The 106763-nt window shown below is 34.0% G+C and overlaps 13 protein-coding genes, 1 long non-coding RNA gene and 1 pseudogene across 16 annotated transcripts; 12 read left to right on the top strand and 3 right to left on the bottom strand.

Annotated features, from left to right (window-relative positions):
- The first annotated feature begins 12995 nt into the window (after nt 1-12995).
- EMB1968 (ATPase family associated with various cellular activities (AAA)) lies at nt 12996-17405 on the top strand. Its single transcript, XM_018125989.2, has 12 exons — nt 12996-13132; nt 13244-13322; nt 13423-13502; nt 13700-13822; nt 13932-14001; nt 14090-14163; nt 14327-14447; nt 14534-14596; nt 15801-15860; nt 16363-16488; nt 16567-16650; nt 17062-17405. Exons 1-12 carry the CDS (start codon nt 13089-13091, stop codon nt 17164-17166), a joined length of 1029 nt encoding a protein of 342 aa, XP_017981478.2. The 5' UTR covers nt 12996-13088; the 3' UTR covers nt 17167-17405.
- A 113-nt stretch (nt 17406-17518) lies between these two features.
- On the top strand, nt 17519-18855 carry LOC18592387 (hydroxyproline-rich glycoprotein family protein). Its single transcript, XM_088809240.1, has 2 exons — nt 17519-17696; nt 18154-18855. Exons 1-2 carry the CDS (start codon nt 17584-17586, stop codon nt 18770-18772), a joined length of 732 nt encoding a protein of 243 aa, XP_088665366.1. The 5' UTR covers nt 17519-17583; the 3' UTR covers nt 18773-18855.
- Nucleotides 18856-21244: 2389 nt separating this feature from the next.
- LOC18592386 (Pentatricopeptide repeat (PPR) superfamily protein) lies at nt 21245-23168 on the top strand. The gene has a single exon (XM_088808864.1). The coding sequence runs from the start codon at nt 21478-21480 to the stop codon at nt 22792-22794; it is 1317 nt and encodes a 438-aa protein (XP_088664990.1). The 5' UTR covers nt 21245-21477; the 3' UTR covers nt 22795-23168.
- Nucleotides 23169-26837: 3669 nt separating this feature from the next.
- Nucleotides 26838-32203, top strand: LOC18592385 (metal transporter Nramp7.2-like). Its single transcript, XM_007019085.3, has 13 exons — nt 26838-27038; nt 27165-27243; nt 27348-27388; nt 27481-27559; nt 27664-27768; nt 28121-28230; nt 30125-30306; nt 30401-30470; nt 30602-30775; nt 30873-30977; nt 31061-31192; nt 31286-31381; nt 31496-32203. The coding sequence occupies exons 1-13, from the start codon at nt 26877-26879 to the stop codon at nt 31832-31834; spliced, it is 1674 nt and encodes a 557-aa protein (XP_007019147.3). The 5' UTR covers nt 26838-26876; the 3' UTR covers nt 31835-32203.
- Nucleotides 32204-32944: 741 nt separating this feature from the next.
- Nucleotides 32945-33971, top strand: LOC148761139 (uncharacterized). Its single transcript, XR_016028020.1, has 3 exons — nt 32945-33090; nt 33231-33363; nt 33651-33971. It is a non-coding gene; the product is annotated as an uncharacterized LOC148761139 (long non-coding RNA).
- Nucleotides 33972-44313: 10342 nt separating this feature from the next.
- On the top strand, nt 44314-48318 carry LOC18592383 (replication factor C subunit 2-like; annotated as a pseudogene). Its single transcript, XR_016027814.1, has 11 exons — nt 44314-44393; nt 44591-44713; nt 44823-44892; nt 44981-45054; nt 45207-45360; nt 45447-45509; nt 46714-46773; nt 47277-47402; nt 47481-47564; nt 47661-47667; nt 47983-48318. The product of XR_016027814.1 is annotated as a replication factor C subunit 2-like (transcript).
- Nucleotides 48319-51747: 3429 nt separating this feature from the next.
- LOC18592381 (metal transporter Nramp7.2-like) lies at nt 51748-56503 on the top strand. Its single transcript, XM_018125489.2, has 13 exons — nt 51748-51940; nt 52067-52145; nt 52249-52289; nt 52382-52460; nt 52565-52669; nt 52882-52991; nt 54456-54637; nt 54732-54801; nt 54931-55104; nt 55202-55306; nt 55390-55521; nt 55615-55710; nt 55813-56503. The coding sequence occupies exons 1-13, from the start codon at nt 51779-51781 to the stop codon at nt 56149-56151; spliced, it is 1674 nt and encodes a 557-aa protein (XP_017980978.2). The 5' UTR covers nt 51748-51778; the 3' UTR covers nt 56152-56503.
- A 216-nt stretch (nt 56504-56719) lies between these two features.
- On the bottom strand, nt 56720-63695 carry SWI3C (SWITCH/sucrose nonfermenting 3C). The gene is made up of 9 exons (XM_007019079.3): nt 63409-63695; nt 62760-63278; nt 61385-61920; nt 60182-60545; nt 60017-60090; nt 59022-59134; nt 58738-58799; nt 58458-58642; nt 56720-57680 (listed from the first exon to the last, which is right to left on the bottom strand). The coding sequence occupies exons 1-9, from the start codon at nt 63425-63427 to the stop codon at nt 57213-57215; spliced, it is 2340 nt and encodes a 779-aa protein (XP_007019141.3). The 5' UTR covers nt 63428-63695; the 3' UTR covers nt 56720-57212.
- A 5520-nt stretch (nt 63696-69215) lies between these two features.
- On the top strand, nt 69216-72037 carry OGG1 (8-oxoguanine-DNA glycosylase 1). The gene is given in 4 exon segments (XM_007019077.3): nt 69216-69926; nt 70576-70786; nt 71348-71545; nt 71547-72037. Coding segments are annotated over 4 exon segments (1122 nt in total). The 5' UTR covers nt 69216-69264; the 3' UTR covers nt 71598-72037.
- Nucleotides 72038-72393: 356 nt separating this feature from the next.
- Nucleotides 72394-78813, bottom strand: LOC18592378 (beta-galactosidase 16-like). Its single transcript, XM_018126027.2, has 19 exons — nt 78522-78813; nt 77503-77598; nt 77244-77356; nt 77085-77151; nt 76628-76720; nt 76393-76539; nt 75830-75924; nt 75637-75742; nt 75411-75495; nt 75205-75323; nt 74926-75093; nt 74655-74836; nt 74472-74560; nt 74081-74184; nt 73725-73817; nt 73492-73596; nt 73263-73408; nt 72825-73164; nt 72394-72721 (listed from the first exon to the last, which is right to left on the bottom strand). Exons 1-19 carry the CDS (start codon nt 78678-78680, stop codon nt 72611-72613), a joined length of 2418 nt encoding a protein of 805 aa, XP_017981516.2. The 5' UTR covers nt 78681-78813; the 3' UTR covers nt 72394-72610.
- Nucleotides 78814-80237: 1424 nt separating this feature from the next.
- On the bottom strand, nt 80238-86078 carry BGAL16 (beta-galactosidase 16). Its single transcript, XM_018125321.2, has 19 exons — nt 85818-86078; nt 84701-84796; nt 84489-84601; nt 84345-84411; nt 84149-84241; nt 83923-84066; nt 83532-83626; nt 83340-83445; nt 83070-83154; nt 82878-82996; nt 82611-82775; nt 82268-82449; nt 82068-82159; nt 81840-81949; nt 81624-81728; nt 81261-81368; nt 81038-81183; nt 80582-80936; nt 80238-80491 (listed from the first exon to the last, which is right to left on the bottom strand). The coding sequence occupies exons 1-19, from the start codon at nt 85977-85979 to the stop codon at nt 80381-80383; spliced, it is 2454 nt and encodes an 817-aa protein (XP_017980810.2). The 5' UTR covers nt 85980-86078; the 3' UTR covers nt 80238-80380.
- A 1531-nt stretch (nt 86079-87609) lies between these two features.
- Nucleotides 87610-91337, top strand: LOC18592376 (proteasome subunit beta type-3-A). 2 transcript variants are annotated; one of them, XM_007019073.3, is made up of 7 exons: nt 87610-87771; nt 87879-88060; nt 88160-88267; nt 88955-89044; nt 90355-90439; nt 90694-90788; nt 91025-91337. In XM_007019073.3, the coding sequence occupies exons 1-7, from the start codon at nt 87766-87768 to the stop codon at nt 91071-91073; spliced, it is 615 nt and encodes a 204-aa protein (XP_007019135.1). In that variant the 5' UTR covers nt 87610-87765; the 3' UTR covers nt 91074-91337. The 2 variants fall into 2 exon arrangements, with proteins under 2 accessions (XP_007019135.1, XP_017981744.1); XM_018126255.2 differs by lacking the exon at nt 87610-87771 and having other exon boundaries at nt 87873-88060.
- A 927-nt stretch (nt 91338-92264) lies between these two features.
- Nucleotides 92265-93588, top strand: LOC18592375 (uncharacterized). The gene is made up of 3 exons (XM_007019072.3): nt 92265-92362; nt 92622-92722; nt 92839-93588. Exons 1-3 carry the CDS (start codon nt 92265-92267, stop codon nt 93333-93335), a joined length of 696 nt encoding a protein of 231 aa, XP_007019134.3. The 3' UTR covers nt 93336-93588.
- Nucleotides 93589-93657: 69 nt separating this feature from the next.
- LOC18592374 (RING/U-box superfamily protein) lies at nt 93658-95107 on the top strand. The gene has a single exon (XM_007019071.3). It carries the CDS (start codon nt 94289-94291, stop codon nt 94904-94906), a length of 618 nt encoding a protein of 205 aa, XP_007019133.3. The 5' UTR covers nt 93658-94288; the 3' UTR covers nt 94907-95107.
- An 8643-nt stretch (nt 95108-103750) lies between these two features.
- NAC032 (NAC domain containing protein 32) lies at nt 103751-105918 on the top strand. The gene is made up of 3 exons (XM_007019070.3): nt 103751-104019; nt 104134-104408; nt 105031-105918. The coding sequence occupies exons 1-3, from the start codon at nt 103857-103859 to the stop codon at nt 105478-105480; spliced, it is 888 nt and encodes a 295-aa protein (XP_007019132.3). The 5' UTR covers nt 103751-103856; the 3' UTR covers nt 105481-105918.
- Nucleotides 105919-106763: the final 845 nt, after the last annotated feature.

The following is a 106763-nucleotide window of genomic DNA, read 5'->3' as shown; positions in this document are numbered from 1 at the left end:
AATAATAAAATTTTTATTTTGATAAAAATTTATAAACATGTAAAATCATAATAAATACTTGATTTTATGCGAAAAAAAACACTTATTGTATGTTTTCAAATGCAAATTTGTTGTTTTGATAAATTTTTCATAAAATTAAAAAAGTTTTAGACGTTAAAAGAATTTACAAACATATAAAATTATAAGTGCCTATTTAGTTTAATTTTTTTTTAGTTTATTTACTTTTTAAAAGAAAAAGTTGGCTCAATCAAAATTTTGAATAGCTTTAAAAACAAAGCTTCAAGAAAAACTCGATAAAGAAGCTTTCTTTTTTTTTTAAACACGTTAGTTTTTTAGAAGAATTTTCTTTTTATTTCAAAAATGTTCTCTATTAAAAATAATTTCACCACTACCCTCTTAAAAAATAACCATCTCTCTCAATTAATCTCCCTTTCCTCCCCTTTCTCTACAAATACCCCTCTCCATCACAAATTGAGATCTACCTCTCATTTACCCTTCTCTCCAAAGGTTACTAAAAAAAAAACAACAAAAGATTCAATTGGGATTTTTTGTTGTTACAAAGATTAAAAGAAAAGAAATCCAAAATTCAAAATTGCATTTAGATACTATTTATTCTTTTTCTTTGCGTCGTTTTTTTTTCTTGGGCTTTGGAGTATCTTTTTATTTTTTTTTTAATTTTGAGATATACATTTGAGTTCTTGATAAATAGCTTAGAGAATCAATACTGTCGTTTTGGGTTTTTGGTAAAAATCCTAGATCCATTAAAATTGTTGAAAGATCTTGATTGAAGAGTCTTTATATAGTTATATTTTGGGATTAGACTAACATATGGTTGATGAACTAGTAAGAGGTAGCTCTACATCCAATAGTCTTATTTGGTTGCTTTTGTTCCAATATTGTCTTTTTCCTATTTCTAACTGTAAGTAAATATATTGAGGTTTGATTTGTATTGAATTTTATTAAAGTTACAAATGATTAAAAATGTATTCAAATAACTAATTATTACTTTTCTAAAAACTATTGTCTTTCTATGGATATGATTTATCGTAATTTACCTATTTTCTATTTTTCCTGTAAGTTTCCCTAAATGTTATGCACAATATGGAGTCGTGTAGGATGATTTGTGAGTGATATATACTTGTGTGAATTTCGAGTATCTTTTGCCTTGTTATGCATTTTAATTTAGTTGTATTTGGTGTAATGCATATGCGATCCTAATGGACCATTTTGGCTGAATGATCAGTTATTGGATAATGATGACACAAGATTTATTACTTTTTATGTCTTGTGCAGTTTATGACTAGTTAAGAAATACCTCCACCAAATTCTAAAATTTCAAAAAAATCAAAATATAATGTAAAGTAGAATTTGGTCATTACCAAATTCTTACTTCAAATTTGTACAAATGAGATTCGTAAGTATGCAAAACCAGAAATTTCATTCACAATTAAAAGATGGGAAGTTGTAGTACAGGAATTTAATGCTCATGCTAATAAAAACTATATTCAAAAGTAATTGAAAAATAAACTAGATAGTTTAAGAAATAAATGGATTTTAAGGAAACAATTGAAGGGTAAAGAAACATGTTTAGGTTGGAACCACAAGACGGGAACCATCGAAGCTGATGCCGTAAGATGGGAAGCCAAAATAAAAGTAAGTATTTTAAATTTTATATGTTTCAACTACTGTAAATTATTTTATATATGTACGTTGTTTAAAAGTTTATTTCTCTCTAATGTTTGTGTAAGTCAATCCAAAATATGCTAGATTTCGATATCACGGGTTAAAACATACTAATGCATTGAAATTTATATTTGGGGATATAATAGCTACCAGTCAAAATGCATGGACACTAGCAATGAATGTACCAATTGAAGATACTGTCAAATTTGCAAATCTAACTTTGCTACAAAACAGTGTTGAATTTGATGCTGAAGAAATCAATTGTGATGATGAAGACAGTCTTATGGTAAACACCCAAATCAAGAGGAACAAAATGGTTCCAGAAGAAATGGGAAAAAAAGTGACAAAGGGTAAAGCAAAAATTGGGACTACAACAAACTTGCAAAGAATATTGGAATGATTGTGTGACGCAGCAAAAAGTTATAACGCAGTTGAAAGTGCTAAAATTTCAATGTCATCGCAAGCCACAGGACAATATAGTATTTCGGAGTGTGTTCAAGCATTGAAATTTGTACAAAATGAAAGGAGATTGAGTGTAGATGAATTTAATTTTCACTACAATTGATTAAAAATGAAGAAAATAGACTCATTTTTATTTCTTTGCTAGATTTAAGTAATAAGTTAGATTAGATTCTATATGAGCATAATATATCAAAAAACTGTGGTGAAAGTAGTTGATTAGTTTAAGATTTGATTTGTTTATTTTAAGTTGATGTTGAACTTTAAACTACTTTCTCTTCACATTTGTGTTACTTGTTATGTGTAATTGAATTGGTATTTGAAAGAATTTGCAATTATCCATGCTATATTTATTTGAATTGTTATTTGTTCCCTTTGATTTATTTGAAATAATATTTGTTTTTAAGTTGATATATTTAGATTTCTACTTACATATTTTGATATTATCAAAAATATGTCTTTTAATGAAATCAAAACATCAGTATAAGCTTTAAAAGAATAAAATGTACAAGGTTTAATCAAAACATTTATGGAGGAGCTGCTAGTGCAATTATATATCACATGAAATTTTTAAAAATTTAATTCTCCTGTATCTTAAACACTAAAAACAAACAAGCCCTAAGAAGTGAAAAGAATGGAGGCGGAGGCGACTGAAGGTTCGTTACTCAAGATGGACACTCCTTCACTTTTAGATACTCGATCCAGTAAAAAAGTTCGTCTATGTAGTGAGAGTTTGGAGAGTTTGTCTACTGGTAGTATAGTTGTGGTCCATAACTGTCACGATCCGGCACTCTCTTCGAGCCTGTGACAACCGTCGCGAAGTCTCAGTAGACATTCATTACTCGAAATGTCAATCGAAACCTTGCAAGGCTCTTGCATCGGTTTTTCACTTCCCCTGTGAGTAATAGTTACTAAATATCGAGTTTTAAGAGAATATAAACTATTTTAGATAAAAAACAATCAAAATAAAATTTTCGCCACACAAGGGTATTTTGGTCATTTTTACTCAAAAATTTAAAACCTGATAAAAATACAACATATGGTAAAAAGATATCCCCCAAAGAGATCCTTGATGAAATCGACTGCCTACAGACTATTCTGAACTTGAAATGGTTAAAAAGAAAGGATGAGTTTTCATAAACTCAGTGAGTAAACAAAGTCCGTCATTAACATCTAAAGTCAAGTAAATGGAGACAGTTAACTTTTCATCATACCATAATCCACAACATTTTGTACTTGTTTCAAATCATATAAAACAACACATTTCAATATAATACATATCACGACTTATGATTTTCTTAAAAACTTGGCTCGTGTCAAAAATCATACTCGGTGATACCTTGGCTGAGGCATTCAATCGAGTTCGCCAAGGTTATTAAGTTAACAATTACTCATAAAAACATAGTTTAGCCATCCCTTGGCGTTAGCAGAGTTCATCCTCAAGTGGTGGTTCGGCGTGAAGTGAACTCTATCGTACCTTAGGAGATATCCTTCGCGCCTCTCATACTAAGGTAAATATAATGGGGTTTACTGTGTCCTTCTAATAGGTTGATCCGTGAAAACCCGCCTACTGCAGTGGCTAATTAAATAACCCACCAATCAATAAAGTTTTGACAGCATAACGTGGCTAACATAATACTACCCAGCCTGTCAAAGGAAAACAAACAGTTTATATATTTCACAACCCAAAAACCCAACCACATATGTCATCGCGTATCAGTTCATAAATCATCAATTCCAAACGTAGGTACGTAAATTTATATATATAGGCAACATCAAAGGTTGGTCTCCACATACTCACATTTTCAAAAATATTATTGAATTGTAAAATAAGTCATAAACCTTATTCCTTAAATCGATTATTAGTCATAAAACATAAAATTCATTTAGGTTCAGTTTTCTTAAAATCATAAAAATGATTGTAAAAAATACTCTAGATAGATAATATGAACAATGGTTACTCACTTTGATGGGAATTTACAACACTCCTAGTCTTGATCATCGAGTGCAATACCTTTGCCTTTATCTGAGGGCTCACCACCTATACATAATGTGCAACAAGAATTTAATATACTTATGCTAAATTGTCACAAAACTATTATATGTTCTATATGAATGCATGCAATAAAATGGGAGGTGTTTAGCCTATCGCGCACTATACACTATTTAATCGGTCTAAACGTCCAATTCGATTCCAATTAATTTATTGCACTTCCAGTACTCCCCAAAATTCCACACACTTCACTAAAAATCTATTCTAAGTGCAATTACCAAAATATCCCTCATTATGGTGCAAATTACCAACTAACGAGAGTAAAATTTTTCGGTACCCGTTTTCGATTTTCGGTATTCCTAAGCACCAAATACAATCTAAAGGGCATGAAAAACAACCAAATTCATCATCAAACCTCACCCATAAAATTCGGCCAAGATAGGTTCTATAATGGGCATGTGAATTTCTTGTTTAATTTTCATACTAAATGTTACTAAACACCTAAAAGCACTAAGTTACCTTGAAATTCAACTAAATTCATCACCAACTTTCTCTCTCCAAATTTGGCAAGCATATTGCCCCTCATGAAAACTTGAATTTAATTCATGGAAAATGGAAAAGAATGCATGGGCAAGATGAATTTCAAGCTTAAGATTAAAAATCTTACCTTTAGTCACAAATTTATTGAAAATTCAACAAATTTTTCTTAGTTTTTCCTTCCTAAGGTTTTTCTTTTCTTTTCTTCTCTTTTTTGCAGGTGCTGGTCGGCCCTCAATTTCTAAGTGGAAGAGTATGGGCTGGTTTTTAAATGGCAATATAATAATATTTAATTTTTGACACATGTCACCTTTTTATTGGTCCACTTGTTTTAACTTAATATTTAAGCCTTTTCTCACCACCACAAATGCTCTAATATTTATCCATAGCATAAAATAATAATAGGTAAAATTCTGGAGCTTGACAAATATCATGGTGGTGTAAAATCGTAAAATTCCAATTTTACCCTTGTGGACTCGAAAAATGACATTTTTGCCCTTATGCTCGAAATTGAAAATTTTCACTTCTCAATCTCAAATTATACTCCAATTGGTCAAACTTGATCAAAATTTTCATCCAACTTTCCAAATTTGCCCTCGAATGGCAAAATTACCATTTTGCCCCTATGGTATGAAAATTCCTAATTGACTCCAATTTAATCTTCGAACTCCAAATCACCATATTAAGTCATTCTGGGGTTTTAAAATTCTCAATTTCATCTTAAAATTCTTATTTGAACTAGTTCGAGGCTTTAAATTAACTTAGTTGCATAACTAGTTACAATACCGATTATTTAACTATTTCTAAGGCATTCTAACATGCAGATGTGCCATCAAGTATATGGATGTTATGATGAGTATATAATGGAGTAGGGCTTGACAATAACAATCCCTTTTTCGGGGATGCGTTGATGAATTCTGAATGAGAGGATTTATTTCAGATAATGATATGGATACAGATGGGATGAAACTGATGACAAGGAATCCCTGGTTGATGTTGATGCATACGATAGTATATCAAAAGAAGACAAGATAGAGGATTTTAAGTTTGAAATGATTGACGACATCCCATCGATCAAAATCTCAAAAAAAAAAAAAGCATGAAGAACTAGCAAAACATTGGATGAGATTTATTATTATGCATTTATTGGGGATATCTATCTCATTTAAGTTATTAAGCGAAAAGATTGAGTTTTTATGGGCTTTTAAAGGAAAATATTCGATCGTTGATTTAGATGAGGAAAGTTTTATGATTAAATTTGCATAGGAAGATGATTATCTAAAAGCCCTCCCAGAGGGTCCTTGGATGGTGCAGGGCCATTACCTCATGGTAAATCCTTGGACTCTGTCGTATGTCAGGGGTTCTTAAAATCTATTTGTGGTAACGACGTGGGTAAGGCTTCCTAGTATGCCTCTCAATTTATACCACAAGTCAGTTTTAAGAAGAATTGCTTCTCTTCTAGGTAAGCTTTTGAAAATTAACTATAATACCGATTCAGAAAAATGTGGCAAATTTGCTCGTATAGCAGTTAAGTTAAATCTTTCAAAGCTGTTGATCCCTAGATTTCTACTTAATGGGAAAATGAAAACCATTGAGTATGAGGGCCTTTCTAAAGTTTGTTTTTTGTCTAGTTTGTATGGACATTTGAAGGGAGAGTGCTGTGGTATTTGATAACTCTATAATATAAAGTTATTTGAGCTTAATTTTGATAATAATTTGACTTAGTTTTTGTAGTAATGCATAAGAATTAGTAGGTTTTATTTAATTATTTTAAATTAGTTATTTTAGGTGAGTCAATCTAATTATGATTAATTTTATACTTAATTTGGTGTTAATGAGGATAAGATAGGTTGTTATTGATTTATTTGTACTTATGTAGGTGTTTGAAAAAAGAATTTTAGTAAAAGAAGGAGAGCAATTTTAAGGTGTAGACTTTCAATGCATATATTTTGGTATTTTGATCATAACTTTCTATACTGAGCTCCAAATGAAGTGATTCTTAGACCATTGGAAAGGTAAAAGAAAAATATACAACTTTCATGTTTTCTACTTTGCCCAGTTCGGCATGTATTATAGTCAAAAATCTGTTTGAAGTTAAAAGAAAAATATACAACTTTCATGTTTTCTACTTTGCCCAGTTCGGCATGTATTATAGTCAAAAATCTGTTTGAAGTTGATGCACTGCAGCAGTCCTAGAGCAATTACATTAGCATCACATTAGCATCATCATTAAGTCAAGCCACATACTTATGAATTCTAAAAGCTTTTTCTTAGCTAGCTTCCATTTGCCATTAAATGACTATCCATTTTCACTATCCTATCACTCCAAAGTGAATTAACAATCTCAACTACAAAGTATTTACAAGTCAAATCTCTAGTCATTCTCAACACTAAAATTTCAACTCTAATTTACTACTCACCTTAATAGATTTGTAGCTTTGAAATTCTTTCCAACAATTCTCCAAACTATTGTAAAGCTTCATCTTTCTCTCTCTAAAACACCTAACTAGTGAGAGAGAGTATGGAAACAAGATTTTTTAAGGGTTTTAAAGTGAGAGAATGGAAAAGCACAAGGGTTTATGAAAGGGTGCACCAAAAGCATGAAAAGTGGAGCTATTTTGAGGGAGGTTATGGAGCTTTATATCAAGCTTTCATAGAGGTTGGGAAGCAACGTGAAAGAGGAGAGGAAGAAGAAGAAAAGCTGCTGGAGAATGTAGAAGCTGCTAGAAGAAAGAGATATTTATAGCCCAAGCTTATCCACTCCATTTAAATTACCAAAATGCCCCTCCACAAATTAGCTTATTCTCCTTTAATCTTTTATGAAATCCTTTACTCTTTTGACATTGGGACAAGGTCCATAATGATCTATAAATGCTCGGGTTCATAAAAACTTAAAAATTTTGACCTGAGGTTAAAAATGACCATTTTGCCCCTACAGTGAAAATCATCACCATTTTGATTTCCTTTGTCATTTTACCCTTATTTAATCATCCATTTATGCCTTAGACCTATTTAGGTCATAATATTGTTTAAAACTTACTTTTAGGGGCTTATTAAGAAAATGACGAAATTATCCCTGATCAAGGATATCGCGTGTACTTCTATCTACGAGTCTATAAAGGTCAAGGTCTCACATTATCATAATCTTAAGTTTGTTAATCACTATAAGTAAAATTTGTTGATATATTAAGTTTTAGTTATTAGTTTATTAATTTAAATTTTCTTTTTTAATTTTAATTATTTAGATAAAATTAAGGTGTTTTAATTTTAGTAGTTAACAGTAAAGATTAATTCAATTCTCTGTGGATCGAGACTCTATTCATCTCTATATTATCTTTGCGATACGTATACTTGCGTGAGTAGAAAATTAAACAACAGTGTTGATTTATTGATTGAAGCTTTTAATGTTGAAAAAGAAACACCTAGTGGGTCTCAAGCAAGTGATGAGTCATTTGGTCCATGGATATTAATAACCAGAACGTAAGCCTAGGAGTGGTTTGGTCAAACAAAATTCCACCATGAATTCGAGGTCTGCCAAGCAACAACCCAGGTTCTAGGTTTTTAGTTTTGGAAGGTTTGGCTGTAAATGAGACCCTTGTAACAAAGGTTACAAGAATGAGAAAACCTTCTGTTAGGGATGCTTGTAGGGAAACTAATCATGAAGGCTTTGCAAACGAAAATTCTAAGGAAATACTGGTATTGCAGACAAGCCATGATCAATCTCTTACTTCATTTAATGACGTTGAATGGCCAACTTTATCACTTAAAAAGAATGGCAAAGAGGCTATGTCAGCGATGGACTGTGCTGCGGAGTGTGCTAATATGGCGGTAGAAAATCTCGAAACTAGTAAGGAAGCTAGTGGCAATAAAATTGATGTTGTTTTAGGGCTAACACAAAAAAAACAGGAAGAGAGGACCTTACCACAACCCACTTCTTTTGAACCAAAGAGACATTCTGTCGTTCGATTTACTAATCATGCATTGGATTTCAAAGTCCTCATTGTTAAAAAAAAAAAAAGACAGTCTCTTCTCCATCCATAGGGGCGAGGCATGGAGGTATTACTCTACATGATAAAGGGGAAAATCGCTTGATAAGTGGGGAATGACTCGAATTCAAGATACCTCCCTCAAAAAGAAGGCACGATTGGAAAATAGCCTTTTTTTTAAAGATCAAGGTGACATGAAGTCAAACACTGTGGAATATTTGAATAGGATTTCAAAAAATCAAAGTGGTGGTCTCTCACAAAAGTTGGAGTCTCTGGATGAGCACCAAATGGTTCAGGTTAATTCCACATTAATAGATGGACAGTAGGTGAACTTGTAGGTACCCTTGGACATCTCTTTCTTTCTTACTTTCTATTAATGTCAGTGAATTTTCTAGTGTGGAATTGTCAAGGTGAAGGCAGTACCAATTTTTTAAGAATTGTGAAAGATTACATAAGGTAGTATGAGATTTCCATTATGATTATTGTTGAACCTCGAGTTAGTGGCATGTCGGTGGATAGGATAATTGTTTGATTAATTTTGGTAGATCACACCGTATCGAGGCTACTGGTTTTTCCTAGTAGAATATGGTTACTATGGAATAATATAGTTCAAATCTCTGTTCTAAGAAATCATAGCCAACGTCTTCATTTGATTGTCGACTATCAATTTACAGGTCCATGATATGTTTTGGCAGTATATGGAAATCCCAACCTGACAATTCGAAAAGAATTATGGAAAGAGCTATATTATTTTGCAGACACTATCAATAGACCTTGGATGATTACCGGTGATTTCAATGCTTTCCTGTTTTCGCATGAGAAACTTGGAGGTTCAACGAGGGGTAGTCGGCCATGTTCTTTGTTCCAATCTTTTATGAATGACCTTAAACTACTCGATATGGGCTTTTAAGTACCGAGATATACATGGAAGAAAGGACTTGTGGCCGAAAGAATTTATAGGGCTATCTGCTCTTCTAATTGGAAGCTATGATGTCATAAAAACTTCTGTAAAACATCTCCCTCGCGTTGGTTCCAATCATTGTCCTATTTTGATTAGAACAAGTGAAAGACAAGTTCTTTCACATGGTGTTGGATTTCGATTTCAAGCTGCATGGCTTTCTCATTTGGAATTTCCTAATTTTGTTTAACAATCTTGGGAAAATAATCTACCTATTTATGATGCGTTACAGAACTTTACAACAAAAGTTAAACAGTGGAACAGGGCAATGTTTGATAACATTTTCCATAGGAAGAAAAGACTCTTGGCTCGAATACAATGGGATTTCACACCTGTCAAATCTTTCACTCTGCCTCCTCTTATTAAGACCATATAATGTTCCTGCGAATTATGACCTTCGCCTGGAATATAAGCAAATATATCATGTCGATTGCTCAACCATACTTTAGCAGACTTGGTGGCATAAAGAAGGCCCTTGAAATTCATCCTTCTAGAGATTTTCGATTACTTGAATTTATTTTGAAATTAGAATATGAGACAGTGCTATTACAGAAGGAGATCTTTTGGATGTAGAAATTGAGAATGGATTGGCTTAAATTAGAAGATAGAAATACTAGCTACTTTCTAGCACGTGCAACATGTCAAAGGAACGAAATGAAAATCCTACGACTCAAAATTGAGGACGATTCCTGGTGTGACAATCAGGAGTTACTTCGGAATCAGGCAGTTGGTTTCTTTGGCAAGTTATATGGAAGAAAATATGATGTTCTCCCACCTTTCCCAGTTAGAGGTATGTTCCTTATTCTGAATCAAATTAGAATATAGTAATATGCTCAGACCAATGGAAAGTGAATGCTCTGTTTGAGATGAAGCCACTTAAAGCCCTTGGTGTAGATGGTTTTTCGACATTGTTTTTTCAATCTCATTGGAGCACTATTGGAGACAATATAATTAGCTATGTGAAGAATGCATTTGATGGTATGGCAGTGGGTGAGGAACTTTGTAGATAAGTCATTATCCTAATTCTTAAGGTAAAGAACCCTGAAATAATTACCCAATTTAGACCTATTAGCTTGCTACCGATTGTGTTTAAAGTTCTGATGAAGGTCATTACGAACAGATTAAAACCTGTGATGGGTAGTTTGATAAAGCAGACACAATCTAGTTTTATCCCTGGCAGACAAATCATAGACAATATTGTGATTACTCAAGAAGTAGTCCACTCTTTCAGTAAGAAGCAGGGTAAAGTGGGGTGGATGATGCTCAAGATTGACCTAGAAAAAGCTTATGATTGCTTACGATAAGAGTTTATTTATAATACTTTGGTTGATGCTAAAATTCCCAAACCTTCGATTGATATTTTGGTGGATAGTTGGTGCTGTAACAAGTCTCAAGTTTTATGGAATTGTGAATTATTTGACAGCTTTAGTCCTTCTTGTGGTGTACGACGAGGAGATCTGCTTTCGCCATGTTTATTTGTTTTGTGCATGGAAAGATTGGCCCATGGAATTATCACTGCTGTTTCCAATGGTTGTTGGAAACCTATCAAACTTTGTAGGAGATGCCCACCACTGTCACACCTTTTATTTACCGATAACCTTTTCCTTATTGCTTAGGCTTCTGTCACACAAATGGAGGTGATTATGGGAGCGTTGGAAGATTTTGGTGTCTGCTCAGGTGAAAAAGTTAGTGTGGCAAAATCGTCCCTTTATTGCTCCAGAATGTTTCTAGAGATACCATAAATAATCTCAAAGCTTCCTCAGGTTTTGCCGACTTAGAGGATTTTGGAAAGTATCTGTGTGTGCCTTTATTTCATGGTAAAAGGTGGTTTAATTATTTTCAGTTTTTGTTAGAAAAAGTTTATAACAGGTTATCTTCATGGAAATACTCTTCTCTTTTATTTGCAGGTAGACTAACTCTAGGTAAGTCTATTCTATCCATAATTCCGTATCATGTAATGCAAACTATATCATTGCCTATAAAGACTTGCAGAAAAATTGAGGCCCACTGTTGCAATTTCCTTTGGGGTGGTGATTCGTATAATTCAAAAGTGCATATTATAAAATGGAAGAAGGCTTGTCAACCAAAAACTACTAGTAGTTTGAGAATTAAATCTCTCACAAGAATGAATGATACTTTTTTAATGAAGTTGTGCTAGCAACTAGTTACTGATCCTACTTCTTTTTGGGTAAAAATTTTACAGGATAAGTACAACTTCAATTTTTGTTTATTACGCCTCTTGTTTATGGTCTGCTTTGAGTAAACTTTGGCAAACTTTCAAAAGACAGAACAAATGGGCTATTGGTGATGGTCGAACAACACGTTTTTGGAAAGACATTTGATAGGTGAAAAATCATTATTGAAGGCTGCACAATCAGTTGGCTGCTTTGTTGATGATAACAGTCATGTTCGAGATATGTTACTACCTAATGGCTTTTGGGACTTGGAACGTATAGCTAATGTATTGCCAGAAGTAGAGCACAAAATGTTAGCTAATACGCTTCCTCCACTATATTTTGATTCTACAGATGAACCTTTTTAGGCTTTAACTTCGATAGGTGTCTTCTCTGTGTTCTTTGCTTACATATTTTGTGCTAATTCAAACATTATTCAGGCCATTAAGTAGATGTTGGGACGACAATGGAATGTCACCACGAAACATATCTTCAGAAAAGGCAACACAGTTGCTGATAATATGACTAATGTAGGTTTTGACTTAGAAGATGAATTTGCTTTTTTTGTTGTACCTCTTTTAGCAATAAAAGGCTGTTGGTGAACAATAAACTTGGTATTTGTTTTCCTCGCGTGATTAGAATTTAATGAATTTTTTTTTTCTAATAAAAAAATTACATGAATTACTTAATAAAACAAAAAAATAGATTCAATTAGTCTGATGGATGGAATTGGGTATGTAAAACTTTACAAACTCTGAATGAAAGTGATAAAATGTTTAGGATAGAATCACATGCAGTATTACAACTTATTGATACATTGATGAACAAAAAATGGTTACATCTATCCAAAGACATGATAGGCATCGAAAGTGGTCACTATGTTTCTTTGGTCTTATACACACAATGAAATAAATTGCAATATCCAAAATAAAATTTAAAAATCAAGACAACTGTTTCAGATTTTTAATTTGTAAAAGTTCCATCCAAAATTAAAAATGATACTAGATATTGACTTTATATCTACGGGTGCATTGATGTTATAGATGGATCACATGTTCCTTCTATTACTCCTACAAATGATTAATTTCGTTTCATTGATCTTAAGGGATATCCAACACACAAAGCCATGTTAAAAAAAGCAAACCTTAACAAACCGAGTGCTAAAACTCGGTCGTTTTGGGGTATCCGCTTCCTCTACCGTCTATCTGCCCAAAAGCGGGAAAACCAAAAAAAAAAAAAAATAAACACACTCATAAAGCCAAAAACAGTACAAATCTCTTGACTCAGGCAGGAGGAAAATGGCGCCAGTATTGCAGAGCTCCCAACCTTGGGTTGAAAAATAGTACAAATCTCTCCTTGTTTCCACAATTTCTTTATTTTTTGTTTAATTCTACTTTGCTTGCCTTATTTTTTTAAAAAGAAATTTTGATTTGGTAATATTTTTGTTTCCCAGTCGGCCAAAGCAAGTGAAAGATGTGGCGCACCAAGACGAGGTGGTTCGAGTTCTCACCAACACCCTCGAGACTTCTAATGTAATATATCTTCTCTTTCAAAATCCTTTCATTCTGATAATCATTAGTATTTGTTTTTATTATCTTGAAAACCCTAATTCCCTATTAATTTATTGTTTAGTGCCCGCATATGCTCTTCTACGGCCCACCCGGCACCGGCAAAACCACTACGGCACTCGCCATCGCCCATCAACTCTTTGGGTAATTTTAGAATCAGTTTTTGTAGATATTGAGAATTAAGCTTCCATCAATATTCATTAAGTGTAATGCTTTGTGAAAACATGTCTTTGTTGTCTTAGTTTGCAAGAGTTCTGTTCTGTCCCTTTGACTATTTAACAGTTTCATTTTACATTTTACTTGAGTTTGTTTGTGCTTCAACTGCAAATCAATTTTTGCAGACCTGAACTCTACAAGTCTAGGGTGTTGGAGCTAAATGCAAGTGATGAACGTGGAATCAATGTTGTTCGTACAAAGATCAAAGATTTTGCTGCTGTTGCTGTAGGATCTGGTCAGCGTCAGGGGTATGCTCTCATATTTTGTGATAAATAAAATTTCCACTTCAGCTCACAGTTGTTCCTATGCCTCTTTTAGGTGTGGCAGTAATCTTTTTATTCCTTTGTGTTTTTCTAGGGGTTATCCTTGTCCACCGTTCAAGATCATTATTCTTGATGAAGCAGATTCAATGACAGAAGATGCACAGGCATGCTTGGTTTTCTGTAGCCATCCTGGTATTATTCAGTTCGTATAGGCACATGTTAATTTCATTTCACTTAAACTTGACTCTGCAGAATGCCTTGAGACGTACCATGGAAACTTACTCCAAAGTTACAAGATTCTTTTTCATATGTAACTACATAAGCAGGTACATTTCCTTTTATTTTTCCTCAAATTTCTTTTTTCTGTTTTTAACCATAGGTTTAATTTGGTAACCTTTTAGCACTTTAATGCTACAATTACCTGTATATCATAATAAATTTTTATTAATGAAGGGTTATTGTAAACATTATGTTATTGAATTTTCATAGGATCATAGAGCCGCTTGCTTCAAGATGTGCAAAGTTCAGGTTCAAGGCACTTTCGGAAGAAATAATGAGCAATCGTGTATTGCATATTTGTAATGAAGAAGGTCTTCATTTAGATTCAGAGGTTTGAACCTGGGATCTTGAATCTTGTCTTATGAGTGATTGTATGTTAAATGGCTTCCTTACAAAATGTTTGATGTTTCACTGTAGGCTCTTTCAACATTAAGTTCCATTTCACAAGGTGATCTTCGTCGGGCTATTACATACTTGCAGGTAAGCATTAGATTGCGTTATATTCCCATTATTAATGAAATTATGATGGTTCTAATTCTCTCTATGCTCTTCTAAAATGATTTTGCCTTTGAAAATTTGGTTGCATACTTGTGGCAACTTGACTCAATTTTCTGTTCTGCTCGCTGCAGTAGCCTGGTTTATTGGGCCTTAGTTTTTTTTGCTGGTTCGTAAATGATACTTTCCCCAGAAGGGGGGTCACTTTCAATTCCTACTATGCAGCTGTAATCATTTGGGTCAAAATAATGATTTGTAACCGCATTTCAGGTTACCATTAGAAATCTAACAGGTTTACTGGGTCCAATATTACTTGGTATTGCGGTTGTTGTTTTGTACAACACTTTCTCCTAGGTCTGAGGGAATTTGTCTTCTATATGTTTTCCCATGCAATTTGAATTTTACATCTATCGTTGCTAAATTTCTAGCATATAGAATTGACAATAGTAAGCTTTTAAGGTCAAAAAGAATATGATGAGGCTGAAGTTGGTATCTTCTATTACTTCAATTATTTGTTTCTTAAGTACCTACAAAAGATTTGTCTCTGAATTGGTCCTATAGGATCAGCAACTTTGTTTAGGTCGCTTCAATGCTCAAAGTACTTGTGCGTTGTTAGTTCTAAGAGAATTTTTTGAGTATTACTCTTTGGTCATGGTCCGATGCAGAAGGCAACCTCGAATACTGTTTTTTTTTTGGTTGGAAAATGATAGAATGAATAATTTTGTCTGGGAACTCTAGATTCTCCATTGTTTATGGGCAAAAATGCAGTTTGCATTATCTATACTGCGCTGTTTATATCTGTGACTAATATTCTGTAGTCCTTTAGTGTGCGTGAGATTAATAAGTCACCCTTGTTAACGTTGGTTCATAAAGAGGTTCTGTGAAGTTCAAGTGTCTGCATGAGAATGATGACAAAATTTGCTTTTTGTTAGGGCTTCAAGTTGACAAATTTTGCTGTTTTATTGAAGGCTGTTTCTCTGCTTAATGCTTTAGTAGTCGACGAATAATGTGGTTGTGGGTCTTTATGTTTAGGAAGATAGAATTGGTAAAGCTATCTTCATCATTTTCACTATAAACTCTGAGTTGTTTTTGACGACATGCACGTATATGTTTATTGGTCATGCTGGTCTATTGGGCTGATCTCTCATCCTTTTGCAAGTGCTGAATATTGTATTATGGAATATTGCAGGGAGCTGCTCGCTTATTTGGATCAACAATTTCGTCGAAGGACCTACTTAGTGTATCTGGGGTAAGTTATATGATACATTATGCTTAAAGTTCCTAGTTTAGTAACTCTACTATACTAATTTGCATTGGTTAATATTAGACTTCTCTAGATTTATTTTTGAACCGATCATCATTTACCCTAGATAGCTAATTTATGAAAAACTGCTCTGTAGAACAAAGGAGTCTTGATGCTTGACGTGGATGCATAAGCTGCTGCAAAAATAAGCAAAGGGGAATTTGCTCTCCAATAGGGCCTTTTTTTTATTTATTTAGACTGACCAGAAGATGTTGAGATTGAATTAAAATTGAACTTCTGTACTTTGTGTTTCTCTGTGTTGGCTACCTATATCATGAAACACCTAAGCAAGTTGTCATTTAATGTGGCTTTTTCTTTCATGAATCTTTTTATGAGTGAACAGCAAACTGCATAAAATTATAACAATTAGGTGCTTTTTTCTTCTTTCTGTTTTTGCTCTATTTAACTGACCTCGGCATGCCTTGACTCTTAAATTTCAATGTATCAGGTTATCCCTCAAGAAGTTGTTGAGGCACTTTATGCTGCTTGCAAAAGTGGCAACTTCGATTTGGCAAACAAGGAAGTCAATAACGTCATTGCAGAAGGGTTTCCGGTTTCTCAGATGCTTTCTCAGGTCCAATTTCTTTATTTTCATCCATGATTAGTCATCATTGTCTAGTTGTATCTGATACTAATATAATGCTTCTGCCAGTTATTTGATGTGGTTGTTGAGGCAGATGATATACCAGATGAACAAAAAGCTAGAATTTGCAAGAGTTTGGCTGAGGCAGATAAGGTGACTTTCACCATATCAACTTAGCTTCTTTTTTCTTTTTATTCTTTTGCGCGCACGGGGGTGGTGTTGGTTAACATAGCCCGGCAACTAAAGCAGAGAAATAGTACGGCATGACTGAAATCTTTTTAAAATTTGTCTTGGACCTGTATAACCTTGCTCTCTTTGTGCAACTCATGTGCTCTACCTTTCATATATTAAACCGATTGAAATTGACGAACAGTTAATTAATTGAGGGTAATAAAGTTCGGCAATCAATTTATTTTCTTTTTTACCCCATTTTTATCCCCTGGGAACTTCCATACTCCACAATTTCTTTACATGGTCCAAGTATTTGTTACCTTTTTATTTTTGTGCCACTTGTATGGAACTGTTTATTGGTGTGACCTTTATGTTTTCTCATTGGCTTTGCAGCGTCTAGTGGATGGTGCAGATGAGTACTTGCAGCTGCTGGATGTGGCCAGCAACACAATGCGAGCTTTGTGTAACATGCCACAAGAATTCTGTTTTGAAAGTTAGGGGACAACCTAGATTGGGATGCAGGGGCTTTTGAAGACAAGTAAAGATTCAACTTTTTGAATTGTAATATATTGCAACAAAACGGCTTTTTCAAACTTTTGTGTTATGCCTGCTATTCATCGAAGATGGGCCCATCTTTCGAGTCTCATGTTACTTAGTCTTACATGGATCTTGTATGTCAAGTTTGATCTCTTTAATTGATCTCTAATCTAATGCTAAAGATGAGTCGGCTGCTTCAATGTGTATGAAAAGATGATGAATGGGGACCAAATTACTTTTGTTGCTATCATAATGGTAAAACCAAGAGTAATAAGATTGTTTTCCATTTGAACCATTGAAGTAACTTTCGTTTACGTTATGAAGGCAAAAACAGGGGAGGAACAGGCCTGTGAGAGATATCACGACAAATATATTTGAATGGAGCACAACATCAGTAGTGCAGCTCTTATGATGATGTCTGGGTGGAGCCCAGAATTTCAAATCTCCATAGCACATTCGCACTTAGCTGGCCTGGCTATGGCAGTCATCAGGTTGGTCTCTGATTCTAACACTACCCCTTGCAACAAACTGTTTTTAGAATTTTTACCGTTCTAACAGTCTGACAATTCAAAAACCCGGAGCTCCACGTGAACCCAAATCAAAGGAAAAGCCCTCCTCTGATTTCGAATTGGATGCTGAAAAAGTCTAGCTCAAGCACTGACAGATGTTTGAATCTTCTGCCTCGTTCAACTTTCTTCTGTTTTTATGATAGAAACTGCCCTGGCCTCTAATGAACCAAAGTCAAACTCAAATACGTGCATGGACCCAAACAACATGTACATTGACCCCACCAGCCCCACCTTCATGCCTTTAATCCCGCCGAGACTAAGCTCTTTCTACATCCCTAGCTGCCACCCCAACTATATATAAAGACCTAGACAGACTCACTCTAGATAATGAAACTCTGTTCTATCACTCTGCTTTTACTCTTTATATATACTTTGGTAGTTATTTTCCGTTAGAAAGAACAATGGCAGTGGATGATTCCTTCAAGAAGCCTGGAGCTGTTCCTTTTAAGTGGGAGATCCGACCTGGTGTTCCCAAGGTCCAGCAACAGCAAAAACAACAAGAGCAATCACCACAGAAACAGAAACAGAAACATCAAAAGCAAAAGCAATCGCCGCCGCCATTGCCACCTCCAGCATCACCTTTTATAAACCAACGTTCATTGCCAACTCCACCAGGAACTCCTCGACAAAAGCTAAAACCCCCGCCAGCTGGATCCTACTTCGTCCTAACACCGGAGCCCCGAAGTCACTCTTTCAGGTCTGCACCACGTGCCCGGTCTGAGCGTTGGCGGTTAGAGCAACCCGCCCGGGTCCGACCCGAATGTGTTTCACCCGGGTGCTTCCCATCACCATTGCTTATGCATAAAGGAAGCAAGAGGAAAACCCAAAAGCCCGAACCCAACTATATTTCGGACCTTGAGACGCCGTCGCGGTGGTCACTATCTAGCCGGAGGTCACGTTCGCCGTTCTATGGGTCTCCAGCGTCATCCTTTTCATCTTTTAGGTCATCGCCCCGACCCGTGGCTGATGCCCAATGGGCCGGGTTTGGACTTTTTTGAAAAAAAAAAGTTTGTATAGCTTTTTTTTTAAGGATAATCAATTAATGATGCCGTTGATATAAAGGTTTTGCTTTCTTGTTAAATATGGTTATTTGATAGCCCAAGTTGCACCATGTCACTTAAGTTTGTTCCCATTTCTTCCTCTCGCAAGATGTGTTCCTACGGAAAATGGAAGAAATCCCAAAGTTTTTATATATAAATGTCATAATGCTTTGAAAATCTATTAAATTATTAAAAAATTTGAGTTAAAATTTTATTTTTATTATGTTTAATTAATTTTTTATATTTTTATTTTTTATCAAATAAAATTTTATAATTAACAGTAAATTACTTGATACATTTGTCAGTTTTACGCTCACGTGACACTAATGAAAAAGGTAAAATATTATAATATCATCTCATCATACCACATCAATATACTATATCACCATCAACTATGATATGTCAATAATATATGATATAAAATAATAAGTGGTATTTTAACTAACGATAGTTAATTAACTCATAAAAACCTATTTAGTGGAAAATTAAAAAAACACTTGATTGAATAAAATAAAAAAATAAAAAATTATTTAAAATTTTTGAATAGTTCAAAAATATTTTTAAATATTATGTTTTTATAAATGGAAGAGTGAGGTTTTAGAAACAAAATTCTTTCTTTTTTATATGTTTTCCCATAATTGATAAGTCAAAAATGACATGATCAAAGTCAAGCTCCTTTATTAAGGACTTGAAAAATGGATGAAAGTAGAAATTGCCAAATGATTATATTTCTTCAATACTTTTCCTTTGGTTTGGTCTACTAAAACGTCTAAAACTCAATCCTAATTTCCAAGTTGCATGCGGTGCCATGTTCGTCCTCTTCTGGTTATTGTCAAACTTGCTCAATCGTGCCGATACAATAACTTCTTAAAATTCTTTTTTTTTTTAATCCTTTTTGGTCTACTAAAGCTCAATCGCCCATTTTCTAAATTTGTGGGCTAATCATCAGACTTGCATGCGTTGCCTCTGAAACATTCCAACCCATTCGCCAAGTGGATTTTCTAATTTTCTATGGTTTCACTAATTAAGATTTGGCATAAACATGAAGCAATCAACCTTTTTGCAAAGCTTCCAACAGCTTATCTTTGCCTATTGCGTGGAAATGTAGAGCATGAATGATACTTGTAAATTTGTCTTCTTCAACTACTGTCAACTACACAAGATTGACTACGAATATTTGAGTATTAAAAAGTCAAACATTCAAAGTATTCAAGTATCATGGTAATTGCACTCGAGTATCTGGTACATTAATTGGTGTATGATCTCTTTATTTAGAGGATAATTTAAATCCCTTTCTCCAAATTTATTTTCATAAAATTAAAATTATACAACTACTCATGTCATGTTTAATAAGTAGTGGAAGACTCGTGTTTATATATCGAAGACTCACCTAATTTTTTATTTATATGAGATCCGTGATATTCTATTTTATTAAATTGTGCAACGCTCCCACTACACTGGCTCTTTACTCATAAAAGAGAGAGGCTTTTACACTAATTTGGATCTATCTCGACCTTTATATATCTTATAAGGGCTTCACATTAGTGAAATCTTAGTATTTTGATACTAAATGTGAGTTAAAACTTAAATCCAATCTTGTATGATTTTAAACTTTAAAAATAAAATTTAAGTAAGCTTATAAATTATGAGTTCACGTTCTTAATATAAAAAACATACTTAATAGGTGGTGAAATATATATATATATATATATATATATATATATATATATATTTTGAACAGAAAATACATTTCACTAATTCCACAATTGTCATATACAGTGAGATAATCAATATTAGACAAAGATAAACATCCCACCCCTTTTGTTTCTTATCCCATGGAGTTGAGCCTCATTAAAAATCTTATCATAGTAAACCCTATGGGACAAACCTATGATAAGGAAAAAAGAATACTCATCTACCATGGAATATTACAATTTCTTATACAAATTCAATTTACCCCTCATGACTTAGGAACATGTTTCTATCATTATCAACAGCTTTTCTAGATTAACATTGGTAATTCTGATTAATCTTTCCATTCAATAATCTCATCCACCATTCTTTTAGCTGTTTGGGCAATCGAATGTGCTTTCAAATTGGTCTCTCTTAGGCAAAAATCAATGGCTTGACAGTTTATCCTCTCCATAAAAAATGCACAATCTTCAATTAAGTGACCCAAAGCTCCAGCATTTTGCTTTTTATTTATCCATCCTGTAATTACCTAATTATCCAAATAAATATTAATAAGCATAATATATTTATATATTTAAAATTCATCTATTTTTTATTGATGTAAAATCCGTGATACTCCCACCTTAGAGCATTGGACCAGGCCTCATTCATGGGCTTCATGGAAAATAGTCAAGCTAACCCAATACAAACTGACCCTCTCAGGATGTAAGTAATCAAACTATGGGCTTTTTATCATCAGCTACTACTGCAAACATGCAGTGATTCTTTTCCTTCCCATCTTCTTCCTCCTCCAGCACCTCCAAAGCACTTCCAAACGTAAAACTTGCCCTAAAAGTTGTAGTAGAGGAAGAAGCACCAGAAATCTGTTGCGATGCTTTACATTATATTCTTTTGCTGATAATTGAAAAAATCCCAAACACCCACCAAAAAAGGAGAAAAGAACAGAACTTTGAGCGAAATTCAATCGAAAGATGATCCCGACAAAGCCTTTGCAACGCAGCCACAGTGCCATAGTACACCAAGTATTATCAATAATGCTCCAAAACCGACCCTTTGATTCCCAGCTCGCTTCCTCAACAACCTCAAATCCATGGACGACAGATGCAGTTTCGGACATCTTAAGATCCGTTTCAAAATTCTTCTTCCAATCCCCTCGTTCCATTGGCAGCCAGACGGGTTTCCGCCACCGTGCTCCTTTAAAACAAAGAAACATCAAGCAAGAAAATTTTAAGAATTACCAAAATGTTCTTATCCTTGGCCCTGCTGCTTATAGAGACCCCAAAAGGGTAGCTTTAGGATTAGATAAAGCAATGGAATTCTATATCTGGGTAGAAAATTTTTTTGGGTTTGCCCATAATGAGAAAACTTGTAAAGAAATGGCCTTCGTTTTGGCTAAAGGTAATGACTTGAAGGTCCTTTGGCATTTTCTCAAAGATATGTCCAGGAGGGAAAATTCGGGGCTTGTTACTACTTCTACTGTCACCTGTTTGATTAAAGTTCTAGGAGAAGAAGGGTTAGTTAATGAAGCATTGGCTTGTTTTTATAGAATGAAGCAGTTCCGTTGCAAACCTGATGTTTTTGCTTATAATATGATTATTCATGCTCTTTGTAGAGTTGGGAATTTCAATAAAGCAAGGTTCTTGCTGGAACAGATGGAGTTACCAGGGTTTATTTGTCCACCAGATGTGTATACTTATACGATTTTGATAAGTTCTTATTGTAAATTTAGTATGCAAACTGGATGTAGAAAGGCGATTAGGAGGAGGCTTTACGAGGCAAATCACTTGTTTCGGCTAATGTTGTTTAAGGGTTTTGTTCCTGATGTTGTGACTTATAATTGTTTGATTGACGGTTGCTGTAAGACATATCGGATTGAAAGGGCTTTGGAACTTTATGATGATATGAATAAACGGGATTGTGTCCCTAACCGGATCACATATAATTCTTTTATTAGGTACTATTGTGCTGTTAATGAGATTGATAAGGGTATTGAGATGATGCGCAGGATGCAACAGATGAATCATGGGTTAGCAACTAACAGTTCTTATACTCCCATTATACATGCTCTGTGTGAAGCGGGAAGGGTGTTGGAGGCTAAGGATTTTCTTCTTGAGTTGATCAGTGGGGGATCTATTCCCAGAGAGTATACATATAAGTTAGTTTGTGATACATTGAATTCAGTAGGAGCGGCCAATTTGATAGATGATGAGCTGCATAAAAGAATAAGAGATGGTATAGAGAGCAGATGTAGGCAAGTGATGAAGGTGAAACAAATAAAGTTCACATAATAATGACGAGGATTGTTGAGGAAGCTTAATTTTCGGGAAAAGCTAATTATGCTCAACTATGTAAAGCACCGCAAACAAGAAGGATTTAGTTGTTTGCTGGGGCACTCTTGTGGTAAGTATTATTACAGAATGAATTGAACTCACTTTCTGCTTCACAAGGCTGGTTTTTTGTTTGAGACTTCTAAGTTTAAAGCTATTAGCAGTTGTACTTACTGTAAACATATAATTTCCTGTTTTTTGGTGATCATGCTTTTTGATTTTTTATAGTATTTTCTGTTGAATGGTCCTGCTTCCAAGTTATCCGTCTAGCGTGTGAACTTGTATACTACAAAAAAATGGTTTACAAGAATTTCAACCAAGTGGTTTTTCTGGAAGTTTTATATTCATACATTGCATTTTTTTTCTTCCTTTCTTTCTATTTTCTCATTCCTTTTACCATACATGGTATTCATGTTGACACCTTTGATGATAATTATGGGTTAATGGCATAGTTGAAAACAATTCAATTTCTAAAAATTTTATAAAAGAGGAGATCCCAGTTAACTCTACATATGTTGAGAAACATAAGCAGAAAGTCTAAGCTATTCCAAATTACTTTTTCAGGATCATTACTTCAATTCCTTGATTAAAGTTTGTCATTTTCAATTTTTAATGCACAAAGAATCTGCTCCCTCTGTTCCGTCAAAATTTCTACTGTTAGAATGGTTTGGTTGGCTTCATCAAGGTAGTCATCACTCTTTGAGTACCCTTTGAAACTGACCATTTTATGTGCTTTTTTCTTCACCCTATGATGTGTCACATATCTTATTGCTTGCAGAAAAGAAACTAAGAGAGAATCGTTTAGGAAGAGAGATGGACACAGTTTACATATGTGCTATCTCCTTTATTTCTGTCCTTGTGACATTATTTTTCCTGCTCATTTGCTGCTTCGAATGCATGATCAAGAAAAGCAAAGGCGTGGGTGTCAACCCTGAAGGCCACAGGACTGGTGGAGGATTTGGAGGTGGTGCTAATCCAGGCGTCACCATTACTGCAGTAGGTGCTAGCGGCATGACTACTGGTTGTGCATGTGGGACTGGCAGCGGCAGTGGCATGGGTGGCTGTGGCGGCAGCGGTGGTGGTGGAGGAGGCGGTGGTTGTGGAGGAGGTGGTGGTGTTTGCTAAACTGGGCTTTGATAATATGCCAGCGGGTCCTGGAATAGGAGGAAAAATAGTAAATGCAAGTGCCGAAATGGGAATAGAAAGGTGTTAATGTTTCTTTCTTATTTCCCCCCTAAATCATGTAGCATTTTGATAGTATGGATTTTAAATTTCAAAGGGAATTAAGTTATAATTCTGCTTTCTTGATGATAGCAGGTTTCACTGCTTTGCCCCTCACCAATTTCCTACTCTGCAATAAATTCCAATGCACCACACAAGCTTCTAATGAACTCCTTATTATCTGAACGGTTACAATGGGTCTGCTAGCTCCTCTTTATTTGTTTTTTTCATCACTTTTTATTTTACATCCAATCTAGCTAACATATTAAACCTTGTTCATTCTCAATTCCCACAATTGTTGCATCGATCGCTTACTGAACCATGCATACGTCTTACAAATTAATCATCTCTGGTAAAATGGCTTATTGTTGTTAGCCATTGCTCTGTTTTTTTGTTTTGTTACAGATCATCGATAACATACATCTGCCTTTTTCTGGAAAAATATAATTCTTGCATATACGGAAGATTTGGGAAATGTCCCTTTCATTTGCCATTTGTAACATACCAACCTAATGCTTGCTGAAACAAGCAATTTGTTTTATTTTTGAACAAAGTGACATGGTTCTTACTTGTTGTATGCTCATAGTTTAGTTAAATGCTGAGCAAAAAGATGATGAGTAGGACCACCACTTCAATATAGACAGGAAATTAACTTAATTATATCATCATTTCCACTTCTTATATTATATTCAAATGATGCATGATCGATGTTGGAGTCAATGGAATTATACAATAAAATAAAGGGTTTGGTTTAACTAAAATGGGCAACGTTTACTTCTTGTTTCTTTATTAAAGTACGGCAGCCAGATTCTTGTGTTGTGAACCAATGAACGCGACTGGAAGCATGCACGGCATGGGACGCACACCGTTGGGTTTGGAATTGTTTTTGCCTTGATGATGCCTTGATGATGGAACGGACGCACAGAGCATGGACCAAGCCCCTTCAGCTTCAGCTTCAGTTCGGTTTACATAGTGTTTGAATACAAATTTACAAGTAAAGAACTTTGTCTACTTAACGAAATGAAGGGAAAAACCTTTCTTTGTGGTGAACCCCAACTAGTTTTGCAATTCAACAGAAACCCATTTCAAATTGAGTCTAAACCATTTCTGTGACTATAACTCCTTACAAAACTGGAGAATCATCATAGGGTTTTCTTCTTAAGACCAGTAGTTAGCCACATCTGTCCTCAATTGTTATTTATATTGGATGACAAAGACTAGTACACATTTACATTTTAATAATCCTTTGGGCTTTCCTAATTAGATTTCCAATATTCTTGAAACAAAAATAGATCCAAACCAACGGGGAGATAAGTCCTACAAAACACTTAATATTGACTTGTACTAGAATATATATATATATATATATATATATATATGGGGTAATGAATCAGGGTATGAGTTTAAACCCATTCACTCTCTCAGCCTCAAGAAGATGATGTTAATTGTACTTCAAAGATATAAGGATTCTCACCTTTATTCCCTTATTTATTGTGAGACAATTCATCATCAAAGTTGAATCATATGTATTTTTATGACTCTGCCGTTAATTCAACGGAATACAATTTTCACCAGATTAAACAAATTAATATTAACAAATGTGTAAACCAAGCTTTTATGGTGAATGTCTTGTCCCATGACCATCCATGTGCCTGAACAAACATTACAAGAGGTGTGGTTCCTGCCTCGTACCTCTGTCCAATGTTTAGTTGCCTTTTTTGTTTTCAAACTATTTTGGGTCTCTCCCTCCTTAAAGATAAAAATAAGTTAAGATTATGGATTGGTGACCCAGAAAGGTTGCAGCTACGGTCTCCATATGTACATACACACACCATGCATCACCATTTCTAAATTCTGTTCACACTTTGAAAAAACAATTGAAGCTGGATCGGTTGAGATGGTGGCTTGGATAGAAAAGAAGATGGCATGGCCCATGTCACTGTTAGAAATGAACTAATGTGGTAGTGTTCTTGTTTGGTCACAACAGATTAATTAGCTACTAATTTTCTCAAACAAAGGTGTATTCAAATCCTAGTGTTATAGGTCAAACATTTTGTTTTAGAGGTCAATGAGACTAAACAATTTCTCATTTTACCCTTTGATTTTCTTCTTTCTGTCTTCTTTTACTCTTTCCTTTAGTGAAACATTAATTTGAACAATTATGTGCAATGCCACCTACATGGCAATAAATTTAGTTCAGATAATACTTGTGGATGTAACAAAGATTAATCTTAAGGTTAATTATGCATCCGAGTATTTAATTCATTGATTGGTATATGATCCCTGTGTCTAAAGAGTAGGGTTCGAATCCCTCCTCCCTTAATTATAAAAAAAAAACCTTAAGATTAATTACATTTATACATTAATAATAAAGTCGTTAAATTTCATAAGAGATAAAAGTTAAAAAGTTGTTCACATCAAATTACGTTTAAAAAAAATTAAAAATTAATATAATTAAATGAAGGTGTATGACAACAATTTATCCCACTCATAAAGTTTAAAAAATTAATTGAGGTTAAAAAAAATACAAGTATCAAATAATTTAGGTAAAAAGTTGTAGTTTTTCAATTCGATGGTAGTGATAAGGGGACAAGAAACTTAGCTCTATTTGCTATGTGAAAAATCATTGTTTACTAAGGTAAAGATAGCGACTCGTCACGCAGCAGCACCGTGTCAGGGCCGTATGGAAGATAAGAAAGGAAATTAAGAAACCTGGACTGTTATGCTGTCCTTTTAGGACAAATGTGCGATGTTGCACTATAAATACAGTTTAAGTTTCTTAAATATGTGTGTCAATATAGTTGTTGTGAAGAAAGAGAGTGATGGGAAGTTTGCAGCAGCAAGCGACTGATCTTGCACTTCCAAAATCATGGGGTGGAGGGAGCAACCGTATAGCTGCTGTCAATGTGGAGGGAAGCACCCCGGAATCCTTCCCTAGTAACGACAACAAAAGCAGTGATCATGATCATGACCCAGATCATGAGGTCTGGTTTCTTTTTTAAAATTTGATGCTTTCATTGATTCATAGCTAGCCTGAGTTCGTTTATATATTTGCACTTCTTGTTTTCTACTCATTTGGTTTAATTCTGATCGATCTCTTTGATGTTCAGAAACCTGGATGGAGAAAGTTTTTGTCATTTGTAGGCCCTGGTTTCCTTGTCTCATTAGCTTATCTTGATCCTGGCAACCGTAAGTCCTCTCACTCCTTCTCCCTCCTTCCATCCCTCAAATCTTTTTTCTGTGCCTGCGACTTGATTATGATCATCATCTCTATGGTGTCATGCATGTCACAGTGGAAACTGATATGCAAGCAGGAGCCAACCATGGATATGAGGTAAACTAAAGAGATTGGTTACTCAATTTTTAACAAGTGAATAATGATATACAATGAGATGATTGACTGCAAGAATATCTTGCAAATTTCAGCTACTGTGGGTGGTGTTAATTGGATTAGTGTTTGCTCTCATAATCCAGTCTCTTGCTGCTAATCTTGGAGTCAGCACTGGTAATTAATTAAGTATCTCTGATCATTCTAATAATTAATGAACTTCATTTCTGATATAATTAACTTAGACACTTACCCTGTTCTGAATTACTTCTTTCTTTCAGGCAAGCACTTATCAGAATTGTGCAAGGCTGAGTACCCAGTATTGATCAAATATTGCCTGTGGTTGCTTGCAGAGCTTGCTGTCATAGCTGCTGATATTCCTGAAGGTGTTTAATTATTTCGGTTACCAAATTGTCCACTGATTTACCAAAAGAAGTGTGCATGTGATATGAACTTTAAATCAAATAAACTTGCACACAATCAGAATTCTTTTCTTTTATAATTAAAAAAAGAGATTCAAATTCTGTTTTTTTAAATAAGAAATCATAAATTAATCAATGAACTAAATACTCATATACTTACACACAATTAGAATTAATATATACAAATTAAATGAAATTAATTCAATCTAAAGGCAAAATCATAGTTCAAACAATATAAAATTAAGAAACAGGTAACTTTCCTGGTTTATGCTTACACATGTTGACCACTTGTTTTGATGCATTTAATTTGTGGCAGTGATTGGGACAGCCTTTGCATTAAATATACTGTTTCATGTCCCAGTTTGGGCTGGGGTTCTCTGCACTGGTTTAAGCACTCTCCTCCTCCTGAGCCTGCAAAGATATGGGGTAATCAAACTCTACTTTGTATATCTGAATTCTCATTTGGGTCAAATTTTTTTAAAAAAATCTCATTTATAAATAAAGTGTTCCCCAATCTTTTTCATAAAATGTGCTTTTTTTTCCTTGATATTTCTCAATACAGTTTTATGATTTTTATATTAACATTTGAAATTTTTAAAAAAATATTTTTATTATATTTAATGTCAAAAAAATATAATTAAGAATCATGAAAATTAATATAAAATGTAAGAATAAATGTTTTAAATAGATGTTTAAAAAAAAGGAAAGGGAACATATAATTTGATAAATATTTGGACATAAATATATATATTTTGATGAACATTCCATTTGGAATAGGAAAATGTAATTTCAATGGCAAAATTTGCTCGTTTTCCTACCATAGTATAATAGTTAAACCCATATTACTTGTGTTTTCCCTTACGAAGATAAGCTAAATTACATATGCTATATAAGTAATTTTGCTGAAAATCTACAGTGTTGATTCTACTAATTACCAAAAAAACGTGACTTAAATTAAGTAGAAATTAAAGTAATTAATGAAATAATTGTATATTTCAACTTGTTGGTTATGATCAATTTGTTTATTATAACGTTTCTTCAAGTTGTTAAATTTAGAATCATGGTGACAGAATCAAAGTGTAGATTAATATGGATTAGCATATGTTTAGTTTAGCTTACCTTGATTTATAATTATGATTATGATAGCACATACTTGTCCAAGTCCCACTTTGTCATACTAAACGTCCAAAGCTTCTTTCAGAAAATTTTTTTCAGTTTTCATTCCTTGGTCTTATCCATATAAAGTAAAAAAAAAAGTACAAGCTATAATTTGTTTTTTAATTTTGGATTTTTTCATTAAAAAATTCTTAATTTTTACGCCTTCACATTCACGAAAAATTGATAGTTGTATGATTTTTTTAATTAAAAAAACTGTTGCCATGGTTAATTATGAATATATATAAGTGGACTAGGTTTTTCTTCTTTATTCAATAATGAAATAATTGTATATTTCAACTTGTTGGATATGATCAATTTGTTTATTATAACGTTTCTTTAAGTTGTTAAATTTAGAATTATGGTGACAGAATCAAAGTGTGGATTAGTATGGATTGGCATATGTTTAGTTTAGCTTATCTTGATTAGAATTATGATTATGATGGCTCATGCTTGACCTAGTCTCGCTTTGTCATACTACAGGTCTAAAGCTTATTTCAGAAAGTTTTTTTCAGTTTTCATTCCTTGTTCTAATCCATATAAATTAAAAAAAATTACAAGTTATAATTTCTTTTTTAATTTTGGATTTTTTGTTAAAAATTTCCTAATTTTACCCTTTCACATTCCCGAATAATTTGCATCCACTGATAGTTGTATGATTTTTTATTCATTAAAGAAAATGTTGCCATGGTTTTTTTTTTTTTTAAAGGTGTACTTTTATTGAGTCAACCTTCAATCTGCTACTTCCAAATCTTTAGTCTTGATTGGCTAAAGACTCTTGATGGCGTAATAGAAAATGTTGCCAAGGTTAATTATGAATATATATATATATATATATATATATATATATAAGTGGATTAGGTTTTTCTTCTTTATTAAACAAAATGGACTAGCATAAGTTGACATCATGCACAAATTAAACATGGGCTAATTAATTGCTAAGTACTTCCAATCATATATTGAACCATCACAAATTGCTGTTTTGTTTATTTTTTTTTTCTAAATACAAAACAGTATGCATAAAACACATACTACGAAGTCTCTCATAAGCAAAAACAATATAGTAAAATCTAAGAAAGTTTATTAATGAAAGAAATGTAAACACGTAGTAATTTACGTGGTCTAAATTTTGATTAATTATCATCTCTGAGTTTTGGTTAATCAGATAAGGAAGCTGGAAATGCTGATAGCGGTGATGGTTTTTGTAATGGCCGCATGTTTCTTTGGGGAAATGAGTTATGTAAAACCTCCGGCGACTGGTGTTCTTAAGGGCATGTTTGTGCCCAAGCTTTCCGGCCAAGGAGCCACCGGCGACGCTATTGCCCTCTTGGGCGCCCTTGTTATGCCGTAAGATTTGGGCCAATCACCTCTTCTATATATCATGCATAAAATAAAGAAAATGCTATAAATAATTACAGGACGTGTCATTTTCTCTGAACAGGCACAATCTCTTTCTCCACTCTGCTCTCGTGCTCTCCAGAAAAGTACCCAACTCTGTTCGTGGCATCAATGTAAGCCAAAATGATCTCATTTAAACAAAATAAAAAAAAAATCACAAAAAACAATTGCTATGAAGTTGTAATGCTCTAGTTCTGGTTTATTCCTGTGCTTAGCTTCTGTTTGTTGTCTTTAATTTGGTCAGGCTGCGTGTAGATATTTCCTGATGGAGAGCGGCTTCGCCTTGTTTGTGGCGTTTTTGATCAACGTAGCGGTTGTCTCGGTGACGGGCACCGTCTGCTTAGCCGATAATCTCTCTAGTGAAGACCAGGATCGTTGCAGCAATCTTACCCTCGACTCTGCTTCTTTCATGCTCCAGGTTCAACCTACTACTAGTACTAAAATTCATTATGAAAAAGTACTATTAAGAGACTAATCCTTAACAAAAAACAAAATCTATGACTTCGCCTCTGCAGCATGTGCTGGGAAAGTCTAGCTCAACCCTTTACGCCGTTGCACTTCTTGCCTCGGGGCAAAGCTCTACAATTACAGGCACTTATGCAGGACAATTTATCATGCAGGTCTTGCAGATGAACCTTAAATATTGGAGAGCTTAGTTATTAATTTATTGACACTTAATCTATATCATTTATATTTCTTTCAGGGCTTCTTGGATCTTAAAATGAAGAAATGGGTGAGGAACTTAATGACTAGGAGCATTGCCATTACACCCAGTCTTATTGTGTCCATCATTGGTGGATCTCAAGGGGCCGGTAGACTAATCATCATTGCATCGGTCAGAAAATAACTAGGATTGATTTTCCAATATTCGAGCCAGAATCCATGTTTTAAGCTAAACTAATTGTAATTGTCATAACAAATTTTGCAGATGATTCTATCATTTGAGCTGCCATTTGCTCTCATCCCACTTCTGAAATTCAGTAGCAGCTCAACCAAGATGGGACCGTACAAGAATTCTATATATGTGAGTAACAGTATAGCACTTTCTGTCCTTTTTGTAATTTATTATCCTGTTCTGGTTTACTGTTATTATTATTATTATTATTATTATTCTGTAGCTGACCATACTTGTTTGCAGATCATTGTGATTTCATGGATACTAGGCCTTGGAATCATCGGTATCAACGTCTATTACTTGAGCACAGCCTTTGTAGGTTGGTTGATTCACAATGATTTACCAAAAGTCGGAAATGTTTTCATCGGAATCATCGTGTTTCCTCTAATGGCCATCTACATCCTGTCAGTCATCTATCTAACCTTCCGAAAGGACACTGTTGTAACATATATCGAGCCCGACAAGAACGACCCAACTGCCCAAGCTCGGATGGAGAGTGGGCTCAGCAACCTTGACGGGTCCTTCCGGGCAGACAATGTCCCTTACAGGCAGGATTTAGCTGACATCCCACTGCCAGAGTAGGTGGTTTTTAATCTCTCAAATCAAGTCCAATTACCAACTAAGCTGTTAAACTATGATAAAGGAGCTTGTCTGCTTAGGGAGTTGTACGATGAAGATGTTTCGAAGCCTGTCGGAAGTTAAATTATGACTAGATTCCTTCTGTTTCTCAGGTTTTGATAGTATTTGCATGTGTAACCTCTCTTTCCCAAAAAAAGAAAAAAAAAAAAAAGAGTTGTTAAGTTTTGCTGTGAAAACTAAGTCTAATAGTTGCACAGGAAGAAATAATGAAAAGCGATAATCTAATTAATATGGTCATATTTCCCCTTTCTTTTTCTTTCTTGTTTATAGCGTATTAAGTTAATGAATAAAGATGATCTCCTGTTTATTTCATTTTTGTAATCTAATAGCTGACCTCAATCTTTCTGAATTCTACTCTGTGACGCATCATCATGTGGTACTAGTTTACTAGCAACTATAAATTAGTATGCATAAAATATTAAAGTCCACTGAGTTGATAGAATCAAACTGAATCACTTATATTTATAAAATAAAAAAATACTACTAAAATAAATAACACCATGATTCACGTTGAAACCAACTCAGTTTCTTTACAAAAAAAAAAAAAAAAGAGAAACATAAAACAATTAAAACCATGATTCATGACGCAGGCGCTTTCCATGCCTCAGGAATCCGCCTGTACAGCTGTACTTGATCAGTTGATCTATCACAGAAGAAAACAAAAAAAAAATAAAAAAGTGAAAAAAAAACCATATGTGAAGAGTATACCGAGCAAGATAAAACACAAATTAGATGCCATTCTGATTCTGTTGGGATATTCTAAAATTTTGTAAATAATTTATTATACAAAATTAATTTTTGGTAATTAATCTCAAGAATTCATAATTAAATCCGAATTTAATTAATCTGCCAATACTAGTAGACAAGAACATTAATCTGCCCAGCAGATGTGGTTGTTTCATTTGTTTTTTCCCTAGTTAAAGGATATAATTGGATATGGGAATCACTCCATTGGTTCAAGCCATCATGCTTTGTTAGCAATCCTCTGTTTACTAATGATATCAAAACCACAGTAACTGATGATGGTAATATATGCCTGCCTTTTGTAGGTTCAATCGATGCAGTTTGAATGTTTGGCCAACTATATTGTGGAGTTGTCACTTCTTGAGTACACTATGCTTCATTATGCTCCATCGCTCATTGCTGCTTCTGCTGCTTTCTTGGCCAAGTTTACACTCTCTCCTACAAAGAAACCTTGGGTATGTCCCAAGGAAAGTTTATTTGTTCTATACCAACTTATTCAGATTATATGTTCTTTTTCTGATGCTTATTAATTTGTTCTACTTTTGTATAGCTTCTATTAGGTAATATTTGTTTACTTCTTTTACCTGCTGCATAGGACTCTATTTTGGAACATTACACACTGTACCAGCCCTCTGATATGCGTGACTGTGAAGTCACTGCATCATCTCTGTCGTAATGGTGGTCGAGCTAATTTGCCAGCAATCAGAGAAAAATACAGTCAGCATAAAGTGAGTAGGTTCTCCATCTTTCCCGGGCAAGAGTTTTACTAGAATACTGTGGTTGGTCCAAGTTTTCAGTATGATAAGGGTCCAAATAATATGATCCACCAAATGAATATGCGGTTGATGCAAGAACTGAAACTTGTCCCGTACTGAATTAATAAGTTCACCTTCACTATAAAAGGGTAAATAACAGATTTTGGTAACTTGCTGAGTTGCAGGTTGCTTAGTTTTATGTCAATCTTTATTCGTTGTTTTAAAGTTTTAATAGTCTGACATATTTTCATCTGCATCAGTACAAATTTGTGGCAAAGAAGTACTGCCCTGCATCAATACCTCAGGAGTTTTTCCAAGATTTGAGCAAATAGCCCAATGGATACCATCCCGGTATTCAGGTGCCTTCCAATACTCTGTTGGATGAAGTTAGATGTAAATGGTGATTTTGTAGCTTAGGAATAGGATCTTCATTTTGCTCACAGTTTTGGGAAAAGCAACATTGATTCGGGTGAGTTAGTGAAGAATTTGAATTGTATACTGTATACATACTTGAAGACATTTTCATTATGAAATTCTTGTCAACAGGATCAAGTATAAGCTGTTCACTGTTTTTCTTTTTATATCTTTTTTATTCGTATCACTGCTGCTGCTATTGCAAATTGCTTCTTGCCATGTAATGCTACAAAGGAATAAGTGGTTTTGTACGAAATAAAAGTAATTATTTCATATTATCTATTGCAACTTTCTACATTGATTGGTTTTTTCAGATGAAAATAAAGTGTTTTTTGTAGGATGCATTTATAAGTGGTTTTGAACGAAAAAAAAAAAGTCTCAACGTAAATATTTTATTTTAATAAGTTTTTTTGTAAAAAAATAAAATCTTTTTGTGATAAAAATTTATAAACATGTAAAATCATAATAAATACTTGATTTTATGTGAAACAAAAACACTTATTGTATGTTTTCAAATGCAAATTTGTTGTTTTGATAAAATTTTTATAAAATTAAAAAGGTCTTAGACGTTAAAAGAATTTATAAACATATAAAATTATTAGCATCTATTTAGTTTAATTTTTTTTCAATCTATCTACTTTTTAAAAGTAAAAGTCTAGTTAATTAGAATTTTGAGAAGCTTTAAACACAAAGCTTCAAGAAAAACTCGATAAAGAAGCTGTTTCTTTTTTTTTTTTAAATAAGTCAGTTTTTTATGAGAATTTTTCTTTTTGTTTCAAAAATATTCTCTATTAAAAAAATTTTCTCCATTACCCTCTTAAAAACTCTCTCAATCAATCTTCCTCTCTTCTCCCTTTCTCTGCAAATACACCTTTTCATCACAAATCGCGATCTTTCTCTCTTTTAACTCTCTCTCCAAATATTACTAAAAAAAACAACAAAAGATTTAACTGAGATTTTTTTGTTCTTACAAAGATTAAGAGAAAAGAAATCCAAAATTCAAAGTAGCATTTAGGTACTATTTCTTCTTTTTCTTTCTGTTGTTTTTTTTTTCTTGAGCTTTAGAATATCTTTTTATTTCTTTTAATTTTGAGATATGCATTTGAGTTCTTGCCAAATAGCTTAGAGAATCAATACTGTTGTTTTGAGTTTTTGGTAAAGATCTTAGATCCATTAAAATTTTTGAAAGATCTTGATTGAAGAGTCTTTTATTTTGGGTTTATATCAGCATATGGTTGATGAACTAGTATGGGGTAGCTCTACATCCAATAGTCTTATCTGGTTGCTTTTGTTCTAATATATAGTCTTTTTCCTATTCCAAAGTGCAAGTAAATATATTGAAGTTTGATTTGTATAGAATTTTATTAAAGTTACAAATGATTAAAAATGTATTCAAATAACTAACTGTTACTTTTCTAGAAATCATTGTCTTTTTGTGGATATGATTTATCGTAATTTGCCTATTTTTGATTTTTCCTGTAAGTGTCCCTAAATGTTATGCACGATTTGGTGCCATGTTAGATGATTTGTGAGTGACATATACTTGTGTGAATTTTAAGTATCTTTTGCCTTGTTATGCATTTTAATTTAATTGTATTAGGTGTAATGCATATGTGATTCTAATAGACCATTTTGGCCGAATGATCAGTTCTTGGATAGTGATAACACAAGATTTATTGCGTTATATGTCTTGTGCAATTTATGACTAGCTAAGAAATGCCTCCACCAAATTCTAAAATTTCAGAAAAATCATAATATAATGCAAAGTTGAATTTGGTCATTACCAAAATCTTACTTCAAATTTGTAAAAATGAGATTCATAAGTATGAAAACCAGATTTTTCATTCACAATTAAAAGATGGAAAGTTGTAGTAGAGGAATTTAATGCTCGTGCTAATAAAAACTATATTCAAAAGTAATTGAAAAATAAACTGGATAGTCTAAGAAATGAATGGATTTTAAAGAATCAATTGAAGGGTAAAGAAACAAGTTTAGTTTGGAACCACAAGATGGGAACCATCGAAGCTGATGTCACATGGTGTGAAGCCAAAATAAGAGTAAATATTTTAAATTTTATATGTTTTGTAGTAACGTGCAGGTCCGGGAATCCGATCGCCAGACATGAGTGAAAACTCTAAAATTAGGAGTCGCCACCAATCTTTTTTACTAGGTGTGATTGGTCACCTATTGACTCGATTCTAATCAATAGAGTCTTAATTAGATTTAAGCCCGTCGAAAGAATCTTAAAGTGGTCTACGCTTTTCGTGATCTAGGTTCGGGAGTACGGTTACGCCCGGGGAATGATTAAGACCCCCGAGACGCCCTTTCCATGAACGATATCATTTTTACATTATCCTATTAGGCTTTAATTTTTTATTTCATTTTATTTTCTTAGCTATTATTCACTTATTTTATCTCCTATTCAACCTAAAATGGAATGCAAATGTGAGGCAAAATGAAATGCATGCTATGAAATTTTGGTATTGGCAACGTGCGTCCGCGCCCTTCCAGTACTCTTTCTTTTTTATTTTCTTCTCTTTTTTTTTATTATTTCGTTTCTAATTATTTAATTAATTTTTTTATTTGTCTAAGTAAAATTACAGTGTCTACATGTTTTAGCTACTATAAATTATTTTATATATGCACATTGTTTAAAAGTTTCTTTATCTCTAATGTTTGTGTAAGTTAATCCAAAATATGCTAGATTTTGGTATCACCGGCTAGAACATGTTAATGAATTGAAATTTATATTTGGAAATATAGTAGCCACTAGTCAAAATGCATAGACAATAGCGATGAGTGTACCAATTAAAGATACTGTCAAATCTGTAAATCTAACTTCACTACAAGATAGTGTTGAATCTGATGCTAAAGAAATCAGTTGTGATGAAGATGAAAGTCTTATGGTAAACACCCAAATCAAGAGGAAAAAAATGGGAAAAAAAGTGACAAATGGTAAAGCAACAATTAAGACTACAGAAAGCTTGCAAAGAATATTGGAATGATTGTGTGAGGCAGCAAAAACTCATAACGTAGTTGAAAGTGCTAAAATTTCAATATCATCACAAGCCACAAGACAATATAGTATTTCGGAGTATGTTCGAGCATTGAAATCTATACAAAATGAAGGGAGATTGAGTGTAGATGAATTTAATTTTGCACTACAATTGATTAAAAAGGAAGAAAATAGACTCGTTTTTATTTCTTTGCCAGATTTAAGTGATAAGCTACATTGGATTCTATATGAGCATAATCTATCCAAAAACTATGGTGAGAGTAGTTGATTAGTTTAAGATTTGATTTGTTTGTTTTAAGCTGATGTTGAACTTTAAAGTACTTTCTCTTTACACTTGTGTTACTTGTTATGTGTAATTGAATTGGTATTTGAAAGAATTTGCTATTATCCATGCTATATTTATTTGAATTGTTATTTGTTCCATTTGATTTATTTGAAATAATATTTGTTTTTTAGTTGATATATTTGGATTTCTACTTACATATTTTGATATTATCAAACATATGTCTTTTAAGGAAATCAAAACATCAGTATAAGTTGTAAAAAGAATAAAATATACAAGGTTTTATGAAAACATTTATGGAGGAACTACTAGTACAATTATATATCGCATCAAATTTTTCCCGTATCTTAAACACTAAAAACAAACAAGCCCTAAGAAGAGAAAAGAATTGAGGTATAGGCGATGGAAGGTTCGTTACTCAAGATGGACACTCCTTCACTTTTGGATGATCAATCTAGAAAAAAAGTTTGTCTACATAGTGAGAGTTTGGAGAGGCTGTCTACTGGCAATATAGTTATGGTCCATAACAATCCTTCTTTCGGGGATGCATTGATGAATTTTGAAGGAGAGGATTTATTTTCAGAAATGATATGGATACAGATGGGATGAAACGAATAACAAGGAATCTCTGGTTGATGTTGATGCATAAAACAGTATATCTAAAGGACACAAAACAGAGGATTTTAAGTTTGAAACGAATGAAGGCATCCTATTGATCAAAATCTTAGAAAAAAAGCATGAGGAACTAGCAAAACGTTGGAGGAAATCTATTATTGTACATTTATTGGGGAGATCTATCTCATTCAAATTATTAAACGAAAAGATTGAATTTTTATGGGCTTTTAAAGAAAAATATTCGATCGTTGATTTAGATGAGGAGAGACTTTTATGATTAAATTTGCAAAGGAAGATGATTATCTAAAAGCCCTCCTAGAAGGTCCTTGGACGGTGTAGGGCCATTACCTCATGGTAAATCCTTGGACTCCGTCATATGTCAGGGGTTATCAAAATCTATCTATGGTAGCGGTGTGGGTAAGGCTTTCTGGTATGCCTCTCTATTTAAACCATTAGTCAATTTTAAGAAGAATTGCTTCTCTTCTGGGTAAGCTGTAGAAAATTAACTATAATATCGATTCAGAAAAATGTGACAAATTTGCTCGTATGACAGTTAAGTTAAATCTTTCGAAGCCATTGATCCTTAGATTTCTACTTAATGGGAAAATGTAGACCATTAAGTACGAAGGCCTTCCTAAAGTTTGTTTTTTGTGTGGTTTGTATGGTCATTTGAAAGGAGAGTGTTGTGGTATTGATTTATAGATTAAAGCTTTTAATGTTGAAAAAGAAACACCTAGTGGGTCTTAAGCAAGTGAAGAGTCGTTTGGTCCATGGATATTAGTAACCAGACGTAAGCCTAGGAGTGGTTTGGTCAAACAAAATTCCACCATGAATCCAAGGTCTACCAAGCAGCAACCCAATGGTTCAAGGTTTTCAGTTTTGGAAGGTTTAGCTGTAAATGAGACCCTCATAACAAAGGCTACAAGAATAAGAGAACCTTTTGCTTGGTATGCTTGTAGGAAAACTAATCATGAAGCCTTTGCGAACAAAAATTTTAAGGAAATACTGGTATTGTAGACAAGCCGTGATCAATCTCCTGCTTCATTTAATGATGCTGAATGGCCAACTTTGTCACTAAAAAAGAATGGTAAAGAGGTTATGTTAGCGATGGATTGTGCTGCAGAGCGTGCTAATGTGGCCGTAGAAAATCTCGAAACTAGTAAGGAAGCTAATGGTAATAAAATTGATACTATTTCAAGGCTAACACAAAAGAAGCAGGAGGATAGGGCTTTACTATAACCTACTTCTTTTGACCCAAAGAAACATTCTATGGTTCGATTTAATAATCATGCATTGGATTTCAAAGTCCTCACTGTTAAAAAGAAAGACAGAGTCTCTTTTCCATACATAGGGGTGAGGCATGGAGGTATTACGTTATATGGAATTCAAAATACCTCCCTTAAAAAGAAAGCACGATTGTTAAATAGCCTTTTGTTTTAAAGGTCAAGGTGACATAGAGTTAAACACTGTAGAATATTTGAACAGGGTTTCAAAAAATCAAAGTAGTGGTCCTTCACAAAAGTTGAAGTCTATGGGTGAGCACTAAATCATTTAGGTTAATTCCACATTCGTAGATGGACAGCAGGTGAACTTGTAGGTAACCCTTGGACATCTCTTTCTTTCTCACTTTGTATTAATGTCAGTGAATTTTCTAGTGTGGAATTGTCAAGGTATAGATAGTACCAATTTTTTAAGGACTGTGAAAGATTGCATAAGGCAGCATGAGATTTCCATTATGATTATTGTTGAACCTCGAGTTAGTGGCAAGTCGGCGAATAGGATAATTTGTTTGATTAATATTGGTAGATTACACCGTATTGAGGCCACAAGTTTTTCTAGTGGAATATGGTTACTATGGAATAATATAGTTCAAATCTCTGTTATGAGAAATCATAGCCAACGTGCTCATTTGATTGTCAACTATCAATCTATAGATCTATAGTATGTTTTTGCAGTATATGGAAATCCCAATCCAACAATTCGAAAAGAATTATGTAAGGAACTATATTATTTTGTAGACACTATCAGTGGACCCTGGATGATTATTGGTGATTTCAATGCTTTCCTGTTTTCACATGAGAAACTTGGAGGTTCAACGAGGGGTAGTCGACCATATTCTTTGTTCCAATCTTTTATGAATGACCTTAAATTACTTGATATGGGCTTTTAAGGATCGAGATATACATGGAGGAAATAACTTGTGGCTGAAAGAATTTATAGGGCTATCTGTTCTTCTAACTAAAAGCTACGATTTCATAAAACTTCTGTACAACATCTCCCTCGTGTTGTTTCTGATCATTGTCCTATTTTGATTAGAACAAGTGAAAGACAAGTTGTTTCACATGGTGTGGGATTTTGATTTCAAGCTACATGGCTTTCTCATTTGGAATTTCCTAATTTTGTTTAGCAATTTTGGGAAAATAATCTACCTATCTGTGATGCATTACAGAACTTTACAACTAAAGTGAAATAGTGGAACAGGGCAGTGTTTGCTAACATTTTCTACAGGAAGAAAAGACTCTTGGCTAGACTTGGTGGCATTGCGAAGGCCCTTGAAATTCATCCTTCTAGAGATTTCGATTACTTGAATTTAACTTGAAATTAGAATATCAGATAGTGCTATTACAGGAGGAGATCTTTTGGATGTAGACATTCAGAATGGATTGGCTTAAATTAGGAGATAGAAATACTATTTACTTTCACGTTCGTGCGACACGTCAAAGGAGCAAAATGAAAATCCCACAACTCAAAATTGAGGACGATTCCTGGTGTGACAATCAAGAGTTACTTCAGAATCATGCGGTTGATTTCTTTGGCAAGTTATATGCATGAGAATATGATGTTCTCCCACCTTTCCCAATTAGAGGTATGTTCCTTGTTTTGGATCAATCAGAACATAGTAATTTGCTCAGATCAGTGGAAAGTGAAAAGGTACGTAATGCTCTGTTTGAGATGAAGCCACTTAAAGCCCCTGGTGTAGATGGTTTTTCGACATTGTTCTTTCAGTCTCATTGGAACACTGTTGGAGACAATATAATTAGTTATGTGAAGAATGTATTTGATGGTATGGCAGTGGGCGAGGAACTTTGTAGATCAGTCATTATCCTAATTCCTAAGGTAAAGAACCCTGAAATAATTACCCAATTTAGACCTATTAGCTTGCTACTGAATATGTTTAAAGTTTTGATGAAGGTCACTACGAACAAATTGAAACTTGTGATGGGTATTTTGATAAAGCAAACACAATCTAGTTTTATCCCTCACAGACAAATCATAGACAATATTATGATTGCTTGGGAAGTAGTCCACTATTTCAGTAAGAAGCAAGGTAAAGTGGGTTGGATGATGCTCAAGATTGACCTAGAAAAAGCTTATGATTACTTACAATGAGAGTTTATTTATAATACTTTGGTTGATGCTAAAATTCCCAAACCTGTGATTGATATTTTGGTGGATAGCTTGTGCTATAGCAAGTCTTAAGTTTTATGGAATGGTGAATTATTTGACAGCTTTAGTCCTTCTTGTGGTGTACGACAAGGAGATCCGCTTTCCCCGTATTTATTTGTTTTTGTGCATGGAAAGATTGGCCCATGGAATTATCACTACTGTTTCCAATGGTTGTTGAAAACCTATCAGACTTAGTAGGAGATGCCTACCACTGTCACACCTTTTACTTGACGATGATCTTATCCTTTTGCTAAGGCTTCTGTAACACAAATGGAGGTGATTATGGGAGTGTTGGAATATTTTGGTGTCTGCTCAAGTGAAAAAGTGAGTGTGGCAAAATCGTCCCTTTATTGCTCTAGAATGTTTCTAGAGATACCATAAATAATCTCAAAGCTTCCTCAGGTTTTGCCTACTCAGAGGATTTTGGAAAGTATTTGGGTGTGCCTCTATTTCATGGTAGAAGGCGGTTTAATTATTTTCAGTTTTTGGAAAAAAAAGTTTATAACAGGTTTTCTTCATGGAAATCCTCTTCTCTTTTATTCGCAAGTAGACTAACTCTAGTTAAGTCTATTCTATCCACAATTCCACATGATGTAATGCAAACTATATCTTTGCTTGTAAAGACTTACAGAAAAATTGAGGCCTACTGTTGCAATTTCCTTTGGGGTGGTGATTTGTATAATTCAAAAGTGCATCTTATAAAATGGAAGAAGGCTTGTCAACCAAAAACTACAGGTGGTTTGGGAATTAAATCTCTTACAAGAATGAACGATGCTTTTTTAATGAAGTTGTGCTAGAAACTAGTTACTAATCCTACTACTTTTTGGGTAAAAATTTTATAGGATAAGTACAACTTCAATTTTTGTTTATTTCCTAAAAATATATACAGGAGTGATGCCTATTCTTTATGGTCTGCTTTGAGTAAACTTTGGCAAGATCAAATGGGCTATTGGTGATGGTCGAACAGCACGTTTTTGGAAAGATATTTAGTTAGGTGAAAAATCATTATTGGAGGCTGCACAATCGGTTGGTTGCTTTGTTGATGATAACAGTCATGTTCGAGATTTGTTACAACCTGATGGCTCTTTGGACTTGGAATGTATAGCTAATGTATTGCTTGAAGTGAAGCAGAAAATGTTAGCTAATATGCTTCCTCCACTATATTTTGATTCTACAAATGAACCTTTTTAGGCTTTAACTTCAATAGGTGTCTTCTCGGTGTCCTTTGCTTATGACATGTTAACTGAAGCGACTATGCCCACATCTGTAAATAGTGGTGGAATATGGAACATGGTGTGGCAGTGAAAAGGGCCCAATCAGATTTGTACTTTCTTATTTCAATGTTTACATGAATGTATATTGACAAACAAAGAATGCACCAGGCGCCATTTAGCTGACAATTCAGCATGTTCTATATGTGGACAGGGAGAAGAATCAGTGGTTCACTTATTGCATGATTGTCCATTTGTTGTTGTTCTTTGGCAACGTCTGCTACCTAGTGATTTGCATAGTTTCTTCAATGTCTTGACTATCACGGATTGGTTTGCTGTTAATCTTGCTCGTCGCAAATTGGTGGTTAATAACATTCTGTGGTCAGTCCTTTTTGGTGTTACTTGTTGGCTCATTTGGAAGTGGAGAAACATTTTCATTTTTGAAGGGAAATGGATTGCTTTGCAGGGGTGCCTTAATACTATATTCAGCTTTGCGACATCTGTCAATGCCTCTTGTTATGTTATTGATGAGTTTGGTGGTTCTGCAAGCAGGAAAAATGAGGTTTTAGTTAGATGGACGCGCCATCTAGTGGTTGGGTGAATTTGAATACCGATGGGCCCTTTTGAAAATCTTCTAGTTTGTTAGCTACTGGGGGTGTTTTACGGGGTTTGCAAAGGGAGTGGCTTGGTGGTTTTGCTACTAGGCTTATTAGATGCTCGACATATAGAGCTGAGCTATGCGGGATTTACAAGGGATTCTATTTAGTGTGGGACTTGGTCTTTCGCAGAATTGAGCTCCAGGTGGATAGTAAGCAAGCGGTACAGGCAATTTCTTCAAGGAAGTCATCTTTGTGCTAATTCAGACATTATTCAGGCCATCAAGTAGATGATGGGACGACAATGGAATGTCACCACAAAACATATCTTCAAAGAGGGCAACACAATTGCTGATATTATGACTAATGTAGGTTTCTACTTAGAAGATGAATTTGTTTTTTTTTTGTTGTACCCCCTTTACCATTAAAAGGATGTTGGTGAACGACAAACTAGGCATTCGTTGTCTCCGTATGATTGGAATTTAATGAATATTTTTTTTCTAAAAAAAAAATCAACTGAAATACTTAATGAAATAAAAAAATAATTTCAATTATTCTTATGGATAAAATTGGGTATGTGAAACTTTATAAACTTCGAATTAAAGTTATAAAATGCTTAGGATGAAAACACATACAATATTGCAACTTACAATTACATTCATGAATAAAGGGTAGTTACGTCCATCCAAAGACATGATAACATCTCATTATGTTTCTTTGATCTTGTACACAATGAAATAAATTACAATGTTCAAAATAAATTTGGAAAATCGAGACAACTGTAAGTAAGAAGTCAAGACTCTAGATTTTCAATTTGTAGAAGATCGGTCCAAAATTAAAACCGATCGTAAATATTGACTTTATTTTCAAGGGTGTATTGATGCTATAGATCGATCACGTATTCCCGCTATGTCTCCTACAAATGATTAATTTCGTTTTATTGATCTTAAGAGGTATCCAACACACTGTCATGTTTTAAAAAATGGAAACCTTAACAAACCCAGTGCTAAATAGAAATTTTGCAGAGCTGCCAACCTTGGGTTGAAAAATAGTACAAATCTCTCCTTGTTTCCACAATTTCTTTATTTTTTGTTTAATTCTACTTTGCTTGCCTTATTTTTTAAAATAGATATTTTGATTTGGTAATATTTTTGTTTCCCAGTCGGCCAAAGCAAGTGAAAGATGTGGAGCACTAAGACGAGATGGTTCGAGTTCTCACCAACACCCTCGGGACTGCTAATGTAATATATCTTCTCTTTCAAATTCCTTTCATTCTGATAATCGTTAGTATTTGTTTTTATTATCTTGAAAACCCTAATTCCCTATTAATTTATTGTTTAGCGCCCGCATATGCTCTTCTACGGCCCACTCGGCACCGGCAAAACCATTACGGCACTCGCCATCGCCCTTCAACTCTTTGGGTAATTTTAGAATCAGTTTTTGTAGAAATTGAGAATTAAGCTTCCATCATTATTCATTAAGTGTAATGCTTTGTGAAAACATGTCTTTGTTGTCTTAATTCGCAAGAGTTATGTTCTGTCCTGTTGACTATTTAATAGTTTCATTTTACATTTTACGTGAGTTTGTTTGTGCTTCAACTGCAAATCAATTTCTGCAGACCTGAACTCTACAAGTCTAGGGTGTTGGAGCTAATTGCAAGTGATGAACGTGGAATCAATGTTGTTCGTACAAAGATCAAAGATTTTGCTGCTGTTGCTGTAGGATCTGGTCAGCGTCAGGGGTATGCTCTCATATTTTGTGATAAATAAAATTTCCACTTCAGCTTACAGTTATCCCTACGCCTCTTTTAAGTGTGGCAGTAATCTTTTTATTCCTTTGTGTTTTTCTAGGGGTTATCCTTGTCCACCGTTCAAGATCATTATTCTGGATGAAGCAGATTCATTGACAGAAGATGCACAGGCATACTTGGTTTTCTGTAGCCATCCTGGTATTATTCAGTTCATATAGGCACATGTTAATTTCATTTCACTTAAACTTGACTCTGCAGAATGCCTTGAGACGTACCATGGAAACTTACTCAAAAGTTACAAGATTCTTTTTCATATGTAACTATATAAGCAGGTACATTTCCTTTTATTTTTCCTCAAGTTTCTTTTTTCTGTTTTTAACCATAGGTTTAATTTGGTAACCTTTTAGCAGTTTAATGCTACAATTACTTATATATCATAATAAATTTTAAATAATGAAGGGTAATTATAATCATTATGTTATAGAATTTTCATAGGATCATAGAGCCGCTTGCTTCAAGATGTAGAGCCGCTTGCTTCAAGATGTGCAAAGTTCAGGTTCAAGCCACTTTCGAAAGAAATAATGAGCAGTCGTGTATTGCATATTTGTAATGAAGAAGGTCTTCATTTAGATTCAGAGGTTTGAACCTGGGATCTTAAAGCTTGTCTTATGAGTGATTGTATGTTAAATGGCTTCTTTACAAAATATTTGAGGTTTCACTGTAGGCTCTTTCAACATTAAGTTCCTTTTCACAAGGTGATCTTCGTTGGGCTATTACATACTTGCAGGTAAGCATTAGATTGCATTATATTCCCATTATTAATGAAATTATGATGGTTCTAATTCTCTCTATGCTCTTATAAAATGATTTTGCTTTTGAAAATTTGGTTGCATACTTGTGGCAACTTGACTCAATTTTCTCTTCTGCTCGCTTCCGTAGCCCGGTTTATTGGGCCTTAGTTTATTTTGCTGCTTTGGAAATGATACTTTCCCCAGAAGGGGGCTCACCTTCAATTCCTACCATGCAGCTGTAATCATTTGGGTCAAAATAATGATTGTAACCGCATTTCAGGTTACCATTAGAAATCTAACAGGTTTACTGTGCTCAGTATTACTTGGTATTGCGGTTGTTGTTTTGTACAACACTTTCTCCTAGGCCCGAGGGAATTTGTCTTCTATATGTTTTCCCATGCAATTTGAATTTAACATCTATCGTTGCCAAAATTTCAAGCATATAGAATTGACAATAGCAAGCTTTTAAGGTCAAAAAGAATATGATGAGGCTGAAGTTGGTATCTTCTATTACTTCAATTATTTGTTTCTTAAGTACCTACAAAAGATTTGTCTCTGAATTGGTCATATAGGATCAGCAACTTTATTTAGGTCGCTTCAATGCTCAAAGTGCTTGTGCGTTGTTAGGTTTAACAGAATTTTTTGAGTATTACTCTTTGGTCGTGGTCCAAAGCAGAAGGCAGCCTCGAATACTTTTTTTTTTTTGGTTGGAAAATGATACAATGAATAACTTTGTCTGGGAACTCTAGATTCTTCATTGTTTATGGGCAAAAATGCAGTTTGCATTATCTATGCTGTGCTGTTTATATCCGTGACTAATATGCTGTAGTCCTTTAGTGTGTGTGAGATTAATAAGTCACCCTTGTTAACATTGGTTCATAAAGAAGTTCTGTGAAGTTCAATGTCTGCATGAGAAATGATGATAAAATTTGCTATTCGTTAGGGCTTCAAGTTGACAAATTTTGCTGTTTTATTGAAGCCTGTTTCACTGCCTAATGCTTTAGTATTCGACGAATAATGTGGTTGTAGGTCTTCATTGTTAGGAAGATAGCATCAGTAAAGCTATCTTCCTCATTTTCACTATAAACTCTGAGTTGTTTTTTATGACATGCATGTATATGTTTATTGGTCATGCTGGTCAATTGGGCAGATCTCTCATCCTTTCACAAATGCTGAATATTGTATTATGGAATATTGCAGGGAGCTGCTCGCTTATTTGGATCAACAATTTCGTCAAAGGACCTACTTAGTGTATCTGGGGTAAGTTATATGATACATTATTCTTAAAGTTCCTAGTTTAGTAACTCTACTATACAAATTTGCATTGGTTAATATTAGACTTCTCTAGATTTATTTTTGAACAGATCATCTTTTACCCTAGATAGCTAGTTTATGAAAAACTGCTCTGTAGAACAAAGGAGTCTTGATGCTTGACGTGGATGCATAAGCTGCTGCAAAAATAAGCAAAGGGAAATTTGCTCTCCAGTAGGGCCTTTTTTTTATTTATTTAGACTGACCAGAAGATGTTCAGATTGAATTAAAATTGAACTTCTGTACTTTGTGTTTCTCTGTGTTGGCTACCTATATCATGAAACACCTAAGCAAGTTGTCATCTAATGTGGCTTTTTCTTTCATGCATCTTTTTACGAGTGAAGAGCAAACTGCATAAAAGTATAACAATTAGGTGCTTTTTTTTTTCTTTCTGTTTTTTCTCTATTTAACTGACCTCGGCATGCCTTGACTCTTAAATTTCAATGTATCAGGTTATCCCTCAAGAAGTTGTTGAGGCACTTTATGCTGCATGCAAAAGTGGCAACTTTGATTTGGCAAACAAGGAAGTCAATAATGTTATTGCAGAAGGGTTTCCGGTTTCTCAGATGCTTTCTCAGGTCCAATTTCTTTATTTTCATCCATGATTAGTCATCATTGTCTAGTTGTATCTGATACTAATATAATGCTTCTGCCAGTTATTTGATGTGGTTGTTGAGGCAGATGATATACCAGATGAACAAAAAGCTAGAATTTGCAAGAGTTTGGCTGAGGCAGATAAGGTGACTTTCACCATATCAACTTAGCTTCTTTCTTCTTTTTATTCTTTTGCACGCTCAGGGGTGGTGTTGGTTAACATAGCCCGGCAACTAAAGCAGAGAAATAGTACGGCATGACTGAAATCTTTTTAAAATTTGTCTTGGACCTGTATAACCTTGCTCTCTTTGTGCAACTCATGTGCTCTACCTTTCATATATTAAACTGATTGAAATTGACAAACAGTTAATTAATTGAGGGTAATAAAGTTGGGCAATCAATTTATTTTCTTTGTTTCCCCAATTTTATTCCCTGGGAACTTCCATAGTCCACAATTTCTTTACATAGTCCAAGTATTTGTCACCTTTTTATTTTTGTTCCACTTGTATGGAACTGTTTATTGGTGTGACTTTTATGTTTTCTCATTGGCTTTGCAATGTCTAGTGGATGGTGCAGATGAGTACTTGCAGCTGCTGGATGTGGTCAGCAACACAATGCGAGCTTTGTGTAGCTTGCCACAAGAATCCTGTTTTGAAAGTTAGGGGACAGCCTAGATTGGGATGCAGGGGCTTTTGAAGACAAGTAAAGATTCAACTTTTTGAATTGTAACATATTGCAACAAAACGGCTTTTCAAACTTTTGTGTTATGCCTGCTATTCATCGAAGATGGGCCCATCTTTTGAGTCTCATGTTACTTAGTCTTACATGGATCTTGTATGTCAAGTTTGATCTCTTTAATTGATCTCTAATCTAATGCTAAAGATGAGTCGGCTGCTTCAATGTGTATGAAAAGATGATGAATGGGGACCAAATTACTTTTGTTGCTATCATAATGGTAAAACTAAGAGTAATAAGATTGTTTTCCATTTGAACCATTGAAGTAACTTTTCGTTTACGTTATGAAGGCAAAAACGGGAGGAACAGGCCTGTGAGAGATACCAGGACAAATATATTTGAATGGAGCACAACATCAGTAGTGCAGCTCTTATGATAATGTCGGGGTGGAGCCCAGAATTTCAAATCTCCATAGCACATTCGCACTTAGCTGGCCTGGCTGTGGCAGTCATTAGGTCTCTGATTCTAACACTAGCCCTTGCAACAAACTGTTTTTAGAATTTTTACTGTTGTCATAGTCTGACAATTCAAAAGCCCAGAGCTCCATGTGAACCCAAATCAAAGGAAAACCCCTACTCTGCATCGAATTGGATGCTGAAAAAGTCTAGCTCAAGTACTGACAGATGTTTGAATCTCCTGCCTCGTTCAACTTCCTTTTGTTTTTACGATAGAAACTGCCCTGGGCTCTAACGAACCTTAGTCAAACTCAAATACGTGCATGGAACCAAACAACATGTACATTGAACCCACCAGCCCCACCTTCGTGCCTTTAATTTCGTCGAGACTAAAGTAATGTTTGGTACTTTACAATACACTGTGATTGTAGGAAAAATAACATTATAATGTTTAGTATACAAATAAAATAATAATTAAAATATAAAAAATATAACATTGCAGTGTTTGATTTATAAGTATTTTGGTGATAATATAATGTTAATTTTCAAAATTACCCTTATTTATTAAAAAGTAAGTTTAATATACTTATATTTTTTATTGTTAATTTTTATGTAACGTCATCTCTAAATATATTTTTAATGTCATATATTTTATTTTTATTTTTTATTATAATCTTATATATTTTATTTTTTTAATATAATTTTTTATATTATATATTTTATTTTATTTTTTTACCTATATTATATAAATTTTAATTTCTTTATATTTTATTTTATTTTATTTTATTTTTTATTTTTATATTATATATTTTATTTTAATATTTTTTATTTTAATTATAACGTTACAAAATATTTTTAACAAGATAATAAAGTTGAAAGGTAAAAGTGTCTTTAAGAACATTACAGAATGTAATTTAATGTAACTGCATTAGTTTTATACTATAATCACATTATATCTCTTAACTGTAATGTGATTGCATTACAATTTTACATTACAGTAATCTATTACAAAATAAATACTGTAATATAATTTAATTAAGTACATTACAATAAATATGCCTCCACTAACTTCGTACTAAACGCTACCTAAGCTTTTCCTACATCTCTAGCTGCCACCCCAACTTTATATACAAACCTAGACAGACTCACTTTAGATAATGAAACTTTGTTTTTTAAATTGTATAATATTATAAGTAATTTTAAATTGTATAATATTATTCTGTTCACCATTTCTAAATTCTGTTCACACTTTGAAAAAACAATTGAAGCTGGATCGGTTGAGATCATGGTTTGGATAGAAAAAGAAGATGGCATGGCCCATTTGACTGGTAGAAATGGATTAATGTGCTAGTGTTCTTATTTGGTCACAACAGATTAATTAGCTACTAATTTTCTCAAACAAAGGTGTATGCAAATCCTAGTGTTATAGGTCAAACATTTTGTTTTAGAGGTCAATGAGGCTAAACAATTTCTCATTTTACTCTTTGATTTTCTTCTTTCTATCTTTTAGTCTTTCCTTCAGTAAAACATTAATTTGAACAATTATGTGCAATGCCACCTACATTGCAATAAATTTTAATTCAGACAATACTTGTGGATGTACTAAAGATTAATCTTAAGGTTAACTAAAGTGGTGCCCCGCTTCGCGTGGGTGTTTATTTTGTTATTAAAAGTAATTTTAAATTGTATAATATTATACATAAAAATAATAATAAAAGAAAAGTGATTTTAAATTTAAAAATATTATAAGCAATAGTAATAATGATAAATTAAAGATAATTCTTTTTAAAAATTAAATATTTTAAAAATATTTTTTTATGTCTTGCTAAGCAACATTTTTTATTTAAATAAATTTTTTTAAAAACATTTGATTTTTTATATCTTAATATATGCTAATGTTGACATAATCATTTTTTTAACTACATGATTCTAATAGTGAAATAAAATTCATGTTTTGAAAATATAATATTTATAAAGTAATTATTGATAAGCTACATAATTTATATAATAAAATTATTAAAATAAAATGAATATTTTTAAGAGTCAAAATAAAATGAATATTAATTACACTTATTAAAATGTTTTTAGTTTTAATTATGAAATTTTCTATTTATCTTCAATTTTAATCACTACTTTCTTATCTTATGCTTTTATAATTATTTAGAAGTAATTCACCTTGTGAAAATAATTTTGGGATCCTTCAATAATTTTGATAAGTCATTATTAACTTTATTCATTTCATTTTTCATTTTTTATTATTTATCAAAAAAAAATTTGTTTCACTTTTTATTCTTATCTTATTTTCATAAATTTAATTCATATATAAAAAAAATTACAAATAAAAAATAAATTAACTAAACCTGAACTGGGTTGAACTTGGATGAATCCAACCCACTTCTTTTTTTTCGGTATCCTTCACAAAACCACGTGATTTTAATTTTAACCTAACCCTAGTTGCCAACCCTTTCTCATTTCTTCATTTTTGCTCTCTTTTTCTTCTTCCACTGGCAGCAGCCAACCCCTTTCTCTAAACCCTCTCTCCATTACTCAGTCCCCGCCGCTGTCGCCCTTGTTGGCCTAAGCCTTTCCGGCAGCAGCTCCCTCTTTCTTTCCCTTTCCTCGTTTCTTCTATTCCCCTCCTTTTTGCCGCCAGTTTCCTGTCTCAAGCCTAACCACCGTTCTCCTCCTGCAATTTGAGTTTTCTTTAGAAGTCCTACCACAAATTTAAAACCCCATTTAAAACTCATTTCCTCAAAGCTGAGCGTGGGCACCCTTTTAAGAGCATTATTCATTCTTTTTGTTTGACTCAGTGGCAATTTGTTTTTTCTAATGACACTGTAAGCTATCACGTGGTAAAATAAGAAAACTAAAATGTGGCAAACTGGGGAAGTGCTTATGTTATAGATTACTTTATACATTAACGTTAAAGAGTTGTTCACATCAGATTACGGTTGGAAAAATTTAAAAATTAATATAATTAAATGAAGGTGTGACAATAGTTTATCTCACTCATAAAGTTTAAAAAATTAATTGAGGATAAAAAAAATACAAGTATCAAATAATGATACTGGTCAGGGCCGTATGGAAGAGAAGAAAGGAATTTAGAAACCTGGACTGTTATGCTGTCCATTTCGAACAAATGTGCTATGTTGCACTATAAATACAGTTGCAGTTTCTTAAATATGTGTGTCAATATAGTTGTTGTTCAAACGTTGAGAAGAAAGGGAGAGATGGGAAGTTTGCAGCAGCAAGCGACTGATCTTGCACTTCCAAAATCATGGGGTGGAGGGAGCAACCGTATAGCTGCTGTCAATGTGGAGGGAAGCACCCCGGAATCCTTCCCTAGTAACGACAACAAAAGCAGTGATCATGATCATGACCCAGATCATGAGGTCTGGTTTCTTTTTTAAAATTTGATGCTTTCATTGATTCATAGTTAGCCTGAGTACGTATATATATTTGCACTTCTTGTTTTCTACTCATTTGGTTTAATTCTGATCGATCTCTTTGATGCTCAGAAACCTGGATGGAGAAAGTTTTGGTCATTTGTAGGCCCTGGTCTCCTTGTCTCATTAGCTTATATTGATCCTGGCAGCCGTAAGTCCTCTCTCTCCTTCTCCCTCCTTCCATCCCTCAATCTTTTTTCTGTGCCTCCGACTTGATTATGATCATCATCTCTATGGTGTCACGCATGTCACAGTGGAAACTGATTTGCAAGCAGCAGCCAACCATGGATATGAGGTAAACTAAAGAGATTAGGTATTCAATTTTTAACAAGTGAATAATGATATATAATGAGATGATTGACTGCAAGAATATCTTGCAAATTTCAGCTACTGTGGGTGGTGTTCATTGGGTTAGTGTTTGCTCTCATAATCCAGTCTCTTGCTGCTAATCTTGGAGTCAGCACTGGTAATTAATTAGATATCTCTGATCATTCTAATAATTAATGAACTTCATTTCTGATATAATTAACCTAGACACTGACCTTGTTCTGAGTTACTCGTTTCTTTCAGGCAAGCACTTATCAGAATTGTGCAAGGCTGAGTACCCAATATTGATCAAATATTGCCTGTGGTTGCTTGCAGAGTTTGCCGTCATATCTGCTGACGTTCCTGAAGGTGTCTAATTATTTCAGTTACCAAATTGTCCACTGCTTTACCAAAAGAAGTGTGCATGTGATATGAACTTTAAATCAAATAAACTTGCACACAGTCAGAAACGTAAAGGCAAAATCATAGTCCCAACAATATAAAATTAAGAAACAGGCGACTTTGATGGTTTATGCTTACACCTGTTGAACACTTGTTTTGATGCATTTAATTTGTGGCAGTGATTGGGACAGCCTTTGCATTAAATATACTGTTTCACGTCCCAGTTTGGGCTGGGGTTCTCTGCACTGGTTTAAGCACTCTCCTCCTCCTGAGCCTGCAAAGATACGGGGTAATCAAACTCTACTTTGTACATCTGAATTTTTTTTTTGGGTCAAATTTTTCAAAAATAATCTCATTTATATATATAATGTTCCCCAATCTTCTTCATAAAATGTACTTTTTTTCCTTGATAATTCTCAATACAGTTTTCTGATTTTTATATTAATATTTGAAATTGTTTTAAAAATATTTTTATTATATTTAATGTCAAAAAAATAAAATTAAGAGTCATGAAAATTAATATAAAATAAAGAATAAATGTTTTAAATAGATGTCTAAAAAACAGTAAAGGGAACATATAATTTGATAAATATTTGGAAATATATATAATTTGATGAACATTCCATTTGGAATAGGAAAAGTTAATTTCAATGGCAAAATTGCTTGTTTTCCTACCATAGTATAATAGTTAAACCCAGATTACTTGTGTTTTCCCTTACAAAGATAAGCTAAATTACATATGCTATATAAGTAATTTTTCTGAAAATCTACAGTGTTGATTCTACTAATTACCAAAAAAAGTGACTTAAATTAAGTAGAAATTAAAGTAATTAATGAAATAATTGTATATTTCAATATGTTGGTTACGATCAATTTGTTTATTATATAACGTTTCTTCAAGTCGTTAAATTTAGAATCATGGTGACAGAATCAAAGTGTAGATTAGTATGGATTAGCATATGTTTAGTTTAGCTTATCTTGTTATAATTATGATTATTTTTTATTTTATGATTGATAGCTCATGGTTGACCCAGTCTCGCTTTGTCATACTACACGTCTAAAGCTTATCTCAGAAAATTCTTTTCAGGTTTCATTGGTTGTTCTAATCCATATGAAGTAAAAAAATAATTACAAGTTATAATTTCTTTTTTAATTTTGGATTTTTTTATTAAAAATTTCTTAATTTTACCCGTTCACATTCACGAATGATTTGCATCCATTGATAGTTGTATGATTTTTTTTAATTAAAGAAATATTGTCATCAATTTTTTTTTAATTAAAGAAATATTGTCATCAATTTTTTTTTAAAATGTGTAATTTTATTGAGTTAGCCTTCGACCTGCTACTTCCAAGTCTTTAGTCTTGATTGGCTAAAGATTCTTGATGACGTAATAAAAAATGTTGCCATGATTAATTATGAATATACATATATATAAGAGTGAATTACGTTTTTCTTCTTTATTCAACAAAATGGACTAGCATAAGTTGACATCATGTACAAATTAAACATGGGCTAATTAATTGCTAAGTACTTTCAATCATATATTAAACCATCACAAATTGCTGTTTCGTTTTTTTTTTTTTTTTTCTAAATACAAAACAGTATGCATAAAACACATACAACGAAGTCTCTCATAGGCAAAAACAATAAGTAAAATCTAAGAAAGTTTATTAATGAAAGACATGTAAACACGTAGTAATTTACTTGGTCTAAATTTTGATTAATTATCATCTCTGAGCTTTGGTTAATCAGGTAAGGAAGCTGGAAATGCTGATGGCAGTGATGATTTCTGTAATGGCCGCATGTTTCTTTGGGGAAATGAGTTATGTAAAACCTCCGGCGACTGGTGTTCTTAAGGGCATGCTTGTGCCCAAGCTTTCCGGCCAAGGAGCCACCGGCGACGCTATTGCCCTCTTGGGCGCCCTTGTTATGCCGTGAGATTTGGACCAATCACCTCTTCTATAAATCGTGCATAAAATAAAGAAAATGCTATAAATAATTACACCACGTGTCATTTTCTCTGAACAGGCACAATCTCTTTCTCCACTCTGCTCTCGTGCTCTCCAGAAAAGTACCCAACTCTGTTCGTGGCATCAATGTAAGCCAAAATGATCTCATTTAAACAAAATAAAAAAAATAACAAAAAACAATTAGTATGAAGTTGTAATGCTCTAGTTCTGGTTTATTACTGTGCTAAGCTTCTGTTTGTTGTCCTTAATTTGGTCAGGCTGCCTGTAGATATTTCCTGATAGAGACCGGCTTCGCCTTGTTTGTGGCGCTTTTGATCAACGTAGCGGTTGTCTCAGTGGCGGGCACCGTCTGCTTAGCCAATAATCTCTCCAGTGATGACAGTGATCGTTGCAGCAATCTTACCCTCAACTCTGCTTCTTTCATGCTCCAGGTCCAACCTACTACTAGTACTAAAATTCATTATGAAAGAGTACAATTAAGAGACTAATCCTTAACAACAACAAAAATCTATGACTTCGCCTCTGCAGCATGTGCTGGGAAAGTCTAGCTCAACCCTTTACGCCATTGCACTTCTTGCCTCGGGGCAAAGCTCTAGCATTGCGGACACTTATGCAGGACAATTTATCATGCAGGTCTTGCAGATTAACCTTAACTATTGGAGAGCTTAGTTATTAATTTAATGACACTTAATCTATATCATTTATGTTTCTTTCAGGGCTTCTTGGATCTTAAAATGAAGAAATGGGTGAGGAACTTAGTGACTAGGAGCATTGCCATTGCACCCAGTCTTATTGTGTCCATCATTGGTGGATCTCAAGGGGCCGCTAGACTAATCATCATTTCATCGGTCAGAAAGTAACTAAGATTGATTTTCCAATATTCAAGCCATAATCCATGTTTTAAGCTAAACTAATTGTAATTGTCATAATAAATTTTGCAGATGATTCTGTCATATGTGCTGCCATTTACTTTCATCCCACTTCTGAAATTCAGTAACAGCTCAGCCAAGATGGGACCGCACAAGAATTCTATATATGTGAGTAACAGTATAGCACTATCTGTCCTCTTTATAATTTATTATTCTGTTCTGGTTTATTGTTATTATTATTATTCCGTAGCTGACCATACTTGTTTGCAGATCATTGTGATTTCATGGATACTAGGCCTTGGAATGTTCGGTATCAACGTCTATTACTTGATCACAACCTTTGTCGGTTGGTTGATTCACGATGATTTACCAAAAGTCGGAAATGTTTTCATCGGAATCATCGTGTTTCCTCTAATGGCCATCTACATCCTGTCAATGATCTATCTAACCTTCCGAAAGGACACTGTTGTAACATATATCGAGCCCGAAATGAACGACCCAGCTGCCCAAGCTCGGATGGAAAGTGGGCTCAGCAACCCTGACGGGTCCTTCCGGGCGGACGATGTCCCTTACGGACAAGATTTAGCTGACATCCCACTGCCAGAGTAGGTGGTTTTTAAGCTCTAAAATCAAGTCCAATTACCAACTAAGCTGTTAAACTATGATAAAGGAGCTTGTCTGCTTAGGGTGTTGTACGATGAAGATGTTTTGAAGCCTGTCGGAAGTTAAATTATGACTAGATTCCTTCTGTTTCGCAGGTTTTGATAGTATTTACGTTTGTAACCTGTGTGCCCCAAAAAAAAAAAAAAAAGACTGAGTTGTTGGGTTTTGTTGTGAAAGCTAACTCTAATAGTTGCACAGGAAGAAATAATGAAAAGCGATAATCTAATTAGTATGGTCATATTTCCCCTTTCTTTTTCTTTCTTGTTTATAGCGCATTAAGTTAATGAATAAAGATGATCTCCTGTTATTTCATTTTTGTGATCTTATTGCTAACCTCGTACCTGACCTCAATCTTTCTGACTTCTACTCTGTGATGCATCATCATATGCTACTAGTTTACTAGCAACTATAAATTAATATGCATAAAATATTAAGTCCACTGAGTTGGTAGAATCAAACTGAATTACTCATAGTTATAAATAAACAAATACCACTCAAATAAATAACACCATGATTCACGTTAAGACCAACTCAGTTACTTTATAAAATAAAGTAAATGAGAAACATAAAACAATTAAAACCATGATTCATGACGCAGGCGCTTTCCGTGCCTCAGGAGCCTACCTGTACAGCTGTACTTGATCAGTTGACCTATCAGAGAAGAAAATAAAATTAAAAAAGTGACAAAAAAAAAACATATGTGAAGAGTATACAGAGCACGATAAAACACAAATTAGATGCCATTTTGTTTCTGTTGGGATATTCTAAAATTTTTAAATAATTTATTATACAAAATTAATTTTTGGTAATTAATCTCAAGAATTCATAATTAAAACCGAATGCTTGTATGATGTTACAAGCCCTAAAAATTGCTTCAGGCTTCAGGTAGCTTCTATACATGGAAGCGCTAAAGATGCTTCCGCTGTTTTGTCCGGGCTACCTCTTCTCTTCAAAGTGCAGTGAGTGAGCATCAACTAAAATCCAACTTTACACCCGAGTCTTCCATTTCAACCCAGACCAGAGCTGGTCCCAGATACCGACCTCATCAGGGGATGATTAAGACTGGGTTGTGCATTACCAGGTGAGCTGAACATGACATTGGGAGGAGCTGAAGTGGATGCCTGCATGGCCGTAAGGGGCAACCTTGGGCCCGTTGGAAACATTGGTTGACGTGGCATGAATGGCATATGGGGATGTACTGCTTGGTTGCTGCCATATCCAGAAGTGCTTGGCTGTGAAGGCGAGGCTGACATTACGTGTTGCCTGTTGTTGCCAATGCTATTGTTAACCATGGGGGAAGCAACACCAGGCAGAGTCGTTTGTGACGTGACTCCAGCAGGTCCAAATCGAGCTGATACAATGCGGGCCCTCTCAGAAGCAAACCTTTGCCTTGCTTTCTCCACTTGTTCACATTCTTTCATGAGTAACGTTTCCACTTCTGCAAACTGCTTCAGCTTCAGCTCCAATCTCTTCAACTGAGAAACAGATTTAAAACCAGTTTATCTACAATATAATTGGAAGGTAAAACAAAATAGAATGTTTAGGAGATCTCCAAAAGTATGAATTTTCAATGGAAGCTCCAACTATCTAATCTTACACAATCACATGAAGTCTATATGGACTAAACCTTAAAACAATGATAAAAGGTGACTTATAAGGGATGGCACTGTCATCTAAATATAGGGCTTTGATACTCTTTGGTATCCTCTGGTTTCTGAAAGCATGTATGAACAGAAAACACACTTTCCATAAATTTATCAATCTCCCAGAAAGGGATTCCTACTTTATCCATTGGTGTAACAGAATTGTGAATGAAGGGTTAAAGAAACATATAAACTTCAACTTAGAAGCTGCGTCAACAGAAGACATACACAACCTAGCTTTGAAGCAGATCCCAACAGGTGTAGAACTTCTATGAATCTTCAAATTTAAGACATATTTAAGTAAAGTTTATGGTTTCAAAAAAATAAAATGCATGCACCTATGGCTTTTCTTTTGTTCATTTTTCGGCTAAATAACAACAGCATGTGGTTAATGCAACATGATAATGCCTCTTTGGTCCAGTTTCGAGTCTTTAAACAATGGTCAACTCTCTTTTCAGCCAACAATGCCCAGCATATTACCACCTATTTGGTCCCGGTTTCAAGTCTTTAAAGGAGGGTCAACTCTCTTATCAGCCAACAACTGCCCGCATATTACCAGGAATATATTGCTGAAAAAGCAGATGAATGCGAAAAAGACAAGAAAACTACCTGATGATTTATGATATTAGCTGATAGCCTTTGAATTTCTCGTTCCTCATGATCGGCAAACAGTTTTGCCTTCATGGCTGCAGCAGCAAGGCCCGCTTTGGCAGCAGCTTTAACTTTTTCTGCAGATAGTGGGTGAACCTCTGCCTCATTTTGACCAAATGAACCGTGTACTGCCGAGTTCTCCTCTATAGTTTTTACACAAAAATAATTCAGAATACACAAAATTAATATGGGAGAGAAAAGGAATGAAAATATAGTGAAAGTCGAACTTATAACCTACCTTTTTGATGAATAGAACCATGAAAACCACCTTCTCTGCTATGTACACCCTCAGTGTTCATCCTTCAGAGTTGAAAATGGATCTTAATTAGTAAATTCACATGCAAAATTTTGATGAAAAAGCTCTAGGGAGTCCAATACCATCAAAGCAATGAAATGCTCAATATTCAGTTCATATAATCTTCATAAGTTAGATGGAAGCCATGATATGCCCATAAAAGTGATACTAAAGAACTTCATCATAATATCATTGAAGGTTTGGGAATCACAAGGACATGCACTAACCTATTACCAGGCCCTGAACCTTCCTTCTGTACATCTTCAGACAATGCTGCCAAGGATGCATGGGCACAGGCTGCAGCAACTCTAGGTCCAACAGCAGAGGCCAGAAAAGCAACCTGAATAATTTCCACTAGTTAAACCCATGTATGAAAAAGCTAGAAATACACCTAGATCCATCTTTGTTTAAAATTTCATCGCTGTCTCTTAGGGCAAAAGTTCTCCTGTTGCATAGAACTTATTAACAATGAACTGATATTCTCAAAAAGAAAAGTTGCCTAATTTGGGAAATCTGTTAAGACAGCAAGTCAGCCCCCATCAGCTTCTTACATTTTTTCTCATCTCAGCTACTCACTAAGGAAATTATCTTTACACTATTTGTCTGACTATAAAAAACAAAATGATAATTCCACTATTAGCAGCATTTCCATCTTCCCTATTTATCTTGTGTCAAATGGTAGTTACCTGGTTACCAGCAGAATATATGTAAGTAGCTAGACCCATGCACGAAAAAGCTAGAAATACAATTAGATCCATCTTTGTTTAAAATTTCATTGCTACCTCTTAGGGCAAAAGTTCTCCTCTTGCATAGAACCTATTAATAATGAAATGAAATTCTCAAAAAGAATAATTTGGGAAATCTGTTAAGACAGCAAGTCCACCCTCATGAGCTTCTTACATTTTTTTTCATCCCAGCTACGCAGTAAGGAAATTATCTTTACACTACTTGTCCGACTAAAAAAAACAAAAAGATAATTCCACTATTAGAAGCATTTCCATCTTCCCTATTTCTCTTACGCCAAATGGTGGTTACCAGGATACCAGCAGAATACATGTAAGTATCATAATTCAGTGCAGTTAAATTTGAGGGCATTTTTAGAGAAATAAATAATAACTGATTCTATGTTCACTCCCTGCAGTGATATATTCATATTAATAGATATTAAGTTACTAATAAAAGAGTGAGAGTAATTAGGTGCCTGAATAAACTAGTCACATACCATAGCCATAACTGGATTCCCAGAATTTGAAAAAGGAAGCCTGCTTTCAGAATCTGAATCTTGAAGGCTGGGCCCTACAAAGCAGGCAAAAATTAGTAAAGAAAAAAATAAAAGACAAACATCTTCATTTCCATAGAGGGTCAAGACCCTAAATAAATAAGAAACCTGATACACTCCCATTCATATTTGAGTGCAATCTTCCACGAACATCTCCATTTGAAACGCTCGTTGATTTTGGCATGCTTGGAACTTCCACATTTTCCAGTAGGCCATCCTCCATGGGTAGACGTAGAAAATGAAGTATGCATTGTGCTTTTGACTTAGTGCCAACATGCTCAGCTATTTCATTCCAGTTCTCATTGTAAATTTCCATTGCCTCAAGCAGCAGTAGCGTTTCCTGATCACTCCAACTTTCTCCATCTAGGTCATCATAATCTTTTGCTGAATCCACCCTAACAAAATCTATGCTTGAATGACCAGAAACAAATCTCCCATCATGAAAGCAATCAGAGCACAGTAGTGTATCAACCTGTCAAATTAGCCAATAATAGAAACAAATGAGCATAAACATCAAGATTTAGGCTTTACGAATTCCCTCAGTGCTTCATGTTCACATACAACCTTAACATTTCAGAGTCAAGCAATAGCACTTTAGACATAGCTCCACTACAATGTACATATCAAAGTTTAGCCCTTTTACACTGGAACCAAAACCACTATTCACCTCATGATTCAATTTTCTGAGTACTTTTAGGCAAGTAATCATGATGAGATCTTTCCTAACTAATTTGCATGATTTGAATGTCTTAGAATATGCTCTGTTGCCATCATCAGTTATTACACCCAATATACACCCCAAAGTAACCTAAACTACTCTTTGAAAGAGTTAACAGATGCTAAGAAATAAAATCAAGTCAAGCCAAGAACTCTCTAACTCAGCTTTATAATCAGCATCCTAAAGTGAACATGAATTTGTTATTACAAACAAAAGCAAGATTTAGCGAGAAACTTTCTGTCTACAAGTAGTGATAGAAATCTATTGTTGTTCCTTCCTTGACTGCCAAAAAGCAATAGAAAAATACCTAGTACCCTCACTGCACTTAAGAAATATATACTTTCAGCACCTTTCATTTCGTAGTGCTTAAAGCAATAGTACTTTCATTTTGTAGTGCTTAAAGCAATAGTAGTATATAAGTATGTTTCTGCTGGTGAATATAATCAGATAGGACAACATTTTGGAAAATGTACGCACAAAAGGTCCTAGTGTTATTATCAAGATATCAGTTGGATGGGTAATAGAAAGAAGAACAATTATTAAGACCTAGCATGAAAGAAATAAGGATTAACAGGGCCACAAAAACCACATACCTCCTTCTGTGACTGATAATATGAAGTAGGAATAGGCTGCGAACAAGAAGTGCAATGGTTTTCAGATAAGCGCTCTCGTATTTTGTTGTCCAAGTCAGAGAAATCGTCATCATGACATGATGATGATGAATAAACATCAGCTGCCTTGAGCCTACATTTTGGCTTGTCAAATTTGATCAAACTATCAATAGACTTTAAAGCAGCTGATGGCACATGAACCTCACCGTTTGGATCCTCCCTTAAGTAGGACCCAACATTCCATGGCTCGTGACTTCGTGAAGTAGCACAATAATTGATAATTCCCCAGTGATCAAGAAACCGAACGATTCGAGTCAAATCCTCAATATTGATACCATCTATCAATCCCTGGCAATCAGAAACTGTGATTCTCTTCTCTGGATTATCCATGTATTTGACAACAATGTGGTTTCTACATTCCATATATTTTTCTGGCGTATGTTCTGGTGATTTTCCTGAGAAAAAATGCGGCACAACTTGTCTTTCTAGTCGATGCACAGAGGCTGGTGAAAACCACTCTGCTCACAAGGGAATTCCACAAACACAACCAAATATTAGTATACAAATAAGAAGATAAATAAGTGCACAGAGAGAGCGAGAGAGGGAGAGAGAGAGAGAGCAAATAAGCTCAGAGCTTTAACATCCTTGCCCTAATATTTAAAAACAAAAAGAAATGTGCAGTAATATCTTGTTTGTACTCTTTAAGCAACAGACTTAACATGAAACTCATATCATGTAAACAGAACCGACCCAAGTGTAAATTGCTTAACTTTTCTTTTAGATTCCATTTCTCATCTGATCTAAATCAAGACCTTCCTTAGAGTCCAGTCAAACCAAAATTTATCCTAGGCACTAATCCAGTCACATTAACACCAATATAATGTACAAGCTGATATAGAAACAACATCAAGTACATAGTTCCCTAAAAGACTTCTCCAACAGTTCGTCTTAATACACAAGCTGATAAAGAAACATCCAGTGTCACAAAATATTACAAGGGTAAGAGCACCAAGAGCACTTGAAGAAAGTCAATGAAAATCTTTCAAACTCTTCAATCCTACTAATAGTAACGTTATTTCAAGAGAGCATTTCCATGTAACACTAAGCATTAAGAATAGAAGTTCAAAAATTTAAGAAAACATCATAGAATATCTAAATGCAACTTCGTCAGTTAACACAAATAAGCTCAATCCGGTTGCATCCCTCATTTATCAGAAACTCGTGGAAACTAAACCTTGTTGTCCTTCAAATTTACAGTTATTTCCAGATTAGTCTTTCTCTTTGCCCTATTAAGGCTTGAAACTATAACCGGTAAAAATTAAAGCAAAGAGATATTAGAAAGAGAGCGAAATCGAACCTGAATGCATTGGCAGGACATGAACCCTACTCCCAAACCTCTTAACAACGCCACGCCCCTCCATTATCGGAGGAGAGGTAATCACATACTTCTCCGGATCAACAACGGGAGCTTCCGCCGAAACCGCCTGTAACTGTCCGTACGAAACATTCTCCAAAACCGCCAGCGCCACCTGTTGGTGCCCCTTGCTATCCCCAACCAAACCCGCCCGTTCAGCCGCCACGATCGCCATTACGGAACCATGAGGACGGTTCACCGTGCGCTTCACCACGGCGGGGAACTCCGAGATGCGAACTCCACCGTCGGCGAGGACCTCACTCTCGCTGGGCCCCGCTAAAGATGGATCCGTAACGGCTCCGCCGGCATCGTCCCCGGAGTTCTCGCGGTGGTTGTCGAGGTCGTCGTTGTTGTTGTTGTTGTTGTCTTCTTCGTCGTCTTCCTCCGGAACGACGTCGTTTTCTTCTTGGTGGTGTTTAGCTCTTCGCTCTCGCTTCCGCCGCTTCCATCGACCTCGACCATCTATTGATTAAAAAAAAATTTAATTTAATCCTAATTAGAGAAAAATGAAAAAGGTATTTCGGTAAATTTAATCGAATTATTGGAGAGGGAAAATGATAAGGGAGGGGGAATTTGAAGGAAGAGAGATTACCTGAAGGAGAAGCTGGCATTGTATTGTTTTTTGAAAGGGGAATTTAGAGAGAGAGTGAAATGCGGAGAAATTGTGGGGTCGAATTGTCGGAAAGGAAGAGAATGGAAGTAGCGGGGGGAAGAGGGAGAAAGTAAGGCAGAGAGAGAAGAGAATAGGGCTTTTTTTTTTTCTTTTCTTTTCTTTTTGGCTCTGTTTCTCTCCCTCCGTGCCCTTCCAGCAATTGAGCGTTCTTCGCTTTGGGGCCTTTGGCGCAACAGCGGCTTCTTTAGCTGATTCTATCCCACATCAATCATTTATTTTTATTCTTTTACTCTCACAATATATATCAAATACAGTACGTTAAAAATTTGAGATTACCATAATTGGCTTACGATTAAGAGTCGGGTAAGATATCTTTCTTGAATCAAGTTCTTAAGGTTATTCCTTAAAAATTATTAATTAATAATTAAATTGAAAATCATCAAATTTTTTAGAGTTTTAGATTATCATGAGTTGATAAAAAAATGTGAACAATTAATTAAAAATAATATATATGTATATATGCAAAATTTGGTTCTTGGATTGTAGATACAAGGGCAACAACCATGTATCTTGTACTTTAGATAATTTTATTTCTGCTAAACCTGATGTCAATTACTATGTTCAACTTTCAAATAACACTGAGGCTCTTGTTTCACATATTGGTACATTCAAAGCAACCTCTTTACTTCTTTTAAAAATGTCTTATATGTGCCTAATTCCAATCTCAATTTGATATCAATTTCTTAGCTCACTAATTTTATAACAAGTTCTATCTTCTTTTTATTTTTTTGAAAGGTAACAAGTTCTATCTTCTTCACTGATAAAATTTGTGTTATCTAAGACCTTGCCTTATGGACAATGACTGAGGTAGCTAAGGTTTACTCAAGCTTATATCTCATGCAAGATAACAAGGGTGAAAAGGATTTATTAAAGTTTAGGCCTGAAAAACTTGTTAAATTTCTAGTTGTATCTACTGTTTATGCTTGTACCTCAATTTCAAAATCTTTTGAATAGTGGCATTTTAGATTAAGTCATGCTCTTTTGGAGAGAATAGTGTGTTGTATAGACAATTTCCAAGTACTCATTGTTCAAATAATCTCCTTGGTGAAATATTTCTTTTGGATAAACAAAGAAACTTCCATTTATTATCCATATTTAGGGTTTTTGATATCATTCATGTGGATATCTGGGGACCTTATAAAGTTCCTATATTGTCTAATCAATGATATTTTCTTACTATTGTTGATAACTTTACTCATTATAAATGGATTTTTTTAATGAAAAGTAAATCAGATGTGTCAAGCATTATTCCTTCATTCAAATTTTTTTTCAAAATCAGTTTAAAACATCAATTAAAGTTTTAAGGTCAGATAATGGTAAAAAATTCAACCTAAGTGTTTTTTATGCACAAACAAGCATTATTCATCAGTTATCCAGTAATAAAACACCACAATAGAATGGTTTGGTTGAAAGAAAACATCAACATATTTTAGTAGTAGCTAGAGCCTTATTACATCGGTCACACTTACCTGTTCCATTTTTGGGTGATGCCATACTAACTGCAATTCACATTATCAATAGAATACCATCCAAAATTCTCCCTAATAAGACACCTTTTGAGCTCCTATATCACACTTTACCTTCATATGTTCATTTTAAGATCTTTGGTTGTTTATGTTTTGTATTTACCTTGTCTCAGCACAAGAAAAAATTTGATGAAAGAACTAGTAAATGTGTATTTTTAGGTTACCCCAATGGTGTTAAATGATACAAAGTATATGACCTTGATGCTCTTAAAGTCTTAATATCCAAGAATGTTATTTTCCATGAAAATATTTTTCCTTTTCTGATAGTAAATCGTGATAATCATTTCCTTGCATTTTGTCAAACACCTGGTATGCTTACTTTTATTTTTGATCATTTTCATCTCAATGTTGATGTTCTTGACAATTCAATATTTCCACATGTTGATTCTCATTTAAATATACATGATACGTCTTCAGAATATCATTTTACACTAGATTTATCCAACTCCACACATAATTCACCTATTAGTATTGTTAAACATGTCCAAACTAATGTTATTCCCTCTCAACCTGCTGATGTTGTTTCCTCTTAACTTGATATCACTTCTTTGACTAGAAAGAGTTCTCAGATAAGACATGTTTCTAAGTACTTAGAAGCTTATCATACTTACCTTCAAATTCAAATTGTGTCACTCATATCTTATAACAAATTATTTATCTTCTCATAAATTGTCATTTATGTATAAGCCTTTCACTTTTTCCTTATTTTAAGTCCATGAACCACTTTCATATCATCAAGCCATTCATCATTCCCATTGGAGAGATGCTATGACACTTGAATTACAAGCTTTAGAGGAAAATAGAATAAGGAGCATAATGCCTTTGCCCTCACAATGTCACACTATTGGTTATAAATGGATGTACAAAGTGAAAATAAGAGCTGATGGTAATGTAGAAAAATATAAGGCTTGATTAGTGGCAAAGAGTTATAGTCAAATTGAAGGGTTTGATTATCAACAAACTTTTAGTCCTGTTGCTAAACAAACTATAGTTAGAGTTTTTTTGAGTATTGTAGATGCACAAGGATGGTATTTACTCAACTTGATGTTAACAATGCTTTTCTACATGGAGATTTTGAAGGAAAACCTTACATAGAAATACTTCCAGGTTATTTAATGTAGGGAGAGTATTCACCTTATTCAAAGCTTGTTTGCAAGTTACATAAATCCTTATATGGACTTAAAAAGGCTTCCAAGCAATGGAATGCCAAATTTATTGCTTCTTTTATACAGTATGGTTTCAAACAAACTTTATTAAATTATTCTTTGTTTACTAAGTCTACTACAGATAGAGAGTTTTGTGGCATTGCTTGTTTATGTTGATGACATAATTATTGGTAGTACTTCTAATTGATTAGTTGATGATGTAAAGGAGTATTTGAGTTTACATTTCAAGCTAAAAAATCTTGAAATAGTCAAATATTTCTTAGAACTTGAGGTTACAAGGTCACCAGAGGGGATATTTATCTATCAATGAAAATATACACCGAACATACTAGATAAACATGGTTTACTTGGTACCAAACCAGTATCTACTTTTATGGACTATAATCATAAATTGTAGAAGGCTCAAGAAGAAGAGAGATTGTCAGATCGTACAAGATATCGATAATTAATTAGGAAACTTTTATATTTGACATTTACAAAGCTAGACATACCTTATGCAGTACAAGTGCTATCACAATTCATGGATAAACCTTCACATGAACATTTAATGGTAGCATTTAGGACATTGAAATACTTGAAGGGATCACTAAGACAAGGTGTTCTGATGATATTAGAATCAAATTTGAAAATACATGCTTATTTTGTTAGAGGGTACAATGTGTTTATTGAAAATTCTATGATTAGTTCAAAATCTAAAAAGCATGCTATTGTTGCTCATAGTTCAGTTGAATATCATTCAATGGCAGCAACATGTTGTGAGATTGTATGGTTGAAGTCTTTATTAACAGATTTGGGGATTTGTCATGAAAAATCAATGAAGCTTTACTATGATAGTTAGTTTGCAATCTATATCAATAAAAACCTTGTGTTTTATGAACGTACGAAGCACATTGAATTAGATTGTCACTTTATTGGAGAAAAGGTACTTATAGGTTTAATTGAAGTGTATGTCTTCACAAAAGCACAACTTGTAGATCTTTTCTCATAAGCTTTACAACCAAAAGATTTTCCTTGACTACTCAGCAAGATGAATGTGCTTAATATACACAATTCATCTTGAGGGAGAGTATTAGATTGAAAATTAATGAAAATAAGGCTATTTTGTATAAAGGAATTGAAGAAGAAGATCACATGTTTGTCATGCGCTCAACCAATTAACAGAAAAGAATGACACGTGTATTATTTATTGTGGAAATTACTTTTACTATTCTACTATTACAATAACTAGTAACTAACTAGTTCACTTTGCTGTTATTAGTTAGTTAATCTTTCTTCTTTTGTTTGATAAGTTTCTAGTAGTATAAATAGGACTTTTGTAATACATTTGCTAGTAATGAAAATTCTTAACATATTTCATTAAATTGTTGCATTTCCTCTCAGCGATTTCTTGACTGCAACAAGCAAGTGGTGAAAAAGGAAATGCCCAAGAAGGAGGATGTGGTCTGAAGAAGGAGGAGACGACCCAAAAAGAGGGTGCGGAAAATGGAAGTGAATCCGAATCCCAGTCTAAATCGGAATCGAAATCCGAATAGTTTTAAAGAATTTGTTTATTTTCCACCAATACTGTTATTTTTTGTTAAACAAGGCCTAGATTTGCTTGTTTTCAACCAATCTTGGTTCTTTTTTTTTTTTTTTTAAATATTGCCTATTTGATGTGATAGTTAAATAGACTAGCAGTATTCTTCTCTCGGTGCCATTGATGTGATTATCTATGTGGTCGGTGAAAGGGTTTTTTTTTGTTTTATACTTAGATATCTCTAATTGGTGTAGATTAACGTTGTTTAACCTTCCTGAATGGCTGTAAATGTGGAAATCATCTTTTTATGCTTATGTAAAAAACGATAAAAACTTATTCTGTTTGTTAATCTAATCTTTATATAATATATTCTATTCTCTACTTCTTACGTAATAATCTTGTATTAGTTTTAGAGATGTAAACGAATTGCTATTATACAGGCCGGCATCTACAGGTACTCGACTCGATAACATAGGTTTGGTATCCTCAATTTGGTTATGAAACGAATTTGGGTAATGCTTTTAATAATTGACTCGACTTTAGGTAGATTTCGAATATCATCTTAAGATTTTTTAACAATCACGAGCAATATTTCAAAATTTTGTAATTTATAAGATTCAAAATTCTTTACTTTCAACACAACTTTTACCATCTTAAGCTATTTTCTTTTTGTAAACTAATAAACATTAAATTAATTTTTATATGGTTTTTAGTTATTTAAATTGTTGTTTGAATTATTTTATTGGGTATTTAACAAATTCAAATAATTAAAAGATAGTACTATATTATTAGGATTCGATTTTAGGTAATGTTTTGTGATTTTATTCAAATTTTAATAGGATGCAGGTACTTTTTAATTAAGCAAATTTTGGATCAAGTACCTTATAAAAAGTGGATACCTTACTCGTTTATATCCCTAATTAGTTTTCTCTCGTAATATAGTTTTGTTGATGCAATTCCTCTATCTCATTTATAGTGATAACTTTGTTTAATGTGAATCATATTTTTATTTTAACTTTATAATTGTTTCTTATTTGAACATATTTTTAATTTAATTTTTTAATTGCTTCTTTAAACTTTAAATGAAAAAGTTTTCCGAAATATACTATTTTTAAAAATTTAGATTTAAAAATTAAAAGTTATTTAAAATAATTAAAATTTTAAAAAAGATTGACAAAAAAATAATTCAAATTAGGTATCTGAACACTTAACTGACAAAAAAAATTCAAATTATGTATCTGAACACTTAACTCAATTATTATTTATACATGTAAAAAAAATAAGCCAATCTATGGTAACTTTTATAAAATTAATAAGATATTTTCTTAAAACTTTCATAAATTTAATTCAAACCAAGCTAAGCGTCCTCAACTTAATCCATTGATTGGTATGAATTAAAGATAATTTTCTTTGGGTTTTGAAAAAAAAAAATAATATTCGAATACATTTGATGTATTTTTAATAGATAATTTTATATAATGTTATTTTTTATATATTACGAGTAAAGGATCTGATCAATCTCCCTTCTTGCATCTGTGGGGAAGGGAATCATTATTAGACGCGCTCGATGAGACCTTTCCTAGCGATGAAAAGGCCAAGACCTTCACCACCACTCTCCCCCACCTCCACCTCCACCAAACCAAAACCACCGCCACCTCCTCAAACCCCACCAATCTCCGCCAAAAAGCCTAAACCTTACTCCCAATGGGTCCCACTAAACCTCTCCCAATCCGAGCTCTCCCTTCCACTTACCTTCCCCACAGGCCAAACCTTCCGCTGGAAACAAACAGGCCCGCTCCAATACACCGGCGCCATCGGACCGCACTTGCTCTCCCTCAAACACCTCCACAATGGCGACGTTTGTTACTTCATCCACTCCACCCCTTCCGAATCCGCTGCCAAGCTAGCGCTTCTCGATTTTCTCAACGTGGGCATTTCCTTGGCCAAGCTCTGGCAGGTTTTCTCGGAGAATGACTCGAGGTTTACTGAGCTGGCCAAGCATTTGAAGGGTGCGCGGGTTTTAAGGCAGGACCCAGTTGAGTGCTTGGTCCAGTTCCTTTGTTCTTCTAATAATAATATTGGGAGGATTACTAAAATGGTGGATTTCGTTTCCTCTTTGGGGACTTATTTGGGCAGTGTTTGTGGGTTTGAGTTTCATGAGTTCCCTTCATTGGAACGTTTATCAGCTGTCTCTGAGGAAGAGCTTCGACGGGCTGGTTTTGGTTACAGGTAATATCGTTTTGTTTTTTCTTTTATTTCTTTATTTGTATTAGTATTTTTTAAATTTGTATTTTCCTTTAATCGGTTGCCTAACTGCATTAATACTGTTTATATAATTGTTACGATTGCTTAAGTTCCTTATGGGGTGATTCTTTTAAGCCTATACTCAGTTAATCTTCTTGCATTGGTAGATTTTGTTGTTGCTTAAGGAAATATTTGGAATGCTGAATTATTTCCACAGCTGAACAAACTACTGAAAATGTTATTTGCCCCACCTAATGTGCCAATATTTGGTTGGTCTAAATCCAATATCCTACTAATGAATTTTTAGACTTGTCCACTAATTGGTAATTGGTACTTCACATCCTTAAATTTATCTAATAACTATATGCCCCACCCAGTGAGTACAAATAATTGGGAAAAGTGGAGGGAGGCATTACTTCTACTAAAATCATGAATTACATTGAATAGCAGTAATGTTTTGCTTAATATCTGTATAATCCCTTCATATGAGAGGCATATTTATACTTCCATGGCATTATGGCAGCTGATAAATGATTCCATTATGTCTGGCATACATGGGCAGGATTTTGGAGTCTGTGTTTTGCATCATGATCATGGTTTGATGTTCAGCTTTTTTCATGATATGTGTGAGCAGGGCCAAGTACATAACTGGCACGGTTGGTGTTTTGCAATCAAAACCAGATGGAGGTGCTCAATGGCTTCTTTCTCTTCGTAAATTGGATCTTCGAGAGGCAATCGATGCTCTATGTACTTTACCTGGAGTTGGTCCCAAGGTGGCAGCATGTATTGCTCTCTTCTCTCTCGATCAGCACCATGCCATTCCTGTTGATACACATGTGTGGCAGGTATACTTCTTCATGATTGTGGCTTATTAATAGTGTAATATAATAGTCTTTTACACATTATATTTATGAGCACTGTACTAATGACTTGACTAGGTTGGGCATTGCTTAAATTAGAAACCAAATTGATTAGGAAGTAAGTTTCCAAGCTTTCAGAATTGTTGTGCTTTCTTTTTAACTTGGGCTGTGAGCCACAGAAAGTAGAATTCCGGTTGGAAGTTAACTGCTAAAATCAGAGTACTTCCTCCTTTCTGAATGGGGATGATGGGGCTTTTGTTAAAACCCTTGTAGTATATGAACAGAAACCTGTTTGCTTATTTGAGTGAGAGGCATTTGATATTTAGGTGATGAATTTTTAAAATGCTACAATAGGAATACATAACCTTTATTCATTTGAATTTGCAATTTAAGTCATAGCATTATGGCATGGATTGGTGTAACATTATGTTATGTACAGTAAATTCTTATTGATATAAACATCAGGAATTTATTTTTTCTTCTTCTTTTGTATTTTATGCATCCATGAATTTCTAACATGTAAGTATTCTTGTTTCATGGAGCAAGATTGCTACAAGGTACCTCCTTCCTGAGCTTGCAGGTGCCCGTTTGACACCTAAGCTTTCCGGCCGTGTGGCAGAGGCATTTGTGAGCAAATATGGGGAATATGCTGGCTGGGCTCAAACTCTACTTTTTATTGCTGAATTACCTTCACAGAAGGCCCTCTTGCCATCACACTTTTGGGATATTGAAGAGAAAAAAACCTGCCAAAAGAAAAGACAGTAATATGTGCTGCAGTGACGGAAGCTATAGTTGAAATTACTGAAACATTAACTTTGGTGACCGGATATTTGAACTTTAGCCATCTAGCCACCTTTACCCGCCTTTACTATTGGCATACTCTTTTTTTTCTCAAGAGCAAGATCTTGGATGATATATATCTGAAGATCAAATGCAAGAAGTTTGTAGGAATTACTCTCTTGTGATGATAAGGATTCTGAAAGATAAAGGATGGGTTTGGTGAGATCTGAGCACCTGGTTGGGGGGAAAAACGTGTGGCCTTGACCAGTTGCTGTTATGAGCATGTTCAGGCCTGTCAGGTATTTTTCTATATTTCTGGAACTATCCCCTCTTTGTTACCCAGAAGAAAATTTTTAATGTCAAGCTTTACTGCAAAATGATTCAAACATTGATGATCAGATAGAACAGCAACAACAATGAATCAATCTTAAGATAATTGTAATTGTTGATGTCCCACTGCCGTATCTCGATATTTGTATCAAATTGTTGTCCATTTTTATCTGTATGCAGCATTTAATTAATTTATACTTTGTAGGCATTACTGTAGGAAACTGAGGATTAGATTCTTTGAGCATTCATCGTACACTTCTAATGTAACATTTTCAATTATTTTTCTGGTTGTTTGATTGCTTGTGATCATTATATCAATGCATTATCTCCTTTATGAGGTATAGCAATAGCATTGTCAAATTTTTTTTATTATTTTCTCTCTTGCAAATTAAACCTTATGAATTTGACAACTCATAAGGGCCCTAGAAATAGGGGGACTGATCAGTATCTATAAATTAGCACTCTGAAAAGCAAGAAAAATATAGAATCAGATAAGTATGCTTTTCATTTTTATTGAAAAATTGTATAAATTTACATTATTATCCATAATTTATCATTAATTTCACAAAAGGTTTATTAACAGGGGTTACTGAAGTTGGTTCTTAAAAATTGTCAATACATTCCGAGTGGAATCACTTGAAAGCATTGATATATGTATTTACAGACATAGGTTACTAGCATATAGTATGTTCGTTCCTATCATGTGCATTGTGCATCGATTAATAATGTTTTAGGGATGCCTGGACATGGGTCACGACCAAAAGCTTGATCCGGGAGGCGGATGGAACATTTCTTCTTCCCCAGACAAGCCTACAAAGATTGTTGCCGTTGTGATAAATTATCAGTACTAGAGATAGCATAAGAACCATTGTTCCACAAAAATTAAAGTCACATTAGAAGAATGGAAGTTCACCTTTTCAACAATGGCTCTCGAACTAGATAGATGACAGTTTCCAATGGCATAGTTATTGCAATCACCGGATGGAGTTCCAAAGCTTGCAAACAGGATCCTGGAAATATTTCTCTCTGGAGGACAATGGAGCTGAACCTTAGGCCTTCGAGCAAGATCCTTGTTATAGTTCACTCCACTTTGGCTTTGCATCACTGGGGGCAAATGCGACTCAGACACATGTCCACATACTTTTGAAATTGAAATACTGCCCAATGTAATCCGGAGAGGGTCCCCATATTCTTCTTCTAGTAGAACTAACAAGTTTCCTGTAGGTTTCAGGAAGGGTCGCGGTATGTTGTACCTGGAAAAGAATGGTTTGAGCTTAAGCTAAAGAGTTATCGACAGAGCAGGACCTGATCTTAGGTTTTGTCTATTAGTAGTTATTACAGAAACTTTTACCACGTTTGTGAAGGCCTAAGCTCAGGTGTGTGAAGTGAGACCCAATATCGGCCAATGCTCTGGCCATTAACCCAAACTTCACCCTTTCCCATGGAACCAAGGTTCAGTGCAAGCGGATCATTTCCTCCAGGTGCATCGAATAGAGTCTGCCAAACGAAAATGGACATGAAAATCAGGCCATAGATCCCATTGATGACATATTTTACTGGCATAAGAATAACTTTCTCACCTTATACCATGTCAGTCGATGATGTATGCCATGAAACCTATTCCATTGAACTTTATTCGATCCATGTTCTGTAAAAATTCGTGAACTTTCTCCTGACAACCCAACCTTGAAGAAAAAATTTTAACACCATAGCACAATGTAGGAAACTTCTTTGCTATTACAGTCTGTCTTTCAGGCTTTAACAAATAATAAACAGATGTAGCATGAAAATCAGGCTTTAGGAAAATCATCACCTGATATCCCCATTGATAGTTATTGAGATCCTCGTTCTGAATCGTCACGCTTTGTATGCCCGCAGTCTTATGCTCAAGATATGCTCCTGAATCCTTTACATTACAATTGAAACTATTCGTTAGCTCCAACCGTAGATGATAGACTAATAGATGGATCACATAAAACCAAAACTATTGAGTAAGTAGAGAGTAGTGACAATGACATGACCACAAGAATGTTTATGGCATGTTCGGCTATCTCTTTCGCGTGTATATTCCCATGATTTAATGCTCAAGTTACATCCTTTAATAATGCATCAAAGTTATTAGAAATAAAATATACAATGTGGAGAGAGAAAAATTGGGATTTAAAGTACCGGAAATCCAACCATAACGCTAAGTAAGGAGATATTGTTTGTTCCATTATTCAAGTGAACTGTGTTATTCAGTTCGAAATTCTTCTTCCCACCGTATGCATATCCTAAAGAACAAAACAGAACAAACATGTGAAGTACAGAGCGGTTTCAAGGAGATAAGTAGAAACAAATAGTATAACATGTGGATTGGGTTTGTTGCTTTCTTCCTGATATGACAAATCTGAAAAATTGATAGCAGAAATCCAGCATCTATACATTTTCCTATTTAAATGTCAAATCTTAAGCTAATGGTGTTAATCTTACATAAATACATAGTAAAAATCATATGATCAGATTGGCGATTTTTAGTTTATCAACCATCAAAAAGAGGTTAAAAGATGAACAAGTTCACCTGTGTACGCTCCATTGACAAATGAATGTAAAACATGGGCATCGGATGTCACAGAAAGTACAGCTTGGGCATCAGAGTCAAGCTGAAAGCTGCATTTGCATGGTGAAATGAAAAGCATTTTCAGGATCTAATACGGTTCAAACAAGTTCAACCTGCAACGGTTTGCATCCAAGTTATGGTTACCTGAGAGTGTACCAAAGGTGATCAGATGTATCTTTCGTTGTACTCATATGATCAAGTAAATTTTTGGCTCTTAACTTAGTCTTTGAAAAGGTAGGGATAGGCTCTTTGTACTCTTCCCATCTTCCAGTCGAATCAAACTTGTGTCTTACTGTCATTGATCTTGTATTGTACTGTGTGCTTACCTGTTAAATACAAGCAAGCTGAGATGATTTTCTTGCAGCAAAGTTAAGCAACCACTGAAGAAAGGAAAGAATGCGGATTTGTGTCTTACTTTTGCAGTATTGAAGGCTACGTTCTTGCAGTCTGGCAGAATGCTTATCGACATTGGAGGCAATTCAAATGAAACATTTTGGAAACGGACTCTAGCATTGGTGGTGTTGTCACTGTTTACCAGAAATGCAGCACAGTCTCCTGATGACTTTCCTTTAAAGACATAAGCCTTGACATAACAGATAAAACACAATTTCAATTGAAGTTTGAAGGCATATATTTTTGTCTGCAGAGATTAAACAGACACAAAATTTTGCTTCTCGCTAAGAATTGTTCTCACATCTTGAAGTTTACCCGAAGAGTAAGTTTCATATGCTCCAGAAAGCAGAGGCTTTGTGCATAACCTTATTGCAGCATGCAACTCCTTAAGGTGACCCCATAAAGGTTGCCTAATCAAACCTGAACCCATCAACTAAACAATGTTAACTTTGTTTGAAAGTTTAAAATCATGCCATAAACACAAAATACTCATAGAAGCTAGCATACCATATTCATCAAGAGGTGCTTGATCATAGTAACTTGTAATTATGTATGCAGCAGCTGTTCTTCCGAAATTGGTTCCTCCATGGTACTGTTAACAAAACTTTAAAATGTTGGAAAAGAAATAGTGGTAATATGCATATATAGTATGGAGCATATGTCCTCTGTGTACATAAAACAAATATATATCTGATGACGAGTATAAGGTAGTAGGAAGAGAGGTTGGTCATACCATATAGTAATTTACATAGCTTCCATTCTTGGCAATGAACAAGGCAACATGAAATGCAATATCTGTGGCTGATCTCAGGAATACCTCTTGACCATACCTTTGCAAGCTTCAAAAGAAAAAACGAAGAAATTGGTTTCTTTAGCCTTTTTCAAATTTCAAGATTAATTAAAGTACCTGCGCTTGTCATACATACAAACTCGTCCAGTTTTCAGTCCACATGGAAGGCTTGTTAGGTGAGTTGGGTCCTTCGAATTTTACGCCACATTGAAACCCATTGCATGCATTGATCTGCAAATGCCAAATATTAGACCATGTACTAATGCTATGGATATAGTAAAAATTTTGACATGGGGGATAAATAATTATTCCATCGAAATGATTGAGCTATATATAGCCGTAGCTCAACCTTCTGATTCTTTTGGATCAAACCTCGACCACTAAATCTAGAAATGTTCGGCACAGGTCCACCTTTTTCCTGGATTCATTTTCCTTCTTAGTAAGTTCTTATCAGTCTTCTAATCATTTTTTAAAACCAGGTATAGTATTTGTTAATGGTGACGATAGTAAATAGGATCGATGGTAACAATTTAATGGTGAAAATGGCTAGCCGTTACCCCTTGCTTGTCAACTGTTGTCACTAGATAATCATGTCATTATGTGGCAATTGCATAAATATATAATCATCAACATCAGTCAGCCACAAAATATGGAGATAAATCCCCATTAATTAAGAGTGTAAGAGAAGGAAGAACTAACCACAGGGTCAGGGGCATCTTGCTGGCTGCACATTATCCAGGGCACGCCGGTTTTAAGTCCCACGGCCATGCCTGCCGCCCAGTGAACATAACGCGACCCTTTCTCATCAGGGAAGGCTGATTCTATCCTTTGGTACTCGTTCTCAATCTAAAATGATGCGCATACCACTTGGTAACACCATGCAAATTCCAAAGATGAGATAATAATATTGAGTTTTTCCACTAGGAAATCAAACCTGTGATAGTATGATTGGCCCTCCTTGCGAAGCATATAATCTCTCCGATTTCATCATGTTTACCACCTTTGTCACCCACTTTTGCATGTGATACTGTCGTTAATCAGACAAACATTTTGTTAATAGCCTATCATTGAATATTTTTATTCGTTGTTTAAATTGAATAAATTTTGTTTATGATTTTTAATTTTTATATGAGATATTAAGAGAATATTCACGTGACGTGTTATTTAATTTACAATATGAATATTACATCAATTTTAATAAAATAATTTTAAAAAATAAAATATAAATATTTTTAAAACATTAAAAATATAAATGAGATGATTCAGAGGTTAAGAATTATAGAAAAAATTATGGAACTTAAGTAAAATTTGCCAGTCTAAATAAGCAAATATAAAGTAATAGATCAACTTTTTTTTTAAAATCTTCTCAAGTTTTTGTCAAGTTTAGCTACCTTGAAGGGTCCATTGTCGGATCGAAAAACAATCCCAGGGACATCATGCAACCAAAAGGGCAGACCCCTGCACCATCGACAAAGTCATGCTCAGTTAATTAAACCATGGTTGCAGTGAAGAAGAAGAAGAGGATGGCGATGGCCAGCAACGATTTTTACCCATAAGTCCATTCACTCTGAATGAAGGGTCCAATTCTGAGGCAAACATACAGGCCATGGGCTTGGACGTCCTTTATGAACCTTACTATGTCACGCCTTCCACTAAAATCATACTGCAAAAATTATTTTTATAAGCTTGAAATAAATAAAAAAAATGGAATCATTTCTTTATTTGAACTAAATCAATTACATTATTGTACTAATAATATATACTAGAAAAATGGGAAAGAGGCAGCATAGAAATTTCAAGGTGAGTCACCTGTCCTTGTTGGGACTCATGGAGGTTCCAAAACACATAAGTTTGAATCACATCAATCCCTCCTTGCTTTGCTTTGGCTATAAGTGATGGCCACATCTGCAATTAGTATAACCTCTTTAGCTAACCTTTCTTTGATGATAACAAATTTAGCTCTCAAAATATTACACGTTATTCTTTTTAATGTATTTCTAAATTACATTTTCTATTAGTAAATGGTATTCAAAACGTTAGCTTGGATTATTAGGGACCAATTCAATGGATTAAATTAATTCGATCAAGTGTTTAATATATAATTTTTTTAAATATACATATATATATATAAAGAAAAAGGGGAAAAGGTTTCCAAATTTGAGACGTCTTTCTTTCCTTTCTACGTTGGGATTGCACCAACCGCCAAGTAATTGAGGAGCGACAAACTGCATTTATATATGCACGAGATGGGGATGGGGATGGTTGGTTAGGAGAATTTGTCTTATATCGCAAAGAGAAGCAACAGTTCAGTTAGATTACAAGCAATCAAAATAAAGAAACATGCATTGTGTCCTTCACAATTGTTATATGAAATCCTAAATTAATACCAAAAACAGAAAAAAATTATGTTTAACTTCCATGCTTTTCGAGCCATTTCAAGTAATTAGATGGGTAGAACTTACCTTTCACGTTTTGAGTAGCAAACTAGGATTACGATCATCTCAATCAAATATATATTTTAAATGAAGAACATCTCAATCATCTTAGTATATAGACTCCACTTTGAAGAGAAAGCCGGATGATTCTGTTAGTTATGGAAAGGGATTAAATTAAACTATACGTATAGATATAGTACCACACGTCAAGCTCCATGATTTTCTCAACAAATTCCATTAGAAAAGATCTTTTGCTTACCTATCTTTCTAAGATGGTTTTGCATGAAACGATAGCTAATAAGGCACACAGATTTCTCCATAGTTTCTCAACTTAACAATATATGAAAATATATAGCTTCAAAAACATAAAAGGGTTGCTGCTTGTATGTATACCTCGGGAGTGCTACGAGGGTAGTGGATTGAACCAGAGAAGAGAACTTTATGTTGGCCATCGATGATCAATGATCTTCCATCATACGTTACATTTCTTCCATGACAGCAGCCACAAGCAGCAGCAGCTGCCAGAAAAACCAACCAAAACAACCCTAACATCTCAACAAAACTACTAGTGATGAACTTGCTGGAGAGGAGAGCGTCTGTTTTCTTGCTGCTCTTTGTCAACTTCTCCTTCTATCTTAACTGATATATATATACACTCGGGAGGATTTTATGGACATGCTCTACCGTTTCCTTTTCTTCTTAGGAAAGCAATCTGACAATATCAAATTATATAAAACCTTTTTTTGTTAATTTGCAGTCTTTTACCTTTTTTTAATTATTTTTCTCTATTAATATATGGGTATAATTAAATGGTGGAATTATATCATTGGTACTGGTTTTTGACAAGTGGCACTATTATTATTAGGGTGGAAAACAATTTCTTTTGTTGACAGTATTCCATTTTGTGCATTTAATATGAAAAAATAAAGTAGTTGATGGTGATGACTGTATCATTAACTAATTATCTTATCTTGTAATTTTGTGTAGCATCTATTATATATCCTTAGATGTTATTCTATGTTATTTAATTAATGAAAAGTTAGTATTCTTTTTGTCTGTGTCATATTACAACATTTAAGGAGGGGAATTAACTGATATTATTATTGCATTAATTCTGTCATTTTCCATTATTAAAATTTTTAGGACATGCAAGAAGGTACGAAAGGTGCCCAATCTCATATTTTTAGTTCAATAAAAAAAAAAACATCGGTAACTTTAATTATTTTTAATTATGAATTGTAATACTACACATTCTAATAATCACTTTACGTGTGTGTGTATATACATTAAAGTAAAATGAAATTTAAAAAAAATCTTACATGATTATATACAATTAATAAAAATGTCTCAATATGCCATTTGTTTATAAAAAGTGGAAACAAAAAAAGATGTATATATTTTTAAAAAAAAATTCAGTATATATTCAAAATAGAGAGAACCAATAGTAAAACATGTTCATATTATTGATGGCATGTATTTCTATACTTAGTCTTAGTCACATACAGTGACACAAAAAAAATGCATATTCTTAAAAGGGACCTATGTTTAAAGATGATTTTAAAATTTCACAGTAATTAATATAGTATAAAGTTTTAATCCTTGTTTGGTTAACCTGGGTTTTGGCCCATTGGTGAAAGGGTGTGGCAAAATCCTGCAAAATCATAGGATTTTCCCTTCAAGCAAAGGGATAAGAAGAAATATCTCATTGATTTTAAAATTAAAAACCCGAAAAAGAAATTAAATTGTTAAAGTAGTTTTAAAATTTTGGAATGTTGCTGATCCTCCTATGCATAAATTAAGGAATTAATTAAATTTCAAAAAAATGTGATTGAAAAAGATTAAGATATTTTAGATGATTTTCAAAAAAAGAAGAAGATATTTTAGACGATTTTATTCAATCTGACAAAGAAACAACTTGATAAACCCAAAATCCCACAAAAATCTTAACTATTTTTTCTATTTCTGTTGTAAAGAATGCATTATAGGAATAGTGTTTAATTAGATTTCATCCATTCAAAAATGGCATGACATGTACATGATGAATATCTTTTATTTTGCTCTCTTTTTCCTTCTTTTGTTCATAGCATTATATTGCAATTAACAACCCACTTTCAATGAGAATTACATAAATTCTTTATAGCTTTAATATTGACTAACAGGTTAAAAAATCTAAAAGGGTGAACCGGTTTCATATTGAATCAATTCTTCAATCTTTAAAATGCAAAAAACTAAGCTATACAAATTGTTCACTCTTATGTGCACTGTGCATCAACCAACAGGGTTTTTTGTATGCCTGGACATGGATCATCACCAAATTTTTGGCTCCAAACAGGGATGGAACAAATCCTCTTCCCTAGACAAGCCTGTCAAGTTACATTGCAAGAAAAACCAGAGTCAATATATATATATGTAAGCGAAGTAGAACTGAACAACAACAGATGGTGTAAGCTAACCTCCTCAACTATGGCTAAAGAGTTAGATGAGTGACAGCTCCCAATGGCATAACTTCCACAATCACCAGAAGGGTTGCCATAGCTTGAAAACAAGATGCTGGAAATGTTCCTTCCTGGAGGACATCGAAGCTGAACTTTAGGCCTCCTTCCATGGTGCTTCTCGTGGTTCTTTTCTTCTGTTTTGTTTTGTCCTCGCCATGAAATAACTGGTGGGAGATGCGAATCAGACACATGACCACACACTTTTGTGATCGATATGGTGTCTACGGAAATACCAAGAGGGTATCCATTTTGTTCTTCTAGGATAACGAGTAGGTTATTGGTTGGTTTGAGGAAGGATCGAGGTACATTGTACCTAAAAAAATGAAATTCAAGATCAAACATTATTTAAACAAATGTATAAAATTCTGTTTCAATCATATGAGGCATGCAATTATTCAAGAAATGCCACTTTACCATGTTTGTGAAGGACTTCCCTTTGGGGTAAGGAATGAGACCCAATATCTACCAATGCTCTGGCCATTCACCCAGGCTTCACCCTTTCCCATGGACTCCAGGTTTAATGCCACAGGGTCCTTTCCAACTGGTGCATCAAATAGAGTCTACAAACAGCATTTAGTAGAAATTAATGAGGATTATCTATGGTTCATTATGTTGAATAAATTTACAGCTTCCATACCTTGTACCACGTTAGAGTTCGATGAGTAGAGCTTCCATAGGTATTCCATTGTATTTTGCTTGATCCAAAATCTGTGTATACTTGTAATTTCTCACCTAACAGCCCAACCTTCCAGGAAAATTTTCAAATGTATGGGTAAAACATTTCAGTCATCAATCAATATTCTATCAGTTTTCCAACTATATTACAGATCAAGGTGACAAATTAACTTCTTGAAAGTTGCTATTACATCGATTCAAATTCTGTGAAATTAAATACAATTTTCTGGGTCTTTTCTTGGTGAAAATATCCAGATATCCCATTTATAGCTGGAAGCTGAACCTTAGATATTGAAACTAAAACCTGGGAATTAAAGACAATAACCTGATATCCCCATGAATAGCTGGTAAAATCTTTAATTTCATGTTCACCCTTGATGATCACTCTACTTACTCCCGCCACCCTTCTCTCAAGGTATGCTCCTGAATCCTTTATACCACAAATAAAGGTAAACTATTAGGATCAAGGTGACAAACATAAATTCTATTTAGTTACTCATTAACATATGAGGAAAATTAGGGAAGAATAATCGACAATCACCGGTAATCCAACCATTCCACTAAGCAAGGAGATATGGTTTGTTCCATTACTTAAAGTAACTTTCCTCTCTAGGTTGGGAGTTTTAGTCTTATAACTTCCATGAGTGAAACCTAAAGAAGAATGGTACAGTGAAAGAAAACAATTTGTCATTGCCCCGTTGCAGGATCAAAGATGATACTTGAGATCGATTTCAATCGTGGAAAAGCTTAAGGAGATAATGAAACTCACCTACAGATGCTCCATTTACAAAGGCATGTAATACATGTGCAGAGGAGGTCACATTAAGCACATATTGGGCATCAGAAAAATCATTTTGAAACCTAAAATATTTAAATATTACATAATAAGTATTTTATGATATGAACACTGGTTTTCACTCGAATTTCACCATTAGCTCTGCTTAATGGAATAAACTCCTTTTGGCGTACCTGAAAGTGTACCAAAGATAATCAGAAGTATCCTTTGTTGTATTCATGTGCTCCAACAAAATGTTTGCTCTCAAAGAAGTCTTCTCAAAAGTGGGGATAGCTTCCTTAAATTCTTCCCATTTTTCAATTGAATCTAGCTTCTGTCTTGTTTCCACTGCTCTGGTGTTGTATTGTGTGCTTACCTGTTCGATATGAGCAGAAGAATCTGAGTCTCTCTCTGCAAATTTGTATTTCCTTCTCTCACAAGTAATCTATTTTATAGCTATAAATGATGAAACTCCCCTATATAAGATGCTTACATTCATATATGGTTTAACTTTTAACTTATGAACTTTAAGCATACCTTAGCAGTGTTAAACGCCTCAGTCTTGCAGTCTGGCAGGATGCTGATTGACTTTGGAGGCAATTCATAAAATGAGTTCAGAAAAGTTACTCCAACATTCTTCCTTGTGTCATTATTTACCAGAAAAGCAGCACAGTCAACTGAATTTCCTCTGTAAACAAAGGCCTGTTACCAACATATTGGAAATATGTCCTTGATTAATTGCCCCCAAAAGGATTTTAATCAGAATCGAGAGGAAAAATGATTAAGTTCCACCAATGTTCTTACTTGTTGTGATCGACCTAAAGCCATGGTGGTATATACTCCAGAGATTAGAGGTTTTGAGCATAACTTGATTGCAGCATGTAACTCTTTAAGGTGACCCCATTTAGGCTGCCTAAACAAACCTGAAAGACAACTCGACAAGTTAAAAAAATTCACTCTTTGATTTGAATAAGATAAAAAGCGATTTATACTTACCGTACTCATCAAGAGGAGCTTGATCATAATAACCTGTCAGCATATATGCAGCTGCATTTCTTCCAAAATTTGTTCCTCCATGGTACTACAAGTTATTGAAGCTATGCAATTAGTTGGATTTATATTTCATTTCTTTATGACTATTACCTCAAATCATATGTGCATTACAAGTTTAACCAGGTAAAATAAGCTATTAATATCAGTAACCTGCTAATGAAATTTGAAACACAATCGATTACGATTTTTAATATTGATAGAGGATTGCCATACCATATAATAATTCACATAGCTGCCTTTCTTTGCAATGAAGAGTGCAACATGGAATGCTATGTCTTCAGCTGATCTGATGTCTACGTCATCTCCATATACTTGGTAACTTCAAAAAAATTTCCAAGCTCATTATTAAGCGGGTGCAAAATAGTAAACAGAAGTGCAAAATGAAAAATCAGGACAAAAACATACAAGCTTGTCCAGTTCTCTGTCCATATTGCAGGCTTGTTTGGTGAGTTGGGTCCGGCAAATGTTTCTCCACACCGCCTCCCATTGCATGCATTAATCTATCAATTTGCCCAGTTTTCAACAAAAATGAAAAGCACAAGGGAAAAGAATAAGAAAGGATTTCATCAAGGAAATTCAACTGAAAGATAGAGTTCAAATTATTTTCTCAAAGTTCTTGACCAGTGATTGCTATGGAATCATGGTAAAAGCACCGACGATATACTTTTGAGAAGAATCTGAAAGTAACTTTTATTGCTTTCAAAATTTGTTTTTTAAGCATAGAATCCGCTAATTAAGCTTGAAACTGGAATGTCCAATTAGGTGTAGTATCTGTTCAAAGTAATTGGAGACTAACCACAGGGTCAGGAGCATCATCTTGCTTGCACATCACCCATGGTACGCCAGTTTGAAGCCCCACAGCCATTTCTGCAGCCCAACGAAGATAAGTAGGCCCTTTCTCTCTAAATGCTGCTTGTACCATTCCATACTCATTTTCAATCTATATTAAAGCAACTTTTAGAATCACAGAGGATAATATTAGTTGAAAAGAAGGTGCAAGCTTATGTTTCTGGTCTTTAAACCTGTGACAGAATAATTGGCCCTCCTTGTGAAGCATACAAATTTTCCGCTCTCATCATGCTCACTATCTTTGACACAAACTTCTGCATTTGGTACTGCCATTACACCAAAAATAGGAGTAGTATTAGTGGTAACATTGCCTTCAGACCCCTGAACTGAATAGTTTCCATAGCCAGTGAGAAACTGAAGTATACTAACCTTAAAGGGTTCATTATCTGATCTATAAACTATCCCTGGAATGTCATGCAACCAAAATGGCAGACCCCTGCAAAACACTATTGTTATGCCTTGGAAAACTAACTAGGACTCGGATTTAAGTATTGCAGCAAGTAATCTGATTACCCGTAAGACCATTCGCCCTGAATGAAGGGTCCGATCCTAATGCATGCGTATAGACCTTGTGCTTGAATTTCCTTAATGAACCTTACTATATCGCGTCTTCCACTAAAATCAAACTGCAGAACGATGAGCATAGGAGCTTTAGCATCTACATTTTTTCCCTCTTCTTTTGTTCAACATTAATGGAAAAGAACATTATAATTATCAATGGTTACCTGTCCTGGTTGGGGCTCATGTAGGTTCCAAAATACCAGGGTTTCGATGACGTCTAGTCCTCCAGCTTTGGCCTTGGCTATCAGAGATGACCACATCTGCAAATTTCAATTACATGTTACTATTATCATTAAAAAAATTTAAGCAGTCCTAAAATCTGAAATTTCTGCAAAAGATAAAAAGATAAAAGACATGTATCGACACGTAAAATGAATGAAATTACTTGTGAATTACTCTATTCAAATCATTATATATAGCTCAAGTAATAATCAGAGACAAATTCAAGTATTTTTATATTTTCTTTTTTTAATTATTGAATGTATTCTTATTTTTTAAATTTGTTAATAGTGTCATCTATAAAAAACATTAAGTGTATAATATTTATTTACATAATACCAAATTTTATTTAATTTTCAATATTTTTTAATAAATCGATGATAATTTAATCGAATTAAGTCCAACTTGAATAACTCCATTATATGTTTGAACTAAAGGGCCAGAGCTTGATCATCATAATGATAATCGACCTCTCACACATCATGCAAAAGAAAATAAAAAAAATATATGGTAAGTCATGGCAGTCTGTCAATGTACCCAAAAGGAGATAATCATGTAAAAGTTTGTTTGGTTTGTCGAAAATTGGAAAACAGAGGAAAACAACACAGACCCTAAACTAATATCAAAAGAAAACAGGGGACGACACCATTGTCACACGTTCTTCTTCAATCAATTTAATGATAAAAGAAGAGGTCAAATGGGAAATACCATAGTGATACCACCAAAAGTATTTGACACGTTTATAGTGGAGAACGTGGAGAACAAGTGGCAAGTTTTGTTTAGAGAAATTGACAAACTCAGTCTAAGCAAGTCATTGATGGATTTGTTGAAAAGATCAACCATCCCAAAACAATATGGTTTGGCAAGAACTCGTTGCCCTGTTTTCTTTTCCTTGTAGTGATTTGACTATTTCACCAAACAAGTTTTTTCCAGGATTGAAAACACAGCCTCCCTTCCTTTCAAACGGACCTAACAGCAATAACTTTGCAAGAAAAAGAAAGGAAAGAAAAAGATTAAAGATATTTACCGAGAGTTAACGTAAGAAGTAAAGAAGATTAATACCTGAGGAGTGCTACGAGGGTAGTGAATTGAGCCGGAAAACAGAATCTTGTGTTGGCCGTCGATGATCAAAGATCTTCCGTCGTACGTTACATTGCCACCGCTTCCTCTACCACCAGATACAGTTAAAAGCAATCCAAGAAGAAACAAGAACCATCGCCCCATAACTCGGAACCCTTTTGTTCTATTCTCTTAAACACTCCTTTCCAGACCCGTTTGATGCTTGTGTTTTTCTGATGCTACAAAGGGTTTGTTTAACGTGAGAAAAGCCCTTCCACCAACTAAAATATCTGACAATATTCAAACTGGTTCTTGAGGAACTTATGGGAACAGAAAAGGAAAGCCAACTATCTCATTCACGTCGCAAGGCTACAATGACAAAACAGGATCTCATTGCGGTCGCAATTGCCATATTAAGTGGCATTTTGCATTGATGTTATATTTTTCCTTATTTGTATGTTGAAGCGTAATTAAAGTCTTGAGCTGATTGCATGGGAAGTTCACCAAGTTTTTCTAGCTGCTTTCTTCCTTTCTTTCTTTCTTTTTTACAAATGGGTTAATCAAACCCATCAGGGGTCCAATTCGGTTAACCAAATTGACCAGATTTCTGAATAATATATGACCATAATTCTTTTATCTTTTAACGAGGGAAACAAATCAATTTGGTATTAATGTAAACCAAATATGATTTTTAACTACTTTAAATGGATTTTTGACTTAGCGTTTGTTTGACTTAATTTTTTGCTACGTAATCAAAAAGAATTTTAAAAAACTCTTAAAAAAACAGTTTTTTATAAAAAACAAAATTAAAAAAAAATAAGAAAAATCATAAAAGAAATTTAAAAAAAAAATAAGTCAACTTTTTAAGAGTTTTTTATTTTTTAAAAAATGTCCTCATCTATTTGAAAGTTGCTGTATCTTATAATGGCAAAAGCATGTTATTAACGTGGTTTACCCACTAGAAAAGTGGAAGTGAGTTGCTATGCTGAGTCATTGACCACTGAATTTTCAGAATTTTGGTTTGCTCACTCTTAGGATATTTGCAAAGCAGGGGCCATGTCTTCAACAACTCACTTACGCTAGGTTTGGTGGAAAGAAAAGAAAAAACAAAAAGAAAAATTGTTTTAAGTTCATTGGACAAGGGTTTTATACCGACGACTTTTCTTGATCTACCCAATTACTATCAACTTATCGATTTCATTTTTTAAATAATAAAAAATAATAATATTTCGTTTAAATAACAAAAAATATTATTTTTTTAAAAAAATGTCTTCTTTAGAAAACTACTTTTCGATTACCAAATGGAGTCCAAATAATTAAAACAACATCCCAATTGAACCTTAGCTCTTGCTTTGCTTAGTAATAAATTGAAAGAAAAGTGAAAAGCATTAAAATTTAACTCATTTGAAAATGAACAAATGATTATTTAGCAATAGGTGTCTATTGGACCGGAATTTGGTTGAGTTTAATTTAGATCGATTAACGTATTTCATTAATAAATATTATATTATATTTTTTAAAAAAATTAATTTTAAAATATATTAAATATAATAATTGAATTGATGGGCTGAGATGAACTTGACTTTGAAAAAGGAGATCCAGTACGCTTGGTCCGGCCCAGCATGGGGCACCTCAAGGTTGAACAATTGAAAACAAATAGTAAGCCCAGCTAGCAAAAGGCCTTTGTAGCGAAAACAAAAGGAAGCCTAATATCTGTGTTGGGTCAGGCTCGAAGAGAAATTAAACTCAGCCCAACACTTTCTCCAAAAGCAAAACCCTCTGTTTTTATTTTTTCTTTTTTTTTTTAAATGAAGAGCAACGCTTGAATCATTAGAAACTGGAGTGACCTCCAAGCCATCTGACAGTCTTCTCCATTTAAAAACTCTCTCTCTTTGCTAAAATCATTCTTCTCGTGGAATCAAATTTAATAGCATAAACCCTAAATTCTTCAATGTCGGTAAGTCTCATTTCTTAATCGAAATTTGTTTTTTTTTTTTAATTTCTTAGTTGAAACCCTATTTCTCCGAAGCTTAATTAAAAATTAGTTTTTGGTGGATGATGCAGATCTTCGAGTACAATGGGAGTGCCCTAGTAGCGATGGTAGGCAAGAACTGCTTCGCCATCGCCAGCGATCGGAGACTCGGCGTTCAACTCCAAACAATCGCCACCGACTTCCAGAGGATTTCTAAAATCCACGATCGCCTCTTTCTCGGTCTCTCTGGCCTCGCCACCGATGCTCAAACCTTGTACTCCCTTTTTTTTACCTTAACTTTTCCCCTGTCTGCTTTCTATTGTTTAAAAATTATTATATGTTTTGTGGTAATTTTTTTTTTTAATTTTTCAAGGTATCAAAGGCTTGTGTTTAGGCACAAGTTATATCAGCTAAGAGAAGAGAGGGACATGAAACCTGAGACTTTTGCTAACCTTGTTTCTGCTCTTCTTTACGAGAAAAGGTTCGTATAAAAGGCTCCCCACTTAATCTTTTGATTAGTTCAATTAATTACAGAGATTAGATTCTTTTAACGTTTTAGCTTAGCTCTTAGATTAAGGGAGGAAATGGAAAGCCTTAATTTTGTATCGTATTGCCAAGTACCAACTCTTGATACGTTCTGCATTAGCTTGATGGGAAAAAAATACTGGGACGTAAACTATTTTTAAAATGATAGGAGGAGTAATCGAGAATTGGTAAAATGAGCTTAGTTGCTATATGGTGCTTACATTATGCATAAGAGTTGTTATGGATAAAAGTACATGTTTTTTCCTTTTTAAAACATGAAGTTGGGCAGAGGAAGAATTTGCAATATGCATCACAAGGAAAAAGCCTTACTTATGCCGTTTCTTGGCTAAGTGTCGCTTCATCTTATTCTGCGCCTTGAAGGGAAATAATTCACTTGTCTTATGATAAAAACTGAGCGTCCAAGATAATTGTTGACTGCCCTTTTCATGTTTAGCCTCAAAACCTAACATGTAGTTCTCTTCTTTCCCTCTAATAAAATTGAAGCCCTTCCTTGATAACATGTCAAGCTTGAGAGGAACTCATAGGAATTGTTTGTGTTCAAATGGGAATGACTGGAAAAGGGTCCAATTTTTATTTGTAACCGATACAAGTTTTATGACATTTTTTTTTCTTTTTTCCATAGGTTTGGTCCATACTTCTGCCAACCGGTAATTGCTGGATTGGGAGATGAAGACAAGCCCTTCATTTGCACCATGGATTCCATTGGAGCCAAGTAAGTAGATTTTATTCTCTCTTGTATTTTGGAAGCAAAAAGGATGAATTTTTCTTAGATGCTAGGTATAATTTATTTATTTTACTTATATTGTAGTATTTACCTAACAATGAGGGTTGTTCTATAAACAAATGCATGTAACTTTCTTTCAGTAAATTTTCTGTTCTAATCTCTTTTGTAGAAAAGGAAGAAAAAAACAAAAGCTTTTTTTTCATGTCTTAAGAAGCTGAGCTTTTACTCTATGATAACTGATTGTCTAGACACCTGTGACATCAAAGAGAGGAAACCAGGAATTTTAGCTCTGTTTAGTAAAAGAATCTCACTCTTATTCCAAAACCCGAAATTTTGGTGCTGTTTAATAAAGAATCCCATTATGGTTCTATCTCCAACATAATCAACCCTTTATAAGCATGATCCTAGACACTTAACAAACTAGGGGCTTTGGATCTCAATCAATAGTTGCATGATTTTAGAAAAAGTCAACAGCAACACTTCTAGGCGCTCTTTGAATTCTTTGCTTTCCACTGTACCTTACATAATGAACTGGAAGAACCCGTCCCCAAACCCCCATCTCCATATAATAAATTTTTTTTCAATAAAAGATGTTTATTTGTAATTTTGTTTGTTGATGTTAATATTTTTAAGAAACATATACGTTTAAATGGTTGTGCATGTTTTATTTGGTTTTCAAGGAAATAGAAAATGTATATATTGATTGCGTTAAAAAGAAAAGTTCAAAATGTTTGGTGGTCAGTGGCTCTTTAAAATGGAATAGCTATTGAGTTTGATTTTCACAGGTCATCATATGCCCATAGATAGCTGTTACCCTATTTTCTTTTCTTTTGGAACTTCCTAGTTGGAGTTGCAGCTACCCTTTCTAAAATAGCAATAACTAGCAGAAGAAATATCCAAGTTATATTCTGTACCTGTAACTTAGGTTTGGAATTTTGAGTAGCAATTATACAAGTATTTCCAATTTCCTTTGATGCCATTGAAAATTTTAGAAAGATGATCTCAGGCTTGATATTTAAATGTATAAGGATTTCTGGATGAAATCACAGTTTGCCATGTGTCATTCTTTGTCCTCTCTCTCTCTTCATCAGATATGTCTAATACATGCCTGTTACTGGGTTCATACGAACTTTATCACGTGTTAAACTCTGATATATATCCAGTATTTTGCGTTTCATTGAGTTCGATTTCTGCTTGACAGTACTATTTTAAATCTTATGGTTTGAATGATTTTTTAATATTTTGATGCAAATGCTGAAACTATTTTGGTTTTTATGTTTGCTTTCTTTGAAATGCAGGGAGCTTGCAAAAGATTTTGTTGTAGCTGGTACTGCCTCAGAGTCTCTTTATGGTGCCTGCGAGTCAATGTTCAAGGAGGACATGGTTTGTCAATTTTTTTTATTTTCCTATGCTCAGACTAACACATGCATAATAGTGATGAATCTTTTCGAGAAGTGTAATATTTCATTGCTTATATGCTTGTAACCTACAAGCTAAGACATGGTGCCCATTTTTGGGGTAGACATGACTACACTTTATTGTGTCATAGTTAAAAGTATTGTGGTTGTTAGCTGCAAATCATTCATGCCAGTAATAGAATTCACGCTTTATTGACTCATTGTTTTCCTTGTATTCAGGAACCTGATGAATTGTTTGAAACTGTTTCTCAAGCACTCCTTTCATCAGTGGATCGTGACTGTCTGAGTGGTTGGGGAGGACATGTCTATGTTGTGTAAGCATTTTCAAATGTTTTTTTTTATATTCTTAGTAGCATTCTTTTCCTTAGTTCATATTTATCAAAACCTTACCCAAGAGAATCTGGTCGCTATTCGAACCATCCAAACTCTCCCCTTCCCTGATGGAGAAAAAGCAGTATTTAGTTGTTTTCTGACTGATAATGTCTGGACAGCTAAAACTTAACATTTGCAGTAATAGCTAATTGGTGCAATTTTAATATACATTTTGCAGCACACCTACAGAAGTAAAAGAAAGAATTTTGAAGGGAAGGATGGATTGAGCGCAGCCAATTGTCTTTATCTTCCCCTTAGCCGTCAGCCTTTAATTGCGAACTATATAACTTTCAGTTTTATTTGTTTATCAAGGCTGTTGATCGTGAATGCTCGAATCTGATGTGCTCTGATAATTCTGAAATCGATTGACTAAGTTTTATATTATTGCAGCGTGGTGAATGTTGTGGTGGAAGTGATATACATTCATGAGTTAAAATTTGTCTTCCTATTGATGTTTCCTAGTTAAATATGCAGACGATATGTTGGATGAATTGGGTTAGGTCCTCTTCCAAAATCTTTGATAGATGAACAATTTGTTCATCTTTTTTAATGATCTGCGCAAATTAATGGTACACTAATGGAATGCGGCACTACAAAAGAATACGTGAATGGTGATCTAAGTGTGAAGAGTAAAACAGATTCCTCTGTCAATAACTGGTTCTAGTTGAATAAAATTTATGTAAATGATAAACTGGGTTTTGCAGCTTTAGGGAACCTTGGGCCCAAAAGAAAGGGGAAATGACACTTTTGGTTTGGGGGGACAGTTACCTCGCCCGTTACGAAATGGTGTAGGTAATTGAATCTTCTCCTCTCTCCTTTCATCCTCTGATTCAGACAAAAGGAAACGCTGCATCCTTCAATTTCTCTTCACTGCATAACAAGTGAAACCTTGGGTTTTGTCTGCCACTCAAACAGTAAAACTCTCTCTCTCTCTCTCTCTCTCTCTCTCGTCCAAAGAAACATTTTCCAGAAATTGGGATGACTTGTTTCTTGCTTCTTCAAATTTGGGATAAATTTTCCTATTGAAAATTACACGAAATGATTTTCCAGTGGCTATAGCGTTCAAAAAGCAATGTTAGTCAAAAAGATTGGGGTGGTTATACTTTAGAAGTTCTAACCAAACAACAACGTTATGTTTCATGTAAAAATGTTCGATTACAGAAACAAAACAAGGATTCTTCTGTATATTTCAAGTTTCAACCTCGAATCATTCTTTCCCACGATAAAACAAATGTCAATGGAGTTTGGCTTTTCATTACAGTACTTGTGGAATTTTGACTGTAGATCACAATTATGTTATTCTCATCTTACTTGTGCACTAATGCAGGAGTTAATTAGAACCAGAAAATATTGTCATTGGCTTTTCAAAGTCACTGTCAGCTGTTTGCCCTTGGCCAATAAACAAGTGAACAGAATTGATGGGCAATGTAATCAGTTCATTTTTCTCAGGCTTCACAGACGCCATTGCCAAACTTTTTGGCTCTCCAATTGACTTTCTTGCTGGAAAGTCCTGCAGGTACCCACCTATATTTAATCTACAAATCCAATTCTTATTATCTGTCACAATCTTTTTGGCGGGCGTCTGCTTGTATGTGATACACAACATTACTAGGAAGAACTACATTAATCTTGGTATCATTAAATTTACATAGAGCTTTGTCTTTTACTAACTCCAGGAAGTTGGTGTGATTCATATCTCACCATCAAAATTTTCCCCTCGGTATTTCTCAAATTGAATCTGCTTTTTCTTACTTTCTGTTTGGATGATCGTTCAGTTCAGTTTGTGGATCAACATGGGATTTCATATGTTACATAGAGAATTTTTGCGTTGCCAATCTGCTGAAGTTGATCATGGTGTTAGTTCTGTCCTACATTGGTAAGTATGGATAGGATTTAGGCCTAATCTGATATTTCCATCTTGATTAAAGAAAAAAAGGCTCTAGAATTTAATTGTTCACAATTTTATTCACTTGTTCCTTTAACGATGTGCAGTTCTCCTATTCTTTTATCTGCTGTATAAAGTGGGCATCTGCCAGTGCATTGGTCATAGTCTGTGCAGAATGGTATGGGCATGCATGGCATGCTGGTTCTCTTTTTGCGAATTCTGTTGCACTTTCTTCTGCTTTAAGCTTCTAAAGATTAAGAGGATAAATCGAGGGCGTAGAAGAGTAAGAGAATATCAGTTTGATACTAGTGATGAACATGATGATGAAAGCTTTTCATATTGTATTTCTAGACCTACAGAAGCAAGCAGTACATCCCTATCTGGCCGATGGAGAGACTACAGAGGAGTTCACTTACGAAAGTCTTTGAGGCCTAGAAGTCATCGAATAAAAGTGGGGATAAAAAGAGATGCTCTTTATGAAAGAAACCATAGTAAGCATGACCATCATATAAACACAGTTCATGGCATTAGGGTGACACATACATCAAAATTTGCACAGAAAGGTTCAAATCGTAGGGGAAGGGTTCATCATAGAAGGAGATAATTCTGAAAACTAACAGTACGTATTTATCTTTTCAATCTCATGGAAACTTTTGGCTTTCTCCTGGAAGTGGTCAGAATGGTATGGGCATGTCTTAACATATGATCATTTTCTCATCCTCTCCCTGCAGTGGAATTTGACAGAACCATCCTCTCCTTCATTTATATCCTAAACTTATAGTTCCTTTCTTGCATTCGAAGCGACGCAATGCTTGACTGCCTGCAGAATATAGTTTATTTATTCCTTTTCAACCTCTGCTGGTGCATTGATAGGATAGTTCTCATAGCACTTCACTGGAATGCATTATCTTCAGATAGTCCTTATCTTGAATGATATTGCTCTTTCCTAGCAAGAATCAAGTTCTCTAGCATCATTGCCTTCACCAATCAAGGACTTGTCTGAAATTTACTTTTCTCTCTGAACTCTCACAATCTCAAAGATTTTGGCATGTATGGCTTGGCTTTAGATTTGTCAATTGTCTCCAGATAATTCGATTTCAACGACTCTACATGGGGATTCTCTTTGTTGCTCCTACAAGAAAATACGTGTATACGCTTGTATCCATACATTTGCATGTCTATAAGTGTACACACATGTATACTTGTTCTTGAAGCAGGTGGAGGATTGCCCCAAAGATAAGGCAAAGAGTTGGTATAACTTAATTTTATATATACGATGACTTACTAGGTATGTTATACTATTGCTTTGCATAAAATAAAGCTGCCCTCTCTGGGAAGGAAGCTAAATTTCCGGCTACATTTGAGGCCAAGGGTGGTACCAATCGGTGTTTGGAAAACATTCCAACTGGGAAGAATTAAAGAATATTGTCATATACAACGTACTTGGACTTCCATTGCTTCGCATGAAAGTTGCCTGTGTCTAAAGAAAGCCTTTAGCATTATCCCATATATCCCTGCGGATTGGGATCTCTTGTTCCCCTTACTTGAATAAGATCGATGGAAAACGAAGACGCAAAACAATCATCCAAGAGGGTGCCTTTCACCCAACTTGATCAAGTTGACTCTGATTTTGCCATGGCAATGGCATTGCAAGAACAGGAAAGGGCGTTTTCAATGCTCGAAACCATTGAAAGTGATAGCGAAGAAGATGACAGCGAGGCATCCTACGGAAGCAACAACAACAACGACTACGAATATTTCGAAGGCCTGGAAGCTGGAGGCGACCTAGAGTTCCTTGAGGAGCAAGACAGCAATGATGATGAAGACATGGAGGAGGAGGAGGAGGAGGAGGATGAGATTGATCCGGACGATTTATCTTACGAAGAGTTGATTGCTCTAGGAGAGATTATAGGAGTTGAGAGAAGAGGGTTATCTCAGAATGAGATTTCTTCATGCTTGATTCCATGGAAGTTCCAATCTGTTAAGTGCAACACTGGGATTGATCGGTGTGCGATTTGTCAAATGGAGTACGAAGAAGAGGAAGGTGTAGTTGCTCTTCCTAATTGTGAACACCCATATCATTCAGAGTGCATAAGCAAGTGGCTCCAAATCAAGAGGATTTGCCCCATATGTAGCACTGAGATTTCTTCATCCAAGAATGCTAGGAATGTTTAGATGTTTTCATTCATCTGTTTGGGCACTGTGAATTCTTATGATCCCAAGTTTAATTGTACAATTCTATTTGATTGAAAACAAAATGGACAACATGTATACATAGAATTTGTACAAGTTGGAAGTTGGAACACAGCTCAAAGACCAATTTCCATGATTAAAGATTCTTTTCTCCTTACTTTATAAACCTTTTGCTTAACTTTAGCATTATTATTTTATATAAAGAATGCCAAATTTCAGATTAGTGGTATGCCTTATTACAAAAAAGTAAATGTTATATATATATATATGAGAAAAGGAGATTATATAAATACCCAAAAAGCTTTTCAAGACATAATACATGTATATGGAAACTTAGCAAACACTACTATATAAAACATTGTTTCCTATAGAAATTTTGTCAAAAATTCAATTATTATTTTTAGAAGGGCAGAAAATTTGTCAAAAATAATGTTTTCTCGTAATTTTCACGTCTTTTTTTTTTTTGACAAATATGTAACAAAATTAATATTGTCAGAAAATTACTGTTTTTTTAGTGAAAAACATGAAATTTTTATTAAAAAAAATATTTTTGCTAATAAGAAATTCTTTAACAATAAATCTAGAGATGAGAATTTAATGTATATTTGTTGTGTGCTAATAAAGTAAAATGAAAGTAGTACTATTTTTCATTTTTTTTGTATTAATTTTTTTATGAAAATGAAAAGCAAATTTAGTTTTATACGGCCATTACTAAATCTTTTGCAACTAACCTATTGACTTATGGAAATCCACATTTCATGTGATTAGCAGATTAAAGTATATATATAAAAACTATTAAAGTATATGAATTTGTATTGTAGTTGAAAAATGGTCCAACAGAGATAAAAGGTTAGACTTTTGCTGTATCATTTATCTCCTTACATAATCGACACCATTGGTTTCTTTATGTATCTATTTCATAAATCTTATCTCATTCAATTCAATTTAAGATTAATACTAAACTTTTTAAATTATAAATTTTAATCCCTAAAATCAACTTTTTGTCCGCGTGCGTAAGAAATAAAAAATTGCGCCGCCGCACTCTTTGTTTCTCTGCCATGAACGAACACGCGTGCGAAATCATGGAAACCTAAGAGAAACAATGGAGACTTCATGTCCATTCAGACCTTTTCCATGTCTAAAGTAATTAGGTGCAATAATTAGGTCCCTCGTTTGCTTCTTTTAACTTAGCTTCAATCCCAAGCAAAAATAAATAAATCTGACCAAACACAAGAAAACAAAATGTTTGACAAATCCACATCCAAACGTTTTGAACAACAATCAATTTTTCCGCGACCCTCTAAGGTCCAAAGTTGTCTGTATCACGGGCTGAAACATCATCATTATTATTATTATAAGATTTAAAGTTATCTACATCACGAATCAAAATTTAAATTTTAAAAAAAATTATATTTTTAATTCCAAAAATATATTTAATAAATGATAAAAAATTTATATTTATGTATTTAATATCTGTTTTATTTTTTATTAATGTAAAATGTGTGACAGTCTACACCTTTATTTATACATAATATATTTTTAAGCTAATCCTATTCCTACTACCTCCATCCATCGTGCAAGTAGGGCAAAGACTTTGCTCCAAAACGACAAAATTATATATTTGTAAAATAAATATTATTATTGTTTTAAATATTAATAATATCTTTACCTTTTTGTTTTTGGTAAAAGTAAAAATGAAGAATGCAAAAATTAGAAGCGGACGGCTAGAAAACGATGGTGGCAACAAATTTGTGATGGCTTTTCGGAAGGGAGTGCAGATGCATTGAACTTTGGCAGGCGTGAAAACTTCAGTACTATATGCCGACATATATGTTTGTACTGGCCGCCATCAAAGGACCATCCACTGTCATTCCCACTATCACTTCTGTGTATGAGGCCTCCTAATTACTTAAAATGGTGCAACGTTTTTCCATACTGATAATAAATATATCTATTTGCAGAAATTAAGACACGTGAGTGTCTACCTAGTGGCAGCTCCGGAAATTTCCAAAATTAATGGCTGCGGCTGCTAGTGATTATCCATGCAGGCGGACAAACAGCGACGGGGTACGACGGTTGGCCGCCACCCTTCGTTTTGTCAAAATGCGTTTTTACACACAACAATTTCTCTCGTTTTCTTATAATTTTTCTAATTTGCCCCTCTAGTAATTTCGAATTTATCATTTAACACATTAAAATTGTCTTACTACTTACTTGACTCCTTAATAATTATCAATTATTTTTATTTCGCAATTAAATTTTATTTAATCCTTGAGTTATTATATATAGCACAAATTTTAAAAGCACTTTTCTATATATTCCATATACATTTTTCTTTTTTTTTTTACTTTTCGCAATACTCTTTTATATATAATTAGTTTGAATATTTCAGTATACAATTTAAACATTATTTTTGCATGACATTTTTTAATTTTTTTTATATAACGTACTATCAATTAAAAATTTAAAGAAGTGAAAATGAGAAAATAAGAAATCTAAATTTCTTTATGTTGAGAAAAAACATGTATAATTGATCGTTAAATCAAATATCCTATTTCATAAAATTATATTTTTTATATAATTATTTTTTATAATGCATACTACGTGAGTAGCATTAATTAAACGCAATAATACAAAAATCTTTACGTAAATAAACTTTAATTTAATATACTTATTTTAAAATATACATAAAATTAATTAAATAATAAAAAATTATTATTCATTTATTTTTCCTGACTTAATTCTTGCTAGAAATGATATTAACTAATGTATATTAACCCTCCTTCACTTTTAAATCTAGCTCTATCCTTGAAGAGAGAGTTTGACAGTGGTCTATGAAACTTAAGAAATTAGTCAATTGAACTTAATTTAAACAACCACACTTTATAATATATCATGCATAAAAAAATATGTTACGTCAAATAAGTGCAATTAAAATCTAAATTTGTGGTAGTGCATTTTGTTGAAATTGAAGTTCAAACTTCTGGTTAGACCATCACATCATCTTGAAATGTTATAATGAAGATGGAAACTTAACAATTAATTAAGAAAAAAAATTAAAAAAAAAGTTGAAATAATAAAAAGTTCTTAACTCATATTCAAATATTTAATTTATTAATTGATATATAATTTTTTATTCAAAAAGTAAGATTTGAATCTTTATTATCTAATTAAAAAATTAGATAACTCCTAACCCACTGTGAAAATGAAATCATTCAATTAACTTTAGCATATGGGAGTGAATTTGGACTAATGTTGAAATCATTTAAGACAATATTGACAGTGTGTGCGGCAATAAAAGCAATATCAGGACAAACTGGCGGCTTAGAAATTTCGTGAAATTCCTAGTCAAAATATTTGAAAAGAAACGAAATGCAAAACGTGTTCATTTCATCTAGACGATATGACAAAATGCTTTCATGTTCTTTAAAATTAATAAAATAATTAAATAAAAGTCAAGCCAACCCCCACTTGTCTTGTTGAACAAAAGTTAGGATTAGATGGTTTTTGAGCAAAATTCTTTTGCTTTCAGACCTGATTACTGATTACCCTTTTTGATTAACTTGTTAATCACCTAGTTTATAAAGCAGAATTATGCCCTACTAGTTATAGAATTTGTAGAAAGTTGATAAAGTATATGTCTTCAACTCCAAACAAATTGACAAAACAAAAGGCAAGAATGAGCCTTTGTAACGTTTAATTAATCCTCCGATTAAAATTCGAAAGAAAATAATAGTCTTAATTAAGTGCTTGTCTGAACATCAAAAGTATTAAGCATGGACCCTTGGCCATGCAACTAGCTAGCAGCATCTCATGCCTTGAACAACTTTTTGGTTTGCTTCCTTATTACAAAATTTTGAAAGCGATATTTACGTAGCACCTCTACCTACCCTATTTACGTAGCACCTCTACCTAACCTTGTTTTCTTTGTTATTTACCTGCTGCCTTAATAAAGTCTTAAATATTTATTTTATTTTTTATAAGTAATCCGGTTGTAGAATTATGTGATTTTAAATATTTTTTTATAATTTATTTATTGTATAAAAATTTAACAATTATTCAGTTTTTTCGATTATGGCAAAATGTATTAAACCTTATGAAAATCATTACACATTTATGATAAACATTAATGAAAGAACTATAATCTCTTTTTGATAGTATAAATTTTTCTTCCATTCAATCGTTAGAAGAAAAAGAAAGAAATTTGAAGTCTCGAATGTGAAGCTTAAGTTAAAGAGAACTTTTGTCTGACAAATTCTTGGACGGGGATAAACCCTGAGTTTTGTAGAGCTGGAGGACTCTACCGCCTACAAGGGATAACAGGATTGCCACCGACTTAACCGTAAAACATAAGTTAGCCGTGAAATACATGTCCTTGTCCTTCATAATAATTAATTTTTAGAAACATAACATAAAATCAATAGTCCTTTGAGTGAAAACAATTTTATTATATTTATATATTCAAGATATCTTTGTAATGATAAAAATATCTATATTTATTAAATGAAATATATCATAGACATATAAATAAATAAGATCCCTCCACCTATTGTTAATTGATTTTAGATTGAATCTCATTTTAATAGTTTAACATGATATTAAAATAGGTGTTGCTTCCATTCGTTGACCCTTTTGAGATTCATGCCACTCTATCTTTCCTTCACCTAAAAATCCCACATCAATTTGAGGTATTCTAAGTATATAAATATAATAATGACCTCTCCTAATGTTGTCAATTGATTTTAGGTTGGATGACTATTTTGAAAATTCAATATGGTATTAAAGTAAGCTTGCTCCCATTCATTAGTTCCTCTGTGATTTATGTTATATAATAGGTCTATTGTCTCTACACATGAGTAAAAGTAATGAAGTGGTAATAAAAGAAATATAATATCAATTAAATTAGAAATATTTTAAGCATATAAATATAATAAGGGTATTTTTTTATTGCTAATTTGTTTTAGGTTAAATGTTTGTCTTAAAAACTCAACATGATATCAAAACAGACATTGTGTCACAGTTCACACCAACCTGCTTGACCTGCTAAACTCTTGATTTTTTTTTACAAAAAAGACTCTTCAGGTTGAAAATAGTGTAAACCATTAAACGTTAAATCTCATTCAAGTACACAGTCGATATAGCATTCATAACTAACCTCTATTATATTGAATTTCTTATATAAATTATAAAATTATAAATTCAAGATGAAATAGTCAAATTTGAATAAAATTAGTCAAATCGTTGTTATATAAAAAAATTTGAAAAAACAGAGATATCCATTTCCTTGCATTTATAATAAAAAAGTTGATCTAAGAGAAATATTAAAATTCAACTATTGAATCCTAATACTCCTAAAAAAAATTAGAATTCCTAGATCAAAGTTAAGTCACTTTAAAATCTTCATTTAAAAAATGATACAAATAGTATATACAAAAAAGTCCACAAGATGTGCACGAGACCTTTCAACTGCATTATTAGTTATTACTTCTTAGATTAAATTCAAGCGGTGAGTAGAAGAATACTAATCTATATTTATAATATATATATATATATAAAAGTAATGCTGAAAAAAATATTAAATGATGAAGATAATCATATTTGTTAGTAATATTTTTAAATTGTTATTTTAAATATTTTATTCTTAATATTAAAAAGATTCATCTAATTTGTAAATACATGAGAATTTTAATTTCATAGACTGATTTTCATTAAAAATATTTATAAAATTTATTTTATTTAAATAAGAACTATAGTTGCATTGAATGATTTTCATTGTAAAAATATGTTTTTTAATTCTAATAGAATTGAATAATTTGTAGATTAATATTTGAAATTTGGATTATGTACAATTGAAATATTAATAATTGTCTCTTATTTACAGATAATTAATTTTACATTTTAAAAATATTTGTATTTTATATATTTTTTATTTGCAAAAAGAAAACTAGGAAAATTAAATTTAAGGAAACTTGACTTTTCTGGAGACCTCGGACAATAGATTGTGCGACTAATCTGGAATTATCATTTCTCACGCGTAAATTGGAAAACCGCTTGGTTTTGGTGGTCCACGTTGTCCTTTTTATTGAATTGACAGCTATTTTTATCACCCCACCAATACCATCATGCCACATCACACCACTAAAGGACATTCCCGACATTTCATAAAAATATCTTTATCTCTAGCCACGTCTCTTACTGGAAAGTCAAGGTACCTTTATGTCATGGCTGACGTGGAGACCGATCATCAAGCTTTCAGGAAGTTAGCCACCGGGTCCCGAGACAAGGACGAGCCGTGCTGACAACCATTGCGTGTCAAGCATCTACTGGTCCGTCGTATGGATTTAGCATCTTTGACTGTGTTCAGACATTAAGTTTTCCTTTAACGGCCACCGAAAGTAAAGGTGAAAGAACCACGTCGGAAACTATTTAAGTCCGCGATTCTAAGTAATTTGCTTTTACTGGAGGAAGCAAAAAAAGGGGGTCGCAGAAGTGTGAAGGCGGTTTCGGCGCTTGCCTGGCAACTTCGTTTATCCTTATCCAGGTCGACCATTGACACGTCAAAGTTTGACATGATGTCGTAAAGAGTTGAAATTCTGGTCTCCCCCTTAGTCTTCGTTTTCTCTGGGGGAGGTCAGTCCCGTGCCCACTGCCCATGCGCTTGTTTTTTAACCGGCATTAGATACTCACTCTAATGATCTAATTTAGTTTAAAGAGTTAAATTTGAATTTTTTAAAAAAAATTATTTCTTTATCTTTTCAAATATTAAATATTCATAAAAAGAATTTTTACTTTTATTTTTTATTTCATGTGCTAAGAAACAAAAATAATTTATTACTTTGATATGATCAGACAAATAAATTTTGAGTTTTTAATAAAATCACATTTATCAGTAAAATTATAATAATATTAACAACATCAATTCTTATATATAATATAATTATTACATTTAGCATAAAAATCGCAATCAACAAATTAATAACTTAATCAAACTAAAACTACACCAAAGTAAAACATTTTGAGATGGAAAAAATAAATTTTATAACCATCATAGAACTTAAATGTTAAATATTGTTATGCACGAGTAAAATAAAATTAAAAAGAAATTACATTTTGAGATGGAAGAGTTTGTAAAACAAAGTAGACTAAATGGTTTCTATTATCGGGAGTTCTATAAATGGAATGGACATATTAAAAGAGTTGGGAGATGAACCAAACTTTTTTAAATACAGATAATTTAACGGTAGAATAATCTAATTAATTAAAATTCAGCTCTTGGTTTCTTTTTTCATCTTCAAATATCCTTTTATTTATATATAATTTAAGTCGAGATTACATAGGAGAAGACAAATGTTAAAGAGTATGTATAGATATTTGTTAAGATGATATTTATAAAAAGATTTTTTTAATTAATAAATTTATTGTCTGTTCTTGCATTTGGAGAAGATAGTGCATTAAATTCTTAAAATAGAATTTGAACAAACCTTAACAATTACTTATAAAAACCTGATAATTCAAATTCTAACAAACATGCTTTAACTCGTCTCCATATAGTATGCTTTGATAGTAGCACATAAACAAGTTAATTTAATTCATTTTCTTTCAACTCCAGACCAAGATAAATGGGAATGATTTGTTTTGCTATACTTTCTCAATTCTTGCACATGCACTCAATTTTTTTTTGGCTTTTTTTTTAATTCTCAAACTTCCAAAAACTCAAACTATTTTACCAAAAAAAATTAATTATATATGTATTAATTACAACCATCTAGGAACTTTTTTATGCAAACAGAATATCAAATTATGTATTAATTACCTTTTTTTCGGTTTATTGTCATTTCTTTTTTCAATATAAGAAGAATAACATATATGTAGTAGTTTGTAATGTAAACTTAAGTTATTCAGTTGTCATTACGTGTTAATATTATAGTCAACATTTAGGAAATTTTATATACAAATGAAAAGCTTCACGTGTGTTAAGGATAAACACGATTCATGCTATCGTTGTTGACATGTCTTAAATCACAAGTCATCGTATTCTACGTACATGTACATCGTTTCTTTCTTTGACTATATTAATTAAGAGTCAAATATTTGATTAAAATTAACTAAATAAAAAGTGATATTTATCTTATTCTTCAGAATTATGTATAAATTGTCCTTTAGTTTTTAAATATTTCAAATTTTTAATTAAATGTTGCATGCAGAAAATCTAAGTGGCGACGGGACATGGTATTGCATAATAACGAATCTACTCTACCATACTTGTATTTTTAATTCAATATTTATTTATTTCCATTAATCACGCTCGACTTTGAACACACAATCACAGAGCAAAGTCGCAGTGTGGTGCCGAGTCACAGGAGCTGATGTGATGACGGCACTAGGGGGCTGACGTGTAATCCTCATCCACCGTTAAACTGTCGGCTCAAAATTGAATAAAACCAAACCAGAAATATATAATATTAAAATATATATTTGAAAATTATAAAAATTGTGAAGTTTATAAAGAAGGGGGAGAAAAACAACGCCGACCCCACACGAATCCCGAGGACCGTTTTGGGAGTCTTGTGTGTGATGAGATTGGGGGCACCCCAGTCCAAAACAAATGGCGTAAGCAGTGACAAAATCACTCCGCATGTGGGCTGTCGACACGCACGCACTTCACTTCCATGTTCTCCACGTGTCCCGTCCACGCTCTCATCACCCATTCACTCCCCCAAAAAAAGCCCACGAAAACCTTATCACCCACGTGGATTCTAGAAGCACCCACCATCTCTCCCCGCCACGTGTCCCCCTTCTCCCTTCTATAAATTCCCCGCTCTCCCTTGCGTTCTAAGTTTCAAGCGCCGTCACCACATAGAAGAGCAGAGAAAAGAAAAAAAGAAAGCGTGAGGGTGAGGGTGAGAGTTTATCTCAAAGTGAAAGGTCAAAAATGACAGCAACAGAGTTACAGTTACCACCTGGCTTCCGGTTTCATCCAACGGATGAGGAGCTCGTTATGCACTATCTTTGCCGGAAATGTGCGTCGCAGTCGATCGCCGTACCTATCATAGCAGAAATCGACCTTTACAAATTCGACCCATGGGACCTTCCTGGTAAACTTTCCTTTTTATTGTTCTTTTTTATCTCTCTAAAACGGTAGAACCAGTCAGTTCTTTTTCATTTTCAATGTGTATTCATTTGTTCTATGTCTTACTTTGGATTTACAGATTTGGCCTTGTACGGAGAGAAAGAGTGGTACTTCTTTTCTCCGAGGGAGAGGAAATATCCGAACGGTTCAAGGCCGAACCGGGCAGCTGGGTCTGGCTACTGGAAGGCAACCGGTGCTGATAAGCCAATAGGACAACCGAAACCGGTCGGGATTAAGAAGGCTTTGGTGTTTTACGCTGGGAAAGCTCCCAAAGGAGAGAAAACTAATTGGATTATGCACGAGTATCGGTTAGCTGACGTGGACCGGTCGGTTCGCAAGAAGAACAGCTTAAGGGTATAACAACTTTTTCTCGTCACTGGTTTAGAGATGTTAGGGGTAAATCGGAGTTTTAATTGCATGATAGACTAGGGACTGGGACGTGGAGGTGGAAATGACCGTTTGACCTTCCCGTACTTGGGAAAGTTGCCAGCTGTGTGTGCCCCGCCTGTCTTTTACTGTCATATTTGGCGGCCACAAAAAATGGCGTGATTCGTGAATGGTGTGACTGAGCTAAGGACGGTTCTATCTGCCTCCACTGACCAACCTTATGATTCAAAAAAGATCTGTTAAATCTAGAGGTGGAAAGATGCATCGTGGTTTCAGATTCACTGGAGTTTCTCTGAATCATTGGGACCCACAAGAAAAAAAAATTTGATTCTTCACAGTATACGGTTTGGTGCATTGAATGGTTGTACACCTCATAGGCATTGAATAACTCCCTCACGACATTAAAAACAGATTGTTTGTTTTGCCTCGTGATTGTGACAACTTTTTGTCACGCTTAGGTCAAACAATTATTACTTTCCTGTTCAGGAAAATATTCCTTCTTATCTCGACAAAGGTGATAGGATCATTAATTCATCAATTTAACAATCTAAAATCAAATAATTATTAACGGTTCGTTTTGTTTTTGCAGTTGGACGATTGGGTGCTCTGCCGGATTTACAATAAGAAAGGGGCCATCGAGAAACAACCACCGCAGGGAAGCGTTACAAAAAAAGCTAGCGGGACGGCTATTGAGGATAAGAAGCCGGACATCGGGACACTTGGCATGGAATCGCGTGGACCGCCACCGGCTCCGACGGGAACCGTTAACGATTTAGTGTATTTCGACACGTCGGAGTCGGTCCCTAGGCTTCACACGGACTCTAGCTGTTCGGAACACGTGGTGTCTCCCGAGTTCACGTGCGAGGTTCAAAGCGAGCCCAAATGGAAGGATTGGGGAAGTACCAACAACAATGCCCTTGATTTCGCTTATAATTACATTGATGCCACAGTGGATGCCGGGTTTGCTTCCCATTTCCAGAGTAATAGTCAGCTCTCGCCGCTACAGGATATGTTCATGTACCTGCAGAAGCCGTTTTAGACACAGAGAGAGAGAGAGAGAGAGAGAAAGTTAAAAACAGTGAACTGAGCCTCGGCGTATCGTTCGGTAACACGAGACTAAAAAGTCCATGAGTGTACCTGTGTGCGCGCGTAGGCAATAAAATGAAAAAACAGAAAAATTGAACTTGACAGATGGGTGGGTGGGAGTGGGGGCGGCCGTTGGAATTTTTGGGATGCGGTTGAATTGATTGATGGTGATCGGACGGTGGAAGTTGGATTTTATGCAACGTAGAAAGTAGAATTCTAGCATAGGCATGTGTACAGATAATCTGTAATCACGTGTTAGGGGGTGTCTGTACATGATAAAAAGAAAAACAAAATAGTTTTTTGGGAGGGTCCTTTTACTTGTAGGGCTTTCCACAAAATTCTCATATTTTGTAGTAAGAAAAAAAAAAAGATTCCCTATTTTTCTTTCAAAGGCTTAGTTTGTCAATTGTCAATGAACCATCTAGCCAATTGGCATCCTACTCATTAATACATTTTTATTTATACATTTTCGGCATTTGGTTTTACCTCCAAATAAAATAATTATCATTCAATCAACGAAATGTTGATTTTATTTGGTTTAATTTGTATTAAATTTTTAAAAAAAATTATATTATTTGATATATTACGAAACGTTGTTTGATTATGAACGTAATTTGTTTATACTCTGATGTGAAATAATTACATTGGGGAAACGTATAAAAAACAATTATGCTTATTTGAAAATGATACCACATAATCATTGAAATTGTGAAAGGTCAGTGCACTAATCTTGCGATACAGCAGGTCAGTCTATTTATTACGATTGTAAAGCTGTAACCTTCTGAGTTTTAATGTCCTTATTATTTGTCTTTTACGACGTGACAAAATTTATTTAGATAATTTGTATATCATATATCAATTTATCTATAAATATATGATATTCTAAAATTAAATTAAATAAAAGTTTGCTATCCCAAGAGAGAGACAAATAGAATGGACAAAAATATAAATTTAAGAAGCAATTTTTCAAATTTAATTGCACAGATTATTCTCCAATTTTTTGTCAAATTTTTTTTCGGTCATAATTCTTATAATTTTATATATATATATATCAATAGTTAATGGCATATGCTGATTTTGGCACCACGAGTCAAGTAATATCGACTCAGTTGGTAAATTATTTAAAAACATCATAAAAGATAGAATTACGACTATAAAATAGAGAAGAATTTATCTTTATATTTTCTTAAATAACTCAATTTTTCCACATGCACGAGAGAAAAAAAATCCAATTTT

This window comes from Theobroma cacao, chromosome 8, assembly GCF_053813885.1.
Source record: "Theobroma cacao isolate CCN51 chromosome 8, ASM5381388v1, whole genome shotgun sequence".
In the NCBI taxonomy this organism is placed as follows: Eukaryota; Viridiplantae; Streptophyta; class Magnoliopsida; order Malvales; family Malvaceae; genus Theobroma; species Theobroma cacao.
This window is presented reverse-complemented; position numbering and strand designations above follow the sequence as displayed.

Excerpts from the sequence above, each read along its gene's own strand:
- EMB1968 (XM_018125989.2), top strand. The coding sequence starts at position 13,089 with ATGGCGCCAGTATTGCAGAGCTCCCAACCTTGGGTTGAAAAATA. Across the intron at positions 13,133-13,243 it reads CAACCTTGGGTTGAAAAATA|TCGGCCAAAGCAAGTGAAAG; the intron begins GTACAAATCTCT and ends TTTGTTTCCCAG. Across the intron at positions 14,002-14,089 it reads CAATGACAGAAGATGCACAG|AATGCCTTGAGACGTACCAT; the intron begins GCATGCTTGGTT and ends TTGACTCTGCAG.
- LOC18592387 (XM_088809240.1), top strand. The coding sequence starts at position 17,584 with ATGGAGCACAACATCAGTAGTGCAGCTCTTATGATGATGTCTGGGTGG. Across the intron at positions 17,697-18,153 it reads CTGGCTATGGCAGTCATCAG|TTATTTTCCGTTAGAAAGAA; the intron begins GTTGGTCTCTGA and ends ATACTTTGGTAG.
- LOC18592386 (XM_088808864.1), top strand. The coding sequence starts at position 21,478 with ATGATCCCGACAAAGCCTTTGCAACGCAGCCACAGTGCCATAGTACAC.
- LOC18592385 (XM_007019085.3), top strand. The coding sequence starts at position 26,877 with ATGGGAAGTTTGCAGCAGCAAGCGACTGATCTTGCACTTCCAAAATCA. Across the intron at positions 27,560-27,663 it reads TAATCTTGGAGTCAGCACTG|GCAAGCACTTATCAGAATTG; the intron begins GTAATTAATTAA and ends TCTTTCTTTCAG. Across the intron at positions 27,769-28,120 it reads AGCTGCTGATATTCCTGAAG|TGATTGGGACAGCCTTTGCA; the intron begins GTGTTTAATTAT and ends AATTTGTGGCAG.
- LOC18592381 (XM_018125489.2), top strand. The coding sequence starts at position 51,779 with ATGGGAAGTTTGCAGCAGCAAGCGACTGATCTTGCACTTCCAAAATCA. Across the intron at positions 52,670-52,881 it reads ATCTGCTGACGTTCCTGAAG|TGATTGGGACAGCCTTTGCA; the intron begins GTGTCTAATTAT and ends AATTTGTGGCAG. Across the intron at positions 55,105-55,201 it reads CTGCTTCTTTCATGCTCCAG|CATGTGCTGGGAAAGTCTAG; the intron begins GTCCAACCTACT and ends TCGCCTCTGCAG.
- SWI3C (XM_007019079.3), bottom strand. Across the intron at positions 59,135-60,016 it reads GGAATCCAGTTATGGCTATG|GTTGCTTTTCTGGCCTCTGC; the intron begins GTATGTGACTAG and ends GAAATTATTCAG. Across the intron at positions 58,643-58,737 it reads TGGTTCTATTCATCAAAAAG|AGGAGAACTCGGCAGTACAC; the intron begins GTAGGTTATAAG and ends TAAAAACTATAG.
- LOC18592378 (XM_018126027.2), bottom strand. The coding sequence starts at position 78,680 with ATGTTAGGGTTGTTTTGGTTGGTTTTTCTGGCAGCTGCTGCTGCTTGT. Across the intron at positions 75,496-75,636 it reads GCTATGTAAATTACTATATG|TACCATGGAGGAACCAATTT; the intron begins GTATGACCAACC and ends TTTTGTTAACAG. Across the intron at positions 75,094-75,204 it reads CTTCGGGTAAACTTCAAGAT|GCTTATGTCTTTAAAGGAAA; the intron begins GTGAGAACAATT and ends TGTTATGTCAAG.
- BGAL16 (XM_018125321.2), bottom strand. The coding sequence starts at position 85,979 with ATGGGGCGATGGTTCTTGTTTCTTCTTGGATTGCTTTTAACTGTATCT. Across the intron at positions 83,627-83,922 it reads ATGATGCTCCTGACCCTGTG|ATTAATGCATGCAATGGGAG; the intron begins GTTAGTCTCCAA and ends GCAAATTGATAG. Across the intron at positions 83,446-83,531 it reads ACAGAGAACTGGACAAGCTT|TTACCAAGTATATGGAGATG; the intron begins GTATGTTTTTGT and ends ATTTTTTTGAAG.
- LOC18592376 (XM_007019073.3), top strand. Across the intron at positions 89,045-90,354 it reads ATGGATTCCATTGGAGCCAA|GGAGCTTGCAAAAGATTTTG; the intron begins GTAAGTAGATTT and ends TTTGAAATGCAG. Across the intron at positions 90,440-90,693 it reads CAATGTTCAAGGAGGACATG|GAACCTGATGAATTGTTTGA; the intron begins GTTTGTCAATTT and ends CCTTGTATTCAG.
- LOC18592375 (XM_007019072.3), top strand. The coding sequence starts at position 92,265 with ATGGGCAATGTAATCAGTTCATTTTTCTCAGGCTTCACAGACGCCATT. Across the intron at positions 92,363-92,621 it reads CTTGCTGGAAAGTCCTGCAG|TTCAGTTTGTGGATCAACAT; the intron begins GTACCCACCTAT and ends ATGATCGTTCAG. Across the intron at positions 92,723-92,838 it reads GTTAGTTCTGTCCTACATTG|TTCTCCTATTCTTTTATCTG; the intron begins GTAAGTATGGAT and ends AACGATGTGCAG.
- LOC18592374 (XM_007019071.3), top strand. The coding sequence starts at position 94,289 with ATGGAAAACGAAGACGCAAAACAATCATCCAAGAGGGTGCCTTTCACC.
- NAC032 (XM_007019070.3), top strand. The coding sequence starts at position 103,857 with ATGACAGCAACAGAGTTACAGTTACCACCTGGCTTCCGGTTTCATCCA. Across the intron at positions 104,020-104,133 it reads CGACCCATGGGACCTTCCTG|ATTTGGCCTTGTACGGAGAG; the intron begins GTAAACTTTCCT and ends TTGGATTTACAG. Across the intron at positions 104,409-105,030 it reads GCAAGAAGAACAGCTTAAGG|TTGGACGATTGGGTGCTCTG; the intron begins GTATAACAACTT and ends TTGTTTTTGCAG.